This window comes from Lonchura striata, chromosome Z (genome assembly GCF_050655825.1).
Source record: "Lonchura striata isolate lonStrDom1 chromosome Z, ASM5065582v1, whole genome shotgun sequence".
Lineage (NCBI taxonomy): Eukaryota > Metazoa > Chordata > Aves > Passeriformes > Estrildidae > Lonchura > Lonchura striata.
The window spans coordinates 84113416-84249238 of record NC_140740.1 but is presented as its reverse complement, the minus strand read 5'-3'; the positions used below and the strand labels follow the sequence as shown (position 1 = coordinate 84249238).

At 39.7% G+C, this 135823-nt stretch overlaps 2 long non-coding RNA genes across 4 annotated transcripts; one reads left to right on the top strand and one right to left on the bottom strand.

Annotated features, from left to right (window-relative positions):
- Positions 1-28054: 28054 nt before the first annotated feature.
- Positions 28055-56364, top strand: LOC110472307 (uncharacterized). The gene is made up of 2 exons (XR_014951286.1): positions 28055-42134; positions 45600-56364. It is a non-coding gene; the product is annotated as an uncharacterized LOC110472307 (long non-coding RNA).
- A 23712-nt stretch (positions 56365-80076) lies between these two features.
- On the bottom strand, positions 80077-114579 carry LOC110472308 (uncharacterized). 3 transcript variants are annotated; one of them, XR_014951282.1, is made up of 7 exons: positions 114037-114297; positions 91584-91666; positions 84051-84210; positions 83643-83921; positions 82071-82141; positions 81503-81584; positions 80077-81200 (listed from the first exon to the last, which is right to left on the bottom strand). It is a non-coding gene; the product is annotated as an uncharacterized LOC110472308 (long non-coding RNA). The 3 variants fall into 3 exon arrangements; XR_014951283.1 differs by lacking the exons at positions 82071-82141; positions 114037-114297 and adding an exon at positions 114395-114579 and having other exon boundaries at positions 83663-83921; XR_014951284.1 differs by lacking the exons at positions 82071-82141; positions 83643-83921; positions 114037-114297 and adding an exon at positions 114395-114579.
- Positions 114580-135823: the final 21244 nt, after the last annotated feature.

Below are 135823 nucleotides of genomic sequence, written 5' to 3'. Positions count from 1 at the left end.
GCAAACTCTACAAGTTTTTGTGTTTTTTTTTTACTGTGGTTATGAAGGATAGGTGAGCATGAACACTAAAACCATGCACAAAAGCAGGTTGTGGAGATCCACCCTCATGCAAAGCAAAAGGGGAGAGCATGACCCATTGTCAGCTCACTTGCCTGAGTAGGAAGCTAGAGTAACAGAGCTAATAATTTTCACCCGCTGATGAAGTGAGAGGAATGATACTGAACCATCTTTGAGCTGTTCCAGCAAGACAGATTGTCCTTTACATAAGCAGTCTTCTCTGAGGACTCTTGAAACAGATGTCAACAACATCGCAGGAATCTGTGTCAGAAAGACTCCTGGGAACGAAGAGATGCAGCAGATTAAAAGGATATCACTTACTAAATGTTGCTGCAGGTTATAACACCAAGAATATTAATTAAAGCAACCTAGCTGATAGTCAGATATTTAAATACATGTATTTTTAGATGGAAATTTATTTACCTGCTTTAAATTCTACTCCATACTTAAGCAGCAGGACACATGGAGTGCTCCCTTAGAGAATATTAGCAAACAGGGCAGGCATAGTCAGTTCAATACAATTAAATGTTCATGGGTGGTAAATCTTACCTGTTGGTGACTTTTTTCCCCTCTGCATGAGCTGATCTAAGCCTCTTTAAAGGTGAGCTGAGAATGGCCATCTTTCACTTAGAACTTCTTTATTTCTCAGACACTCCAAGTGTTTTCCACTCAAAAACATGTCTTTGAGTCCTCTTTTCCTCTTTTGAGTGCTGAAAGAAGACAGTCCTGCACAACCCAAGGAATTCAGCAGATGTTGTTGGTTGTTAAATGGTTGTTAAAGTAAGTCTCAGCAGAAGTAGAATGCCAAGGACGTTTTCATGAGTTCTTCTAAATCAAGGCCAAGGATCTTCCAGGAAAAGCAAGAAGGCAAAATTCTTGGCTTTTAAAATTATTTTTTTTTTAGTCAAAGCAGATGAAGAATAAAACTCTAAAGACTTTACATATTAGTGAATAACATAAGAGATAATAAAGAACAAAAATTTTGCCAAGACCTCTTCTGCCTCTTTCCTATTAGTAGCTTTGAGTGAGGGTCCAAGAGAGGCTGTAGTCAGCATGGAAAACAACGCTTAGTAGAGAAAAAAAGCCAAGTTCATTATGAGTGATATTCCACAGTCCTGTGACTGGTCATGGTCACTGTCAGACAGGTGACATGAAGCCTCCAGTGTAGAACAGTTCCCCGTGGAAGCAGGCTGGGCTGCATCCAAGGTTTCAGATATCTGTACTAGCTGTAGTTGGGATAGGGGCACAGCCCTGTCAGGAGCCCAGTGCCCAGCATATCTCCTGTGCCAGAGCATGATTGTCTGGTCAAGAGAGCAGAGATTTGTGTGAGAGAGAGAGCATTACATGAAGAAAGTGGCTTACTGTGCTAAATTCACATCACATTTCTCCACTGATGACAATGAAAGACCTCCTAAGCCCCAACCTCCCTAGCTGGTAAATTCCTGGCTTGCTTCTTTCCAGAGTACACATATTTTGTGACTAAATAAAAGCAAAAGGTGTGAAGAAGGGCACAAACACACTAATAGTGATGTGTTATGGAAACAAGGAAAGGCTGCTGAGCAAGGCTCAGGGATCCTTGAAATGTTCTAGAGAGACAAGGCAAGGGTTCATATCTCTCCTTTCTGCAGTTTGTGAGTCTCTGCACAGTGACTCTTGGCAGTACTCCTGTTTGCTGACAGTGAAGGACTTGCAGTTGCCAGGGAAAAGGTTTCATAAACCTGGGAAGCTTGGCTATGGAAATATTGGAAGAGCTTTGTAGAGCCTGCTTCATTGTCTTAACTGATCTCTCATGTCAACTGATCTCTGCCAGAAAACACATTTACCTTCCTTGCCTAGCAAAGAAAGCTGTTTCCTGCTCTGCCTTGTGATTACAGAGAAACATATACCCTACACCACATCCCAAACCTACATATCACATAATTGGCTTTCCAAACCTCCCTATTTTTTACCTGGAAAGAGAAAGGATGTGACATTTCCAGGTGGAAACAGTTTTGGCCAGCTCTGCTCTTGCATTAAATGACTCGTATCTCCATTGCCATGTTTGCAGGACTCATTCCTTCTATGTCTGTTTGTTGATGTGGAGCTGGAACCTCTGCCCTCACTACCACCAGTTCACAAGATTAGTAGCTTCTCTGTTCCCTTATCACTTATGCCAGCCATGTCAGGCATGCTAGAAGGTTTTTCCAGGCAGAAAAGAAGCTGATGAGAATTACAAATCATGCAACAGAGCAGGCTGTACAGCCTGGCCTTCAACAGCATCTTGGCAAGCTGATGTCCACATTTGTTCTGGGAGACCACCCCAGAAACTGTACACTGTGCCAGCAAGTTGCCCAGCTGTCAGGGGGACACAGAAAGCCAGTGACAACACACAGCATCTTCATACTTTGCTTTCTGCTTCCCTACTTTCCTTCTGCCTAATGTCATCCTGATTATTTGGTTATCAATATGTCCATGGAGAACCCACTTCTGGGTATAAGCGGGCCAAAAAGGGACATTTGAAACAAATCTCTTCCCTCAATAAAGACACCTGAGCTCTCATTGAGCTTCCTTGCTTTTGTGGTAAAGATGCCAGGACAGTCCTTTTGCTTAAGAGCCTAGGATTTGTTTATTGTGAGTGGTAGGCTTAAGAAACATATTTCTCTGCCAGGCTTGCTCCATTTCTTTCCCAAGAGTGAGAGCTTCACACAGGTTTATGCAACATTTTTAAATGAAGTCACCCAGGAATGTTTAAATAAGAAAAATAACAGCCACATCTGCAAGCTCGTATTTAGAGGTAATGCACATCCACTTTTCCCCAGTGTGTTGCTGTTTGGCAGAGAATGTCTGGCTCTGGTCTGCCCTGGGTCTCTGCTGGCATTTAACAGTGCTTTGGTTCATTAATTGGTGGAGACTTAAGCTTACATCTTTCACAGACTGCCTTGCTATTGCCAATAGACTTTGTCAGCTGACAGTGAAGAAACTCTATTTATGCTTCTCCAAGGAAGACCTTCATGTTCTAGGGAGGGAAAAAAAAACAGCAACTCTCATCTTCAAGAGGATTAACTATACTAAGCTTCCCATGCTCTTGGGATGATATTAATGTGATGAAAAATGGCAGATTAACAAGAAATTTACCCATATTAATAAGCCCAAAGATGGCTTGGCTGTGGGGAAATTAATTTTAATTGATTCATCAAACAATGCACATTTCCCAGGAGGATCAGAGATACTTATCTGACAAAACCCTCCAATATCTAAAACTTTGAATTGTCTTAACAAAAAAAATGCACTGCATCCAAATCCAGGTCTTTAGGTTCAAAGCAATTCTGGGTGGCACTGAGGTAACATGAGCAGGCTTCATCTCAACATGACTGTGTTACTCTCTCACCCTCTGCAATGAGACTTTATAGAAAAACACGTTCCATCAGGACCATGGGTGTCATGCATACCCAAATAGAAGCTGTAATGTTTTTTTGGTCACTACTGCAAGGCACCAGTGTGGGCACAATATGGTACAAATAACATTTAGATTAATGGAAAGGAGAACCAGACAACACTGGGAGACTACCAGGTTTTGCAGTCTAACTGCTAAAGGCAGATTTCTTTCCAGTAACATGTTGCTAGTGAACATTTCTAATTGTGTCATGAGCTCTTGTGAAAAGTTAAGGCAGAAGATGCATGGCTATGGTGCACCACTGAGACCTGGCTCCACAGAGTAGGTGCTCCCTCCATAGTTCCCTCCTTCTAATCTTCCCTCGTGGTCAGGTTTGCTGTGGAAATGTCTTTTTAAGAACAGACTATGCTATTATATGTCTGTGAATCACCAGATATAGCTTGGCTCTTCTTTGGCAAGAAGACATTGAGAAAACAGAGCAACCAAATGTCCTTATGTAAAGTAGCATATGTTTTCCAAAATAATATGAGATGGGATGGAGCACAGGACAAAGAAATTTGTAATAACAAGGTTGCACCTTCCTTGGAGTCCTGCACATTTTCTGTGAACTCATGGTCTAAAGCTAAGAGTGAAGCCCCAGTTAGCAGTTTTCCCCTATTATTTCCACAAAACCACATCTATCAATTTACTTGGCAATTACTCAGCAATAGCAATTTTTTCTTAAATTCAAGATCAGATATAAAGCATAGGATGATTTCTTATAACATTGCATGTAAAATGGTAAAATTAAATGAATAGATTTTTCATTTTAGCCACTGCCTTAGATCTCTTCCACACAAAATGTGCTATACACAGTGAGATTGTTGGGTAAAACACAATAACAAAACCATGTTCACTCTACACGAAAATAACTTCTAAATGCAGTACTCACTACCAAGCACTGGTATTTTAGTAGCAGTCACTACAGAAAAGAATCCAGTGGGCCCACAACATTCAAGCTAGGCATTACTTTGAATTTTAGCATTACAGCTTACCAGTACTTTAAAAGAATCCCTGTTGCTCTTGTGACTGTACAAAAGTTAAACTGTTCAAGACAAAGCAGGGGAAATAAAGGCAGAACAGACCAACAAATGAGGTATGGATGTCATTGCAGTCACATTTTTGAGGAAGAAAACCTGTAGGCAAATGTAAATTTGTCACTGTCAAGGAATTGCTTGAAAATAACAATTACAACCAGTGGGAGGAGTGGAGGAACTAATTCCACAGCAATAAACACAGCCCTGAAAACCTCCCTCCCGTACTAAGGACAAGAACTGAATAAACACTGTGGAGCTAATAGGAAGATGCAGATGAAAGCACTTGTCAGAGCTGGCTATAAGTGAGTCTGATCTATTCAAATTACCCAGCAAGTCCACAAGCCATGTGAAGTTCCTGGGAGAAAAGGCTGCTATAGAACATGCAAGCAGTCAAACACATTCAGATACACAAACATGCCAGACAAAATATCCTAGCCAACTAGAAAACCTGATGAAGATATGTCACAAGCACTGAGCTCTTGCTAGCAAAATTCTCCTTTCTCATTGACAAACATGACATGATGCTTATTTTCACTTGAACCTTTTTCTTGGTTTTGAGACCTGTCTGGGAAAAGATATCACTAAAATAAGATGAAGATACAGGGTTTGGTGGCTCATCCTGCTCTTAGGATATTCTGTGCCTGAGACAAAACCAAACTGAATGAGTACAGGGTGTCAGAGGAATAAAATTCTCTTCTTCATGCCCTGGGGAAAATCTGGCTTGTTCCAAAGATGATGAATTACATCCCAGAGGAAGAATGCTGGAGTGTCACTAGCATGGAGAAAAAAAGGTGGACTAGGAACTAGGTCACCAGACCAGGCTTGTGTGGCTTTTCTCTGCCTCTTCTTTTTGTTTACTTTCACCTTGAACCTACAGATTTTGCATTGATGTTTTTTTCAGGTGCTGTGTGCCAGTGTGACTTCAGGTGTCTGGGATTGTGAGACACTCCTAGAATATAAATCATTATATAGATATTTATTTACATTGAAGGAAAAAACTGCCAAGACAGAGCTGATCCTTCTTGCAAAATAAGACAAAAGTGAAATCCAAAGAATTTGGGTGTTTATATCCTGTGGTATGGATTAATTATTAGATTCCCCTTGCAAGGAAAAAACAACCATCTGGGATTCCAAGATTTCCTTCTGCAGAAACTTCCAGAAAAAGGCTGTTTCAGACTGAAATCTGCATGAATGATGAATGCAAAATATATAAGGGTATTCAATTTTTAAAGTTATCAAAATGCTCAAGGGGATGCTTCCACATATAGAAAAATGTTCTCTCATCTTTATGTTATGTGCTGGAAGATGGGACTTGTACAAAAGAATAAGCATAAAATTTAGACCTGTGATCAATAACCATCAAGATTTTTGAGAAAATGAGAGATCCACAGACAGTAAAAACTTTTTCTGACAAAACTTGGGCAATACTGGATTTTAACCACATGCTTAGTGTGCATTTCAATGTGCTGCAGGTTAAGAAATGACAGTGCTATTTTAAATTGATGAGAATACCAGAATAGAGTTAGTTACACAGCTTAACTGCAGCAGAGCAATGATAGGATCTTTAGTTAATGAGCTAAAGAATACGGGGTGAGAAAATGGAAATAGAAAACCTCTTGCATTTGAAATGATGCAGAGAGACAGTAATTTACTGAAATTTTCCACTTATTAATCAATTTGTATTTAATTTTTGTGTCAGATATTATTTTTTGGGGGTGATATAATTTATAAACTTATGCATATGGTTGTAAGGTAAATGACATAAAACTGAAACCATCTCCAAGCTTTGTAAATCTTGGATAAATTTCCTTCTACAGTTTTTCTAAGTGTGGCTTATGATGTTGACAGATTCCATGGAGGAGTTTAGTAGAAGAGCAGCTTTCCATGTGTTTGTGTATTAACTGAATTAAAAACATGAACAAGTTTATAGGTCTTAAGAATACTATTAATCCCTGTTGCTGCTAAGTGCTCGCTGTAATCTTCTAATCAATTAATTGTTCATTGATTTTTCAGAACTGCTTCTCCGCAGAACAAAATTGGTGGAGGATTGATACTGTCTTACATTCCTTACTTTGTACAGCTCTGAACTCCTGCTTCAACAGCTGCTGCCTTTAGGTCTGCTTTGTGCTCTTTCTGAATCCCTTTTTGGTTCTTCTTCCTCATGGATAAATCCTGATGCCTTTCTGAAAATCCAGTTTCTGTCATTTTTCTGCTCTCACCCTCCTCCTGTCCTGGTTTGCAGGGGGTTTAACACTGATTTGGGCTCGTGCTAGGCTGAGTAGTGAGGACTAATGCCAATTCTGTCTCAAACAGGACCTGTGCTTAGTTCTCATCCCACAGCAGGAGGAAGAAGAGGAAGTCCTTGTAAAGCAAACTAGGATGTCAAATTCGGATCAGCATCATTCTCAAACTAATCTCACCTATCTGAGAAAACTTTCTGAGGATACAATGAGTCACTAAACACCTAGCATATTAAAAGTAATTCCAGCTGAGCATTTATTTTCTAGAATGAATGGATTTCAGCAGTGGCAGACCCACAAAGATGCAGGTACTCTAAGAACATTATTAAAATGGAGTTTAAAGGGTGTTGTTCCAGCACAGGCGAGAACATTTTTTACAGGTTCTCAGCTATCTTTGGAGGAGCCTTTTTTCTCTTTATACTTCTCAAGAAAATGGTTAGCAGAAGCTGACATCATTTAATTGGATGAAAGTAACTTCATATCATTTAGGAAAGACATTGGTTTAATCTGCCTTTTTTTCTTTCTTAATTAAATTTGTCACAGTGATATATTTGCACTATTAAATCTTCTTGAGTTTGCAAGAAGATTTAAAAAACAATGTATTTTTAGAATGACTCATTTTCAATCAATCTTCTGAATGGGCATGCCAGGAGAAAGCAGGCTATGGGAGGCACAGCAGGGACAGTGTTCTCCCAGAAGAGAATATATATAGTTTTATGAAATATGCACCGTGTTAATCCCCCAACTCAGCCACAGTAAGGTAAAAGTTAAAGCTGAAAATAACTTAAAGTGTCTTAAGACCATCAAAGGGAAGGGTATTTTCATTGTCTCATAAAGGGTTTTTTTAAAACCTACATAATTCTTTGCTTTCCAGGTCTTTCATCCAAAATGTGAAAGATAATCCTCTATGGGTTTTTTAAGTAGTTCAGTAGTCAATTGAGTAGATTGTCCAATAACTCTGCAAAAATGTTCCCTGTCATTAGTCACTTTTCTTGTGGAAATTGGAGACCAGTGCATTCTGTTTTTCTGTTAACTTGTTTTCCATGGACTTCATGTAAAAAAAAAATGGTCTAGATATCACTTTGAGAAAAAGGTTTTACCTTGGATTTCCTTGTTCTCCTTTCCTCCCTTAACCAGAAAAAAATAGTATTTGTTCTCTCCAGCTTTCACTGGCACCTTACTTCTTCCTTACAGATGTGGAGAAAGAGTGAAAATCCACCATTCTGCAGTAGCGTTTTGCTTAATTTATCTCTTGTTTCACACTTTTTTTATGAGTGGTAGCACTGAGATTTTGAATGAAAGCTTAAGAGATTTTTCAGACAAGGTAATCAAGAAAAAAATTCATCATTTCTTGGATAGCTTTGAAAATTACAGCCTTGAAAGCTATTCAGATTGGGCTTTACTGCCTCCAGGTATTTTTTATAAATGGTAACATGAAATTGCCATTTCACATTAGTGCTTTCTTTATAATTTGCATTTGTCTGTGGCCTTTATAGGTAAAATGAAGCAGTGAATAATATGTTTCCATCAAAATTAATGCATTTTCCTTGAAGACAGGAAGTATTCAAAGGATCAGTAAGGAGAGAAGAAAATTCAGCTTTGAGCTTTTTGTTGTTCTGTTGAATTAAAGCTTTAATTGTAGAATTCCTTGATTCTTTCCCTTTTTGTGTCCTTTTCAATAGTTCTTTTTGCAATAGCCATCATGATGACCACAGTGGATTCCTATGTTCTCTATGAATTGCATCTCTTCCTGCTAACGTGGATGCTTGAATTCCTGTAAAGTGAGAGTTTCTTAGGAGAGACGGAAGTTTTTGACCCCTTAGTTTTCCTTGAGAAGTAAAACTACAAACAGGTAGGCTCTAAGAAGATTGTGACCAAAAATTGGCTGTATTGCACAGCAACTGAAGTAAATTCTCTTCTGGGGTTTTTTCTCCTGGAAGCTCCAGAGACTAGAGAAAAAAATGACACATAATCCCTAGGCCAGCACTCTGGGAAGAATATTATCTATGTGGATGGCAAAATTAAAATCCTTGTGGTTATGTGATGCAGATCTAGACAAAGAGAAGGGCTCTTGTGTTGTGTCCTGAAAATCAGTGTATTTCTTGTGATTTGTATGAGCTTTGCCCAGTTCCTTCTGACAGCATCTTCAAAGTACATGTTCTTACAGTGCAGCTACTAACCAAGGATTATCTTGTATTCAGGCCACACACAGTAATGCTGTGAACTGGATTACAAAGCATGGACCCTCCTCCATGGCAGCTGTGGAAAAATCCTTAGCCTTAGTTTAGCACAAACTACTAACTAGGCTTGCTCCTCCATGCAGATGAAATTACTTACTGGTCCTTCTGCTGTCATTCTTTATTCCCATTCAGTAATTTGGTATCCCTTGGACTAACAAGGATAAATAACATCATAACCAAAACCCGATGCAAGAGTTAAGGTTTTGTACATGGTTTTAACAGGGGTACAGAGCAGGCAGATTCATCACTACATGGGAGATAAAATTGCAAAATCAATTTTAAGATACCAGCTTTTATAAAAATTGGTACTTAAAAAGCACTCCTGGAAAACTGATTGCTTAGTTCATCTTGTACAGAACACAGCTAATTCTTTGAACCTTACAGCATTACATGGAGAGACAGTGAAGTGTAAGTCAGTACTAAGTAGGGAGGTCATTTGCTGACATTAATATCATTGTGGCTTGCTCTGATCTTTCAGTACAGGGAAGCACAGCTGCGGCAGAAAGCTGATCCCTTCCTTGAGCAAATACTAATTCCTTTGGTCCCCGGAAAGCTTAAGTGGAATCCCTGATAAACTAAGCTTTTAAAAGGTTTAGGGCCTTTATAAATTTCTTGTCAGCTGGGGAAATCTGACCCTTTTCTGTTTGCAATACTGTTTTTTCCAAAGTACACGTCAGTCTGTCACCACCCACTAAGGTTGTGACAATAATCTAAAGGATTTCTTCTTCTTTAAATCTAGATACTTTTTTCAGTTTCACCTCCTGAACTGGAACAGCTCAGGTAGGAGACTTACTCATCAGGATCCATATATTTCTTAAAATTAATGTACAAGAAAACCCAACCTGCTATATCAAAGTAATATTAAACATTAACAAACATTTTTGGGAGCATAGCTGAAGAATCTGCTGCTGCTACCTGTTCCTGCTAGGTTCCCTAATGATTTACCATCACAGAATTCCACAGGAAATTGTTCTCAAATGTGCTGGTCTCAGAGTGCCTGTGCCAACCAGTATAGGGATCAAAATGAATTAATCACATTTGCTCACACTAAAAGACTCCATCAGATATTTATCCTTGTAAATCCCAGTTGTACTGGATAATAAATTATCTTAGGGATGCTGCTATGCTTAACAGGGCCACTGCAGCCCAAGTGGGACATTTGCTCCCCAGTTCAAGGTTATGATACATCTCCCATGGATTCAGTTCATGCTTATTGCTAACAGTAGCTTGTACTTAAAGCAGATCTGTGGGCAAGGAGAGGTGTTTTGGAGAAAAAAAGAAATCCTTCATTCCTGGGTACTCTGTTTTCATTTTCCAGTTGTATAGTGGAAGAAAATAGTCTTGGTGAGCCCATGTTGAGTGACATTACTCCAGGCCCTTGTTTTCACGCAAGCAAGAAGCAGTGGGCAATTATTCCCTGATTCCTGCATGGGACAGCATTGAACCTTACAAACCTCAAACATCAAAGTCATCTGGATAGGCCACCTCCCATTCCCAGTAAAAGGGCATGTACTGTGTGCAATTCCAAGCACAAGAAAGAAGAAGAGGTTTCTCTCAAGACACAAAGCATGGTCAAATGCCTTCCTAAGTGAAGCCTGAAAGTGTGGAGAAGTCCCCTGGTAGCAAAGGCATTCTGTTCTGAATACCTTTCAGATCCTCTTCATGTCCCCTTTCAGACACCTTCTGGTGTCTATGAAGATGGAGAAAGTCAAAGAAAGTCAAAGAACTAATATGAGGAGCTGCAGGTGCCCAGAGATTATTTTCTGAACTCTCCTGTGTCATTTTTTCAACAGAATTCTGCTGGAATAAACTGAGCACATACTCTTCCAAAAATCCAGGTGAAAGAGTGCATGCATTATTGTTTGGTTTAGCACCATAGGTAATTTGGTTAGCTCTATAAAGTAAACACCAGGGAAGGTCCTTTCACTTTGTCAGATTTATCCCAGAGACATCAATGCCATTGGAATGGTCTGAGCTTCTTAAAAACGTTCACTTTGGTATGAAAGAATCTTCTGGGGTTTAAAGTAGAAAAAATCTTATCAGAGGCAGTGAGAATTCTTCTACAATACTTCTTATTCTCTTCTGAGTTTTCGGACAAGATGAAAGAACATGAAAAGAGAATGTGCTTGTTGCAGTTTTTCAGTAGCAGCATCAAAAGTGTTCTTGTTCTTTCAGTAAATATTTCAGCTTTATTTGGGTAAATATTTCATGCCATTTGAGGGTTTACTGTGTCCTCCTTAGTGAGGAAACTTGCCAGTCAAAAGTTTCTTTTTCCCATAAATTCGAGCAAAATTAAATTCCCCTCTGGAAACTGACAGTGAAAGAAAATGCTAATTTCATCAAGACATTATAAAAAAAACAAACAAAACAAAACAAAACAAAACCCAAACGAACTAATACTTAATTCTTTACTGTTGAGAAGAAAATAGTCTTTTTTCTTCCAGGCAGCTCCATTAACAGGGAAAGCTAAGAGCAAACACCAAAACCAAAATAGAAATGACTCTCAGAATATTTGCTAATTGTACAGAGGCCAGGACCTGCCTTCTCCCTTTTGAGAGAAGATGAGAAATGAGACAAAGGAAAATAAGATGTAGTTTTTCCAGAGATCTGTTTCAGTACACAATACAACAACTGGCACAGTGTTCCACAGCACACCTGACAGGCACACATGACTTGCCTGATCCATGCTCATTTTGATTCACCTGCTTCTAGAAAATAAGATACTGCTTGCAGACATAATCATTTATTTCCAGCTGCTTCCACCAGCATCTAGTCTCAAATGGGTGATTTATGGCTGTCTAATTGGCACAATTGTTCGCAATTTTTATCACAATCAGATAGCAACCGCACAGTCAATATATCCCAACCTTTTTATATAACTTGCACTTTGCATTGTTCCTGGATAAAAGGTACACATAAAACCCTTCTTTATTGAACCAATTCTTTTTGGCAGGAAAGTAGGCTTGTTTTCTATGTCTCAATGTGATTATACTTAACACAATGTCTGGTTGACCTCACATTTTCACTGTTCTACCTTCAAAGGACATGGAAATCCTGGTGATTTATGCTGTTAGCAGAAGCACAGTCTTCAAAAGACACAGTTACATGGATAGCATTTTGTTTTAATAGTATGGAAGAAAAGAAGAAATCAATCTCACAATTTTTTAACTATTCCTGGTCAGGAATTTTTTGATTGCATATTTCTTACTCTAGCAAAGGCATAAAATTTTTTCTGAAGTTGTTAACAGAACATATTTTCCATAAATAGAAACCTGTTTTTCATTCAGAAGCAATTTGCACTAGGAAATATCGCCACTTCTGCTGCAAAACTGAATTCTTAAAATGTTTGAAGTTTTCAAATTCTTCCATCTCAAAAATGTCTATGCTTCACCCTGTTTCATCACAAGGCTGTGATGCCATTTTTTTCTACACGTTAGTCAAAGTACAGTATTGAGTTAGAGATGGTTTAATTACCTTCTTGTTCATAGCTTCCTAAAGCTATCCTGAAACTTTCTTTTAACTTTATATATTATGAATGCATTCCATTAGTGCTAAAAAATGAACTGCTGTAAAATTAATGAAGTTTTCATGATCAGTCACCATGTTCTGTAGCAAATTCTGATTTTTCTACCCTACCCTCTTCAGAACTTGGTATTTCAAGATATTTCTCAGCTCTTTATGCCTGTTAATTCCTTCATCTCTGTCCAAAGCTGTCTCTGGGGTCCTGCTGCTTTGCCTTCTCTCTTAGGAAACTGCAGCATTGCCTTCTCTGCTTGCTGTGCATTATTAGCACTGCCTACCACATGGGTGCTCTGATGTGCCTTCCCAGTGCTGAACAAAAATAGCCCAATATAATCTGTGATCTGTCCCAAACTGTGCTGTCCTGGCTTGTAAGATAAGCATGTATTCTATTGCCATCTGTTGGAGGTTGGGCAGTTTTCTTATCTCTTCCAAGAACAATGTCTCCCTCTGGAGAGACATTTTCTGTTAATGACTCACTTCATGACTGGTAAAGTTCCATCATCCCATGGTGAGATGCTCCACCCAGAGGGAGGAGCCAAGCATTCTTACCTCCAAAAAATCAGCAGTTTTGAGGCATCGAGCAGCCCTTTGCTGGATTCCCAGAGGAGCAGCTTCTTCTCTGCTGGATTCCCAGAGGAAGACCAGGCCCATCTGTTCCATCACCAGACCTTCAGAAAACTTCACCCTTCTAGTGATCCCCGCTTCAGCATTTCAGCTGCCACTCCAGGAGGAGCAGCCACCATTTCACTGGACTACTTCCAACACCCTGACTCCTCAGGGAGTCAGGTTTCTTACTCGATCAGTAGTTTTGTTTGTACCAATTAAATTTTTCCCCTTTATTTTATTTATTTTTTTTCCTAGTAAAGAACTGTTCTTTCCATTCCCATATCTTTGCCTGAGAGCCTTTTAATTTTGAAATTGTGGTAACTCGGTGGAAGGGGATTTACCTTTTCCATTTCAGAGGAGGCTCTTGCCTTCCTTTACAGATTCCTGCCTTTTCAAACTAAGACATGTGTAAACCTGTTTGTTGTGAAAGGTCCTACACAACCAAGGAGTGCTGGACATCTGCATATGTTGGTATAATGCTCTCGGCCAGCGTTCAAACCTACCTATTGTATATAGAAATACATGGGTCCACATTGAGTTGCAGAAGCAGTGTGGAAGTGCAGGACTACTTTCCTCCCCCTTAATTCTTCTGTCATTTGACCAAAGATGTCTGAATTTTTGATGTGTTGAGCCTGACAAACAAATAAATGACTCTAATACCATCTTTGATTGTACAACCTTTTGATATTAAAGTCAAACTTCAAAGAAATCTCATACCTTAAAAAGAATGTTTCAAATCTTATATGGACCCTTTCCCTTGACTTTTTTTTTTTTTTTTTTCATTTCTAAACAATGTTATTTGTCAATTAAGCATGAGGAGTTTTCTTTTTTTCCCTTGGAAACTGCACTTTTCTTGCAGTAAGGCTTTTCATTCACCAGTAATAAACAGAACACCTCACATCTAATATTATGCTAAAGATAGTCTGATAGTCCCACATAGATCTAATCTGCAAGACCTGCAGGACTATCCATAACTCCAAAATTTACTTCTCAATTTCCTCCCTTCCTGTTGAAGCATATTTGGTAAATCTGTCCTCAGAGAACCTGGAATGAAGCTTGTCTTCACAGATGCTATGAAGAAATATGATAAAGGGGAACATTTCCAGAATAACCTCTTTTTCTTCTATTATGATATTGTAATTAAGAACTGATTTTCCATCTTGACACATTCCCATCCACTTTCTTTGGAGCAGATGGGACTGAATACATAAATTCAAGGGCTTGATTGAAGACAATGAGGAGAATTGAAATAAAAAGAAAGGAGAAGAAAGGGAAAAACAAAAAGTCTTCAGGGCTCTATAATGGAGGAAGTGGACAGTCCTATAGGCAGCAAGCATGAAAAAAAATAGTTTTCCTTAGTCTTGCTTCATCTCTTCTTGGTCTCGCCCTGCAAAACTGCAGAAAAATTAAGACTTCTTAAAGGCAACCAGAAGACGAATAAAACAGAGACTCAGATTTCTTTTGTTTTTGTTTTTTTTCTTTTTTTTTTTTTCTAACAGAAGAAGGAAAGGAAGTGCCTCCTGGTTGAGGTGGAAGAGCCAGAATTTACAGGTTTTAACTTTTCATTGTGCTCTTCAGACTAAAACAAAACAATCTGAAACTTGGTGAAAGCAGAAGCAACAGCCATGAGTGGTGAGATGTGCTGAAGGAAATAAAGAGAAACCCCAGGATGGCAGACTGCCTATTCCAATGGAGAGAAACTCTAGTAGAGGGAACATGAAGATTTGTACAGAAAACTCAGGCAAAGCTGTATAAGTTAGATTCATAGAATCACAAATTAAGAGTTGGAAGGAACCTTAAAGATCATCCAGTCCCAACACTGCTGCCTTGGGCAGGAGCATCTTTCACTCTATCAGGTTGCTCAAACCCCTTTCTAACCTGGACTTCAACCCTGATGGTGTTGGGAGCTCCACAACCTCCCAGGACAACCTGTTCTGGTGTCTCACTATCCTCAGAGTAAAGAATTTCTTCCCAATATGCAACCTAAATTTCCCCTCTTGCAGTTTGCACCCATTAGTCCTTGACATTACACTGGGGTTCCTGATGCAGAATCCCTCTCCAGCTTCCCTGGAGGACCCTTCAGACACTGCAGGGTTGCTAGGAGGTCTCCACACAACTTTCCCTTCTCCAGGATGAATAGACACTAATTTCTCAGTCTGTATTTATAGGCAAGGTGCTCCAGCCCCCTTAGCAGATCCGTGGCCCTCCTCTGGACTTGCTCCAACAGTTTCTCCTTATGCTGGGGCACCAAAGCTGGTTAAAATGTTTAGGGTGGGGGTCTCACAAGAGCCAAGCAGAGGGGCAGGATCTGCTCCCACCTGCAGCTGTGTCTGGGGTTGCTCTGATACAGGTACAGGACCTTGCACTTGGACTTGTTGATTTTGATGGGGTTTGCACATCCCCAGCTCTCCAGCCTGTCCAGGCCCCTCTGAATGGCATTGCTGCCTGCCAGCATGTTGACTGCTCCACAGAGCTTGGTGTCGGTGCCAAACTTGCTGAGGGCATCCTTGATCCCACTGTACATGTCGCTAACAAGATGCTGAACAGTGTCAGCCCCAGTACTGACCCCTGAGGAACACCACTGACCACTGATATTCACATAGGAAATGAGCTGTTGCCCACAGCCCTTTGTGTGCAGACATTCAGCCAATTCTTTATCCACCAAGTGCTCCACCCCTCAAGTCCATGTCTCTTCTATTTGGTGGCAAGGATGTTGTATGGGACAGCATCAAACACTTTGCAATTTGCATTTGTAGTCTCTAACTTCCTGTGTGGACTATCCAAATCCCATTAAACAAGTATTAATTGGCTTCATATTCAACACAATGCTGGAAATGGGGACAGGGCTCTTCTAATTCAGACTTCAGAGTATTTTTTCCAAGCAGGCATGCTTCCACCAGGCAGCAACTAGCAGAACAAGAGGACACAGTCTCAGGGAAGGTTTAGGTTGGATATTAGGAAACAAATTTTCACTGAAAGAATAATAAAATACTGGAATTGTCTTCCTAGGGAGGTGGTAGAATCACCATCTCTGGATGTGTTTAAAAAAGACTGGACTTGGCACTTGGTGCTATAGTCTAGTTGTGGTCCCAGGGCACAGGTTGGACTTGATGATCTTAGAGGTCTCTTCCAACCTCATTATTCAGTGATTCTGTGATTTTGTGATTCTGTGATTCTGTGTGTGATTAACAATTTTCCATGATGTTAAAAGCCATCCTATACATAATACTGTTTCACTGGAAGTAGTCTTGTAGAAGAATAATCTCTGCCATAGTGTAGATTAGTTACACTTACATGTAAATATTTATTGAGTGTCAGTTATGGCTCATTTCTTGTCTTGTCTACAAAAAACATTAATTCTACAGAGAAATAGGTTCTGAAGTAAAAACACATAATATCTCCAAACTTGCTTAAACCAAATAGGCCACACAACATCAGTCAGCTAAGCATATACACATATATGATGCCTGTTGCCTACTCAACACACGTCTGATGACCAGACTCATAATAAAAATCCTCAATGAGGCCATCTGGAAGAATCCTCATATTTATTCCCAAGAAATTAAAAGATCATCTTACCAGCTCTTTAGACGAGCAGATGTGACCCTGCTGGGTATGACCACATTGTATTCTTATTCACATGAGCAGAAGCTGACCTGATGGAAGAAGTCTTCTCACATGCAGCCATTCCTGATCATCACTGTAGTATACACTGATCAGAGCCATTAGGTCAGAATTCCTAAATAGGGAAGAACATGGCACAAGAAGCTGTGTCAGCCACCTTCACTGAGGAAAAAAAAAAAAAATTGTGATGTTTCATCAACCATAGCATCTGCAGACATGATGGCAACTAGGGAATGAGCACTGTAATGATCAGGTACTGTCACTCATACCTCTACCCATTAGGTACCAAGCCACTGGATATTCATTTCATATCCAGTTTGATATGTAATGACTAGTCTTGCAATAGGAAACCACAACTGAACAGTGAGAATCTGAAACTCTTCTCCAGCTCAGCCTTGCAATTAATGCCAATTCTCTCTTACAAGATTTGCAAGACATCTGTGCTGTCACTTTGTGGGCGTTCACTTTTAAGATTGGGCCAACAACAAGATTGATCTTTAATTTTCTTACATTAGTCTAAAACTGCAAATATTACTTCTCAATCAATGTCGTAGTCCTAAACTGCTTCCAGTTACTCTGATTAACCATTTATACTTGAAGTTCCGCAGGCTGCAATATGCATTAGGCTGGAACATCACATTGAGAGAGATACATAAAATAGTTATATCACCAAGCCATTTAAGATATTCAGCTGTCTTTAGAGAGCAACTACATGTGATTATTCCTAGTGAACTGACTGGAGCTGAGTCTAAAAAAATTATATCAAAAGAGCAAAAATAAGTGTACTGTACAAATTCTTTAGGCTCTCTTATTTCCCCATCTATTTCTTGATCATATCAGCCCACATCCTAACATTATTCCTAGTGAACTGACTGGAGCTGATTCTGTGGCCTAGAAAACTTATATCAAAGCAGCAAAAATAAGTGTACTGTACAAATTCTTTAGGCTCTCTTATTTCCCCATCTATTTCTTGATCAGCCCACATCCTAACAAGGCGAAAGTAAGTAATAGAGCAACACAAAGGGAATGCAAAATTGTGAGGGTATGTTCTTGTCTTACTCTCACAGATCTGTTCTACTAGTCTGTTATGACCTTACCAACCTCCCTTAATATTTGCCCCATCAGCTCCTCACATTTTGACTTTTTATAGCATCACATCTGCATTTTTATTGATAATCTCATCTTCAGGAGAATTTCCTTTCCACCAATGGAAGTCTTCACAGCTGTTACCACAAATGTTACCCTAGAGGCTCAAAAGCTACAGTACAATGTTATAAATAGGGAGGAATATGTATGAGACATGTGAGAAAGCAAAGAAAAAGGCTTCTTTAGAACAACAGAATATTTGAAAGCAAAGAATAAATCTGTTGCTGCATAAGAAAAAAGAGCAAACAATGGGTGATATGAACAAATACTGTGCTTCTTTTTCTCTCTAACTAATCTTCACTAAATTGTCATCAGACAACATTATAGCACAAAAAACCACTGGCTACACTAAGGAAAAGAACAGCATAAAAATGCCATGAAATCTGGCCAATTTTGCAGAACAGTGAAGGAAACAGGCAAAGTAATCATGAGATTACTGGTTTTGAAAAGTAGTAGAGGGAATGTGAAGCCCTGTGAAAGTTCAGGGCAAACACACACCTACTTTTGTAAAAGGGAAATCTGATCCTTTGAGAGCTCTGGGGTATTCATTCTCACTTCAGCTATGGAAACCACAGAATTTGGGACTCAATGGAGCTCACCACAGAGGAAAAGATGACAGAGACAGGAAGAATTAAAGGTAATTAAGGATGGAGTATTTAGCCTCTCTTGTAAGGGTACACTCAATGGGTGTAATACATAACAGCTTCAATAAACCTGCACATCACTTCTTGTTAGGACACAATGAACCTATGGTTCTAGGGAGCTATCTAGAGACCCAGTTGGGTGGTAGTCTACTTGTTTCTTAGAAGACAATCAGAATATTTATTGAAGATTCACTGCAATTTGTGGGAAGAGATGCAAACTGATTCCATGGGGGTCTCTGTGAGACTTGTGTTATTCAATTGTTTCATTAATGATTAGGAAGATGAAAAGTCAGTACATTTACAGTATTTGCAGATGACCCAAACTGAAAGTTGCACGCAGGGGGACTGGAACAGAATTCAAAATGATCTCTACAAATTGGACAATTAACCTGGGGTCAACAAGAAGAAATGCCACAGAGACAAGTGATATATTTTGAGGGGAAAAAAACAAAGGTCACATATGAGAAAGGCAACCAGATGTCTAGTATGATGTTAGGGGTTTGAGGGTGAAACTAACTCACAAAGAACAGCAAGATTCTGCTCCACCTGTTTTGGGATGTGTTAATAAAAATATTGAATCCACACTCCAGGGGAGGGGAAAAGATTTCATCTGCAGAACTGTGTCCATAATGGACCACTATAATTTGAGAAAAATTATTGTTTGGATTAGTTCTTGTCTGTAAATGTGACTTTAAGAAATATTAGAAGACGTTGCAGTCCCCACTTGGCCTCCAACTGAAGTCATATAGCAATCCACAGGTATACAACTTGGCAAAATTCAATACTTCTTTTACAACATGTTTTTAATATCATTGATCATTTTAGTCTTGCAGATGGCATAAGGTTGTCTTTGGGTTCCAAGCTTCAATAAACACAGTATTTTTCTGAAACCTGGAAGTCCTCTGCATTCTGCACCTTCCCTCTCTCCCTCTTGCCTTGTCCTATAAAGAAGTCTACAAAACACTGCTCTTTGCTTGCCACATGCTCAGCAACATGCACTTTGTTTGACTAAGACAAGTGCACTTCAAGTAAGTTCAAGTGGCTTAGCCCTTCTTCCTTCTACATGTGCATTTCATAACTTTTTTTTTTGGCAAACAATTCTACTGCTACATCTTTATTTCACTTCCAATAGAGGATTGTGGTTTTTGTAGAAGCAAGAACTTCAATGGCACTTCAAAGCCACTCAACCTGTTGGTCCAGGACACTACCTTCTTTTATTCTTGTTAGACAATTAATCTTTCTGTAATTTGTTTTCCTTTTAATAACATATATATTTTTTTTTTTGTTATTTTCCTGGAGCTGAGCACGATCACAAAGTTTATCATGGAAAAAGAGCTTCAGAAAGTCTCTGTGTTTTTTTGCTGTTAAGTTTTTGTTTGTTTGGGGTTTTGTGTGGGTTTGTTTTATTGTTTGTTTTTAAAATTCTTTCCCCAGCCTATCACCAGTTATGAAAACCAAAAATATTATATTTCCATCATCAAGTATGACACTTTTGAGCAACTTTGAAGGCTTTGCCAGAGCCAAAAAGAGGACTTTTGTACCAAGACCAGTTGCCCTTCATATAGAGTCCAGTATTTGTGTATCTGTTTTCTACTACCCTTCATTCTCAGAAATCTAATTTATCAACAAAATCATGCAGAATATATGCAGCTACAGTGAATGCTAGAGACACCTTGAAGTGCCAGATGTAAGCAATCTTTTCTGATGCTGAGAGCAAGTATTGGAAATTACTCCCAGCAGCTGAATCTTAGTTTGGTTTTTCAAAAATGCATTGCTGAAAATGGGGCACCTTCCCACTCAGAAGTTAATTGAGTAAGGCTGTAAATGTTCCTTACATTCTTTACATCCTTCTCTTCATTTAATTCAGAATACTTCAGTTCTGTGGAACTTTTTTATGTCCAAAACAAAGTTTGTCCCATTTATTTATAACCATACATTCTACTTGAGTCTTCATGATTTGGCAGAAACTTCAGGAATGTCTGGAATTCAGATGCATGTGTATTAGAATTTCTTGCTGCCATGATTTCTAGCAAAGCCTTCATAAGACTCGTAGTAAACACTTTGCACGTTAGGCTTAGTTTGGTTCTTGTGTGACAGATGCTGCACAAAGTCAGTGTAGATATTGGTATTGTAGCATTTTGCACAGAGATACAGCTCAAACAGAGATATAAATTTGGATAAACCTATTAAAATAGAATGTTTTGCTGCACAGAAAGAAAAAATAGCACAGTTTCAAATTTTACCTACTCCAGACTTCAAGAGTTTCAGGACTTGCCATTGGTAATACTGCATCTTCTGCAGAAGGTTTATAACTCACCCATCCTGGGAGAAAAATGGTATGGACATGAGTACTTAGTAAGAAACTTAACCTGGCCCATGGTACTTCACTGAGCAAATTTGTGCCTGTTTTTTCCTGCTCTAACTTCTTCGGGGCTGTTTTGCACAGTGGAGTAATGCCACCACAAGAAGGGTGACAAATACCTCATTCATACCCATCAACATGAAGGATAGATATGCCTCTCAACTCCCAGGGCAAGTGAGGTCCACAACCTGAGGTAAATATTTCAGTCGGTAATATTCAGTGTCTCATTCACAACCATCACCTTATCAAACACATGTGTGTTGGAATAATGTTCCGAAGTTCTTTTAATTAATTGTGATACATCCTAGTATGTCTTAGTAATGTTTCACAACTCTGAGCGATCTGCAGAAAATATTTGCTCCTTCTGAAGATAATTAGAAAACATTTCGGAAAAAGCATAAGGAATGGACAGAGAATGCATTTAGATTTAAAGGGCAAAAATCAAGTAATTTCAACTGGTTTTTTCAAAACCAGTTTTTTATAAATGTATCACAGGCTCGCAAAATGGGTAGAATTGGATGAGATCACAGTGGGGCATCTGATCCAGCCTTCCTGCTGAAGTTTCAAGCAGGGTCATCCTAGAGAACATTGCACAGGATTTCATCCAGATATTTCTTGAATATCTCCAGTGAGGGAGACTCCACAACCTCTCTGGGCAGCCTGTTCTAGTGCATGGTCACCTGCACAGTAAAGAAACTTTTCCTCATGTTCAAATGGAACACCCTATGCATCAGTTTCTGCCCATTGCCCCTTGTTCAGCATCTCTGAAAAGAGCCTGGCTCCCTCCTCTGTCTCCCTTCTCTGACACCCTCCCTTCAGATACTGATAGATATTGATGGGGCCCCCTCCAAGTTGTCTGAACAGGACCAGCTCCTATTCCTCAAATGTCTTCATAACCCTCTTTTGGACTCATTTCAGGAGCTCTATGTCTCTCTCCTACTGAGGAGCCCAGAACTCCAGATGTGTCTCTCTAAGGCTCACTATAAGGGCAGGATCACTATTATATTTTCTATGCTAACCATTGTTTTCAGTCAATAAAAATGTTTTCCTGTTTGTGTTTTTTTTTTGTGCAAGTAAAAGACATTCTTATATTTACATATGGTGCTTTTTACCTATCTTCAATTAATAGGAGAAATAATGCTTTATAGAAAGGCTTATGTAATTCACACTCTTATGAAACATTAGAAATTTGTACAAGACAAGCAGAAGTCATGAGGAATCTGTGCTCCCATTTAGGAGATAAAACATTTGCTCTGTTAGATTCTCTGGATTTTTCCTCCATTTAATTGAATCAGCCAAATAATCATAACCTTTGAGACAAAAATGCTAAAAAGTATCCCAAAGTGGTGTAAAAAAGTTTAATCTCATTAGGGAGAAATTGAACAATAAAAGCCAAATGAAAAAAGATTGTAATTTCCATAAAGGAAACCCCTAAGGACACTTGAATTGCTCACAAGTAGAGGGCACAATGATACCAGGTCCAGTTATTTTCATTAACCCATTAAAATGTAAGGCAGAACAACTGCAATGCCTAGAAAATGAATTAGCTGTAAAAACAAATCTAAATGTTATTAAAAAGGCAGAAATACAATGTGAAAGTATATTCTGTGTAAACTGACAGAATCTGTTCTGGAAACACCAGAACCAGACAGATGCTGCACATGGCTTCAAGTAGGCACGACTGAGGAATCTAAATACACTTCTCTGTATCCATGCATTAATAAAATCAGTTGTAAAGCTGACTGAATTGGCCTAGTGCCTGTAAACTACTGGAAATCATAATGATGTCCCAGGATACATACACAATGATAGCACTCTGCAGGTCAGGGACTGGAGGCAAAAATCTGATGAATTTGGAAGGTTCAAAACTTGATTTGGACAAAAAATCCCACAGAAATAATGACTGTGATGCATGTAAATGGGAGGGACACAGAAAGAATAAGAAAGGGGACTACCTGAAGTGTGTCAGAAACACAAAAGATCAGGTACATGGTGTTCCATATAAAGATTCTCATCTATTTGTCAGCACTCCTTCTGGACAAAAAGCCCTATTAAAAATTTAAACATTTTTTTTTTTCAGTGAAACCCTTCAGATTTTTCAATAATATTTTGATTTTGAACTTTGAAAAGCAGTGGCATTTTCATTTTTCCAGAATTTTGTTGCTATTTTATGGAGTTTTCATGTTGCTACTCTGAAGAGAAAGAGAGAAAAGAAAGAAAGAAAGAAAGAAAGAAAGAAAGAAAGAAAGAAAGAAAGAAAGAAAGAAAGAAAGAAAGAAAGAAAGAAAGAAAGAAAGAGAAAGAAAGAAAGAAAGAAAGAAAGAAAGAAAGAAAGAAAGAAAGAAAGAAAAGAAAGAAAGAAAGAAAGAAAGAAAGAAAGAAAGAAAAGAAAAGAAAGAAAAGGAAGAAAAGAAAGAAAGGAAAGAAAAAGCAAGCTGAGAGGAAAATAACTATTTTGGAAAGGGATAAGACATTTTTTGATTGATATAAAGCTGTCCAGATCCGCTCTGCAGTAGGATAAACAGAGAGAGACAAATGAGAATGCAGAGATCAAGAGACAACATTTTTATTACACTGGACATTGTATCAAAGAAGACAAAACAAGATAAAAAGGTCTTTCAAAATACAGGTGTCTTGTACCGAAGAAAGGGCTCTGCTGACATTCACTTCAAAAATCTGTATTTTTCACAACATATTTACTGAACTTTAGAAGTTAGAAAGAAGCAGTCTGACTTTACTTGTACCTGAATGTCTGGAAGCTTCTTCTGCCCTAAGGCTTTGGTTAATTCAAATGGTTGGATATAGAACTCCTGCAATTTCCCAAAGCAAAATTTCCAAACCATATTGCAGTTGCATATTAAGAGAAGGATGCTGATGCTGGAGAAAGGAAAATTATGTATTGAATGGCCATTAATTAACCAAATTCTATCCAAGTTATGGGGCACCCACAACAAAGCAGTGGTCTTTGCCCCAGAGCTACCATGGCATTATTATTAGTATGCTGAATTCATACAGAGTTTTTGTGAAGAGAAAGATTAATGTGTATACTAGAAGGCCCCTGGAATTTCTTCTGCTAAAAAGATCATTCCCACTGTTCAAACTGAATTTCTGATCATTACCCTGACAGGTACTAAAGGATACAGAATGGATAGTTATTTTCCTGTGCTTAATATTTCACTGCATTAGAAATGTCATGATGCCTAACAATTAAGTACTTTTCATCTAATTCAGTTCAGTTCATTAAGGTGCTTAGCTAGAATCCTAGTTCTTCCCTCAGCCATCAATCTGCCAGGTGTAACAATACAAAGCTAGTTTCCTCTCCTTGACTGATATTTTCCTGAATATTTTTCAGTTGCATATTTTCAGTGAGATTACACAGAAAACTCTAGAGATTTCTGATGGCCGAGAGATTTTGTCTGTGATAAAAATGCATACAAGAAAATATAATTAATTCCTCAGTATGTGACTATATATACTGCAGTTAGCACTTTACCAAGTTTCTAGGAAGGAGATCAAGACCAAGAGTAGGCTAGAAAATTGACTTTTCAATTCTCTGGAAAAAGCACCAAGTTTTCAAATATCAATTTATTCTATCCTGAACTGGAATGAAAACACACATAAGCAATATTTGCAGCAGGATTGAATAATTTAATTTGTGGAAAAAAGCCCAGATAATTGTCAGATAGTTGGGATGACTGGAAATCTGGGAGCTGTTCAAACTAAGTAACAAACTGATCTACCTGATGGCCTGACCTGGCAGACCAGATGAATAACTGGAATGCCTACTCCTGAATTTTTCCATTTATTTGACAAGTCTGTTGAAGACAACTGCTACACAATACTGAAAGTATATAGGAAGTATGAGAATCTTTATTCCTAGAAGATTTTCCAACAAGAGCCTTTGCAAAACTGGGATGATAGGAAGGTGCAAATGGCTGTCTCAGAGGACAGAAATCCTGATCAAGTGCTGAACAAAGACAGTGGCCCAAAAGAAGCCTGCTCAGTTGCACCAATTGGTAAGGAAAGAAGTGGAGTGGAGAATTTTGTAGCAGCAAAGCAATGTAAGGGTGATTGGTAAGGAAGGAAGTGGAGTGGAGAATTTTATACCAGCAAAGCACTGTAAGGGTGTTGAGGCAATGAAACAGGTTGCCTAGAGAATGCCTCATTCCTGGAATTGCCCAAGATGAGGTTGGATGGAACTTTGAGCAGCTTTACTGTAGTGGAAAATGTCCTTGTCACAGCAAAGTGCTAAGAGCTGAGTGATCTTTACGGTCCCTTCCAATCCAAGCTGTTCTTAGACCACCAGCTGGGGAAAGTGAGGGTATCAAAAGAGTTGTACAGACACATAAGGGACATACAGGAGAAAAGGGCAGAATACAGGGATAGACAGAAAAGCTTATAAATTAGATGCTTTTGTATGTCTACGTGGAGTGTGAGCATCCTTATTTTCTCAACTGTGGCAATAAATAAAGAAAAAAAGACCAATCAGACTCAAATATGGGCAATTACCTTTGCTGAAAGCAATAACCAGAAACAAATCTGGTCAGCCACACTACCTGGTGAGGAATCAAGAGAAAAACATGGCAATGTGTACAGAAAAGGATGCAAATTGGGGATGCAGGAGGCTGCGGTGGGTCGGTGAGGCTGTGCCAGCCACGGAGGAGATGTGCAGGGAGGAGGAGCAGGAGGAGCAGAGCTGGGACGGGCAGAGGTGCAGAAGGGCCCCGCTGCCATGAGCTGCTCGTGGCTGCTCTGGGAGCCCCGCACCGATCCTGCAGCGGGTCCTGCCTGCATGGAGAGGGAGTGATGAGTGAATGTGTGTGTGCTTGTGTGTGTGCCCACTGCAGCCTTCAGGCTGACACCAGCTGATGACAGGGGAGACACTGAAATAGAGATTTTCGGAGTTCACTTGAGCTAACAAGATGAATGTATCGTGAAAGAAACCTCTGCCATGAGACAAGGGACATAGGGAATCATAAATCTTTAGAGCTTCCTGCATAAAAGACAATCCCAGGGAAAACCAGGGAATGCATAGGACCCAGACAAAGGTCCATCTGTCTCCGGGAAGGAAAAGAACCCAGATAAGGAGACCCCTCTGTCTTCAATCATGTCAAGGCTAACAGACATACTCAGATAAGACCCCAAAGGACTAAAAACATGTGCGCAGAGGGCAAAAGTTCAAAAGTTCAATCCAGAGGAAGACTATGACCTTCGGCCTCAGAGACCACCAGGGACCCCCGTGAGACCACCACAGCGAACCATGCATGCCCAAAAGGGCATGGACCTATTTAGCATGAGAGACGAGGACAGGCGGGGCCAGGGGTTGAATATGCATAGAAAAGTTGTGTAATGTATTGCATATGGAACACCTTTGTGAATAAAGATGTGGGACAGGCTGAGGCTCGGGGCACAAGTTTTTGGAGAGCTATCTTGCTTGTGCCGGGCGCTGACATACATACCTACTTCATAACTGCATCAAGTTGTGGAGTCTATTTCTTTATTCTGCTTATCACTTCAACTCAGCTCTGAGATGTCAGGTGAGTGGTCAGTCCCCACTGGGATCTGGGGGACCTGTGAGCGAGGGATGCTGTGGGATGAGTCCATAAGTGCTGTGTGTCTGCAGTAAGCACCAAACTACACCAGCAGTGAGTCAGGGAACCACGGGCAGGAATGGGGAAGGGATGCTAGGTAGGCACAGAGACCACGATGGTACTTGTCATACCCACAGGTGTGTGTGTAGGTGTAAATCATGCTAGCAAACCAGCTAAGTCACTGACAGGCTAATGAGCCCTGGTCTGAGGCAGTAGCAGGTTTAGGATTATACCTGTCTCACCACAATTTGTACTAGCCAACAGGCTGCTTGCTGTTGTGGGTGCTTAATAGGTCTCTAGAAATGGGAGGCAATCTTCCTGCAAGACGTTTGAGTTCAGAATTGTGAGATTTTAATTATATCTAGTAAGTCCTATTATATTGTGCCATACTGTGCTGAAGAACACCTCAGGAGATATTAAAAATTGAATTTCACCAGGAGAGATAAAGCCAGAAAAAAACCCACACATGAATGTGAATATTGAATACTGTTATTAAACTTATTCTAACTATGTTTCTCGTGTCTGCCACAGATTATTTGACTTTAATTTAGTGGAGTTAGCGAGATATCTTTGCAAAGAATCATCAGGATTATTGAAAAATTTGGGGATAGGCCATGAAAAATTATAATAGACAGGAAGCTGGTATAAAAATCAGAATTAATAGACAGGAAGACTCCATCTCAATAAAAAAATAAATCACAGGAGGTCCAATGATCTGTAGTCTCTGCAAAGCTTTGGCTGTTGTCACGAATCTTTCTTTATTAAACTCATCCTTGGTAGAAATTTAAATAGGATGACCTTAGTTAGCTTGAAGTTGGAATGATTGCCACCAGCTGTGCTATCAGTATGATGGGAAAAAGGACTCCATTTATATGTGACATTTAAGATATTCGTGATCCTGCATGCATATATAGACAGCTAAAAATACACTCAAGGTTGATAATAAAAATGAAATGTAATTACTGAGAACTGTATGCTTAAGGGAAAAAAAAAAAAAGGCAAGTTGTGTTAAAAATCCCACCACATATAAAACATGTTTCACTTTGAGAAGAATTTTTAGTCCACTGGTTTTGAAAGCCATATCCAGCATCCAGACAGAGATCTAACCAAACCCTTTCCTGAGTAAATTGAAAATGGAAAGAGTGAATAGATACACAGCCAGAGTCGCCCCTTTTACAAGCTAAGAAGCATAAAAGTAGCTTATTTGAGAATAAATCAGTGGTCCTAGAGCCCTTCCTGGTTCTTCTGAACCAGGAAGGGAGAGGGTGGTTTAGAGGGTTTGCCCTCTCAACAGACATCCTCTGACTACTGTAATAAACAAATCCTTGGCCTTAGTAACAAAACTGACATGAATGAAATAGCCTAATAATGCATTTCTTAAGGAAGAACAATTAGGGAGAGCTATTTTATAAACCATATATAGGTAAAGCTGAAAGTACCTCTCAGATGAACCTGAGTATTTATTCAGTTTAGAGAGCAAGAAACTGGGGCCCTGAGAGATGAAGTGACTTGGCTGAAATGAGTGGCAGGCTGAGAAACACCTCCTGTATGACTGTTGCTGTAGTCAGACTATTGTCTGACTACAAAAATAATTTTTTCCAGAATTTTTTGCATGTGGTGGAGGATGCAGTTTTGAGTTTTTGACTCCTAGGAAAATCACAATGAAATCTTTTTTAAAGATATACTCACTTGCAGAAGAATTTTTTTCTTGAGGGCCTTGTCTTCTTGAACAAGCTATACAGCATTCTGACTTTTATTGGTCTAGGCCCTGCTACCTCCCTGGAACCTCCAGAGACCAAACCTCTCTGTGTTCACTTCTAGAACCCCATACACATCATCTCCTTTCCTCTGCCATAATGTCCCCATGCTAGGCAGGCTGGCAACCTCTAAGGGGCTTTTGTTTCTCATTTGCAACCAGATGAATGTAGCTTGAATTCAAATGCAGTCAGTAAGGTTACACATAGCAACCATATTTTTCATTATTTTAACCTTATTTTTCAACCAAGCATTTTCCATCCACAACCTATTGTATGGACCACCGTTATAAAGGCTGCTGTATATTCACATGCACACTTAATTTCCTTCCTAACTCATTGGGAAAAAACCCACTCCTACCTCCTTTACAAAGCAAATAATCTTAAGGATTGCAAAGAGGATTGGTAAAGAAATTTACTTTGCTCTCAAAAGATCTATTTGGTTCCTGGTGTGCAAAGACATGCCTCTTACATTTTCCATAGCAACAGAAGTTCTATGCAGTCTGTTTTATACAGTTATTTATGAGGATCAACAAAAGTTAGAGGCAGGATGCTTGGGCCAAATCTAGAGCTGCTTGGGTTTAATGCACTGAAAGCAGTCTTATGGGTGCTGCTGTAAAGGCATGAATTGCAATGATAACTAAGAAAAAAGCTGAGATGAGAAGCTAAAATGCAAAATCATGATGAGTTTTGGGCTGGTAAATGCATGAAAAGGCCATGGGGCCACTTGAATACTGTTCACTCAGGGGTCACTTAGCCCTGTGAGGGAAGTAGACAGCCTAAAAGATGTGAAAGAGCTTCCCTCTGATCTTTGAGAGTGCAGACTCTAGCAAGACATTTCCAAGATCTAGCTCAACCATGCTCAGAAGGCTCTGCAGACAGAGAGAGCTGAGGCTGTGGTCTTACACATATTTTCAAAGTCAGCTGACAAAACATAATCTGCTCGTGTATGAGTGGGAAACAGCTCTGCAAAGAGCTTGTCCCTGCTCCCTTTCCTCCCTTCCCACACAGATCTTCTCCTCACCTCAAGGCCATCAGCAAGAAGAAAGCAGATGATGTTTCCCGTTTCTCATTATGGTAATGTGAGGGATCCTTAGACTTCCACTGCTGTAACTCTGCTTTATGGCACATCCTTTTGTCTCTGATTCATAGCATCATTACCATTAAGCCATGGTAGTGTTACCTTTCCCATGCCTGCTTTAAGGATGTGATCTGAAGGCAAGTCAAGAGAAATGTTTCAGAAGGCAGGTCAGTGTGATGTGTTGCTTTGCATAGTGGCTGGTCACAAGGCCCCTACAACAGTGAGGCTGCAAGATAAAGTCATCACCACAGGCAAAGCCCCAGTTATTTTTGCTGTCTTTCTACAGTTTTGTGTGTATGTCTGAAAGATACAAGATGATTGACAATAGCACCTCCAGACAACTAAACAATCCTCTCTTTCTTGCCTTCCACCCTTTAATACTCTTTATAGGATTGCCAGAAATGGCATTCCATAATAAAAGTCTTTCAGCAGATAAATAGAATTGAACAAGGAATAATGCTGAAAGAAAGCCACATTGCAAACACTATATCTTGCTTTATTTCTTCTGTCTTTGAAAAAATGTTAAAATATTTACTTCCAGGATGTTGTCCCTAGTCCCTCTGATAAAGGCAGGCAAAAAGAATTGTACAGAACAGACTGGGCTGACATCTGAGCTCCATATCTAACATTGTCTCAGTAACACCCACATCCCCAGCCTACATCATAAAAATTTGGAGAGCTGCTCTTCTGCAATGGCTCCTCCATCTGCCTTTGCATGGCCTCCTGCTCCACGTTCTCAGAGCTCCCTCACTTGACAGGTTCTCCTTTCTCCATTCCTACCACCCATAAAGAGACAAATCTCTATTACACCTTCAAATCCACCCAATTATTTAGGCACAGTGAGCCAAAATGAGGGAACCTTCTCCACTGTAGGCCAGGTTTTGGCCTGTTCTGCATGAGTGAGAGTGTGAAGCTGAAAACAGGTGAGGTGAAAGAGAGTGAGATGGTACAGGTCTTTTTCTGGTCTCAATGAGAAAGGTCTGACAAAAAAAAAAAAAAAAGGCTTAATTAAAGAGCTGCTTTAATAAAACAGAAACAAGGGAGAAATATAGATAGCAAGTAAATCTTATATCACTTGAGATGCTGAGAACGCCATAGCTGTGCAGCATTGAGTGGCCTCTGGATGCTCAGGTTAGCTGTACTGTGGAACACTAACTCCTTGAGGCACAATAATCTCCTAAGCCCTGTCATAGAAGGACCCTTCCAGAAGATTTTCTTACCATCATGCTGATCAATATTCTATACTCTTCTTCCACATTTTCCACCCTGTGCTTGATAACTTCTGTTTGGCTCACAAGCTTCTGTAGCAGTATCTTCTTTGCATGCTGATTATGTGCCAAGAATAAAATCATTGCTTTTAGCACAGTCTGTAAGATTTCTATTGGGCATAAGGTGGACACCTGATTTCACAATTACCCATTGCTAATGTGATGCCTTTAGCTTAGTCCCGAATTTAACTAGACACTAGAGCAGGCCCAGTTTTACAGTGTGCATTTAAAACCTGGCAAAACAGGAGGTGGTGCATCAGTTAGTTACCCTCTGTAAGTGCTCTGTGCCAGGAGAGGAACACCCCATTGTTCTGAAGTTGTTTCATGCAATCACTGTAATAAGTTTGGTGATGATAAGCTCGTACTCTTATTTCATTCATTATTGCTTTGTTCTCTAGAAATTTCCTTTAGCATACAAACAAGCTACTTGGATTTTGCTTTGTAAAAAAACAAAGTATTGCTTTATGTACCTTATTGTGAATATGAGAGCCTTTGGGATGTTTTTTTTTTAAGAAAACATCATTAGCAGATTTATTTTTATCATAATTTTTAGGAGAAAGTTATTGCTTGCCATGGAAGCTTTTACTCTCAAAAGCCTTATTGCTGCACTGGGAATCATATTGACCATAATAAATTAAAAAAAGTCACAGACCAAAAGTGAAAAAAAAATACAAAGTGGAAATTTTAACTGCTTTCTGCTGCTTGCATAATACATAAATGTTAGATTTTAATAACTCTTCTGCAATTTTCCAGCTCTGGCCTTGCACACTCTAAAAACCTGAGCCATGTATGGTTGGATCTGCACGTAACTCATTGAAAGTCACTAAAATGTACTTTGGTTCTCTGATGAGGTGCTGTCTTAAGTTGGAAATGGGGGTGTATTCTATGCATATCTGATAAGACAATTATCTTCTGTTAATTGGGCAGTTTTCCTTATCTCTTCCACAGCCAATCCTTTTCTGTTAAGGGGACATTGAGTGCCACAGCATGACTGATAAATTCCATTATCCCATTGTGAGAGGCTCTGCTCAGGGGGAGGAGCCAAGCATTCCTACTTGGATATAATCTAAAATTTGGAACACCACAGGCAGCCTTTTCCCACTGGATTCCCAGAGGAGCAGTTTTCTTCTCCACTGGATTCCCAGTGAAAGACCAGGCCCATCTACACCACCACTGGACCTTCAGAGGAAGACTGCAGCCTTCTAGGGGATCACTGCTCCAACAGAACCACATCTGTCACTGCAGGAGCACTGCAGCCACCATTCCAATGGGACTGCTGCCAACACCCTGACCCACAGGGTGTCAGGTTCTATTCTGACTCTGTCAGTGTTGTTTTGTATTGCATTTTTGCAATACAAACCATATTTGCATTGTTTATTTTTATTTTTATTTTCTCCCCTAATAAAGAACTGTTATTCCTGCTCCCATATCTTTGCCTGAGAGTCCCCCTTAATTTCAAAATTATAATAATTCAGAAAGAGGGAGGGGGGTTTACATTTTCTGTTTCAGGGGAGGCTCCTGCCTCCTGCAGCAGACACCTGGCTTTTCAAACCAAGACTGGTGCTGGTTGAAGCATTGGTTTGGAATTACACTAGGCATTCAACAGACAAAATAAAGATTGTCACAAAAATTTTCTTGCTTTTGGAATACAAAATCAGAGGTACGGTAGAAAACTCAGGAATCAAGCTTGACAAGGCCTGAGGAAAATAACAGTTTAATCACCATAACAGGTTCTTGTTGCTTTCTAGTACATATTTGCACAGAAAAAGCCAATGAATCCCCATAGACCTCAACTGATATTTCACAGAAGCATCAGAAAACAGATACAGGTAGATTTCATAAACCATTTTCTTTCTTCACACAAATATTAGCATGGAAAGAAAATATTTTTCAGAGAGAATTCATAAATATCTTGAGATAAGCATTAAGTGAGTGAGAATCCAGGAAACTATCAAGACCATATAATGGAACAAAGGGTGCCTGCTTACAACAGAGTAAGAGAAAATGGAAGAGTAAACATTTAGAAAACAGTTTCACAAAAAGTTTGAAATCTAGATTTCTAGACCAGGCAGAGTCAGTGCCAAAGGACAGAACATAAAACATAATGAGAAGGAGTAAAAAGTTCATGGTGCTAGAAGGCAAGAGGTGGGTATTACGCAGCAGTATAAATTAAGAAAATATTTTTGGTATATATTTTGAGATATATGATGACTCTAGACATTGCAAACTCCAAGTGACTGTGAATACATGTAGAAAAGCAAGATCTTCCCTTGTATGTTACATGTTTGACTGAAATTACTAGAACGTATCACAGATGTATTAGAACAGCACTGTATATACAATAGTTTCTCAAGTCCATCAACTGACAAGAAAATTACTATCAGTGCTGTCCTTCTCAAAACCCTTAGGAGCTTTCTTCAGCCAGTACCTGAATGTGAAAAAACACGTAACAGATACGAACAGATTCGAGCTGGCTGCTGTCAACACTCTTATTACAACTCAGCATTATCAACTCATCCATCATTGTTTTAGATATGCCAAAAGATACAACACTGAAGAGGCTAAATTTCAAGAAGGACACAAATTCATAGAGGGTGAGATCTGATGGCATTGCACTTCATCTTCCACAAAGTATGAGGTAAAAGTCAAGTGCTTCTATTCTTTACAATAAGACAGAACAAATCTGCTTCAGTGTTGTGAAATATTGAATTAGGACTGAAAATCAAGCAGTTAAACTATATGAAAAATAAGGAGATGATCACACAGTCTGCTAGGTTTCCCCTGGAAGATGATACAGAAATCCAGCCCCTATAAGAATTAGAAAAAGGATGGGTTCACTGTTGTAATAAATTGTAGCAGTATCTTCTAAAACACAAGGGGATGTTGTGATCATCCAAGCAGAACCAAAATACTATAAGCAAATAAATGCTTCAGGAGATGCCTCACTGAAAACATTTACAGTAGAACTGGACACCACAACTGTACATTTACTGTTGTGATTAGAGTGCACTTTTGTGAACTTACAATTGTGAAATTACAGCAACACTGACAAAAACATTCAGGACCCTTAAGCCTAAACACCAAAATGCTGGAATGGAAAAATAGTATCTTGACTTATGTTAACAAATATTCGGAAATTTACTTTTTTGTTATTTTGAAGAGATCAACAAATAATTTTAAGTCAAACATCTGCCCTGTGCCCTTCACTTCTCCTCTGCTCCTTTTTCAGCCTCATATCTCAATAAAGAGAAGATGAATGAACTACAGGGAGATTCTGAGGTGATGTGTGGCAAGGAGACTGCAGGAGAGCTGAGGGATGGGCAGACAGGGAGGGAGAGAGCTGCAGGCATTGGCAAAGGAAGAGAAAATGATATTCAGAGAAGTCAAGTGTTGCTGGTAGTCACTGTGTTTCAGCAGTAGAGACCAAATTATTTGTATCTCCCTCTCAAAAAAACCAAACAAACAAAAGGAAAAAACAACAAACACAAAAAACCCCAGTCAAGATATATATGGTGGGAGTAGGTGGTAAAGCACACTGTTTTGATTGAAAGCTAGTTCCAATGAGAGATGAGGGAACACACATTTCCTGCCACTCACTCCTGAGCTCTGTAACCCAGATAGTGCTTACAGATGCAACAAGGAAGAAGCCTGGGTATAACAATATCTTCATCATAAAGCTTCATTGCTTTAATTTCTTGCTGGGTTTTCCTTTTTCCTTGCACCTTAGGCAAAGCAATTTGTTTGTGCTTGCTCCTGCCACATTTTCAGTCTGCAGGGATGAGCAAGCCAGATGTGCTGAAGTTGGTTGAATTCACAAGAAAACAGAATTGTAAGACTATTAATTCCAAACTTCACCTCCAAGCAGAAATGAGGCACTCCTTAGTTTGTCATTAGCTAGTAATGGGTATGCATTAAGCATGAAACAGAAATCAGTAAAATCTTTATGACTGTAATATTTAAAGCCAAGGCACTCATCACCATAAATTAGAGAAGAGTGGGAAGAGTAATTTTTTAGGAAGTTCTGCTCCCAGACTGGCTTTCAAAGCTAAAATTTCAAGGAGTGTATACAGTAGATGAAAAATCAGAAGTCACCATCTCCTGGGGAAGTATTGAAATGCACTGTGGCCCTTTGGTCACAAACACTGGGCTTTTAAAAATTCCCATGTAAATTTTAAATATTCAGTGGCTGACAATTCCTCACAAAATTTCACTGACAATAGAAGGAGTATGCCTGGGAGTAAAAGGCACATCAAATCTGAATAAACTTCACAAATCTTTCTTCTTCCAAAGTGAAGAAGAACCACCATTAAATGATGGCGTAGCCAAGGACACTCACACCTCTGCCACAGTGGATTATCTGGAGAACAGTGTTGTCCCTGCTGCAGCAGAGATGCTTTGGGGACTTGCTCATCAGGAGAGCTGGCATTTTTCACTGAACTGTGCCTGCTTGTTGAAGCACTCTCAGATCTGTTCATCTGCAGAGAGAAAATCTGTATTTGGTCCAATGGTTCACTCAAGTTGATCTTGTATCCTACAGAAGTAATTAATTGATATCAATGAGGAGAATAGGATGCAAAGCTTTAACACACAGAGGTCCTTTCTCTTTCAGCTCCCACCCTTCAGCAGATCATACATCTGGCCAGGGCAAATTATGGTTATTTCAGAGCAGATCAGAAAAACATGGACCAGTGAAAACATTCTGTGGAGTCCCTCAGTGTAGATCCATATCTGTTCCTTTCCAACGTGACAAAGGTGTTCCCTGATTTGCTGTAGGATGTTTTCTATCTCCATCACAGTCCTCCAGCAGCAGAACAGAATCCCTCTGGTTAACTGGATCCCTCCACGCATGCACATGAAGCAACATTAAAACACTTGGCAATGGTTATTTCCTCCTGCAGTTAACTGAGAGGGAGTGCACTGCCATCAAAACAGCAATACTCATACTCCAAGGATCACAGTAGAACTGAAAGAAACTGCTATGTCCTTAGGTTGGATACTAGGAAAAATTTCTTCACTCAGAGGTTGGTTGAGCACTGGAACAGGCTCCTCAGGGAAGTGGTCAGAGCACCAAACCTGACAGAGTCCAAGAAGCATTTGGACAACTCTCTTGGGCACGTGATGTGATTCTTGGGGATGTCCTGTATAGGAGGGATAAGAGTTGGACTTGCTGATCCTTGTGCATTGCTCCCAACTCAGCTCTGAGGCTCTTTGATTCTGTGAAAAGTAGCCAGGAATTGTCATTTGGACTTTGTATCTGGAGGGCAAGACAACTTGACTCTTTCCATGGTGCAATATCCCAGTTAAGACAGCACAGCCACTCACCAGGCACCATCTCTGCTCTCTGGGCATGCTGAGCAGCAGGAAACGATGTTTAGACTGCCTGATGTCTCAAACTGCTGTGAGCTAGCTGCACAATCCTAGTCCTCTAGACTTTCTGAAAGTACCTCCACAAGTCCTGCTCCCACAGTCCCTGACTTCCCACAGAATGGAGGATGTTTTACACCACATCCCAACAAACACCTAATGCCCATCAGTTACACATGGGATCTGCTAAAGGCCTTCCTTTATACCCACAACTCACAGCAGGCAGGAAATATTCTCCTCTGAATTTGCATGCGGGCATATCGCAGCATAATGTTCTGATACTTCCAGGTGTTGAACTGACAGTCTAAGGCAAGTATTAGAAATGTATTCACCTGTATTTCTGTCAAATTTGGCAATTTACTGTCAAAAGCTAGAAGTTTTCATGGTGTATTTATGAAGGAAATGTATCCCATGTAACATAGTATTTAATAAGTAGACTTATTGTCCCCCAGAAATTCTATGAGTAAACAACATTCTGGGGGTCCATTTTAAGATTAAATTGTTTTAATATAGATTATAAATATAAAAATACAGATTATTTCTAGATATAGAAATAATATTAATTAATATAGATGGATTCTAGAATTATAGATTATAAATATAGAAAATAACTGTTTTCTATGATGATACAAGAAAGTTTTTTTTTAAGTTAATAGTATTTTGAGAGCCATTTTGATTACATCAAAGACAGTATATGATGAAACAGGGCAGAAGAAAGTCAGATGAATTGGGATATAATGCTAAAATTTTGGCTGGTTCTCTCCTATTTGTATGGGATATTGTCCTTAGTTTGAAATCTCAAGAAGACACTTACCAAAGATTCCTGTTGAAGTGGGCCAGGTAAAAAAGAAGTGCGTCCTGTTCCTGATGTATTATAACTTGCAAGAAATGTCTGTGGCTGTTTAAAGAGCTGTTAAGAGAGTCCTGCAGCACAATGTCACGCTATGCACAACTCAGACAGCATTTTAGCTGTGCTGTGGGGATGAGGTCAAGAGTCAAAAACTTCCTACCAGGGTTTTTGCCTTCCTCTTAATGCAGTTGGTAGAATCACAAATATTTTAATGGCAGATAGGCACATTTGTATAAACTGCTTTTGCTTACTAAAGTCCAGGAAACCTCACAAAGGTAGAAATGAAATCAAAATAAAAGAACTCAGTTCATTTTTTGTCTGCTCAACCGAGTTTGGCCCTCTATGTATTTGCCTTCTGGACATTGTCTTAAGGGATGTGTAGGGTTGACACCTATTTTAGCAAAAAAGCTGGTCTGTAAAGTTGTCTGGTTATCTCTGATGGGGTTTTTTTTCCTCCGCTGCCAGGCTAAAATTTTGGTGTGAAAATTAGAAAGGAAGAAATATATTTGTGTATCTGGAATACTGTGAATTTAATACATTAGGGTTATTTACATGTACATAAGCTGTGCTCTTGCTATGATTTCCAGAAGCATTCAATCCACAAAAAAATCCTATAACTCTCTGTAACCAAATTCCTTTGTTGTTTTATTTTAAACACTAGTAATTTAAAAGGCAAAAATGCTTCCTCCTAACTTCGAAACACTTACCAATTAAGACATGTTCAATGTAAGAAATATTCAGGCAGAAATAGCATGGTTTTTAGGATTTCAGCCATTCAAAAAGAGACCCACAAGGATGGCTCCTTGACAAAGACTCATGGTTGCCATGGATATAAAAAAAATAAACAGAACAATAAGAAAAAAAGAACTCTGGAAGCAATGAAGAATTAAGCAGCACACCAAAAAAGGACATAGTTCGCCACCTAAACACCAAGAGTTTTGGTTTTTATCTTTATTGCCCATGTGCTCTCTTTTAATACAAATATATATATATTTTTATATGTAAGCGTCAAACAAGGCTTCAAACAAGTAGACTCTCTTCATATTTCAGTACAGGCATGGGGTGATAAATCTGTCACAAAGTTTATTGCAGATTTTCAAAGGAATTTTGACTTCTCTATCACCAGGGAAAAACATCCAGAATAAACAAAACTGAATATTCTAACAAACAGTCTGAAAACTTGAGATCCTAATAAAACATCTAAGGGGATTCAGCCCCTTTATGAACAGTAAAAAAAAGCCTCTTTTCTCACCCTGTTTCCTGAAAAAAAAGCAATAGCTCCTGCTAAAGTTAGTACATTAGGCTTCTTACATTTATTTTGTGGAATTTGGTCGTTCTTGTGCTCTCAATACATCAACAAGAAGGATTATTCATTAAAACTACAAATTACTTCTTTAAAAACCTATCAAATATTTCACTTTTCCCCAGTTATTAAACAGCAATGAGCTATTTTAACTTGCTTCCCACTTGAAAAGTATTCAATATAAGAAATCCCATTCCTGTAAGTTTATTACCAGCATAACTGTTGAGTTAGGCTTTAAAAGAAGAAAACTTGTAGTTCTTCAGTCTCCAGTTGGTTTACCAACTCAGAGCATTTTGAGAGACTTGCTCAGCTTTCACTGGCTACTCCTACAGGAGTTTAGCTTCTTGTAGCCTTATTTGATGTAGATCCTTAGCACCAAGAACATCTGAACTTCTCTAAACCCAAATAACTCTGACTAACTTGAGCCTCTTGTTCAGAGTTTTTGTGGTTCTTTGTTGACTTCAGGTGGTTCCAAACCCAAATAAAGCTAGTACAACACTGGCCAGCAAAGATGAGCTCAGTCACATACATTTCATGTCAAGATTGTTTGACATGTAAAGTTTGACCCAGTTTTCTTCAATTATCAAATAGAGGTTAAAGAAGAAGTTCCAGATGAGGACTCTTCCTCCAAGGGGGCACTCTGCACAGTGCTGGGATAGATTTGGGCCTTGCTCTCTTCTCCTACAGCGTGCAGGTTTTTTATGGATGTAATGCTGGAGATCATTTTGTTGTTTCTTCCCATGGCCACATATCAGGAGCAAGATGCTGGTGATAATTGGATGTCCATGTTCTGGAGTGCCCCACAGTAATATTCCAGAGCCAAATTGTCAAATCAGGATGGTGAGCAATACAGCATTCCCTGTTCCCAGTGAGGAGATGGATTCACCATCCCTGGAAATATTGAGGAATGACTGGACCTGGAACTTGTTCACATGAAGATGTTCAGTCAAAGATAGGACTTGAAGATCTTGGGGGTCTTTTCTAACCTGAATGGTTCGGTGATTCTATGATATCCAGCCTTCCTTCTCTCAACAGGATAGAGAGAGTCTATGATTCCTCAGCAGAGGCTTCAGGGATGGGAAGAGACAAGTCTTGATTTTTCCAAGTGCTCCTGTCCCAGGGTGAGTGCGGTGTTAACTGGCAGCAGCCACCAGATTTGTGCTGCCAAGGTTCTGCACTGTCACACTGCTGAAATGCTTATTAAATAAAAGCTCTGTGACTCCAAACAACTTCACAAAACTGTATGAGAGAGGAACTAACCCCTGAAAAAACTTTAAAATAAACTGTGATTTTCAGATAAGCCTCCAGAATAGAAATTAAGACCTGCAGTGTGAATGTCATCAGACACTCACTATACACAAGTCCACCCAGCAGACAAGGTCTGTAAGCAATTTAATGTGGTTTAATCTATTTTAGTTCAGTGTAGCAAATCAATAATCTGTGAAGAGCTCTACTTAAAAAGGAAGGACTTGACAGCTGGTCAAGGAAGGGCCTGTAATGGCAGATACTTGATTATTACAAAAAGAAAAGTTTGACAAATTTTATATGTTTCAGTATTATATGCAAGTTTACCTTCAGTGGAGGGGCAACATTAATGCAAACAAAATGTCATGAGGCTAAAAGAGGAAAGAGCTCCAGATAAATGGTAAATGAGATGTGTCATCAGTAAAATGCAGAGAAAAAAGGTTGCCCTCATAAAAATTCTCTTTGCCAAAATAGAGACTACATGTAGGAAACCCTACTCATGCAGAACAAGAAGCACAAGTTCAAGGCCAGTTTGAAGTGGGACTTCCTGCCTATACGTACTTTTTGATGATACCTACAATTGGAAATTTTGCAGAAATTATAAGATTTGGCATCATCAAAAGAAGAGCTAAAGCATAAGTAATTGGCATGAGGTTTCCATAGTACAACTGAATAAAATTAATTTAGTGTGTTTCTATTTCAATGAACCACTAAGCCGAAACCATTTTGGTCATAAAATAAAAAAGTTTTCGATTTGAATGTTAAGTCCAAAATTATATCTACAACAGTAGTTGTCTAAGATACTTCCCTTTCATAATAAATAACTGTTCTCCTCTTTCACAAAAGAGGAGCAATGGGATTTTATTAATTTATTAGCTTTTTCTTTGTATTCTAAAGAAGAGCATTTGTGTAAGAGGAAAGCTGGATTTACAGAGAAAGCTATTTTTATGTCTCCCAGCAGAAGATTTTATCAGTCAGTCTAGCTCTTGAAATGTCCTCACTTTCCCTCCTGACCCATTCTCTCTGCCGTTTGCGTGTCTGGCTTCACTTACTGTGAGGAACACCCATGGAAGCCAGCTGTCAAAAAGTGTGCTGGCTGAGGAGGAGGATGTTTGCTCTGACAGACGTAGGATTTGTGCTGAAGGTCCTTCTAAAACATGTCCCATTTCCTCTGCCATTTCCAGGAGTGATGCAAGAATTGTCTGGTGAGTTGTTCTCCTGTGTTACTCAAAAAGTCCACTTAGGAGACTGCAGAGGACTCCTGCTCCTTCCTCTGTGCATTTCATGACAGAGATCTGAAAACCAGGGTTGGAACTGGCTGAATTGAGTGCCAGCACAGAGAGCAAGATTGTGTGTTCTGAGATTGTTTTTTTCAAAACACTCAGGTAGCAATGGCATTGTAAAAACAGAGGCACCTAGCAGAAACAGAAACTCTAGTAGAGCCAGCTGAACCACATACCACCACAAATCCTGTCGTGAAAAGAGTTTAACAATTTTGCAAGGGGGAAGAACAAAACTGCTCATACTCAGATTTTTCTCCTTTCTGTTTGTGTTTTGAAAAAAAAAAGCAGATAATATCCTGGAGAGATAAGGAATTCAGACCACGAGGTGTTCTCTGCTCAGATTAATGTACATCTTTTGTTTTTTGCAGATCCAGGACCAAGACATATGTTTGAAGAAAATGGGGAGAGGTACAAAAACAAAACACAAGGAATATGATATTTACTGTGTATGGTTATTGAGACAAAAATCCCTGTATTTGGAACACTAGGAAAAAAGGAATAAGAAACATGGATCTCCAGTGCTTTAACAGCATATAAATAAGTTGAAAAAGGTAGAACTCAATACATAAGCATTGCTGCAATGAGGCAGGAAGTGTCTTCTGGAAAGGATGCATTTACTTACAGTATCTCTGAAAGATCTCAGGGCTAATTAATTAGAAATTATATGCAAATATATATAGCATGTTAATATATAGCAGTGTATAGAGTCAGAATATTAGGAAAGCAAAAAACTCTGTTGACAGCTGTGCTCCTTTTTTGAGTGGTTCTATTTTATAAAATTTACCTTTAAAATTGTATGACTTTAATAGAAAGGGATTATCTTCTCATCCTTTTCAAAAATTCAGCCTTTGCCTTCACAACCCAAGAATCAGCCTTGGAACAACTTGTCTCCAACTACAGCAGGACAGTGCCTTTCATTACTTCAAGCAGATGATCCTTCCAAATGCTACCCAAAGCCAAATAAACAAGTGGAAGTAAAGTAAATACCTTTTATAGCAGACTTGCTACGAAAGTCTGTATACACCTTTGATATGACTGTATTCACCCTTGAGCCTCCTACACTGCACTTACTTATGGGCATAAATGTGCAGTGCAAGCTCCACAGTGGGAGCGCTGTTGCAATTTGTCCCATACACAGAGAAATCAAAAATGGAGAGAGCAGGAGTGGGGGAGGCCTTTATGGACTTTGAATGTAGTGCAAATATCTCTGGCACCCACAAAACAGAGCCTAAGAAAGCCAAACTATGGAGCCTGGGTGCTAAGAAGCTTGAAAGTAGAAATTTGGTCTTAGTCAGACAGCTCTGAGAAGTCCCACAAGTTTTAGTGGTCCCCTGCATTATATAAATTGGTTGAACTGCCAGTGGCACTGCATTTCTCCTGTTTCCTCTTCACAGAAGCTCAGACTGAACTGAGAATTGTACTGGAATGAGAGAAGAGTGACTGTGCAGCACCAGTTTTTAAGTCCTGTTTCTGAAGAGTTTGAGTTTCTGAGGTTCTATGAGCAGGTAAAATCTCCCTCTTCTGCTGCTGGGCAGTGTTGCAGGCTCCTCCTCAACACTTGACCCCATTCATACCGCATTTTTGGATGGGGCCATGGGTGCTGGGGAGGTGGGGGAAGATATGGAGGCTGGCCTGTTACAACAAAGCCTGTGTGTGGGGAATATGCAAGCCCACAGAACTACAGTACAGGCAATTTCATTAGATCATACATCCCTGGTGAAATGCTTTTCTCCATCATTCTGATGATGACTCATATACAGCTTCAATTGGTCTGCATCTTATGTAAGATATCCTGAGACTCTATGGCATAATTTCTAGGGAGTGAACAAAAAAATGATATAAAATACAAGAAAGAAATCTGTCAGCCTTAGGCTGATGGCAAGAATTTCAGGCTACATGGGGTGACAGGTCTTGGGACAATATCTGTGGCTTTACCATTTATTTGCATTGCCCTGGTCCAATAAGGCACTGGATCTATTACAGAGACAATAATGCAATATTCATTTATGAAACTGCAGGCATGTCTTTCAATCAAATAAGGAAATCCCTGAGAATGGGTTTATGATAGTGCCAGTGAAAGTTCAGTGCACACCCAGCCCTGAAAAAAATCTACCAGATACTTACTACCAGGCAGGTGGGAAAACACAGACTGGTAGAGATAGCAGGAGCTGTGTCCAGGAATTATACAGATTTATATCATGAAAAATCTCTCTTTGGTCTTGAGTTGTGGCACAGAAAACTTGGCTGATGAGTCTGTGAATGGATAGGAGATGCACAGCTGAATTATTAGCTGTATATAGTTCCAAAAGACCTTCACGTGCCTCATGGTACTAATTTCTAAGTTATTAATCATGGCCTTACAACTAAGTCATGAGACTGAATCAGAAAGCTTTATCTGATTTGAGAAGGCATCCTGTTGATCTATGACAATATGCTGTGTTTCTATTAAGGGATTAACGTCAGGATTTTCTGTTACAGTAATTACAGAAATTCATAGTTGTTTGAGGAAAAAGATACTGCAGAACTGAAATAGTTGATATTTTATGAGTCTTGTACATGAGCTAGTAATTGTCATGTTTCTGCCCGAATATTTAATGTATGGCCAAGTGCCATGAGACAGATTTCTCCCTAGCACTCACACATTTTTGTTTTGGCTGTGGAAGCAATGAAGGGAGATTTGTTTGTCCTAAATGAGTGACCTAGAAGTTTGAGGTTATGAGAGTGGATTAATCAAGATTTTCTTCATACCTTATGTTTCTTCATACATAACAGGAAAGGATAGGACCATCCTAGGCATTTACCTCATCAAACAGGTTCCACACAGATTTGGACATTCTTCTTTGTTGCATGCCTCTCTTCTTAACATCTTAACAAAAGAGAAGCCAGCTTATACAAATGTTTAGTTCTGATTCTTTAAATAAAATTAATTAATAAAATAAGAAGACTTCTCATTTTCTGCATAGTTTAAAATAATCCACTTAACTAGACACCCACAGATACCTACCTAAAGATGAAAAAACATATTAAAATGAAAGAGAGTTTTCTAAATCAAGCATCACAAACTGGAAAACATCTGAAGTAAGACCAGTTGCTAACTCCCATCATATCATAAGTATCAAACAACTACCAGTAATACTCCAAATTTCCTGGTACAACTGCAAACACTTGCTCAATTGGACTTTCCTCCTTAGGAATGGACAGTCCAACTTCACCTTGCAAATCTGGCTGAAAAATTTCTGTGTTGCTGGTCACCCATCTCTGCCCATTAATTTTCTTCAATGTAGTACAAAACAGACCAACATCTTGAAGAAAATTAATTCACACAGTAGATTCCTTACTGATTTCCTGGTTTCAAAAAGAGAACCTTACCCAGTGACTACTCTGGAGCTCAGTTCTAGCTGACTACAAGTAAAAGCAAGATGCGACTTCAACTTCCTTCAACTCAACTGGGCACCCCTTTCAGGCATGGGACAGAATTATGAAGCCCAGTTGTTGTTGCTATTATTATTATTATTATTATTATTATTATTATTATTGTTATTGTTGTTGTTGTTGTTGTTGTTGGTGGTGGTGGTGGTGGTGGTGTTGGTGTTGTTGTAAACCTTGGTCTGAGCTGAAAGGTCACAACACAGGTTTTCCCTTGGCCACAACTTAAAAATATTACAACATTTAGCAGGGATTAATAATAAGAAATTATAAGACTCAAACTGCTCATGACCACAAGCAATTTGGCTCTGTGTTTAAGAGCGACATTAGAAATGCCAGATTCTTAAATCACAAGCAGGTATGAGAAAAAGAAAACAACCCTGTTTGTTCTTCCTTAGATGCAAATTTTGGCGAAAAAAAGGAACTTGAAAGAAATCAAACGCCATGTCACCACAATGCTGCATTCACATATGAATTGCTTGTGTTTACTGTTATAAAAACCCCAACATTTCAAACAAGAGCAATGGTACATCTCAGAAAATAGAAAGCTTGCTCTGAAAAGGGCTGAACTTATCAAAGCCCTATATTCCATCCTTTTCTTTTCAAGGAAATATCATCACAGAATTTTGGTAAAGTTTTTATTCTAATGTAAAGGCCTTTTGTGGAAGAAAATTATTCAGGTAGGGCATTTGCAAATGACTGCATAAACAACCCATTCATGGAAGCCTGCTGCATCATTTTCTGCTTGAAAGATCAATTCATATTTTAGGTAATCAGTGTAGCGGCTATATCAGTGTGTGCTCCTTCTGGAGTCATATCTTTTCAGACTGAGATTGCTTTACTGAAAAAAAAAACCCATGGAGCTAGACTGGATTTACATAAACTGAAAAATTACAAATGTGCAGCTATAGCAATTACATTAAGGGAGATATATTTTGAAGACATACTGCAGATATAAATGATGACATAAATTGTTGAATTTGAAAGATCAAACTTAGAGCACCTGCACTGCTTATAGCTGTAACCTTAGCTTGCCAGTGATTCCCTTACCTGCTTACCCACTATGGAATTGCATTTAATATTTATGATACTGAACACAGATTATAGGGATTTTTTATTGATGTTCTGAAAACATGGGCTTTTGCTGTGCTCTGTTGGTGACTGCCCATTCACAATTCATGCCATATGTCAAACACTTGCCCTTTGCAAAAACAGAAAGACCCCCTGAAAAATACAGCCTCCACTCAGTCAGCTTGGGGAAGCAAGAATAAAGGGAAAAAGCATTCCCATAGGCCAGAGAAAGGGAACAGGGCAGAAGTGTGGCAAGGTTCCTAGCCCAGTGGAGGGAATCATACATGTGAAAACAAAAATACTTCATACTCCTGCCCTGATTGTTTACCTCCCTCTCAGCTGGGAATGAATCCCATGTCATGCAGGAAAGACACCTCAAGGAATTTTGCACACAAATCCTTCAATACTGAATTAAGAAATATCAATCATATTTTTCTTCAATTCTTTCCTTTCCACTATCTCTTTTCTCACAGACGGGCCAGGAAAAAGGCTGGGACACCAAACAGCCCGTGGAATGCAATACATTTCTCAAAATGGTGAGCAAACCCCTTCAGTCTCAGAGCTTATGGAATGAGTTTTTAGAGGCTGTCCTGGGCATCCAGTTGTTTTAATGTTATAAATTTCCAGAAGACATTGATGGTCTATGATAATTTTTTCCCCCCACTGTGCTGCCTCAGAAGTCTATGGAGATGTGCTTCAGGAGGAGAGGACTCTCCAGCTTTACACAGCCATTAATCCCAACCAGAGCACTCCAGTTAATGAGACTCTGGCTCCTTGCCTACAAACAGATTCATCTTTCAGAGTCAGGGAATGGAGACAAATTTACAGTGGTTCTTTGAAAAGGGCGTTAAAAATATTGGATTTTCACTCTTCCAGTCACGTGAACATGACTCTGACTATAGAAATGGGGAAACAATTCATCTCTCAGTAAGGCAATACATTTCAGAAGCACAATGAAGATATTTTTAGTATCTAAGCAACTGGCCACTGTGGCATCTTTTAAAATAACAAATTCTTCTCTCCCTAACTGAAGCTTGCAGAATTAACCTGGAAAATTTCAGTCATGCTTCTCCCACTTGTTGGTCAGCTATGAAACTGCTCACTTTTTGTTTTCTTGCTTTTGCAGCTGACATGACTGAGACATTCTCTCCTCAGCTTGGGGTTTTTAGAACCTTTTTAGGCAGAATTTTATTCCCCCAATGGCATTTGAAAAATGTTTTACTTTGGAAAACTCATTTAAGAGAAAACGTACCTTCTCCTTAACCAAAGGCATACATATTTCTCTATATACAGATTAATTAGTATAAGTTAATTAGTATCAGAAATGACAAGAGTTAGACTTTAATTGTGTGTGTAAATTGCCCATCTTTACTAGGGTTACTTTGATTTTCAGGAATGGAACTTTTTTTTTGTGGATACAAGTGAGATTCTAAGGAGTGTATAATGAATATGTAATTTAATGACAATTCAATTTTACAGAGACAGGAGGTGGAAAATATTTGATGTAGGTGTCCAGGCTTTAACAGTGGAGGGTCTTGCAGCACTGGCCTCTGTGAGAAGAGGCCAAGAGTTAAGTTATGGTGGACACAGATGATTCCAGGCACTTCCAGCTGGCTCCAACAGACCCAAGACAGGACTTAGCTGAGCCCCCCAGTCAAGCTCGCATCACCTCTCAGCAAAGGTCACAATGCTGTGAATAGTGAGATTTATAAAATGCAAACACCAAGGTGAGAAAAGGAGGAGATGGAAGAAGCTGTCCAAGCTCCACAGCAGGGATTCCCCCTGTGGCCCATGGAGAGGATCACACTAGAGCACAAAGCCACATTGCAATAAATGCAGGACCTTACGCCAGAAGAGGTAGATATTTTCTGTCAGGAAGTTCTGCCTGTGGAGGGCTCCTCTTCCCAAAAATTATGCAAGCTGGGCTACATCATGCTTGAAAAATCCTCTTTCTCCACCAGCTGTAGGAGTCTAAACAATAACTGTTAATACAATTAAATACTATATTTATAGGACACATGGGATTGCTTGTGAACTTTACATTCGAACCCTGTCTCATTCTGGAATAACTGTGCCTTGCAGGCAGAAGGACATGATGGGCCAAGTTATGGTGCTTTTCTTTCTGTCCTCCTGGTGCTTGACTTCTGCTTCCATCCAATACTCAGGGACCACTGAGTCATCAGAAAAATATGCCATTATTAGGGGTACCTTCTGCAACACCAGTTGAAAAAACCAGGAATGAATCCTGCAGTTAGAAAGCATGATACAATTAAGGTGTATCTTCCTTTCATACTGCTGCATTGCATTTTAACTACTCAGAGCACCATTCACCAGGTCAGCAAGGTGCCCTCTTTTGTAGCACAGTACACCTGTGAGTCTACACTGCTGTTAAACACTTCATTGCTATTTAAGGGGAATTCAGCCTTGTCCTGTCAACAAGGCAGGTGGAGTGAGGTGATGAATGTTGCTACCATAATTTCTGTGAACACATACCCTTGTGTCAGCAGAGTTACACCAGCAGCCTTTTCAGTTACAACAGAGAAATAAGTGCATATATTTTATACTATTTTCTTGGGCCAAGAATCCCTTCACATTATCACCGCACTGAAGTGTTTTGGGGAATAAATATCAGGAGGGGATTTTTTGAAACACAAGCTTAAAGTGACCTGAAATACTGCAATGTGGAGCTTATTGTTCCCATCCTGTTCTTCAGATGTATCACAGATGACCTTGAACTTTTGAGTTCTGAGCCTGGCCCCAGACTGAGGAGTGAGGATTTCACAAAGAAATCCTTTTGTGGTAATAATTTCCTGAAGCTGTTCTGTGCAGTGATTTGTTTCCCACTCTAGGTTTCCTCACTGAAAATGGGATGTAAGCATTGACAACTGGGTTGTAATGACTCATCCTTACTTTGTTCTTTTCAGATGGAGTGGTTTTGGGGTTGGTGTGGATTTTTTTTGTTGTTATTTTGTTTTGGGTTTTTTTGCAGAGGATTTTTGGTGTCATTTTTTTAGTAGCAACATATCATTCCAGAGAAGAAAAAAAATCCCATACCACTATTTCCTGCTTTCTTTATTGTAGTCTGTCAGCTTCTGGAAAAAAAGGATCTGGTTTCTTGGTCTTTTGAACAGCTATGAACTCTCTGCTAACCTTCTCTTGAAAGTTCCAGAATGCTGAATTGGCTACCTTTCTCTGTGGGTGAAATCCAAATGCTGTTTTCTGGCTAACTCATCCCTTCACAGTCCTGTGAAAGCAGAATGACACAGGTGGTTCTTGCCACAAACCCATTATTTAGAGACTTTCAGATGCTAATGCCACTGATTATACAAAGAGATCTCACCTTATATGCCTCTGAAACAAAGTTTACTTGTACAGCATTGAAATAAAGAGGGAGAATTTGCCAGAACAGAGTCCTTTCAGAAGAATTATTTTTTAGCATCAGTGGAGGATAGAAAGATTATGCATTGAATAAAGATGGTAAATTATTTTTTCTTTCAAGGAAAAATAAAGGACACACAAAATTAAAAGCAGTATTGCTTAAAAGGCAAATCACAACACGTATAGACCACAATAAATGAAAATTCACACTTCATCTCCTTAGAAACCACTATTAGGGCAAAACATGGTAAATTACTCTATAGAAAATGTAGGAAAAAAAAGTACCTAGTGCAGAGAAGAACCATTCATTTCTTTGCATGATTGTTAACAGTTAATGCTCCCCCTTCAGTCGACAGAGATTTTAAAAGCTTTTCTTTCTTTCTTTCAGCAGGGAAGGCTGAGATTGTTTGTGCATTAATGTTTAATAGTGAGTGCATTGCAGCTGTAAACAGAGGAGAGTACAAGGAAAATGAGTGAGTTGTCCTGTCCTGTCACAGGATTCCTAAATGTCCTTGTGCAGCTCACGTCAGTCAAGATGAAGGAACAGGGGAGTTCTAAGAGATTCAGACAAAAATCAGAGCATGTGCAGGCTGAGGTGTCTTCTGAAGACACAGGTGTGAGCCCAGCTCATCTCAGCTGAGATTCATGGTGCCATCATCACCAGACTTTTCTCAGGTCCCCAGATCCATCAACTCTGCTTTTCTCTCAGGATCACACCATTCCTCTGTCCAGCAGCACTTCATTTTTAACTAAGATGAGAAATTCACAGCTTAACCTCATTGGATATCCTACCCTTCCCTCTGTGTCTCTTGGGAAGTGCCTTAAAGAAGGTGAGCAGCAGGCCAGCAAAAGTCACAGTAATGAGCTTCACATGATCACGAGTAAAGCTTTAGTCAGAGTGCACAGATAAGGTCTTACTTACCCACTTATTTTGTTACAGATTATAATATTGTAAGTACTGCCTGTGCATCCTGCAATAAGAGGAGCTTCTTTTTCCATGCAGTTACTTCAAACTACTGTTCATGTATTCCTCTTCTGTTCAGTTTTGTGAGCACTTGGCTTGAAAAGACGGGTGTCTGCTAAGGAGGGCAGCAGCCTTTCTTGAAATGGAAAATGTAAACTCCCTCCCTCCAAATTATTATTTTAATTTTGAAATTAAGGGGCTCTCAGACAAAGATATGAAAGCAAGAATAACAGTTCTTTATTAGGAAAAAAAAAAAAAGATAAAAATAAGCAATACAGTAATACAAAACAACACTGACAGAGTCAGAATAGAACCCGACACCCTGTGGGTCAGGGTGTTGGCAGCAGTCCCATTGGAATGGTGGCTGCAGTGCTCCTGCAGTGACAAATGTCATCCTGTTGGAGCAGTGATCCCCTAGAAGGCTGCAGTTTTCCTCTGAAGGTCCAGTGGTGATGTAGATGGGCCTGGTCTTCCTTTGAGAATCTAGTGGAGAAGAAAACTGCTCCTCTGGGAGCATGAGGGAGCTGGGAGCTGGATGACTTGAGGAGTCATGCAGCCACTGAGTGCACCCAAAGAATATATTTCATCTATAAGATGTGTGGAATTTCAATCAGGCAAGCTGACTGCTTGAATGCCAGAATAATAAAGATGGTTTCAGGCCATTTCAGTCTGATCTAAATATCTGCCTTTTATGAGAGTTCTTTTAAGTCCAGAAACCAGACTTTGCCTTTCTTCTCCTTCATCTTTGAATACAGCCATCCTTTCAAAAGGCATAATGAGGAATGTATCTTGTTGACACTTTGCAGTTCTGGAAGACAGAAAAAAATGCTGTCGTCATCACCATCATCATTGATAATTTTTATTTTTATTGAAAAGACCTTTATAGAATGAATTTTTCTCTTTACAGAAAACAGAAACAGAACAGGAAAATGGGCAAATGTTACAACCTGAAGCTGTCACGGGATCTGTCCTGGGAATTTTTAGTCTGCCAACTTGTCACAATCCATCACACTGATTGCTGTGTCACCTTGCATCTTGAATGAGCTGTTCTTGGCAAGAAAAAGCTAAACTTTCTTCCTAGGCTTTGCAACTCCTTTCCCTGCAACAGTGGCAGAGAGATGATGCCATTTATCTGGGCTTTCAGCAAGTGAGGACTGTCTTTACCTTTCTTTTCCACTGGAGACTCAGAAAACAGCGTTTATTTAAGCAGCAAAGACGTACAGCTGAGGCCTTGTTGTCTCTGCCATGTCATACATCAATTTCTGACTTCTAAGTTGTAAAGTGGCACATATTCCTTCTTTCCACTCTGCTCTTTCTCCTTACTCTGGGAGGAAAAGATCTGGCATGTGGGGTGTGGGAATCCAGAGCTTCCCTCTGGCTGCACTGGAGGGTCTGGGACCCTGGCAGGGGTCAGGAACCCCCCTGGACAGAGCCCCCAGAGACACTGACTGTGATCTCTGGCCATGGAAAACAGTTTTCAATCTTACAGGTTGAATTACAAGCTCTGAGTGTTTGATATCAGTAATAATTAAGTGTGGCAAGGGTGAAAAAGTAAAATTTTAGGATTCTAGATGAGGGGTTCAAAGGGGACAATATGGAGGAAATTGGCTGTGCCTTGTCCTTTTTCTCCTTCTTCATGCCCTCCATGTCTCACTGTGGTGTTGGCATTTTTCTGTTGGTTCAGGCTGGGGACACACTGTCCAACGTAGGTGACAGATATTGGCACGTTCTTGTAAATCCAGCCCAGGGAGTTTCTGGTATTTAATGTTTGTAACATCCCACTGAGGGCAGAGCCCCACACGCTGCCCTGCAGGACAGAGCTGGGCAGGGCAGCAGAACATGTGAGAGATAAACAGAATAAACAACCTGGAAACCAGCACAGACCAATTATGGCTTCTGCTTTGGCAATGGGGCAGAAAGACAGAGACTTTCTACAATCTCAGAATCATCAATACCACAGATTCCGACAGTGGGGCTGAAGAACCAGAGGGTGGTGGGCTAGATATATTTGCCCTGCATGAGACAGAACTGGGAGCTGACATGTGGAGAGGGCAGGTAATGTGTGAGGCATGGCATGGCCATGATGAGGAAAGGAAAGACAGTGAGGGAGCCAGGAGTGTTGCTATCCTTTATTGTAAATGCAGCAATGTGCTGCCATAATCCTTTTTGGTTAACTATTTGCCTTCACAACTAGCTTATTTTCCCTTGCTGGTGTTCTAGAAGATAGGACACATCCCTTCTTCCCTACAGCTGTCTTTAAGAAAGAAAGAAAACTACCCTTCTTTTCTGCATATGGAAAAATTAATGTACTATAGGAAAGGCAGCTCTGCCGTTGTCTCATAATATATAAAACCCATCAGTATTCAGAGCAATCACACCACACATGCACAGAACATATAGATGCACTAGATATTCCTTGTTACTGTTTTAATATTACAAGACCACAGGGAACCGAGCTTTGGAGTTAAACAGCATGGAGCAAATCAATAAAAATTTCAATGTGAATTGCATATCTAAAGGCTAAAAGGCTAACGCCTTGTGCCAAGAGCAGTGGCAGAGGATGGAAAATTACTTACTTTAATTAGTTTAAAAACAGAGGAAGATTATGAGGATTTCTGGATGATTCATAAATGCGATGCTTCTTTTAATCTAGTCATTACAGGATTGAAAAATGAGCTCCATAGGAATTTTCCTTTATGCTCTGAAATTGGTGACTTTTTTTTTACAGCTGTTTCAACTATCAAAGCAATCTCTGATTTACTGACCTGGAACTATCTTCTGCCTTATCAAGAAACAATGTCTGAGACTGATTGCTGTTGCTGATACAATTATTTACTGACAGCAGAAAAGCTGGTGAGAGAAAGGAATCCTGAATGTTTTGATTATATTGGTCCCATGTACACACATAGTTTCTTTCCAGATTATCCAGTGCATCTGGACTGGACACATCTCATACACTTGTACTTTCTGACCAGAAACTCCTCTCTCTTTGCTCTCCCTTCCCAGTCATCTCATTTACTTTGGATATCAGGCAGCAATAAGCCAGAGAAGATATTCTAAGCCTCATTCAAAACAACTGAGCAGGTTCACCTGAAACTTTTTAAATCATTTAGCCTGAGCTACACACCTGGCATGGAAAAGTATCATCCTGGATGCTGAGTGTATAGAAAACTGCTAATTGTATCAGGGAAAACTTCCACCCCATAGCACACCACCTGCTTCTCCAAAAGTGACAGAACCAGCCACCATGATTTGCTTTCTGGACAAGCTCACTGTAGCTCTTTTTCTTTGAAAAGCATGTTTTAACAAGTGGCATTTCTAATGACAGGACAATCAGTCTGTTTTAATACATTTGTTTCACTGAGACCTTCAGAAGAGGGTCTGCAGAGGACTTGTCTGGGAAACCAGTACCAACATACATATGAGAAGTGCTAGACAAATTAGGTGAAGTTATGGTTTTAGAACCTCATTATTGGTAAGTTTGTGCATATTTGCACCACTGCTGAAAGAGGTTCAGTCAGATGGAGCAGGCACATATGGGGGAAATAGAGATGTAAATGGCATAGTAAATTTTGTCCCTGGTTTTAAGCTAAAATCTAGGTACCTTCTCTGTGGCACTAGGGAGTTAAGAAATAAGATGGATGCTGTCAGATTCATAATACTGTCCTAGCAGTCTTAATACTTTGGAAGATCTGGAGGTTTTGTAGTCTGTTCTCCTTCTTTTCCTTTGTGTTTTCTGCTACCTTTCCTTAGCTCAAGCCCTTTGGACCAGTTCTAGGTGTTGGCAGAACATTCCTTTATCCTGACTGTATGTGAGATAAAGTTGACAATGCCCTATACAGAGGGAACTGCAAAACTTATTTTCCAGAATTGTTGGCAAATGAAGGTAAAATTAAAAGCTCTCTGCAGATCTGAAAGCCTCAACAAGTCAGGACAGCATCATCTGCCTGTCTGAAGCAAGTCTGGATGTCCTACCTTGCTGTGCTGCAAATGTATTTTCTTGTGTAGTAATTCTCACAACACAGTCCTGATCATTTCTAACAGAGTAGGAATAATAGCCTGGAAAAAACCCCACAAACTGAAATTGAAAGGTATATATGCAGGTGAGAGCAGCATGTCTCATTCTGACCTCTGAAACACTTAAAAAAAAATGTTTGTTGCCCTTGTGGTTTTTTTTTTTTGTTTGTTTGGGTTTTTTTTTGTTTTTTTTTTTAACTGGGATATGCTATTTGGGCCCAAATTGCAGTTCACTGACAATCCAAGATGAAGTCTCAGAAGGATAACAATTCACTTTCTTTCCACCTTTTTTTCTTTTCAGCAGCCAGGTTCTAAGCAAAACTATGCTTTTATCTATTTGTCCTTGCTAGCAGTGGTAAGAGTCTGTTAATTGAAAGGCAGTTATCACTGCCATAATAATTTCATCGTCTCAATTTTTAAAGAGGAGAGTGAAATCTTTGCTGATGGACTATGTAGTTCATGGTTTTACCAGTATGGCTTTACCACAGAGCAGAATCTGGCCATTAAACCTAAAGAAATTTGGGTTTGGACAACATAGCTAGACTAGACTCTACTGCCCCAGTCCCAGTCTCTCTTGCCCTGACCCCCTGGTGATTTTATTCTCCTTCTGGTGATTTTCTGAATAACTATTTTCTTCCCCCCAAAATGGACAAATTAATAAAAGAAAGAAAGATACAAAGAAAAGGGTAAATCAATTGTAAGAAGAGCTACCAATTATTTTGCAGTTTTGGGAACTCAATGACTACACATCAAGCCCACAGTTCAAACTTCTTTGACATCCTCATCTGGAGTCAGCTGATATTTATCCCTTTTCTCATGGAAAATATCAGCTGTGCTGAAAGATAGGAAGCTAGGTGCTGCTGTAATAGCTCACCAAATATGTGATTAGTAGCAGTTCTTTACCTTGACAACAGGAAGAGAAAGAAAAATCATCTGTGTGGGCAAGATAAACCTCTGCAAGCAGCAGTATGCTGAGGCATCAGCATCTCCTGTCTCACTCCTACTAGCAATGTGAAAGTGCAAACTGCAAACACCTTCTGCTCAATGAATTACTAGGAAAATCTATGGCTTACTCAATCTTTGCACTTTATCCCACCTGCCATAATAAAAAAATTATAAGTATTCAACATGTCAAAAATTGTGCTCAGGTATACTGTATTGAAATATCTCATTTTGTTTCCCTAGATTTTCACAAGCAACCCTCCAGACCACTAAATTAGGGAACCTGAAAGGATCATCTCAATCAGATGATCGCTCACAGTTTTACATTATCAGCTGCTCACATGCTTAATTACACATTTCTTACTGCTTATCCAGCTTAAATGTTCCCTGATGTGATAAAAAACACATAAAAGAAGGAGCCATCTATTTCTGCAAGAACTGGGTTCAAAACTGACTTACTGTATGACACATGTACCACCTATTTTGAAAAGAAATTTTCAAAAAAATGACACAAAATAAAGTGCTATAAGGAAAAAGCATAATTTCAGAGATCCCTCATTGTTTAAGTAGCAACAAAACCAACAAACTAACAAAACAATATCCCAAGTGAACATAAAAGAAAGGGAAGAAAAATAAAGGCATTTAGAATTCAGAAAGTAGTTCTGATTCTGAATTTCTTTTTTTTTCCCTGTCTAGACTGAAAAATGTTATGCAATTTTTCAGAAAAAAATCTGAAAATTTTGCATTAAGTGTTGCCAAGGTGTTTATGTTGCAACAGTGATATTACTTCTGGCAGAACTGGCTGAGCCTGAATCTGCTCATCTCAGATATTTCTAGAGGGCACAAGAAGGAATAAACCCTGTATTCTTGTCCTGAAAAACAAATTAATATTTCTCTAACTTGTAGTGTCTTTGAGCTCCACAGATCATCAGTACTTATTTTATACTGTCAGCTATAAAACTGCCCTAACCCACTGGTGAGCTAATGCAGATTTGGGCTGTGGAGGAGAAATTTGAACAGTCAGGTTATGTCACCATACAACATTAACAAAAATTGGGAACTGATTCCCATGGAATTTCATGCAACAAGGTTAAAATAAGGTGGGTCTGAAAATTAATAACTTGGCACAAGGAACTGAAAGCAGTTTTAATACAGACTTCACACTGGTTTTAAGGTCCTATACAGTCAGGACAGTAGCCTTTCAGACTTCTCATACACCAAGCAAATCAAGTGCAAAATATATTCATCATCTTTCTGGATTTAAGCCCTTCCAGTTTTCATGTCAACCCTTGGTCACTCTCTTTTGTCAGTAGCTTTTAACTGTAGAATATGGCTTGCTTCCCTGGGTTTGTTTTTTAGCACTCTTCTCCTACTCTGCTTCGAGTCAGTAATTACCAAGGGTGGCTTTGACATGACTCATTCTGTCTCCTGGATGATCTAACAGATTGTAAATATGAAGACGATTTGTGGGGAAATACACTGGGGAGATTGCGCCTGAATGTTTTTATCATTAAAAATAACACTACCTTGTGTTTTTCCTGTCCAACAAAGCAGACTTTTATATGTAAATCTTTTCCTAAGAATGCTAATGAGATACATAAAATTGCCTCCTTCTTTGGAGCAGCCAGAGTCCATGGAGAATTCCCTGTTTCAGCTGTAAGTTATGAACACCCTGGAGGATGCACTAATATACCCAAAAGAGCCTTCATCTTTATGGAATACTGACCTCTCCCTTCCTCACTCTAATAAGCTCACTTCCAAGTCCTTCCAGCTACAAGAAAAGGCAGAAAAAAATTGAAGGCATTTACATACTTTGAATCAAGGCCTCTTCATTAAAAACTGCCTCTATGTCTTCTGCTTAATGAACATTCCTATGTGTTGCAGGTGCTCCAGTGTTAAGGTGAGAAATTTGACTCCAGGTATGGACAAACCTTAAGTACTCTGTGCAAAAACAATGATTAGAGAGGGGTGAATGTGCATTCCTGAAGGATTTGGGATATGTCAGCAGACATTCCCGATGCTCTTGGAGCAACAAAAAGGGTTAGTAGGCAGCAGTGAGTTTCTAACACAGGCAATCTACCATAAGATGTTTTGGAAATCTATATGTTTTGGTCTGTGATTTGTGCCCTACTTTTTCTGTAGGGCACACTGATTCACCTTCACAGAAATGTTTTCACAACACAGGCTCTGAGCAGTGCTTGCTGGACCCAGGTATGCTCGACCCTGTCAGACAATAGGCTTTTCTTCTGTGAGGGGATGCCCAGAGAGCTACACATCTGGTCTGAATGTCCATCATTGCTACTACAGACCAGTGCTGCCCACTCGTGATGGGATCTGGCCAGAGAGCCCTGTGGAGCTCTGCACCACTGTTATGATCCACACAGATTGGGTCACCATGGTTTAATTCTGCTTGCAAGGGGTATAAACAGACTCAAGTTCATCTCATCAAAAGGTCAAACTAACCCAGCAACAAGGCACTGTGGGCATGTAGGGATGGGTCAAAAAACCCCTCACTTCTTGGCTCTGATTATGTAGGACTTCTGTGCCTATGTCATTCCCCAGCACCACTGTACCTGAACAGCTTGAGGAGTGCACCAACTATTCAGTATTTGGCTTCTTGCACTCCAGGATAATTTGATATCCAAACTACCACCTAGACTGCCCACATGGGGGTTGGGGCTGGTTATCCTTTCTGTTATGTGTAGTAAATATAATTTGCGTCATTCCTTGTATGAAATATGTTAAATTGGATACTTGTTAGATTATACCCATTTTTATTAGTTCTCCCCACTTTGCAGGTGAGACTGGGTGTATATTGGAAACTGATTTACAAGTAAAAGGATGTTGCTCAGCCAGGAGATGGGCCATGGCTGCACTCCAGGCGCTGATCATTGCATAAAGAACCCAAGATGGATCTCATGGAAATCCTCAGACAGATCCATGTGAATGCAGCCTTACCGTAAATCTCATCAGGGATTCACCTACTCCAGACACTGAATTATTCCTCCTCATCACCAAAAAAAAGAAAATCTTATTAACCTATAGACTCTGAATAGAAGAAAAGACTGATTGCTGAAATCTTGGCCTCAGGCGGAATTTTCCATATAAAACTGCTTGGGTCAGGATGGAGGTGTGTGGGCATAGGAGAAAACCTCTGCTGAGGCTGACTCCTTGTTGCACACCCAGGGCCGATCCCGGGCTCGGCTCTGTTCTTTCCTTGTGGCTGGCTAGATAGAATTTGACCGCTAATAAAATTATTTTTTTCCTTATTTTTAATCTGGCTGAATAAATTCTCATTTATAACACTTTCTAATACACACTGAACCAGACAACAGTTACTTCTGATTCCCCCCACCTAAAATAAACTTTCCTTAGGCTGCAGGACCTCCAGGGCATTGTACTGAAGTCTGTGATGTGCATATAAGCAGCACAAGGCTCTCAGCAGGCATAGCCAAAGAAAGAGGTAAAGGGCATAAGACAAACCTCTCGCTCATGAAGTGATAATGCTCCTGTGGCAAAAAGGCTGAAAGTCAGAAAGACTTATGTCAGGTGCCTCACTGGTGTGTTACTCACCCAAAAGTGCACCGCATATCCTAGCCACTATCATTAAGAGGGCTGACAAATGCAGTTTTAAGAGCAAAGAACCCTTTCACACTGGAAAATAAGATGGTGGTTGAAAAAATTTTTTTCTTAGTTTGCAGTTACTGACATAAGCAAGGACACTATACGTTAATATTGAGACATAATTGGTAAGACAGGTGAGAGTAGGGGAGAGTCATAAATTATGGGTCAGAGTACTCACATTTCTTTTTGTATTTAAAATGCTAAAAGAAAATTCCTGAATTTGTTAGAAATTAAAAGGTAAATAAAAGCCTTAATCCCTGGAGATAGCAGTGGAACAATTGGAATTTTAAAACAGAAACATCAAAAGACATGATAAAGAGAAAAACTAAGTTTTATAAAACAGAGACTTAAAGGCACACTAATTAACCAAGAAAAAACAAGCAAAACCAACCTGTCCTTTAAAGGAGTTCTACAAGCATGGGAAAAAGCTTTAAATGTCTCTATTACAGAACTTGTCCAAAAGAAAGGCAAAAGAGCCCTTCTCCCAGCAGGCTTCTTGTCCTCAGTTATGTCAGTGCACAGCTGGAAGGTGTTGAGGTAGCAGGATAAGGGGGATATCATCTCTCTACCTGAATACATTTTGAAGAGGGGGTGAGAAAATTGTTTTTTGTTTGTTAAGCAATGATCACATTATTGCAATCAGCAACATGGTAAGAGGGAGCATCTTATTTCTCTACCACAAATAATACCCAGCTTCTGAAATTTGAGGAGAGCTGCAACCTTGTGGAAATCTTAAGGGTTGACTTATCCAACACTGTCCCCACCATATCTTCTTTTAACCCAAAAATGGCCATTTTCTGTCTAACTCAAAGGACCATTTATCCTAGCTAGACTGTAACACTAGACAAGTGCAAATGTATTGGAGAGAGCAGAACAGGGTAAGCATGCAGCAATACTTTCCTAATCACAAGCAATTTGCAGTTCGAGGACTTCCCCAGCCAAGGGAGATATTTTTATATTTAAGAGGCCCCAGTTAATTTCTTTCTTATGAATTTGTCAGGTTGCCTTCTGAATCTATGTGGACTTTTAACAGTAACAGTATCCTGCAGCAAAGAGTTAGAATGACTAATGATAAACTGCATAAAGAACAAAATAAATCCTGTTTTGAAATCCTTCCTTATAATTCATGTGTTGTTCTGTGACTTTGCTTTGAAGGAACAGTGAATGGTCAAAGTCCATTCACCTTTGCCAGACCACATAAGAATCTACAGAACCATCTCATATACCTCCTCAGCTTTCTCTTTTCCATGGTGCAGTGTATTTACTATTTTCCATAGTAGTAGAAGTATGTTTATGTTATGATTATGTTATTCCCAAAGCCCTCACAGACCTGTGATCATTCCCCTTCTCTTGTAATGTACTTTGCACCAAACACATCTTATGCCATCCTATGCAACATATCCTATGTAATCTTTTAGTTACAAATGGCATGCTTCTTGGGCAGGAAGAGCACCTTACAGAGGCCTGTGAATTGTGTAGACAGAAGTGAGTGAGAAGGTATCCAGGAGCTCAAATAGTTACCTGAACCTGGACCAAGGGAAATATTGCTAACTAGCAAGAAGTGATCCACAGGCAGGAGAGGGACAGGTCTCTTGCTTTGCCTCTTTCAATATTGTTCCTTTCAGATCTGTAGCAGATATGTGGGTCTGCTTTTAGGTTGGTTTCCTATTGTTAGAGAAATTGTGTATACAGGATCAGGTATTTTGTCAGTTTAGTTAAAGGAACCCAGTACTGGAACAGACGCAGTCATAAATGACACACAGACTTCTAGAAATGCCCATCTGCTGTCTCTCACTTCAAACAAGACAGCTGACAACTTCTGAAATACTTCACTACCCCTCCTCCTTATTTTTTTTTACCCAAGCTTTTACTTTTTGATCTTTTGGAACCAGATTTATTAGACAAATTCTCAGACTCAGTGACATCTCTGAGAACCTTAGAAGTGATGTCTGCAACTGCTGACAGCTCTGTAAGAGTTGATCCTTTTTTCCTTTTAATGGTGCTGAACTTCTATTAATGCATTAAAAAATCCAATTTTACACAAATTACAATATTATCCATCCGTCAGGATCATAGCACAGAGCCAGATAACATGACTCAATAATACCCAACAGCTCTAAAGCCATAAGGCAAATAAAACTAGGTCGACGTCTGCAAAAGTTGCAAACCATAAACCAGTCTTGTGATCTCATGGAGAAGGACACAGGATTGTATATTTCAGCTTAGCCATGCATCCAGCTGAGTTTTAAAGTCATGAATAAACACTTCCCAGAATAATAGCTGAGAAGAGCATAATTGGCAGTGACTACTGTATGAGTACAAAAGAATATATCAAGAAATATAAAAAGATTTTCCAGATGAGAACTGTCAGAATCTGAAAATGAAAGGGCAGCTCCAAACCCATCTTTTCTAGGACAAATTCAAGTATATGGCTTATTAAATCCTCTCACAGCAGGAACGCTCAAAAGAAGAAAAATCAAATGAGAAGCACTGTCTGCTCTAAATGGATGAGGAAATGTAAAGCTTTGCCATAATGTGTGTTTCAAAAGAGCAAGTGCCAGCTTATGGCATCCATGAGCAGAGCTGGATCATTCTTCCAGACTAGCTATGAAGCTTGACCAGCATATGCAACAAAAAAAGATCTGTTCCTTCCCTAGTCATGAGCTGTTTCTTGAGAAGAATGAGCTGAGCAACATGAAACAGTACCAAATATTATGGGCAGGATACAGGCTTGTATTGCTGTCTTTAGGATGAGTGTATTTAGAGGTGCTTTAGTCACTCAGGGCTTCAGTCTCCCAGGCACATACATAGCAGTATCTGAGCAACTGGCCACCACTGAAGACAAACCAAAAGAAACCAGGATACACACTGGGAGAGCCTCTCAGAACCAGGCTGGGAGATGAAGCACACTCCTTCTGCTGTGTGCTAATCATCCAAAACTGAGGGCATTCCAGAAAAATACCTTCATCCTGTTGGGATTTCAGAAGTCTGTCTGGAATCTCAGATGCCTACTTCAGCATGTGAAGAACAGATCTGAAGTTCAGATGGGAAACTTCTGAGAGATTCAGTTTTATCCTTTTCTTTGCTCTGTTTTCTTCTTTTGTCTTCTAGTTTTCTCCTATTAGTCTACCAGAGGTAGATCACTCTTACCTTTCCACAGACTCCCAGACTCCTGGGAAAATGCTCCACTTCTTAGTCTGTGCACATAACCACAGTGCCACTGGTTGAGTCAGAGAGTATATTTAAGCCAATGAGTCATCCACAGTTCCTTCAGGAGGAAATTTTTTGAGACTGCTATTACTGACACAAGCCATACTGTGACTATTGAGACATAATTGGTAAGACAGGTGCCAGTAGGGAAAGTCCCTTATTATGGGTCAGAATAGCCACATTTCTAATTCAAATGCTTTAGGTGAGGAATAATTTTAGTGCAACAAGTGACATTCTTCTATTTATTTTTTCAAGATTTTGTTTTCTTTAACATCCAGAAATGCCACTCATCTTTTTAGGGATTGTTGGCATGAGCTAGAAAACTGTGTCATGAGTTAGGTTCATTTACAGTCTACATACAAAACTTCATTTACATACAAAACTAAGCAGAACTAAAATGACTTAATTATTCTTAACACACACAAACACACACACACACACACACACACACACAAAAACCCCAAAAAAACCCACCAAAAAAAACCCAAACAAAAAAACCCCACCAAAAAACCCAAAACAAAACAAAAAAAACCCAACAAAACTATGCATAATGCCAATTAACACTTCTAACATTCAGTACACTTAGAAACATTTTTCTATACTATAACTGAAGATGGGCATGGCAATGTGTTAAAAATTACTCCACAAAGATAGTGTGTTTGCAACTAAAAACGAAAGGAAGCCAACATGTTTCAGAATGCTTTAATAATAAATATTCCTCTGCTCCTGATGCAAGTGAACATTCTTAGAGAAATTTAGTCCAAGGTAAAGTCACATAGGACAGAAACACAAAACAGAAGAATGAATTAAATCAGCAAAAGTCTCCAATCTGCAGAAAAAACCTGTAGTGATAAAACAACTCACCAAAAGGTTATGACAGTAATTAAAAGGGAATATAACTGACAGTAATGCACCATAAAAATTCCCATATCTGTTCCTATGCAGTTTCAAATAAATGGTTGTTCTTTATTTCTTTGCTGAGCAGAAAGGTGTCATAATTGACAGACAGTCCCATTAGGTATTGTTCCCAGCTGTCAGACTTCAGGAAAAGGTTGCACATTCACACAAAACAGTAAAACTCAGTTCTTTAGAAAGTTTTTCAGAGAAAGGAATAGGCTTAAAATTAAAAAAAGAAAGAGTTTTTTACAAAATTGAAGACTACATCTTTCAATCCAGGCTGGCACTTAAGGCTTTCAATAGAACAACAAAAGTAATTTTGACCTTATCTTTGACTGCATCTTTGGAAGATAGCTAAAGAAATGAGTGTGAGTCAGCACAGATAAATGCACGTGTTTTCTAAATTTCCAGTCACATAAAAGAAAGAGGAAACAGAATTGAATCAAAGGAAAGGTACCCAGCTAGATCAGATGTGGGGCTGTTAAGAGATTAATAAAAAGTAAACTTACATAGGGATCTCTAAAAAACAATTAAAAGAAAGTTTAGGGATATGAAATTCTGTTTACAACCTGTACAAACAGATTTCTTTCTCTAGACCTTAACAATTGGTTCTGAATAGACCCTGCTCATGAATAGTAACTTTTCTTCCTAAGCGAAGATAATAAATAGAAATAAATAGGAAAAAATAATAGAAAAATAAATAGAAAAAAAAAATCTTGAATTTCACCTTTTCTGCAGCATCATGACATAAAGTTCCTGCAAATTCCAGGGTTCAAAAGCCAGCAATCTAGAGAATTTATCTAGAGAAATCAATCCACCTCAATCTACAGAAGAAAAAAAGTCTCCATCAATATATGGCGTATGAAATAATGAGGGACTGAAATTAAATGGCAGTTTCTCTCATTAGTATCCTTTACCAGCAGAAAAATCACACAGAACAGGCTTAATGAGGACCTAGTTGATAGAGAAAAGTAGAAAAATATGAAACACCTGAAATTAATTGAGAAGTAGGATGGGAAATGAAAGTGGTAGAGGTCAGCACAGGTTGATCAGCATCTCCTCTCACGGACTGAGCTTTATTACCATGAGCATAGTGAATCTATTTGCTACACACTGTTTCCATTTTGCTGAATAGCACAACCCCGTTTCTGTCATTTACAAGGCCTCATTAGAGCCTGTGCGTACCTACAATGTTTTTTTTTTTAGTTTAGGGATCACTTTTCTCACTCTAGGCATCACATATCTGTCGGGTCATGGATCATCTAGGGTTTGACTGCCACAAAAATTCACCTGTACATTTCTGAAGGAAATTGAAGCCATCTCAAGAAATAAGCAAGTGGCATACAAAGCATTAAAGAAAGCTGTGTATCTTTCCTGAGAAGTACAGCTGTGTACAGCTTTTGCCATTGAAGTATTCTCTGTTCAGTTAGATGGATGAAATTGTATCCCACAGTTCTCTATCAAAGTACTTCCCCTAAGTTGAAGGTATTCCAGGGACAGGATGCTCTCTGCATGAGCAGACCTCTGACTCTTACTCGTTCTTTCTTCCCATTGTGGCATGGACCCAAATTAACAGTTTAAATTTCTCACTTACAGCTGAATTTCTCCAGGGAACCACACATGTTGCTTGTGTCTGTGTATATGCCACCTGTGAAGAATTCTTGAGTAGAACTTCTCTCTGTCTGCCAGAGCCTGTTATCACTGCCTTTTCCATGCTGACTACTTCATATTGCCTTTTCCAGGAGAGTCAGATAATTTCTTGTTTCAGACTGAGCTTTAGACCCTGTCAGCTCTCTGCAAACAGGAAGAGAACAATTCAGGCAGTAAACCCTGGTTAATCTTCATGGCTCACAATGATATGCTACTCCCATATATATAAGGCCATTATGGGAAGGTTATTGTGCTTGAGATATGACTCACAAAAATTAATGAAAACATTTGCTTAGTCTAGCACAACTGGATAAATTGAAACCTAAGAACATGCACATAATCTGCAAGCTGCTGGATCCAGGCAGATATAGACCTACACAGCAAAAAAACCTGCAACAGCTGTTTTGTTGGGCTGTGAAATGTGCTGGAGGGACACCATCCAGAGGAAGCTGGAGATTGTGAATTATAGCACATTGAATGCTGTAGATGTGCTGCTATAAAAAAAAAAAAAACAAACTTCTGTCATCACATCTAGTCTTGCATTGGCAGGGAGAGTCTGGAACATAGGAATCCATCATCTAATAGAAGATTACTGTGAATGGAGCATGGTCTGGATGTCCCACTGATGAATGTCGCAGGATGTGGAACTTGCCAGGGCAAACGTCTTGCAAGGAGGCATTTAATCACTGCAGCTACAGAAACAGAGAGCCACCAAAAAGCTGAAAAGTGAGCAGAGCTGTAGCCTGTAGAAAGAGCTGGGAGGTTGGCAAAGATCCATGGTTACCCTCTCTGTTGGTTGCTTCTGGAGTGAGGAAGGACAGGACTTTGCAGAATGATGGGCACATGAGGGGACAAAAGGATAACAACCATTATGCCTGCTTCATCAGGCACTAGTTCCACATCTGAGGTCCAAGTAAAATCTGCTTTACAACAGCCATGGAATTGTGTGTGGATGTCAGATCCTGAGGGCCTATACAGTCATTAGCAGGTCCTGTCTCAGACATTTCAGATGTGAGCACCCCTTTGCTTGCACCTTTTACCGTGTCTCAGTTCATCAGAAGAGGAAACACAAGTTGCAGGTTTTTGAATTCACTCTTTGTCCCAGTCTCACTGAACACCCCTTCACATCTGACCTTTCTGCTCTGGCTTTGCTCTCTACCTCTCAAAGAAGGGTGTAATGGCAGAGCTGCTCTCTCACTGGGTTTTGGGGTTCATTTGCTCAGGGCTTTCAGTCACATGAAAGCAGTGCCACATGTTTTCTGAATCCTGTGCTTTTGTTTCTGAGACACAGCTGGTGAATATCTAGAACAACCTCTGCTTATCAAATCTTCTAATTAAGATGATTACCCATCTTGGAATGGAATAATTTAATTGGGGAAAAAACAATTCCCACCAAATGGCAGAGCCTAGAGGGTCTTATGGAGATTTTAAGTAAGAGGAGAAAGGAGGAAAGGACAGCCCTACTGTCTCACTGTTAGGTCTTCTGCAGTTTTACAGGGATATTACTCAGTTATGAAACAGCAACAATATCATGGAAGTCTAACACTTCCAGTGCTGACAAAAACAACCAAATATTTAGGATTCACTGGTCTCACTCAGCCCAAATGGACAGAATCTTCTGCAAGATTCCCTACCTATGGTGCTGAGAATTTCATTTCAGGTTAAGCACAAAGTGCTTTTTATTCTCTGATGTGAGCATAAGTGTGCAATTCCCATCTGGTGAGGATGCTGAGAGGTAAGAAGACAGCTTGCTCTGACTCCTCAGCACTACACTGCTGCTGTGTGGTGAGCAGAGCACACCTGCAGCCAGATATGTGCAGGGAACAGCAGTGAGAAATAAAATGGGAGTGGACAGCAGACAGTGCTATGGATGTGATTTTGCAGTACATCTGCCCTGATACAATTCTCTACACCAAAGAGCTGCCACTTACTACAAATCCACGTAGCAGAGAGATCTGAACAGCCCCAGTGGGAGAAAACCACCATTAAAGGTTTGGCTGTAGTCATGGAAGACATGAGTCATTTGACAAACCTGCATATGGGAGAGGAAGATAGAAAACAGCTACTGTCCACAGGTGCTCCAGCAGCAAAAAACACAACCAAAGGTAGCAGGGTTTTCAGAGCTCAAGGGTCTCAGATGGTAGGAAACAACAGGGTTAGTAGCAAACTGTGGATATGTGCAGGTTCTGGGCCCAGTAAGATGTTCTTATTTATTTCAAAGTGAAACAAATGAAGACACAAACAAAACAGGCCAAGGAGCACACATAAGGGGCAAGGATAAATCTTCTAATTGTCAGGGAAAAGACTGAAAAAATTAATTCCTTATCTGTTTGAAGTATTATAAAATTTGAGGTGGTGGGTTTCCAAAATCCTGTGTGCATATCCCGGGACTGAATTGTTCCAAGGAAGGGGTTCAAGCCAATCAACAGGACCCTGGCAACACATCACAGATTTTGGTTTTTGTGTAAGTGATACCTCTCCAAAAAGTATCACAATCTGACACCTCGTATGTGACGTGAACAGACATCACATGGTAGGGGTCTGACTGTCACTGGAGTGAGAGACATCTTTCTTTTTTACATGAAAAAAATCCCCACTGCAGTAATAGAGCAAAATATCATGCACAGAGGAATACATCACGGAAGTTTGCTACACTAGGGTGGTAGGCTGTGCGCTCTACAATGTACCTTCTTTAGTGAAGAATCATGGTCTATTCCACCAGAAGCAGGCCATCAATAAAATACCAGACAGTGGCACACCATGAGGATCACCAGGGGATCATCAAACCATGCTATGCATACAGAAAAGGAACAATATTCCCCCCAAACAAAGCCGTATGATTGCTCTGTGAAATCTCTTTTTCAAAGACCTAACAGTCTTCTCAAATTCTTCTTTTCTTAGTCCTCATTTCTTACTTCTGAATCAGAACCACTTTACATGAAGGATAGCTTGAGCCTCCATGATTTATGATCTTGGGGGCTTAACTGAAAAATCTTACTTCCGTACCTCTCTTGAACTCTAATTCATACTCTCAGTATAGGACAGGACTTAAATTTATAGTTGCTAATTTCCAGAGCTGCCACTGTGCATTACAAGTTTGTTACTGCTTCATATATTTCATTTCTGTCTAATGGTCTTTGGTCTGTTTATGCAGGAAGTGGCAAGAGACCACATTCTGTCAAAAACATTTAATACGACCATGAGATTGAAAGTTCACTTCCCTGCATACATTAATTTCATAAACATGTTTCTGCAATAACATGCAGAAAAAACAAAACCAAGCCAACCAACCAAAACAAACAAACCTCCAAACATCTCAAAACCCCAGCCCTCTCTCCCTATAAGCTCCAAACATACAAACCAGAAAAAAACTACACCACCACGACCACCACCATCAAACTGTCCTTTATAGAGCCTGTATTTCCTCCTCCAATCACAATCTAGAACCAAAAGAAGAGACTCTGCTCTAGGCCTTGCTGACAGCTGGTTTACAGTCTGCTGGCAGACATTAAAGGATTGTTTTTCAATAAAAGAATAATATTCTTTACCACTGTGCAGAAAAAGGATTATCTCCTGGCAGGCATTCATCAGCTGTACAGTTTTAAAAAATAACAAGCATTAGTTAAAAGATAAAGAGCATGCCATTAACTTCCTTAGAACACACAACATGTGCTAAGACTGGAAATGTTAAAAAAATTAATAACTGTCTTCCTTATTTCACTTTTAAGAATCCTGTGAAATCCCTTAGTTGCATGCTTCACTTTCTGCATTAAGCTGTAAGTGAAAGGTAATGACGATGAGAGATGAAACAAGAAAAGTCATTGTTGTGCCTTATTCATGCCAAACTCAAGCAATTAAGGCATCCCAAGAGACTTCCCTGGAGCCTGTCTTATAGTCCAATCACAGTTAGTTCCATAAATGACTTTCTGTGAAAGAAGATACAGGAGGCAACCTGAAGACCCCTGATTAAATTTAGCTGGTTTGTTTTTTTTGGGTTTTTTTTTGTTTTGTTTTGGGTTTTTTTTGTTTTTTGTTTTTTTTTTTTTCATGTCAATAAATCTACACAAGAACTAAGGTGTCTCAGGATTTGTTGCATAGATTTTCATAGCCAGAAATGTCCTATAAACTTTTCCTGAGATACAAACTCTGGCAGCTCAAAATTGTTCTTGAAATCATACCAACTTGCTATTCTACTATTTCTTTTGTATATTGGAGGTATCCTTGATTGTCTGACAGAGTGCTACAACTCATTCATAATTTTTCCTGCAGCACAGGTGCTAATAACCTCTAATTTATGTGTAGTTTCCCAGAGCTAGGATGTTTCACTTTATATAACTTAAAACATCTGGCTAGTAGGTGACTTTGGGTGAATTAGACTCACTTTATATCAGCCTAAAGTAGCAAAGGAGGTCAGATGAAATGTGTCCCAGAAAAAAATGCCAACTTCTCTCACAGAGTCCTTTGGAATTCTGATAGTAGAAAGTATGGAAATATGTCAGGTTCCCAAAAGGCAGCTTGAAAAGCAGTTTGAATCACGAGGGTAACAGTTTGAATGACAAGGTAGGGCACACAGAAATACCACAAATACAATTCTTACCTGCAGACAGTCACATGCCCCAAAGGTCCCTCCCCTCTTTCAGAAATGAAGTTTGTGTGCCCACTTATCTTTGCCCTGATTTGTCACGATTTCAAAACACATAATACTGCCAATGCTCACAGGCTGCCCTGTGACTGGTTGGCAGCATGAGATGTCCCTCCCTTCCTATCTGTCCTATAAGAGTTTCATAGCAAGAAAGCTTATACATTAAATATACAAAAAAACACCTCTTTCAGCCAAAATTCATGGCAAAGAATTTGGTTAAGTGTTGTGCCCCAGGTGTTTTCATACTGGACTGTGATTGCCTGTGTCTTGATTCCACCATACCTGTATATAGCACAAATATACCAATATATAGATACATAAAGGCAGCTACATTAATTAAATAATGTGGAAAAGTTATATAGAAAATATAGTCTAATAGAAAATACTCTTTAACCAGAGGTAGGGACATTAATAATTAAGTCTGACTGTGAATAAAAAGTAATTAAAAGTAAAGGAAAGGTTAAGTCCTCAACTTACTTTACAAGACAGCTGAACAAGCCTTTGAAGTTCGGGGGGAGGCCTGGAGGAGAGTGGGCACGATGGGAGTGAGAGATATAAATGACAGTCAAACATTGAATTTCTAACATGGCTGTAGTAGAAGTAGGTTGCATGTAGACATGCCTACATCACTGCTTCCACTGAAATACATTCATTGTGTTCCTGGGAAGGCAGAAAACTTGGGAGATATAAGTGGTTACTCTGAACAAAGGGCAAGTAGCAACCTGGCAACCCAGCCTTCAAACCAGGACTTTAAATATCATTCAAGGTGACAGGAAACCTCTCTAGAGGACTAGGTGATTATGGCAGAGAAGAATGTGAAATTGCAGCCAGACTTGATAACACACAACTTTTTTTCACCTATAACAATGATGTTAAGTACAACTTTATAGTGCCATACATATTGGACAAATGGCTAAACATCAGTTCATAAGGTAAAACAAGCTCTGAAGCACTCAGGGCTTTTAAAATTATTTTAGCTGGTGGCCACGCACCTTGGAAATTCAGACTGACAAGAGACAAGAATTTTTTAATGAAGCTTTAAACAGCCTGTTAAAAAAGTACAATGTTCACTATTTTCCTACTGGGTATAAGTGTAGTAGTTATAGATGCAACTTGATGCTTAGAATGAAGATGTGATCTATTTTACCATGTGCAACACTTTTTTTCTACACTGATGCATTATGTGGGTTTATGAAGAGTTATAGCCATAATTTCCAGGGGTTTCTCGAAGTTCTGGAGACATGGATTCCTTGAACTTCTGGGAAAAGATGCTCTAAAAATGTCAGAAGAAGTGATTCTAGTGGGATAGCATCCTGTGGTGACATCATTATGAGGCAAACAGGAAGGTGTTTTCTGCTGGCAGCCAGTCTGACAACCTATGAACATCCCACCACATCTTCTCCTGCTCTGGAAATCTTCTGCTGATAGGCAAGGGTGTTCCATGAATGCTGAGCCCAAGCTCCAGCCAAATTACAGAGGCTGGTATCCTGGTTACAGCTCGGGTAGAGCCAAGTTTTCTCAGTTGTTGTTACGGTGCTGTGTTTTGATTTGGAATGAGAATGGTGTTGATAATAAACTGATGTTTTGTGTTTCAGCTAATTCTTGTTTATTCTAAGTCAAGTGCTTTTTTTCCTTGTCTGATGCTCTGCCAGTGAGGGAATGCACAGAAGGAGCTGGGTGGGAGCATAGCAGGTGGTGAGCAATTGTGTTCTGCACCACTTGTTTTTCCATTTTCTTATCATTACTACTATAATTTCCCATTATTACTGTCTCTTACTTGATTTTCAATTATTAAACTGTTCTAATTTCAAGATACAAATTTTATTTTGATTTTTTCTGCACATTCCACTGGGGAGGTGGGAAGAGATGTGGGGTTGAGTGGGTGGCTGCATCGTGTTTCATCTCCATCTGGGCTTAGAACCATGACAGCCAGCTACCAGGCAGCACTGAGGAGGTGCTGTGGATGATAGTCCCAGGGACTGGGGTAGCAAAGCCCAGCCCTTTTAAAAGAGCAAACAAAAGCAATGAAGGCAGTGCAAAATGAAAAGTTTTTCTCTCAATGACAAGGCAGGCAACCCCCATGAACCCAACAAATATGGTTTAAGAACAAGTTTAGAACCTTCAAGCCAATGGCTAGGATGGATCAGGGTCAACTACCCACGTTCAAGCAAGTTTCCAGGCAGTACCTGAGAAGCCTACCCCTCACCACAGACATTGTGTACAGGAATAATACTGTAAATTTCATTACATGCTGAAGTGAAGGCTTGCTCAAGACCTTAACACAAAAAAAAAATAAGAGCTAAGACAAGCAATCACAACAGAGACACAGATTATTTTGGAAGAAGCTGAAAATTGCTTGGAAAAAAACCTGTTCAAACAGGAAATAATAGGGGGGTAGAGAGGGGAATGGTGATAGATTGTCAATTTGCATCCAGTGCTATCTGTGGATGGGGTTATGAATTCATCGAGTAATTCACGACCTCACTTTTCTATATTCAGTACTTCATCTCATGTTATTTCTCATTGTCAGTTCCAGATAACTGAGAGTAAAAACCTATTCTGTTTTTCTAGTGAGTGGGATAAGCTTTCAATTGCTTACTTAGTTGCATCAAGAGTTAAGTGAGTGGAGTGGCTTGTAAGTGACCAGAAATAAACCATAGAAGATTTTAGATTGGAAGAGACCTTTGGATGAGTCCAGCCATGAGGAGGGTTAGGTGATGAGTTCCATTCTTAAAGCGTTTTGGTACAAAGTGCTTAGCTGGGCACACACACAGATGTCACAGCTGTGCCTTCCAATCTTTTCCCAGCTTCTTATTTTGTCCCTTTAGCTTTGTCCTTGGAAATGATACATTTCCAAAGGCTTGGTACAAAAAGCTCTTCTGTCACATCTGCTGAAGAGGTTTTTATAAATTGACCCTAATTGTCAGGTTCATTTAACTGCTTTCAGTAGCCTCTTCTTCCTAGATTTCTCTAGGATTCAATCCATCAGAAACAAAAAATACAGTCAGGCTGAAAATGCCATCAGCTCAAACAATAAATTGAATTCAGATATCCACATTTAAAGCTGTACTCCATGTCTGCATGTGAAAAGCTGTTTCCTCAAGTTGTGCCCTGAGATTCAGTTCCATCCCTTGTCTATAAAAGAGGAGCCTTCTGGAGGCAGACATGTACTTGAAAAAATGCCAGCAGTCAGTGATGGTGTCAAATGAGTCATCATAGAATCAAGGAATCACAGAATTTTTTAAGTTGGAAAAGATTTCCAGGATCACCCAGTCAAACTGTTAACCCAGCACTTCCATGTCCATGACAAAGCCAAGTCCCTTAGTGCCTTATCTCTACAGCTTTTAAATCTCTCCAGGGATGGCAACTCAAGCACTCCCCTGGGCAGCCTGTTCCAATGCTTGACCACCATTTCAATGAATGAAATATTTTCTAATATCTGATATCAACCTGCCCTTGTGCAACTTGAGGATTTTTCCCCTCTGATCCTATCATTTGCTACCCAGGAAAATAGATCAACACCCATCTTGGCACAAACTTTTTCTGGTAAAAAGAGAAAAACTGTTTCCTTAACTCTGAAAGGAGCTCACAAGAAGGAACAATAGGCTCCAGCACAATGTTAAAAGTCATGGGCTCAGCAGTCTGGATGCATGACCTGTCAAACTACCATGGAATTTATTGTCTTCGTACTCTCAGGAGCTGCAGAAAATACAACATTGACTAGCAGGATGAAGAGATAACCTCATAACCTTGGCTACATGTGCAATCAAATGAAAATTAGAAAATTTATGTTCTCTGGATTGCTGCCTGGTGCTATAGACACCAGGCTCTCTCTTGATGTAGTGCAGCCATGTGCTGCATGAAGAACATCAGCCTTCCTGATATCTGGCGCACAAAGTGCAGGCTTTACTGCAATTAATACCTTCCCACTGGCCTCCCCAACAGTCTTCTCTCCATAAAATTCCTGCATTTTGCCATTAGAAAGGTGCTAATTTATGAACAACCTATTCTCTGAGCACTGAGAGAAAGGGTCCTTGTTCTGAAAAAAGGTTGTGAAGACTGACATGTCACAGGCTGGAGACTTTAAAAGAGCACCTGGAAACATTGTGAGATCTTTCCTTTGCTCCCACTGCTGTGTGCTTTCCCGCTGCCTTTGCAACTAAGAAATTTTATGGGTTTCTCAAGATCTCCAAACTGCTCAATGCTGCTAAAGAGAGTTCAGACTTCACATCCCAGTTGTCTTTGATGAACTGGCAAGCTGGAAAACAGCTCCATTACTTCCAAGGTGTCATTTCTGTTCAGTCTGCAGACAACTACATCCTGCCAGACTTTCATGTTTATCCTGGGTCTGAGAACTGGGCACGGGTGAATGATACACAGCCTTCTTTACCTGAAGAAAAATGTGGAAATGAAATGCAGGCTTCTGCTGTTGCACACTGTATTGTTTCCTCCAATTTTTTTCTCTCAAGCTTTCTGTTTTAAGGCACAGGTTTTTGTAAAAGCTGTAAGTTGAATGTAAAATGTCAGCTGGCTGAGCCTGGTTTAGCAGTCAGCTAACCTCAGCTGGTTTCTGCATTCAATTAATTTCCACAGGATACCTTCAGTTCCTAATTTCCTGCCAGTTTTACTAATTTAGACAAATACAGTACCTTTTCTCATCACAGATTTATCTCTAAGAATGGGCCATAATACTCCACTGAACTCAGGGGTCCCTCCCATTCAGGTGTCACAGCACTGCTTTACGTAGATGTTTCCAACACTCCATGCCTTTCCTGGTTCACAATATTGCAGGGAGCAGCACAGGTGTGACACACCACTTTCTTTGTGGGAAATAGCCATGGGAAACTCAGATCCAGACACAAAATGTTACTACAGTGGCCTCGTGCATCCCCTGTGTGAGCTGTGTCACAACCACTCATCCTGTTAACCCATTCCAGTATGAGGGAAAACCTTTTCACTTCAGCTTCAGTAAAGAGGCTTTAAATAGTCATTTAACTTATCCAATCTACAAGATTCAAGAAAATACACAAAATATTAAAGTGTTGAGCACTTCATTTGGACTAATATGAAATAACATACAGTTGAGCTAGTATGAAATTATATTAAAATGACATAAAATGAATTAACTGTGAAAACCAAATTAGATGATATCTGATCTGTTAGACAAAATTTTCATTTCTTGTATAACTGCAGACACTGTTTTCACCATTTCAACAGCAATTCTAATTACCCACAGCATTTTCTCACCATTGAATAAGTTCTCCTGGCCCCCACATCTTTGGATTCTTCATGTGGGTGCATAGGCCAGTTTCTCAGCTCATTGAAACCTCTCAGAAATCACTTTTTTATGTCGGTGAAATCATGCAGATATATGCTTAGTGATATACTCAGTTTACCTACAGACAAAGAAAGAAGGTTTCCAGGTAAAAAACTTTTTTTCTGTTGACTGCTTTCTATCATCCACAGGCAGAAAAATTTGTTTACCTTGCACAAACGTTTTAGCAGTTGAGCAAGGAAAGAAATGATTGCAGATTATCATACCTGTTGTTGATGTGTTCCTCAGTGGGACTATATGTCCACAGCAATTACAAAGCACTACACAAAACCATACTTCTACGTAATTTCTGACCTTCCTGAACTAACAGAATCTATAGATGCAAAAACCTTGCCATGCATTTGCCTCTACTTGCTTTTAGCTCTGCTTTTGCCACCTCCGTTGTCTTGATAGCAGCTCCAAACTAGCCACAAGCTAGCTGATCCTTCTCGTAGGCTGCTTACCATCAGAAGATTCTTTCCTTTCTTCATTGTTTTAATGCAGGGTTCATTTCAGGCAGAAAATGGAAACTTGTGTGTATTGTGCAGTTGTAATATAGCTGGAAATTTCTGAAATACACAAAGAATAACCCAATACTTTAAATTTCTTCTGTGTTTGGTGGTAAAATCTCTCACCTTGGGGCAAAAATCACAGAGAAGTTGAATCAATTAATGTAATATTCTAGACATCTTTTTGTAAAGATGCTGCCTGGGGAGATCAAGCTTCCAATTCAATCTTTTCTTAGAAAAGCCAAAGCTTTTGGCTTCTTTCATGAATGAAATCCTTTTTCTTGTGTATGGTTAAATATATTCCTCGCAGATTCCTCCACTTGCCTGGAGTCTGGGGTCTTGCAACATTGATTTTATTGATGATTTTAATACTTTTATCAGTTTGCATCCTCAAGACCAAGCTGAAACATTGATCTTTCCCATTTCAAGGTTTGTTTTTACTTTAGTGGTAGATTGAGTAATTACTTCATAAATAGTCATTTATCACATGAGTGGGCTTCCGTTGTTTTTAGGAGTGTTACTTCTTTCTATTTTCCTGTGTTTTGTAAAAATGACAGCATATTTTACTGCCTTTCCCAAAGGCATAAGGTTACTCTTGTCTCTCTGTGACCCTATGTATTGATTCTGATTATGTCTTAAAATCTTCAGAGCTTCTCATTGGATACTTATTTAAAAGGACATCTTCTGGTGAATGTAAAGCCAGATGTTTACCAATTATTATTTGTAAATCATTATAGGTGTTGCATCAGGAAGAGGCTTCCCTTTCATTTTGTCTGGATTGATTCCTGCCTTAAGGAACAGATACTTTCACTTTTAGGGACGTTTCCTAGAGCCCAAAGGGAAAAAAATCCCTCTGTGTTAATTCTGCTGATACCAAAAAACATCAGGAACAGGCTTTTGTAGGCAACCTCCTCTGAGGCTGTGGGAGCATTCACTCCGTGTGGTGTACATGTTGCATACCAGTACCAGTACCAGAGCACAGCACTGTGAAAGCACAAATAAAGCTAAATAAATTGTTTAGGGCATGCAAAAATAGAAAGAAAAAAATCCAAACCAGAACATAATGAAAAAAAACACTAAGGATTTTATTTTCTACTTCCCACCAGCAAGCAGAGAGAAGGAGGGAGGAAGGGAAGGAGGGAGGAAGGGAGGGAGGGAAGGAGGACTTAAATTATGAATGAAATAATAATAAATATCTTCTTTCAAAGTAAAGAACAGGTTTCATATATCCTTCCAATGTCCATGGGTGAGATGGCTTATCTATAATGAGCAAGTCTGATCAAAATTGTCTTGGATAAAATACCAAGGCCCAGAGGGAAATTTATTCCTGTTCCTTTTACCTCCTAGGAAACCAGAGAGCAAAGCAAATTGCAACAATTTGTGACTGTAAAGCAAACACAGAGTTCTAATTATATTGTTTTTCACCAACAGTTACTTTAAATACACTCTCCCGGCTTGTATTTGCTTTTCTAAAGCCCATTAGTTCTGTCAGTATTGTTTTTCCTGAAGGAGAAAGTTATTCTAGCTGAGAAGCCTTTGATTATTTTCATTATTATCTGAGACCCTTGCACAACTTACAAAACATTCCCTATGGCCTTCGGCCTCTTCAGATGCTGCTGTCTCTCTTCAGCACCCCTTGATTTGATTTAAGAGTTTCATCTAATTCAAGTGACAGAAAATAATTTAGTCAGGTCTTAAAGCAGGTTTCTTTCTTGACCTACAAATCTAATTTCCAATCAGCAGTCGATCTTTGATTGCCTTAGAAATTTAGACATAGACAGATGGACAGATGTGCTATATTCTGGTGCTCCTTTATTTACTTTGCATTCTGGATGTCATGACATGCTTGCATGGCACATGCTTGCAGATATTTTGTCTTTTACAATGTTGGTTGCATGTACATTCTGAACAGTAGCTGATTGACCACTGATTATCAGTTTAAGTGTTGAGGAGAGCACCAACACCAAGGCTGTTTCTCTAAGGCTGACTAACAAAGGAGGAAAGCAGATTAAGCAATTTTAAGTTAATGTCTGTGGTGACTGGCTCTACCAAACTACAAAAATAACGTACATTTGGGAAAGTGCCTCTTGTCGTAGCTTACATCCTTTGATTTCAATTTTTTAAGCTGCTTCCATCTTGCTAAGGCTGGAAGGGATTACATCCTTGGTCTCCATATGTAAGAAAGCAGGAGAAGAAGGGAAGTGACCCCTGTGGATGAGTTGAGACCTGCTGGTCAAACTGAAGGAGAGGAAAGAAATGCACAAGCAGTGGAAGCAGAGACATGATGATGGTGCTTTATCTTTGCAATTTGCTTTGTCATGAGTTTAATGTATATGTAAATTAATGCAGATGTAAAGTCATTTCCTTTGTGTAATGCCAGATGAAAGAACACCTCCCATCAGAATATTGTCGCAGTTAACTTAAGAAATGGCAGTAATTATGAACAGCTTTTCTACCAGAGGGAAGAATGGTGCATTTCAAATGCCTCTTATATTGAAATACTGAATTATTTTACAAAGGAGCTGGGAGGAGGCCAAAATGTAACATTTCAGGTTGGTTATTAGGTTTAATCACTCCTAGGGCTGGAACACCACTGAGTGGGACAAAGACCAAGAGCCCAGGCAAGGGCGAAGTCTTATTATCGACAGCCTGCTTTGTGTACCCACTGTGCTATCTTTACAGGTGAAGAAATTCATAATGGACATGGAAAAAATATAAGATGGCTGGAGTACATGGTCTGGTGGAGACAGAAAGGTCCTCTTTTTGTCTCTGAATAGCTGAGTGGAACTAAAAGAAATTGTATCACCAGCACATTGAAGGATGCTACGGTTAAAAATGAACTTTTGCCTCATTCATCATTATTTACATATTAAAATGTATCATATGCTAACAATCTCAATGAAGTACATGCTACCACATATATTACTATATTTCTTAAGTCTCTGTCTAGATCATGCTGTATGTAAAGAAGTGGAGGAATATAACTTTGGGCTGTATAACATTGGGCTGTATATAAGGAGAGTGGAAATTTCACCTAGTTAGGAGGAATAACAAAGAAGACCTTGGAGACAGTTAATGAAGATGAAAATGATACCTGCATCTTTGATCTTGGATCAGTGCAGGAAATCCTCTCAGTGCATATTCTGAGTTAAAGTGGTTACTAGAGTAACAAGGGGTCCTGCAGCCTAAATTTCATATGCAGGCTCACATGGGTAAATATAAGCAGTAAAACTACATAAGAGCATGTTTCACACACAGTTGCATTCAAGATGGAAAACAAAGTAATGTAATTCTGTGGAAACCCAGGGCAAGGGGAATATCCCCCTGTCTTCCCTGGGGTGCTCTGACTCCCAGGAAAACACTGACTTTGACCTCATTCATGGAGAAAACTTCCAAAGCCTCAAGGTAAACTAGAATCCACACAAGTGTAAAATAGATTATAGAGATTGTAGATAGTCATGTAGTATGTCACATGGGTGAGAAATTTAAGTTTTAGGATTTTTAATATGTTATAGATGAGTTCAAGATGGAGGATATAGGGTGTTATCTCAAATTCCTTTATTCTCTCTTCTTCTTCCTCTTTCTTCCTAAGTTTAAGTGGTATCTTGTAATTAGGTAGAAAAATCTACACTAAGAGTCTTTAAGGGTCAGTTATTAAGTTACAGAAAATAATTTAAGTATCACTTCTTAATTAGTTTAGTTTTTGATTAGACTTAAAAAGACCTTACAACACAAAGTTATTAACCATTTTTTGTGCTGTTTTCACACATACAAAGTCTGGGTGCAGACATTGTACTAAAATTTTGATAAGCTAAAAATAAACAAAAACTAAAGACCAAAAAATTCCAATGCGTCTCTTGTTCCTAACACAGAACTACTCCAAGAGGGTCTCCCCTGCCAGGGCAGCCTCCAGAGAATTACCCAACTTAAAACTCACAAACTCACGTAATTTTATTACAGTTTGCTATCTCTGCCAGAAACCACAGATAAATTGAGTAAACCAACATTGTCCCGGTATTACTGAAGTTATTCCTTCAACTGTACAAAGGCTGACAAGTCCATACTGGTGTGTCCTTGCAATTTTGCCTGGAAGGTCTCAGGAGCAGAGAGAGCATTATCTGGTCCACAATCACACAAGTAGTCACGTGTAACATATTACACATATTACATTAATATGTATATGTGTCACATATACACATATATATGCAATATTACCTGATGCTTGGTGAGATGCTCAAGGAACTGAGCATCTCTAGCAGCATTGCTGGAATTTGTCTAACTCCAAATTATTCATGACAGATTGCCCTGTTCCTCCATAGATGAATTAAATGAGGGCCATAATTAGGAGCTTGATACAGCACTGCGGGTGTGATCTTGTCATGCAGAAAATCACTTTAGAAAGAAAAAGGATCAGACGAGTCAGAGAATTTGTTTTCTAATTTTCATCAAAAAAGGTCTTTGGAATTCAAAACAATGGTGACTAAAAATGGAAAAGTCATTCTAAGTAATATGAGAGATGGTTAATAACTTAGACTGTCTTTTCTATCAGTGTCTGCATAAATATAGGCAATAATAGAAATTCAAGAAAGATGTCTTATCAGTATGAGCTTTGTCTGTTTCTGGGATAATATATTTTCGCTTTTTGATCCATAGAAGCTGCTAGTTTTTTAATAGTGACACAAATACAAATAGTAGTGTCCAACCCATTATCTTATTTTCTTTCTTTCTTTTAAAGCGTTAATGGGGAATATCCACATAAAGTATGGTGATCTATTCTAAGGATGAACAAGAATCCAGAAGTATTCTGAAGATTATTGTAATAAATCCATAATTTGCATAAGTGAGGAACGAACGAGGGTGGTTGCTTCACTCTGACATTTGAGAAGAAGAAAGAAGGAATCAGGGATGTGAATGGTGGGAGCTGCTGGACAGCACCAGTGCAGAGAAGGACCTGGGGGTCCTGGTGGACAGCAGGGTGACCATGGGCCACTCTCAGGCCACCAGCAGCCTGGACTGCACGAGGAACAGAATTGTCAGCAGGGCAAGGGATGTGATCCATCCCTTCTTCCTCTCAGCAGCATTGGAGGCATGGCTGGAATGTGGGGGCTCAGTTCTGTTTTCTCCAGTACTACAGAGACCTGGACTTTCTGGAGAAAGCTCAGTGAAGGCACTGGGGCATCTGTTGTACCAGAAGAGGGTGAGAGAACCGTAAATGTTCAGAAGTGAAGGTTCAGGAGAGCAGTACTAATGTGTAAGTAGTTGAGTGAAGGGAATGATGAAGACAAAGCTTGAAAATTCTCAGTGTTATCCAGTCACAGAATCAGAGGCAAAGGGCAGAAGCTGAAACATGAGAAATCTCATTAAAGCATAAGGAAAAAAAAATTATTGCAAGGGTGGTCAAAGAGTGGAATGGGCTGCCCAGATAAGTTGTGAATTCCCCAGCTTTGCAGACATTCCCAATCCAACAGGAAATGGTCTGGGATATGTTGGTCCTTGAGACTTTTGTGGAAATAGAAAATTATCTATTGTCAGTTATAAAACAGAATAAGAGAACACCTAATGCTGTTAGTTCAGTGATGCAAACCCATATAAATCAAACCCATTAGTAACAGGCTCCTTGCCAAAGTCATGACAAAATCAATCTGTGTACTCACAGGCACAGGATTCTGTTTCTACCCCATAACACAAAGTCATCCTCAGACCAAAGGTATGCTATTCTGCTTCCTTGCCAGAATACCCAAAAAACCAAGGAACTGCAGTAAACAAAAGTTCCAAATCTTAACTCCACAGCCTTGATATTGCCTCCCTTTTAACTATAACTTAGGATGTTGACTACACTGTGCAAGACAGTTTGTCTTCCTTTGATGAAAGTCCCTCTACTTCTCATACAGACTCCTAATCATGTCATATTCTGAAAAAAAATCCTATCTATCTACTCTTCATTTCTATTGCACTAGCATTTTTTAGAAGTGAGACTTACAAACTTATGACAGCTGATTTGCAACAGAACAAAACACCTGTTTCTCTTCAATCAGGAAAAACACCTAGTCAGTTTGGAATGGTTAATTTTTTTTTCTGTTCATGTGATTTAGATGCTGGACTAAAAGCCAGGTATTCAGAGGAAATTTTATAGAGAGTGAAAGAAAGAATAGAAACCATTTATCCCTGTTTTTCGTTTCCCAAATATAGGTTCCCTCTCTGGGATTCTACTGTTCTGGAAAAGCCTCTCTTAGTCCTGCAGAGTTCTATGACACTTTGTTATACTCTGGCTTCAGTGTGTAAAAGATTTGTTGAAGCTTTCACTGCTCTAATGAATAGGAACAAACATAGTGATGCTTCAAGCAGATCTGTTTCACAATTTTATTTTCTGGTTTGCTTTCACCTTCTAGACTCAGACACTCGAAGAACAAAACTTTAAGCCATGTGTAAAAAAATACTTTCCTTTCCTGATGCAGTCAAATTGAACAGTCTATAGCAACTGCCAGGATGTCAGATGGGGTCTTTTTGTATTCTTTCCACAAAGTCTAAAAAAAGGCCAAAGACAAGTTTATTCTCTTTGTTTGGTATGCAGGGTTTATTTTGTTCTGGTTTTGTTGGATTTACTTCAACCTTTTAAAGAAAATCTCCTGCAAGAGCCATTCCACTTGAAACTGTCACATCTCCCTTTTGGAAGGAGCAAGGTCCTTGAAAGAAGAGACTGAAGAGCTCATTGTAGATATACTGAACTAGCCTATGGCATTTGAATTATGAAAAAGCCTCTGGGAAGGAAAGTGGAATGGAGCCTGAACATCCCTTGTCCTCTCAAGCTTGTTTTCTTCATGAACAAATTTTGAATAATTTTCTTGGCATTACTTTCACTCCATTCCTTCAGAGTTCCCACCTGGAGCAGCTTGGTACATGTGAGGAGTAGACAATTCTTTGAACAGCCTACACAAGCAAAGGAGACAGGAGGCATTAGTGGTCCATCACAAACCCATTGTTCCTGTCACAATATTCAATTATTGTTTTTATGGCTAATAGTTCCTCTAATTAACTTTTCATTGTAATATTTTAACATCTGTGTTTACCTGGAAACATATGAACACATCAATCAAAATAATAAATTCCTAGTAATAGATATTACCTCTAGGATAACATCAGGCAGGTTGCCATCCCAGGCTTTCCCCGTTCACGCTGGAAATCCAGTGCAAGTCTTAAATATTTTTTCTTGGCCAGTGCAACAATCTTACCTGTCAGATATGCAGTGAGTGATGGTGGAAGAGCTGCAGTTACCAGTTCTTGGACTTCTGTATTGTGCATGGTCAGATTACACTAGAATTAATGGGGAAAATAGAAATTATTAATTAACAGAAGATTTCCTATAGAAAATGCTAATTTTTGCTGTCAGTAAGAGACTTCACACAGAAGACCTTGCAGGCTGACTGCAGCAATCATACTTGGAAAAATTTCTGAAGGTTTAGAGAATAGCAGGTCTTCTACTACTCATTTCCAAGAGGGTCACCCACTTTGAACTCTGTTCTCACTGCATGCTATAACTTGAAAAAGAGAGGAGATTTAAGGCATCTCTAGCCTCATGGCCTGTCTGAGAGTTGCCCTTCTTCCCCAGAGGAGACCACAATTTTACAATGACTTAATAGCATAAATAATGCCATATTTCCATCAGCCAGTTTTCATCCCATAAAAATTAAATTATATTATATTTGATGTCCTTTAAGGAGTCTGGAAGTCCCATTCTTTTACAGACTTGTCCAATATATTATCCTGTAAGACAACAGTGTATTGCCCTTAGCAGCTCACCTCTTCAGTAAGTATTGTCTTGAATTACAGGAAAAGTTTGGTCGTAAAATGTGAAACCTAAAAAATCATATCTGAGAGAACACAGCCAAAGAGAAAATAAGTCCTAGCTGTGGTGATATGTCCTCATTTAATCTCTTCAATAGGTAGAAAAATCATCTCTTTGTACCTCCTGCTCAGAATAAAAGTCAGACATCATTATAGTGTGAATCACCAGTAAGATGTCTTTCTCCCATCCTAACAAATCCATTTTCCTCAAGCATCCTGATTCTTTTTTCTCACAAAGGTGTGGATCTGTAATAATTTTTGACTTCAAAAACTATTATCAATCCATTTAAGTTTCTGACAACCAAATTTAAACTCTCATATCCTGGTAAATGGAATAAAATTGGAAACAATCCTTCTATAATTTAAACTTCAAAATGGTGAGGCAGATGTCCATGAAACCTTAAGAAAGGTTTCTTGTTGACACCAGTAATGTGTGCCATGAGAAAGTCATATTTCCAAACCTGCCTGAAGAGAACTTTCTCTCTGGGAAGAACTGGTTAATGAGATGATCAGAAGAGGAAGAAAGTCTGACAAGTGCCTTCAGTGTGTTTGTGCAGAGACAAAAGCATGTCACAGTAATGCACAGACTGATATTCCTGTCAGTACTCATTCCTGTCCTGTACTGATTCTCCTCTCTTGTCTCTAACCAGCTATCTTTGGTATGGGATGGTGTTGTGCTCTTCTTTGGGTCATTCCATAAACAAATGCCTAGTTTGAATCCAGCTTAAACCCACTGGCTTGTCACAGAAGCGACATTCACCACAGAAATCTAAAGTTCCTTTCCCCAGAATAGAACAGACTTTGACAAGGCAGGAATATCCATGTTCATATTGATGATGGGGCAGGTATTCCTAAAGTATATTGCCAAACTGTAAAGCATAAAACCCCCAAAGAAAACCCTAAAAGCAAACATGGTAAGATAATGTTGGTGTGTCTCTGAGCGCTGGTAAAAGGAAGAATATTACATACAGCACCACAGTCTTTGCTAGATCAGCCAAACATTTGAGCTAAAATTAAGTAATTCAGGTCACTGCAAAACATTCACTTGTGACCAGTAGCTTAATCTGTCCTTTTCCTAGATATTTATGGCATCTTTCTGCTGTTTCTTTCATTGTTTTGAGCTGCCCATTTCAGGGACTCATGCATAGTAAATGCAAATGCAGAGGAAAATCTGCAAAGGAGACTGAAATTCTTTCCTTGTTCTGTCATATTACAGCATCAATCAGGGAGGCATGTGAGATGTCACAGAACATAGCTAAAGGCAGAGATGACAATTTAATGGGGTGTATTAAATTGGTGGACTCTGGTCCACCAAAGGTCAAGGCATATGAGCTTTGAAATGGTTCAAAGGGCGTGTGAAATTTGCCAGGGAAAAGGCACATGCCAGAATGAAACTATAAAACACCAGATCAGGACATGTGCCTTGTAGTGGGCTGCTGTCTGTGCATAAGTGGCCAGGCAGGACAGAATGTGAAAAGGATGCTAGGAAGCAGAGAATTGTCAGAAGCTGCATATGGGAAAGGATACAGAGAGAAGCACTCAGGTACCGAGGAATTCTCTCAGTGCAGGCTGTGCAGCAGCAATGATGATCTCTTGGTGAGGGCAAACCTGCTGCAGAAACAGCACTGCTGGGGTGAGTTTAGGTGGACAAGCATCACTTTTAGCAGTAGACTGTGAATGGTGTGCAATTGCACTTCATTCAGGGAGGTGTCCAGCCTTCAGCAGGTGACAAATTTCCTTGGAAAAGTTCCTTCCATTCCTCTAGCCTGCTAACATCCACTTCAGAGGTCAGAGGCTGTCCCTCTCCTAATGTCAGGCAAGAAAAGCAGAGTTGAGCAGAAATATCCAATACAAGATCTTAGCTGTACAGGCATTCAGAGAGAATAAATTTTCCAATTATCAACCTTAAGTCAGAAAATAAGAGGGAGACGCTACCTTTGCATCTCACTTCACAAAAAGGGATCCTCCTGTTGTTTATTGTTTAAATTTCAAAACTTCTAACAGGATCAGAAATTGGAATCACTGGAGAAAAGAAGCTGCAGAATCCTCAGTAAATTAGAGATAAATATTTGAAGGATTTTTGTAGCTTGCTGGCCTGTGAATAAAAGCAGAATTAAACACAGAAGATCTTGTCTTCCCTTTCAATTCCAGCATCAGGAAGAGAAGAACCCACAGAACACTGACATACTGGTTAAATTGAAAATTTCCTGAAGATGTATTAGAGGCTAAAAAATGCTGTTTTATGGCTCATCATTAGAAAATATTAGGTGGCATGTCCTTAATCACCCATGCTGTAGCTCCAAGCTGGCAAATATCCGCTGCAGCCTTCAACGTTATTTGTACAGGTACATTCAACATTATTTGTAATAGGTACAGTGAGACTGCCCAGTGTCCAAACCAGGCCCCAAGGCTGCTCCCATCCTAGTAAGTTAGCCCAGGAATATCCCAGGCATCTCTAGCAGTATGCTATGGATTGACCCTTTAGTAAAAGTAAACTGTCTTAATTTCCACAGTGAGTAGAATGGATGCCAAGTGGCTTGGTGCCAAGTGCAATGTTCCCTAAAATATCCTGTTTGAGATAGTGTGCAGCTAATCAGGAACATGGGTTACAGTCTATGAGGCCCTGCAATTCTTTACGGGGAATAAATACAAATCCAGACCCATTAATAGAGATACAGAAAATATTATTTACAAAAGCAACGCTAAACTGAAGAAGTAAGATAATGAAAATACCTCTAAATATCTCAATAATCACTGTGATGTGGGATTAAAAACACAGTTTCTGATTCTGGGTGTAGTTGAGTCAAGAAAGTGTATCCTTGGGTTCCTGCCTGGATCTGACCAAGTGATGGTCACTTGGAATAGGAATAACTACCTGATATAACTACCAAGTCATTACAATTCACAGCCAAGCAGAATGCTTCCTGTGCACCACTATCTGGTTATCAAAAAACCTCCAAGTGTAGTTTCTTACATTTCCTTAGCTGATGCAAGGAATAGGGTTGAGGTATACTGCCTGCTCTCTCCTACTGCTGGATTTGCTCTGTCCTGCATTAAGCAAAGCTGCAGCACAGGAAAAAAACCTGTCAGTATTACTAAGTCATTGGATTGTCAATGGGAGAAAATGTCTCTTAGATTCAGGCTTTGTATATGAAATATTTTTTTTTCTGTTGAAGAAGGTAAGTAAGAAGAAAAAAAATCAAGCTCATGCAAAAGCAATATTATATTTCAGTTAAAAAATACTTAAAAATAAAAAAAAATACTTCAAAAGTTAAGGCTAGAAGAAAGTTTTGGAAGAGAAATATAATATAGGACTGACTCCCAACCCTACTATTTTAATTCTTTTATGTTTTTGTGTTGGTTTAACACAGCCTGGCTTTTAGTGGGGATGGGAGAAGCCAAAAGGCAGCTTTTGAGAAAGAAGCTGCTCAAAGATTCTACTATGTCCAGCAGAACCCATCCCTGAAAGCTCTGATGATGGAATTACTATCCCAATTAAGAGAAGCTGATTATACCTCGGTGATGACATACTTAAGAAGGAAAAAATCTTGTGCAATTTCTTCTCTGGAGGGGAAAAATTAGACCCATGTTGGAGAAGTTCACAGAGAACTATCTCACATGGGAAGAACCTTACAACATAATAAAAGAAATTCCTCTCCCTAAGCAAACTGAAAAAAGATTTTTTAAAATGTGACAAATTGACTAAAAGCCCCATGTTTTGTGTCTCTGTGATGTCAGTGGGAAGAAAAGGAGGGCTGGGGGAAGTGAGGAAAGGAATTCTAAATGTTTTAGTTCTCATTATGCTCTTTTAATTCTGTTAATAAATTTCTCTTTATACCTTTCATGTTTTGAGCGTGTTTTTCCCTTAAGGTGTTTTCTCCTAATCCTTTTCTCACCCCATGAACCTTCTGGTTTTTCTTTCCCCCTCCTCTGCTCAGCTATCCAAAGGAGAATGAGTAAATGGTTTTTCATGGGTGCCTGGCTTTTATGCAGTGTCAAATCCCAACAGTTTTCTGAATAAAATGATATTTAATTTTCTAAGTTATAAAAAAATGTGTTTTCCCAGTAAAAGGTTAATTTTAATAACTATTAAACAGAAAATGTTAGTCCCCCTTCCCCCAAAGAGCAAGGAAGAAGATAAATAAACAAAAAGTTATTATGCATGCAATAGTTAGTATTAAATCTATAAGAAATGCCATTACTATAAGGACTGTTTATAAATCAGATGGTTATTTTGTGATTCACAGGGAGCTAGAAAACTGGACCAACAACAATCTGATGTTGAGCAAGAAGGGAAAATGCAAAGTCCTGCTCATGGAGATGAAAAAATCCACATACTCTGGGTGACAACCAGCTGGACTGCAGCAGTACACGGAAGGACCTGGGGGTCCCAAGCTGACCACGAGCCTGCAGTGAGCCCTCAGCATGGCTCAGGGACAAGAGCTGCCAGCAGGCTGGAGACAGAATACCTCCTCACAATTAATAAACAAAGTTTGTCTGGTGACCAACTCCCCAGAGGGCTGTGTGGCCCTTCAGTGTGTTGGAGAGCTGGGCAGAGAAGACACGTCTGAAATTCAACCAAGGCAAATGCAGGGTCCTGCACCTGGGGAAGAGGAACAGGGTGACAGGATAAAGGGTAATGAGCACACTCAGAGGTAAGAACTGAGGATAAGAGGTAATAAGCACACTCAGAGGTAAGAAGACACATTTTTGCTCTGGTTGTGGTTGAGCACTCTATTACTATGCAGAAGCCTTGGGTGGAGAGATTACTAACCTCATTTAAGTAATTTGTAGACCCTACAATGTTAGTAGGAATGTACATACACCATCATTTAGAGTATTTATTATACCACCTTTCACTCTACACTACTGGAGGATATTTATCAGATCACAGCAGAAACAAAACATTTTTCCAACTATTCAGTAGCTGCTTCTATAGAGCTAAACATTACAAAATGTGATCCATGGCAGCCTTTCGATAAATACCTAACCTATTAATGTTCTATCTGTGTGAAGCAATGATGCCTTTGGCTTCTAAAATACCCATTTCAGCATTCAAAATCCTTCTGTCAGTGTATAGATTTATTAAAAAAAAACCAAAAACAAAACCAAAAACCTCTAAAGATGCCTAAACTGTTCATAAATATGGACCAAAATTGTAGCAAATGCCATTGTCTCCAAATGACTTAATGTTTACTTTACTAAGGGGGAAAAAGCTGCCAGGAAATAAAGAGCACCATGCTAGTGTAGAATGAGGTCGTTCGCATAATTACTAAGAGTTAATTAATAATTACTGTCAAATGTGCTTGGTTTATATTTGGTCACTTACATAACTGATTATTCAGAAAAAATAATTCATAGCCTTCACCATTTGTATAAACTGAATGTGGGTCTCTCTTATCTCTCTCAATTTCACACTGTGCTGTGCCATATGAGCCCCCACCTTTCACACCCTACGGGTCTCTTGCTGACATCTTTTAACCCTACTTTTTTGTATTTTCAAAGTAGTAAACAGTTTTGGTTGCCTTGTTCACATACTCCATTTTGTATTATCTTAAAACAATATTTAGCAGAAGGGCCAGCAAAATTCCTAAAATAATGACATTTCATTTGGATCCTGTGCAGGTATCTCCACTAATATAGCCCATTTGGTCTATCTGATTTAAGCAGTTCTTTGTTTGACTAATTTGCTCTTCACTCTGCAGCCTGGTCCCTTATCCAAATATCTCATATTTTAAAACTTTCTCCTGATAATCATGCTAATCAAGTCAAACAAAGCTTGTAATTGTTTCTCAGGCCTGTAGTTTAACTGTTGAAACCCAGTCCTGATCGACAGACATTTTCGTCAGTCTCCTTAGAAGGTGGAATTTTTATCTGATATGGATAAAATATTTTGAACTCCCAGAATACATATAAATTCGAGAAAGCTGTAAAATTCCACTTTAAACCAAAGAAGAGAGCTAAAAGGAAAGACATAAACACTTGGAACACAGCAAGAACATAACCAATTATCCATAAGCTGCTTTTGTCTAATTCTACTCATACTAAAAGCTTGCTCAAACCTCGACCCATCACAAGTATTCTCATTCGTTTTATTTGAAGAATAGTGTTGTGTAAATTGTTCTCTTCAACCAGCTTATAAAACCCTGTAATAGAAGAAACATACAATATAAAAATACCGCATTCTTTTCAAATTGCTTCTAATATATTTTCTTTTTTTTTTCTCCCCAAGAGCCTAAAACAACAAGCCTTATGCAAACTGAAATTTGGGAAACACACTCCTTCGAAGCTTATTGTGATTTCCATCTTCCAGTACTAGCAGAAGCTACAGCTAATGCTACTTTTCTATTTATATTCTAAACAGTTCCCTTTCTTCTGAAGAGCTCCCATAGCATCCTTTGTTCTCACAAAGTAGAAGGGTGACAAAATCTTACATGAATTTGAGGGGCAGAACAAAGTTTTTTGCATTGTAGGATCACGGAAAATGTTTAAAAATGGGAATTATATAGAAGGTCAGAGGACCAAACTTACACGTGGAACTAGGTGCATGAAACTCTGAGCTAGCTTATTGATGTTACCTTTTCAAGGCTCACAGTTGCACTTCAGAGGAAGAGCAAACAGTCCCATGCATGTTTTGTCTGCTTTAAGGACCTTGCCCACTGTCACTGAAGTTCTTCCAATCGATGCTATAAAAACCACATTCTCTACTGAATTCTGCTAAATATTTGCTAGAAAAACAATGTATATGAAGGAACACAAGCACTATGCTGGCCCATCTAGTGATTCCTTCAGTGTGGGATGAAAATACAAAGACTCCTTCATGAAAGATAAGAGATAATACCTGTTCCTAAAGTGTCTTTCCAACAGTGTCACCTAAGTCTGTAGAGGTGAGGAAGAAGTTGAGCCCATAAGTTTGGTGTTAATCTTTCTATCCAGAGTGTACTTTTGGATACATACGAGCAGTTTGTAATGAGAATAGAGTTGTTTCAAAATTAGGCTTGAAACAAAAGTTCCCATTGGTTACCTCTTAAATTCAAAGGGTAGAATGCTAGGAGACCCCACTGGGTTTCACTCTGATTATTCTCAGTATTTGAATTATCAGCTTAAATAGTACAAGCTGCAAAATTTGTACACAATCCAAGAGTGAAGGGAACGTATTTACCAGCCATCTGATCTTTGGAGCCAGGATCTCAACAGAAGAGCTAGTGATGGCAGCAGACACGATAATGGATTCCAAAAATAATGAAGGAAGAGTTAAATATACAAATAAATGGGGAAATATCAGTCAGTCAAAAAAGGCAGAAAAATATTCGGAACTATATTGGCTAAAAAAAGTTTCTGTATGTCAGGGAGATGCAACTTGGCATTGGTGTATATTAAAGGTACGCTGCTTTATCTGAGAGGTATTTATTCTCTTCTGGTCCATTTATAGGTTATGTTAACTGGATAAGTCAGTACTTGTCCAGGGAGATTCCAGAGACCAAGGAAGATGAAAAAAAAACTGTAAAACCCAGAGAGGCTCAGAAATGTGACATCTCAGAGGAAGCTGGAAAAAGCTGAGTTAATTTCACTTCCAAAAAGAGCTGTAGAGTGTGAGTAATTTGCTAATGTCTTCCTAATGCTTCAGTTGAGATTGACTAAAGTCGATTCCTCCCACCTAACTAGGAAATATCATTAACAGCCAAATGTAAAATGGAAAAGATGGCTGGTACCTCCAACACCAAAATTAGGGAGACCTTATATATCCTTCAAAAAGACATAGGTCCCTGTTCTAGGCTAGATGATTCTGGGATGAGGATCTGCACAGGTTGAGACTGGATCCTCACTTAGAGGACACACACTTTTATCAGCTCCTTGTAATGATGAGTTTGAAGGAAGCATTTCCCCCAAGATAAGGGATTTTTGTCTCATTGTTCAGAAATATTTCAGAAATATCCATCCCTGCCTTACCTGCTGGACTACGGCTCTGGTACATTACTCACAAAAGTAAAGTGCAAATAAACAGAGTAGTATGAATCTGAGCTATGAAGATACTCTGAGTATTTAAAACAAAAGCATAAACAAAGGAATAATGCTGCTGAATTGGTAAATTCCATGTAAAGATCCTAATCGGGAGGTCCCTTTTTATATGGGTGATTGCATGCCCTTGTCTCTATCTAACAGTGAAACAACACGTTAATGTAGGAATCTCCTTTTCTTGGACAATGAAAATGTTGAATAGAATTGCTTTCCTTGTAGGAAAATATTGTAAGAGAAACAAAAAATCAATAAACTTCCCATAGGTTGAGCTGCACAGCATGCCACACTCACTCTATGCTGCCCAGCTTGAGATTACCAGCACCTGAAGTAAGTTTGTCTATACTTTGATTACTTTCTTAATGCTATTATCTCTAAAAATCACACATTTAAGATGTACCTTACAGAGTCTGAGCAACTTTCATATAGGGTTTATAAAAAACAACACCCTCCAGGTGTGAAGTCCTGTAATTTCTTTGTCAGTTTTTTGTACTCCAAATGCTAAAATGAGCTGTCATTGCTAAGACTCCTCAGAGCCATAGGATATGATGGTGTAGGGTATGTAATTATGTTGCCATGCATCTTCAGTGAAACAGTGGAGTCCATGTTAAAAAGGGTTGGGATGCCAGAATAATATTGCTTAATCAATTGCTCCATAAGAAATCACCATTTTGCACCTTTCTACCCAAAGAATTTTTGCCTTATACTAAGAAAGTAGAAAAACGTTTCTGTTTGTAAAGAAAAAGTTGTCTTTCTTAGTTATTTTTTACAATGCCAGATTATGTTTGATTGGTTTATTCCAGTAATAAAACTTCTCAAAATAACAACTTACAAGTATCTACATATCCTTACAAATCCCCTGATATCCATGCAACATCATTTATGGAGCAAAGAATAGATTCAGCTATGGAAATGACCACCTGCTGTTTGCTTCAGGTGTTGCAAGGTTTGGGCAAGAAGCAGCTTTCTTCATGTGCAGGAAAAAAAAACCAAAAAATAAAAAAAAAGAGAAGCTGGAAGCCTTATTGTAGAGGCAGCAATGCTTCATGGTTGTGGTCAGAGTGGGAATGGGGCACTGTTTCCAATTTCAAAGAATGGCATTACCACTCTGACTGTCAGGGTCCCCTCATAGGTGAAAATGAATAAATTGGATAGATATGGCAACTGTGCAGTTGAAGCCAAAACTACAGTAACACAGCTATTTACTGGGGAAGTGAATGGACATCCTCTGCTAATTATTGTATGTGAGAGGCACACAATACTTTATCTATCTGCCTGAAAGAAGATTTGAAATAGTCTAATAATTCCCACACCCATTTTTTCAGTTGTCTCTTCATAAACTGCCACCTCCTCTATGGATCTCATCACCAGAAGCTCTTTTAATTTCTTTTTCTGACAGAGATTAATGAAGCTTCCTAAGTTTATTGAGTGAAATTGTCAACTGATACTTACACATGGAGACACCAATCCATAATGCTCCAGGATCAAGGGGATTCTTCACATTTCCTCCAAAGGATTTTGCATCAAACTCTGATCTGTAAGAGAAATGTGTGGAGTACACTTAAGGATGAAATTAATGAATTGTGAAAATATATTCAAATTTTGTTCAACTTCCATGATTATGTTTCTACCAGTCAGAATGCATTTTAATGCATTCTTCCCGCACCTGGTGCCTGAATAACAACTAAATTGCACACTACCAGCAGAGCTTATTTGCTTTATTGAGTTATAGATGAATAAGCGAGAGAGGGATCCAAAATGTTTGTGCTTCATATAATTCAGATATTTACTTCAGAACTTAATGTTCTTTCTACCTGTACTTCTCCCAGTAAAACAGTCCAAGCACCTGCTGAGCATCTGCAAGGAATCTCACTCCTTTCCTACCTCTTGATTTGGGTGATTATGTGTGGGCACACTGTGGCACAAGCTTGGCTGAAGTGGAATAACGTCCCAAAATAGCAAATTGTGTGCTATACTCCAGGTCAGCTGAGTAATCACAAAACAACTATTTCTCTTACCAGATGGACAACACCTGTATTTGCACAGGAGTTGCAACAGTGTCCACAGTGGGGTTCTGGTCCTTTATCAATTAATTAATTAACTGCAAACCACAGTGAACCACAGTGTTTACTCCAACTGGCGCAGCATGGACAAAGAGGAAAGATAGGTACTTTGAGGCATTATCTGAGAGAAAAAACAGGAGTTCTGCTATATCCCTGAGCATCTGTGCAAAATGTTGTAATTTGTTTTCCTCTGCAAGCATTGCAGTCTGCCCAGCTGTCAAACCAGGATGTCTCAGCTCTGCAGGGTCTTCAAAACTACAGCTGCACAGAAGAAAATGTCTTAGTCACAGAAGGAGACAAACAGGCTCCATTATGAAGCTGTTAGAGGATCAGCTGTTGAAAGGAACTGCAAGTGCTGGAATAATAATTTCTTACATATTTGGCAAAAACGATTCTCAAAGAACCGCACCAAAGGAGCAAGAACAAGCATCTTATATTTTGTTGCCCAGAAACACATCTGCAAGACTGAGCTGAAGGGGTTTTTTTGTACAAACAGAAACTTTCCAAGTGAATTCAAAGTCCTATCTAGAACATTTCATGAAAATCCATAATTAGGCCAGCATGATAGTGGTGACTGGAGAAAGCATGGAAAGATAGAATAAAGAATGAGGGCTTTCTTCTTGATAGAGAAAGCTTGCTCCTTGAGGGCTGAAGATAGAACACAAAACAAGCCAAAATGGACCACAAAGCACAGGATGATCCTGAAAGTTGGTGTAAGAGCTGCTCAAGTTAGTAGGAGGTGATCAAGACAGCACTTAATTTCAGCTGCTATTTTATATTTGCAAGTCTTCAATGTGTTGAAGCAGCATTTCCTATCATGTTTAGGCAGCATTTCCTATAATGTTTTTTTTGTGTTTTTTTTTTTGTTTGTTTTTTGTTTGTTTGTTTGTTTGTTTTTGTTTGTTTGTTTTTGTTTTTTTGGTCTTTTTTTTGGTTTTGTTTTGTTTTGTTTTGGTTTTTTTTGGTATGGAAAATAATTTAATTTGTTAAAATAGGGGTAGTTGTTCTCTGATTTCAAAATTCTACAAAAGCTTTATCAGTACAAACCATTCAGTTTTTGTCACCGCAGGCCCCCAGCTGGGGAATAATTAGCATTGACTGCATGATTGTAGAAGGCTGATAAATTGCTTTATTCTATCATCTTATGCTATATTACACTATGCTTATTAAGAAACTCAGTAACCCTTCCAGCCTGTCAGATCCAGCTTTGACTTAATTGATCAATCAATCCAAACACCATCCACTGTCCAATCAAGAAATCACCCTTTGGTAAAAAAATTGCCATGACACATTCCACATGTGCACAACAGCAGGTGCAACAAGTGGAGAGAATTGTTTCTCATTCTTTGCTCTGATCTTCTCACAGCTTTCCCCAGGAAAATGCCTGGGAAAGTCTGTGCCTGCTCTCTGTGGCCAGAGAGCTGCTGCCACAAGTTTTTGTGCTTTGATCTTAAGGTTTGAACTTGTCTTTAGGCTCTAGTCCCTGAAGTAGCATCATGAGATGAAAAATCAAATTCTAGTAACAAAGAGCTAACTAACACTGTTCCTACAAATATAGAAATAAAGACCTAAAACTCTCTGTTCTAATATTTAATTTTGGCATCTAAAGTAGTTTGGATGCATAGGGTTCACTTTCCAAGAAACATTTTGAAATTATATATGATTTCTGGTTTTGATTCTGTGATTTTTTTTTTTTCTGATTGGAGACTCACAAAGTTGAAAATGTTAGGTTCTCAGGCTGCATGTGTGCTGGAGGCCTCTAAAAACCTGTTATTTAAGTGAAAAAGGGAAATAATTTCATAACTTCAGAATCTGGCTTTTTATTATTTGCAGCTCCTGAGCAGGTCAGGAGCTGCAAATAATTTCATGACTTCAGAAACTGGTGTTTTATGATAGAAAATCTTATTAAATGGGAAGTACCAGTCATTCTGTATTATTTCACATCTCTTCAGGAACAGATCTCCACCCCTAACACCATTCCTACAAGTCACCCACCTATATTGGAGAGTTAATAATCTTTGGGCAAATTATGGGGAACAGGTTATGCAGAATTTGTATAATGTATAACCAACAAAACTCAGAAGATGCACTTGGCAATTCACTGCACAAAATCTGTCTTATTCCTGCTGAGACAATGCTGAGACAAAGGAGATTGTGACTACCTGATATATCTGAGTAATAATGTTTAAGACTCAACTCATGCTTTATGCAAAGGATCGGATTTGTTTGACAGTTTTACACCCTCAGGCATGATTGGATTAATATTAGGAGGCGAGGTAATAGTAGTTTTTCTTCCTAGTGACTAACTTAGGTAATGAAAGGTAATACTATAACTTGGTGCTACATCATCTGGTCTAATTTTTCTATCAAAAACATCAGGTGTAATAAAGAGTTTTGTGGCTGCTGTAAAGGCCTTATTGCCTAGTGCAAATTGATTTTACAAGTGTATTTCTAGTGTTTTCTGGTTTCTGGCACACAGCTTAATATCAGTGGATGACCACATCTCAGTGACCAGAAATGAAGAAAAAGTTTGAAGCAATGATGGTGCGTGCTGCCCAGTTCTAGCCACACTGCCTCAGCGTGTCCCTATAATTTCATTGTCAAAATCCCAGACAGCAGCTTCATTTTCATCAGCAGGGTACAGTGCCCTCCTCCCCAGCCCCCAAATAAAAGCAATCATCAGCATCTCCACCACAAAAAAAACATAATGAAAAATAATCTGTAATAATCTTTAACCTACAAGCAATTTAGGGCTCTTTCTAAGCCTTTATGGTGTATATGAGATACCATCTGCAGACAGAACTAAGCCACAAAATCTGAATTGCCACATCAGTAACCATTAAACTTGAGTCCATTATTCTGCTGACATTATGACAGCATGAAGTGTCTCAGGTAAGACTCCAAGGAGACACACAGTCAGAAGAAACCCCTTCCCTAGAGTGTCTGCACCTCAAGCAGGTGACTCAGGATAAGTTTTACTGATACCAGGCGTGAGTTGAGCAAAACAGGAGACCTATGTTTCCTTAATGATGTGTCTGATGTATTATGGTATGCTGCAGCCTGAATGATTTCGTCCTTATTTCATTATAGACTCAACTGCACCAGAAAAATCTCCCCCAAGATAACAAAGTTACATTTCAAACCTCAAAACCAAGAACTATAGGATGGCTCTTGAGCTTTGTAGCACAGATTACTAAAATATACCTAAAGTTTCATAGAACAAAAAGAAAAGTTTACTTGATAACCTAGATATCTCCCACTGCCAGCAAGACAAATGCTAGATGCCAATAAGTCTTGGAAAAGGAGGAAAAAAACTGGAGAGAGAGTGCTTGCAACCTAGTAAAGATGAAAGACCTGTGAATTCAAACCAGGCATCAGGACATCTCTGAACTACTGAATTGACTACAGGAATTGGGGCACAGCTTTATTAATACTTGGAATACATAGAAGTGGGAAGAAATAATTTCATTATAAATGAAGAGGGTTAACGTTATATGCAATTCATTTCATATTGTGGTGGACACAGAAGAATATTATCTTCAATGGGACTTAATCTGCCATTTAATTTAATGGTAATACCTTGCAGCATACTCTGATCTTTAAGCTGTGTTGCTTACTGACTTGTTTTGAAACCTCTTCAGAGCGTGAAGAGTTCATCCTAATGAACCACCCTTCTGCAGCTCCTGACCTGATCAGAAAGGCTGAGCACAGCCCAGACAAGGGCTAGATATGTAGGAGCACACAAGAGAAGGATTTTGAGAGAATACAGACTTCTGCTGCTAATCCTGTTTCTGGGGACACTCCAGCTTGCTGCTGCTGTCATCTTAACATGGACATCACACGACAAGGACCAGTTAGCTTCACCTAGGCTGACACTCAATTTTCAGATATGAGCTGCAAAGTGAGTCATGTAAGGCTTTCCTGCCTGACAGCAATAAAAAAATGATCCTAAGAATGCAGAGCTGAGTTTAATAGGGAAGCACAGTTATCCCTAGCTCAGCCACATTCTCGTGAAAGCTCTCCTAACCCTATCCTCTCTCACAATGTCTTTCCCTTTGAAACCATGTTTTCATTCAGTGACCAGCGACAGAGAAGTCAGCTTTGTCTCCATTGCTGCTGTAGAACTGCTATCTGTCTGTGCATGGATCATCCAGGCCTGACAGCTCAGCCTTCTGTGGATAGTTATCAAGGGTAAGAAAGGTCTCTTGCAGTGGCACAGACATTTCTGCCTCACTTGAGGAGTGTAGCTAGTTAGAAACAGCTTAGAAGAGCAGTAGCCTGAGTGAAGTTCAAATGGAGAAGTTCCAGTCAGCAGAAACAGACATTCCTGTTACAGAAGGCAGTTCAAATAGCTCCATGGGATGAATCACAGTGACTCCTCTCACTACCTGGAGGGCTTTTTGTTCTCCACGTTTTCTCTCAAAGAAGACCAGGGAAACCAATTTCAGAGGCTTTGTTGATAACAGGAACCGTCACTCTGGCAACTTCCCTCTTACCTGTAAGGTCAGATATGTGGTCAGGGGAGAAAATTGTATCTCTTTGATAAGATTTATTCTTGACAAATCCATACCAGTTGCTTTCCATCCTTGCAGCATGCTTTTGAATGCTTCTAGATGGAATTATTTATAATGTGTCTAAAAATCTTTCCCCAGCTTCAAGTTGTCCCTATTGTCCCATTTTCCCTTTTTAGAAAGAAGTAAGATGCCTGAACTTCCTGGGCTCCTGGGAATTCCTTCAGTCTTTGTGACTCATTAAATATTGTATTTTGGCCTCATGTGTCCCTAGTAATAAATTCTGGTATTGAAGAATTGGATCTCAAGAGCTGCTTAAGGGATCTTGCTGCTCTGAGCAGCTTCTCCTCCAGTTAAATTAGTGATAGCTGGCTGTTTTGTATCCCAGGTAATTTTTAGTCCTCTGTGATTTAAAAAAATAATTGCAGAGCCATCAGATAGGGCAGCACTAGCAGTAGTGATGTGAATGAATCCCTTTGAGGTTATTCAGGCAGCCAGAGAGTCTGTCCTAACTTTCTTGCAGGCAGCTCTTTCTGGTGCAGCTCAGTTAGCAGGGACCTGTCACTCAGAGGCTTGTGCTGTAAGTCACTTCCTCAAAATTCACTGCATAATTGAATGTGCAGATTGATTCCAAGCTCTGGGATAAACTAAAGAAAGAAAGAACACCTGTGACTTAAAATACTGAAGCAGCATGTGTTTAATAAGTATCTCTGTGATTTCTTTTTCTTTTCAAGCTGTGACAGAATTTCCTTCTCTGCTCTGTTAATGCAACAGACTTCAAAGAACCCTAAGCCTTTCAGAGAGTCTGTTTTTGTCTTCAGCCTTTGATTCCTCTTCTACAAATTATCAGGACTGAAAGACTGTATATGTTAGGACAGTGACCACTGCAACATGATTTATTCACTATCCAAGCATGATGCTTAAAGTCAGGTCTAAATCAGTGCAACAGGACAAGGCATAAATCAAAATGTTACATGTGTTTTAATTAGACTTACAAAATATATGCAAGTTATCCAATAAAAGGATAATATAATAAATCTATACCCTTATCTATGTATGTTTTATTGTCTATTAAAGCCTGTACCTAACTTCATTACTGTGCACAAAGTGTCAGCTTTCCTCTTTGATGTGGATCTGCACAGGGGATCTAACAAGCTGCCACGCCCTCAACACAGGTAAAGTTCTGTGGGCAAAACTCCCATGGCTGAATAACCAGATTACATTTAAGGCATTAAATTATATACATGTGATACAGATGCTGACAAATCTTTTAACAGGTTGCTGAAATGTTCAAGTACCCTGTGCCTTGAAAACAGGAACCTCATTTCTAATTTTAATATATTTTCCAGCCACTGATTTCTTCTGGCAGAAGCCTTAGCCATGCAAATCTGTGGATACTATGAGCTGAAGTTCCTGGTTCCTGACCTTTTCACTAATTCAACTAGGAGGAAGAAACAGGTTTCTTCAGACTTAATTGAACTTTCTCTGTCCTCCCTTTTTCTCCTAGGTTTTACCATTTCCAGCAACTGTTAGAGTAGTGGGACTGCAATTTTAACCATAGTCTGGAAGACAGTGCTGGATACAACTCCCGATGGAAAGATATTCTCCCTGCAAAGAATACTCATGTCCCCTATAACTAAGGAGAAAATGAACTTGGAGTGATAATCTCCATCTCATTCTTTTGGGTTTAGTTTTTTTTTTTTTTCTTCACATCCACAAGAAAAAATATGTTTGTTTTCTTTTAATTGTATTTCAGATTCATGTGGAAGTTTCTATACAACCAATATTTAAAAACTATGAGTTTTTCCACTCAAAAGAAAAGGTAAAACCTTTATTTGATGTGTGTGTCATGTGTCAATGACACAGAACAGTGCATTATATTCAGTGGTCTCAATATTATCTCAAACTTCATCACCACAGAACAACATTCTCTCTTCTGTAAACGCAGAACAAAAAGTATGTTGCCAAAACTTTGAAATTAAAAAGCAATCTCAGAATTTTCTCAAATGACAAAATATATTCTGCAATTCTCATCATAGTACATAAGAAAAATACTTGTGCTTTTTGACAATATATCAAGACATGGAGAGACATTCACTTACATACAGATCTAGCTCCAAGAAGCAAAGCATGGATGGATGGATGGATGGATGGATGGATGGATGGATGGATGATGGATGGATGGATGGATGGATGGATGGATGGATGGATGATGGATGGATGGATGGATGGATGGATGGATGGATGGATGGATGGATGATGGATGGATGATGGATGGATGATGGATGATGGATGGATGGATGGATGGATGGATGGATGGATGGATGGATAGATGGATGGATGATGGATGATGGATGGATGGATGGATGGATGGATGGATGATGGATGGATGATGGATGGATGATGGATGATGGATGGATGGATGGATGGATGGATGGATGGATGGATGGATGATGGATGATGCATGGATGGATGGATGGATGGATGGACGGACGGATGGATGGATGGATGGATGGATGGATGATGGATGGATGATGGATGGAAGGATGGATGGATGATGGACGAATGGACGGATGGATGGATGATGGATGGATGGTGGATGATGGATGATCGATGGATGGATGGATGGATGGATGGATGGATGGATGGATGGATGGATAGATGGATGGATGGATGATGGATGACTGTATGAAGGAATTATTTTGTGAACTATTGACAAATAGGATGGGAAGATGGAGATGAGACCATGAGAAATGCCTGCAAAATTTCAGGAAGAGATAAAGTAACAAAGTAAAATTTCTTTCTCTGCATCCAAGACTGCATAAAAATGTTTTATTCATATTATGACGAGGCTGGGACCAGGACAATTCCAGACTTACATTGAACCCAAAACTTGTGTCACCAAATCTTAAAAATTGTGTTTTCTCTGAGCACCGTACACACAAACAAAAGACATAAACTTTAAAACTATATCTCATAAAACACTTGGGATTGTCATGGAAATATGACCACAGAAGTTTTGAAATGTGGATCAAAGTCTATTCTGCAAAATTCAGCCTTCTCCAGGAAAATGTAGGACAGAGGACTCTGATCTAAGGACACTAAGACAGTAAAGCACAAAGTATTAACTTAATCTAATATTTGCAAAGAGATTAATTTTAGGTGTAACAACAAGTACAAACAGGAGAAATCTTGTCTCAAGCATAATTGGAGAAGTAGTTACTTGTACTTTTCATTATCTAATCAAACCCAAAGGATCATACAAAGAAAAGACAGGGAAAAGAAGGGAAGGGAAGGGAAGGGAAGGGAAGGGAAGGGAAGGGAAGGGAAGGGAAGGGAAGGGAAGGGAAGGGAAGGGAAGGGAAGGGAAGGGAAGGGAAGGGAAGGGAAGGGAAGGGAAGGGAAGGGAAGGGAAGGGAAGGGAAGGGAAGGGAAGGGAAGGGAAGGGAAGGGAAGGGAAGGGAAGGGAAGGGAAGGGAAGGGAAGGGAAGGGAAGGGAAGGGAAGGGAAGGGAAGGGAAGGGAAGGGAAGGGAAGGGAAGGGAAGGGAAGGGAAGGGAAGGGAAGGGAAGGGAAGGGAAGGGAAGGGAAGGGAAGGGAAGGGAAGGGAAGGGAAGGGAAGGGAAGGGAAGGGGGAAATTCCAGTGTTCTGCTCTCCCTTTACCTAGGTCAGCTATTGGCTGTGCCCTTTAAAATCTTTCCTTTCCCTTCCATCTCACTTGGAAATAGTGTACTTGAATTTAACAGTTTATAAGCAACAAAGGCAGGACATCCAGCTCCTGAAGCAGATGGGAAGGAAGGTAACAGTGCATGAGCCTGCAAGATTTCTTCTCTTGCCATGTGTTCTAATTATCCTTGGTGCTATATGCAAACAGGAAAAAATTGGCTCCCTGAACAATACCTGAAAAGCTATTGCTTTTCAGCAATACAGATGGATCATATTGAAAATGTGTTAAGTTTTTACAGTATCATTCAAAGAAATACTAGACTCTAAGCTAAACAGGGAGCTCTTCCATGGGCACAAAGATTTTAGTGAATTCAACAATTAAGAAGAGAGGTTATTTTGAAGTCAGAGGGGTAACTTCATAATGTGTATGATAGGCAGAAAAGCAGCCTGAATTTCACAGTTTAAACCCTATAGCTTCTTAAAGGCCTGCTGATGGTAGAGCTAGTACAGCTCCAGTTTCTGCTGCCTCAGTTTCCATGTCGTGGCACGCATGTTTCCTAGATGGATGTTAACTTGGCTATAAGTCATCTTGGAAGCAATATGTGCTCTGGATTTTGGCATCACCCTAACAGAGGATCCTGTCCGTACCTAGGTAAAATGCTTCCCTCTTTCACTGCAAAGCTGCTGGATCCTGAATACTGAACAGTAGAGAGCTGACACCACATTTGCACATTTCAAAACTCATTCACCATGAAACTACAGCATAGGTAGTACCTTCAGCACATTTCTTTGGTTTCTCTTAGTTGACTATTAAGGCCAAAAGAGAAAAAATGAAAAAATGAAGCTCGTTTCCAGTCCTTTAATGTTCTTTTACTCCTCACAAAGGTAACGATGAAATAATTTTGCTGCTTCACTGTTAAATCCTCCTTGAGGACCAGAATCAATTCCCAATCCCAGCTCCCATCTTCATTCTCTTTTAGCCAACTCCAGAAATGTATGAATATTAAATGAAAAACTAATTGAAGGCAAATGGCAATGATGTTGATTGAGTAATCCAACAATATGCTGATAAAACTCTGCTGTAAGACCTAAAGGAAACTTAATGAAACAAAAACAACCTTTATTGTTATTATGTCCCAGGAGGATCATTTCTTGGTGAATGCTGCCATTCCTCTGTACAAAATATTCAACAAAAAGATCTGCTTCCACATTCTCAGGAAAATTAATCCTGAGCCTCTCTTGAGACTGGAAATGATGCAGCATTGAAAGTTAGAGCAAAGTAGGCTTCATGTCCTGTAGAGTTGCTTCTCATTGAATGCCATGGATTTATTTATGTTCAGGTTCCTCAGCTGGTCCCAAAGCTGAACTTCATTCCCCCAGTTCCTGTCTTGAGGTTCAGGGGCTTTAGAAATGTTGGAAGACAGTTTAACATTTAAAACTAAAGCTAAAATAATTGCTGAGTTACTCATCTTCTTTGCACTGATTGTCACTAATTGTCCTGTCTTATTTATTGAGGGGGCATATTTTCCTTAATCTTCCTTTTCTATCCAACACACCTGTAGAATCCCTTAGTATTCCTTGAATCCCTCAACAACTGCAGCTACAACTGTTCCCTTCTCCATACATCTAGACAGTGTCTATATTCTTCCCAGGATGGGTATCTGTCCTTTGCACTTCTGTCTTTAGTTGGGAGGCCAAACTGAGTTGTGCTGGCCTCCTGCCTTCCTCTCCTGGTTACCTATAGGGAAACAAGACCTTTTGCAGTCTAAGAAGAATGTCCTTAAGGAGCTGACAGCAATTTTTAACTCCTTTATCCCCTGAGGGCAATTTCCCAGGATCTCATTGCACTAATTCTTCAAAATTTTGCTTTCCTAAACATGAGGATTCTTCATCTGGCCCATATCCCTCAAGACTGTAAATTCAATCAAAGAATGATCAATTCGGGACAGGCTGACACCAATTTTGGCATCTCTAATTACTTCATCTAAGCTGGTAAGTAACATGTCTGGTAATACTGCTCCTCTGGTTGGGCTATCACTTGGATTAATAAATTATCCTCAAAACATTCCAGGAGTCTCCTGGCCTGTTTACAGCTTGCTGTGTAGTTTTCCAGTAGATGTCAGAGTAGTTGAAATCCCCCATCTGGATCAGAAGCTGGAGTGTGACTCTTCCTGTAGCTGAAGTAAAAACACTTCATTAACATCCTCCTCTAGGTCTGGTGGCCTGTAGTAAACATCAGCCATGAGATTTCCCTTGTTAGTTTGACCCCAATTTTTACCTATATATTTTTACCCATTTTACCTGTTCATTGCTGGTTTTCCATGGCAGCTCTCTGCAGTTCATCCATTTTCCACACAGAGGTAACATCATTCCCAGTGCTGCCCACTCCTCCCTCCTTGCCTGTCCCTTCTGGAGGGTTTATAGCCCTGATGCAGCGCTCCAGCCATGCAGTTTGTCCCTCCACACCTCAGTGACAGTGATCAGACCACAGTGTTCCAGTGCAGCTCTGGGCATTGCTGCATGGGCACTTGACCTGTGCTACAGATTGTCTCACCTCTTCAGATGAATAGTCCCCAGTGTCTCTGAGGCATTCCACAGGTGTTTCTGTGTTGTTTCTAATACATTAGCAGCCCCTAGTTTTTCTCGATTGTTCAAAATCCCCTTCCCCAGTAAATCTAATTTAATGCTCTCCATTTAAACCTGGACAGCTTGCTGGTGAGCAACCTTCTTCCCCACTTTGTCAGGTGACTCTCACAAGATCACAACAGACCCAGCTTCCAAAGGCAAGTCCATGATGGTGGAAGCCAAAACCTTGAGTATGGCATCAGCCACACAGCCAGGCATTCACATTTCAATTTGATTCCTCTCTCCTGAACTCTTTGTCTGCCTGGGAGGACAGAGGAAAACGTGACCTGTGCTCCAGGGGATTTGATATTGCTCTGAGGGATACACAATCTCTTCTGAGTCCTCAGAGCTGTCCTGCCACAGACCCTACATAGGGTTGTATTGAAGCAGATGGTAATTTTTAGGGTTCAGTGGGTTCAGCAGCCTTGCAGTGACATTGTGAATGCAATCTGTAGATAGGAAGTGAACTTCTCTAGAGAAAAATCTGGATGAGAAATAGGTGCTTTGGCAGCTCACAGCAAGGAATCTCCAATTACATCTTTTTCTGAAGCTACTGTTTCTCACACGAGTGATGGAATTGGATGGTTGGGGTTTCCTGGATCCTGCCCATTATTACTGTGACCTTCTCTACTTGTGCATGCCCAGAGCATGGTATCTGTTGTGTAGAGACACTTCAGGGGAAGATTCTCCATGCTGAGGAAATCGTGCAATCTCCTTTATCTCATGAGTTACCAGTGTCAGAAGGTTTGAGGTTAGACTCCCTTGTACAGCCTCAATGCAGGATGGTTGGACAGTCTAGGACAGCACAAGATACCAGTTATTGGCTTCTCCCTCACCTTCCCAGGCCCTCTACTGCCTGTTGAACTCCTCCTGTAACAGAACAAATTGTCTGAATTGTTCTTCCAGCTGGGTCCACTTGCAGCAAGTGCCTCCACTGGTTGGGATGGATGCTAGAGAGATTTTCAGGTATTGGAGCAACAACAGCTACTCTGGACAGGTACTTCAGTTTTTGGCACGTCTCTTTGAGTGGAGATATCAACACAGGTGTAATGTTTCTGCTTTGGTTTCAGCCTCAGCCTTGCAGTTGCAGGAAGTGGGCACCATTTTCTTTCCATGGTCAGTCTTGTTACAGATTACAGGGGGAAAAAAAAAAGAAAAGCAAACGACACACACTTGGAAAAGACAATTTTTTTGAAAGTCTTTTGAAAGACTGTCTTCTTGTTGTTAAAATTTGCTGTAGACCTCAAGTTTCTGTGGAAATGCATTTCCAAATTGAGGAAGTTGCAGTTCTGAAATTCTGTTTCTTTTTTTGCACTTGCATAGTTTTTCTAGCAGAACTATGGACTATGTTTTGTTCCAGAAGCATCTGCTCCATATTTTTATGCATGTATTTAATTTCATAAATACTCCTCTGTTTAACAGGGAAATGAGAAGTCATGAGACAAATAAACCTCAGCAGATAGAAAACAGTGGCAAAATCCCAGAAGTCTAAATATTTATATTAATGTATTTTTAAAACCTTTCTAAGGGAGAGTGGAAAAATAAAAATTACAGCAAACTCTGGAACTCCAGCTTTAATTTTCTGCAATTTCTTTCCTGTGGAAATGTTGCTTTGCAGACCAGGTTCAACAAGAATGCAGAAACATTATTAAGACATTGAAACTAAAGCTCAGAAATAAAAAATAGGAGCTGCCCCATTGTGAGACTCAGAAAAGGGCTAAAACACTGTTAAAGTCACTGTTGGCACCTCTTCTTTGTGCCAGTCGATATCTAGTGTAAAGCAAATCAAGTTTGATTACTCAGTACCTTTCCAGTATTTGCTTTCCCTTTTCTCTTTCCCCAAACAACATGTGCTTCATGACATTTTGCTATGAAAGCAGTTTGTAGTATTTTCACGTATAAAGTGACAACTGGCATCTTCTGCCAGCTGTCATCTTTTCAAGGAAATACGAAGCAGAGCAGGAAAGATCCAGCACCTATTGGTGCACTGTGGCTTGCTTCTGTCAGTAATGCAATGTTGGCAACATACAGTAACTTGGCCAAGGTCAGAAGAATTGGGCTTTATAAGAAAAAAAAGAAAACCAACAAAAAAACCCCCAAAAAACCACAACCAAAAAGAATTAAGGAGTTAGCACATATTTGAAAGACAGTGACATTATACCCTGGGAAAATACTGAGTATAAAAGCTGTTTCTCCAACTGTCTTAAAGTAACTCAGTTCCTTGCTTTTTATTCTTTGGTTAAGAGGAAAACAGAAAGCAGTGCTCGTGATCATGGCATAACCAGAGACTCACAGTTGTCCTGATGCACAAAGAGAAATTAACACAAGGAGTGACAATCCTGTTACCAGATTAATCAACTCATCTCAGTTCTTCCATGACCCTCAGGACAGTTAGCCTTGTGGCGAAAAAAAAAAAACACTTATCTTACAGTATCTTACCTCTTTTTAACAAAACTCATACACAAAATCCAAGGTAAAAGTACCATTTTCATATGGTGTGAATTCCCATCTCTGGGTCTTTACTCACTCCAGCATGGGCCCAGTGTCTTATGAGACACAAGCGCCAGGAACAAATCTGGTTGCCTTCCTTCTGTTTCTCTATCTCTGTTGTTCCCATTTGAGCAGAAGACTTGGTCATCACAAACCAGAAATCTTTCAGACAAGTGTTGTGAAGAGAAAGAACAAAAGGAAGCAGTGTCCAAAAAGGGTGAGTAAAAGACAGTTGTATCCATGTGATATGTGTGAGATTTACTGGTGACTTGAATGTTTGACTAATGGTCCAGACTTAGAAAAGAACTTCTATAGAAAACTAGATATTTTCCAGGTATATTGATGAAAAGATCATGGTATTTTGGATAATGATAAAAAAAAAGATAACTGGGCTAAAGCTACAGATGCAAGAAAATCATTGAATGTCACTGACCTTGAACTTAGCAAGATTTTCAACACGGTTTATTACAATACTCTTTTATCAAGACAGAACTTAAAGGTTTAGTCAGGTAGATAATTGTCTGGATGAAATATTGAGAGGATCACTGGGTTCAAAATAAAGTGGCTGATGTGTATTCCACTTAGGCATAATGACAGGTGGCTTTTCTCAGGGATTTTTCCTGGGCCCTATCTGATATTTGGTATTATTATCTATGACCTATACAAGTAGACAATGCATCTCATTACATCTGAGGATGACCCCAAATTGGAGTGGTAGCTCATATATTTGAAGGCAGACCTTTCATTCATAGAGACATAAATAAGCCAGAGAAATGGGCTTGCAGAAACATCATGAAATTCAGCAAAGAGAAATGAGGAGTCCTGAACCTGTGAAAAAAGCTTGTTCAGCCTGGAGAAAAATATACCTTTGGAGGCACCTCATAATTGCATTACAGTACTTACAAGACCATAAAGAGGACACAGCAAGTCTCTTCAGCAAGTCATGTATGGAAGAAGAATCAGAGACAGTTCTCAAAAATTAAGTCAGTGGAGGTTCAGATAGATATAAGGAAAAGAAATGGAAGAGTTTTCCTGCATAAAATGTCCAATCTTCATTTTTGGAGGTTTACAAGACTTTTTGGATAAAGCCCTTGCAACCTACTCTGAATTCAGTATCAGTCCTGCTTTAAGGATGATATTGGATTATAAACCTGTGATCAAATGTAGGGATCTCACAAGGAATGAGAAATAAACAATATCTATTATCTGGCTTCCTGATTTCCCAGACACTGAGGAGCCTCATCAGCCTGTCCAGCCTTACACAAGCTTTGTCATTCTGACAAGGATCAGAGCTATTCCTCCCTCTCCTGAGAAACCCCCAGAGTGGAATCTGTGAGGTGGAAAGGTTTTTTTCATGGTTTTGCATGAAGAGGTAGGATACTCAAAGTCCAAAGAATGCTCTCTACAGGGACCTGCCATATCCACCACACCAGATCCAAAGGTTGCCAAGCCTACCAAATGTTATTGTCCACATACTGTGGCAAATGATAACTGCAAATTCCACAGATCACCTGACTCAGTTGTAAGATGCCTCATCCTTTATGTGCAGAACAGCAGAGGTTCTTGCCTCTTTGAATCAACATATGACATTTTGTAGGTATCTTTGCCAAGAAGGGTTTTGTAAGGAAACAATACTGAAATATTGAAGCTGAAAAATTAATTTTCATTTAGGGCTGAGCTCCAGCTGCCATTTTGCAATGGAATGTATATGACAACACAAATTGAGGGAGGAAAGAAATATTTAACAGTTGATCAGAACACCAGGAACTTGAATTAAACACCTTGGAATTAACTCAAAGGTCTTCCATCTCAGAGTGAATACTTGTGCTTCAGCACAAGGCAAAGAGTTAGTAACAACCAGACTTTATACAGGCCAAGAGAATTTATTGCTGCAGTAAGATTGTAAGGTATGGTGAATGATGCAGTAAGTGATTATGTTTGCTCTCTTTAGTCATAGATACTGTGCTGCAGTAGGTCTGAGCTTTGCTGTAAAGAAACTGAAGCCAGAAACATGTCAAGCATACAAAAGATTTCGGGTTGATGGGGTAGAAGGCAGGGAACAAAATGAGAAATGAAGAACAGAGCTTTGCCATCTTACTCGTTATGTGCAACTACTGACATTTGAAAATTCAGTCACAGAGAGAATCTCTGCAACTTCTTCTGTAAACACATGTAATTAGGAGTTTATATTGTGCCCTGAATACAAAGCCCCTGATGTGATCAGTGAAAATCAAACTCATCCCCATCTGAGACAATCAATTTTATATCTTAGAACTAAAAAGACCTCACAAAATAAGGAAGCATTTCAGACTCACAAATTTTTCCTTAAGTCAGCCGCTTATCATATTTATGGCTACACTTAAGACTCAGTTGCCTCTATTATTTATGTTAAATCTGCTAATGACAGTGTAATGAGTTGTGTACAACTCAAAATTGGAACTCATTTTTCAGGGGAAATGAAAGACCAAGTGTATCCATGTTTCATTCCTTAAGGAGCTATAAAAACCACTCAATATTCTAATAAAATTAAAGAAAAAAAGAAGGGAAACAGATAGAAAAAAAATAGAGAAAAGACCAGGGCTTCATTAGGGAAGTTCACCATAGTACACCACATAGTCAAAAACTTGTGGAAACAAACATGATGAGAACAAAGGACCATCTGAAGTGTCCCTCAAGTGTACCTGCACTGCATCTGTAGCATTACAAATCCCTTTCAGAGGTTTATGTGGCAGATGGGTGAAAAGCAAGGCTCGTTTAAGCCCACAAACTCTATTTTAGTAAAAATAGAGCAAAGCCACACTGTGTCCAGTAGGACACCATGAGAGGTATCATTCTTAGCATAATCTCTGAAGGTAAATAAAGAGAAATTACGGGTTTTTTTAAACAGGCTTCCTTCAAGTCACAACAAGACTTATGTGCGCCTCTATCTGGCCTCCATAATTTCCTAAAAGCTCATTAAAATTAAATGTCATAGGAGTATTCATTTCTATCAGCAGTAAAAAAATAAGTATTAAAATTATTAAGTGAAGTAAATTATCCATGCAGATTTATACTAATTTGACTAGAAGTATACTCTTAATTTCTCTGAGGTAGACAATAAAAATTGAGATTCAACAGAACCAACATCCTATGCTAGTGTCTACTTCTTTATCTCCTATTGCATCTCTGCAGAGGATGAATGATTAATTCACTGAAATTTTTTGGTTTATTTGATTTTCCCTGACTGATTTTTATGTGGAGGGAATGGAGAAAGTGAGTCCACTCTCTACTGGAATCTAAAGTCATTTCTCTTCCATACTGTGTAGAAATATCTCCCACTGAGTTAGACATTTTTAAAATACAGCCTTTTGACCCCCATTTCATATAGTATTTTGTTAAAAGCTACAGCTGTAGGAAAAGGCTTTCAATCTTACCAGAACTCTATGTATTTGTTCTTACTTTGTGACTGGGGAGGGAAAGTGCAAGAAAAAAAATGGTTTTCAACCAGACGCTCTTCTCCTGAACTATGGAAACATTTTTATTTTTTAAATAATGGAATCATTCTTAATGGAGACATTTGGAAGGACCATGGGAATGCCCTGTACCTAACTTGTTCCTTTTATAACACAAACTGCCACTTGCAGCTTGCCATAGTTTTGCCCCTTCCCTGTAGGTTCCAGTCAGATGTCGCTGTTCCTTGCTGGTAGAGGAGCTTTGAAGCAGAGAGAAGGTGAAGGAGGGAATGCAGCATGTGAGGAAGGGCTGCACTCTCACAAAAGTGCTGCATACATGAAAGCTGTGCCCTGCATAGCCAAAATCCACCTCTGTGTTCAGTCATCATTCTGGAAGCCTCTCTAGTTATGGTCTCATCTGAGGCAAAAGCAAAAGTGGTGTTTGCTGATAGCCAGTTTGATGGCCTTGTTTAGATGCTTTCATGAGTGTCTTTGTCTTCTAAAGCCCCCAGACCTAAATGGTTTTGTGACCAAACACATCCTGATTTCCACTGGGTATCTTACAATGCAGTATCAGGCTTTCTGTTCCGAAAGGGTGGCTTCCAGAAATTGTCCACCTGTCAAAAAAGCCAGCAGAAGGTTCCTTTCATTTCCCTCTTCTTTTAAGTTTATGTCAGGCAGCACAAATAAAGGAGATGAAGTTTTCTCTAATCTCTGCAACTCACAGGAATAGAAAAATATTTTAATTCAGTAAGGAGCATATCACAGGTCTGAAGGAGTTAAACGGGTCAAAGTTTTGAGTGTCTGAGGAGAAGTATCCCAGTCAGTGATTTATTTTTAAATTTGGTCACTGCTCAGGCTCAGATGTAGAAAATTAGGTAGGCAAGTTTGGATATAATAGGGAGCCACAGTGAGGGGAGCTGCATGCATCCTTTGACAGGCCCCACCTGTTCCACTCTTTTGTACCAGAGGAAAAACCTCATTCCAACACAAACTGGAACACACAGTGTACAAACAGGTCTGTCCCACATGAAAGTAAGGTACTGAACAACAAGTTCAGATACTTTCCTCAAAGCATTTGGCTTTTTCCTTTCCTTTGTAAAAATTCTGGTCTAAAAGAAAGCAAAGAGTATTTCAACCCATATGTGGGTTGAAAGAGTGTAAGTGTTTGGATTGCTTCAGAGGATGGCTAAAAATTATCAGAAGAATCATGAGAAAATATTTAGAAGGTTCCTGTATGAAAGACAGAAGGAGATTCTTTAATGAAGTTTGTAGCAATAGGACAAGAGGTAATGGTATTAAGCTAAAGGAGGATGGATCCCAGCTAAATACAAGGAAGAATTATTTTTCTGTGAGGGTGGTGAGGCATGGGAACAGAGAGGTGCTGGATACCCCATCCCTGGAAATATTCAAGGTCAAGTTGGATGGGGCTCTGAGCAACCTAATTTAATTGAAAATGTTTGTGCACTGCAGAGGAGTTGTACTAAATGAACTCTAACAACCCCTTCCAACAGATTCTATGATTACAATATTCTATGTAAACACAACTGTAATGTTTGTTACCATGAAAATTTCATTATGAACAGAAGGAATATTTCCAAGTGACTTTTTACCAGAAATAAAAGTTACTACTATCAAGGGTGGTTTTTTATGGAGTAGAAAGGAATTAAGTAAATGAAAACAGATAGAAATAAATGGAAGAAAGTTCTATCTAGCAAAAGGTACCATAATTAACTCCCTAAAAGTGTATAATGAAAAGAATAGCTCATAAAAGCTATTTCAATTAAAATATTCCCCTTTTATTAATTGAGCATTAAACTAATGTACTTTCAATCACATATTTAATTTGCTTTGCCCTACCCTACCTTTCCTTTCACCAGAGCATAAAATATGCATTTCTAGCACAGACTGGTTCTCTTGAATGTACTAAAAGGACTTTGTGATTTTTCTGGCAACATAAAAAAATAAACAGGCATCCAAATATACTTGCTACCAATGGTAGCCTCTTTTCTTGTTTAGGACATTTATCCTTATATGAATTATTCATGTCCTGTTGCTTAAAGATAACACAGCTTTTTGCAAAAGAGGCAACATTGAAAACTCACATTAGAACCCTCTGATTGCAACAACTTCCCCCCGAAACAGCATCCTCAAAGGAAAGGCCTTTGGAGCTGTTTTGAATATTCCCCATGATTGAAAAACAGCACAAGGGAGAGATAAAAATCCTCATATTCTTGTGCTTATAACTAGGCTCTCAAAAAATCACATTGCCATTTCAATTTTGTACCTGCAAGTATGCTAAAATAATGATCAGGTACATTTAAATAGGTTTTGTGGGATTCTACTTTGATATAATGTCTTGGCTTAGATGTCTCATAGACATAATTAATTTCAGAATTTGACCATAATCTGATCTGATGCTTTCTTTTCTGTTCTAATTCTCTGCTCTTTTTTAAAATGGGGGGAAAATACTACATTTTCCAGCTTATATTTTATAGTCTTTGCTCTTTTTTAAACATGTCTCTTAAAGACTACCATTAAGTTTTCACATTTAATACAAAAGCAAGCACACTAACAAGGTAATAGTCTATTTATTTCCTCTCCTTGGCAACTGATGGATCACAGATTAAATATTTTTTAAAGATTTAGCAGCCAAATAAATAGAAAATCCCTTCTGAATGTGTTATGTAAACAATAATTGAACAAGAAATGTGCAGATCAGAAGCTGCACATACATCTTATTTTGATCTGTCCATTATGTTAGAAGTGCAAGACTGGCTCTTACTAGCTTTAAAAACAAACGATATATTAGAAATATATTTTTCTGCAGAATCCACAGGAGAAATCATCACTCTGCAGTCAGATCTTGTCTCCCAACCCTTTTAGCAGTGGACTAAAAGGTTCTTATTCCATTCCAGGTAAAGCCAGCCAAGATGCAGGTGGTTATTTGTTTATAGTGCCAAGTAAAAGGGGCCTGTCTATTTCTTGGATGATTCCGGTCTTAGAAGGATATGTTTCCTGCTACTGTCTAACCTTTAAAAAAAAAAAAAAATCAAAACAAAACAAAAGGCCCAGCAGAATCTGAGAACAGCCTTTCCTGTGGCTAACCAAGCACCCATCTGCCACAGGACCTGCCCTACGAACTGGTCACATCAGAGATTTTACAAAAACAAAGTAAGTATAACATTATCCTCCCCTCTCAGATATGTGGCTTCTATCTTCAGCAATCCTAAACCTCTGCACCTCAGCAGTGGGTTTCAGGGGCTTCTGCAGATTTCTTTCTTTGGAGAAGCTTATTTCTGGTGAGAAATGTAGCCACCATCCTGGATTTTATTCCTTTTATTCACATAGCAGTACTCTTTGTATGATCATTTGAGGTAGGGGTCTGCTTGACATAATTATCCATACTCATGTGTAAAGGGGCATAGTTGTCTATAACTGGACTTATTTGCATTGATGTCTGTGACAGAAGTCCTTGTCTAGACATGCCACTTTCCATGTGGGGAATGCAATAGGAGAAGGCTGAATGGTAAATTTGCTCATAGAAGAGTAGAACAGAAGCATCTCTGCTGCTCTTGGAGAGATAGAGACCCATCTGCTTTTAAATATAGCTGTTTAAATATATCAAAACATTTTGTGCTGTCCTCATTAGGAGCACAGTGACAGATTATAAATATCTGAAACCAATCCTAAAACAGGTTACCTCAACTTATAAAAAGCTACCTTCCAGTGATTTCTTCTTGGGCTTTAAGAGAGCAAGATCCTACAAAGATGCTTCAAGAGCAATATCCCTTGATGTCCTGACAAGAGAAGTTAGCAGGTATGCAAAGAATGTGCTACGACAGTGGTCTGCTCCACAGTGCCCTCCTCATCTGCTTCCAGTCCAAATACCCCCACAGAGTCTTATTGCCTTCAAGTAGTTCTGATCAACAAGTTAGTTTGAAGGTGTTATTTTGAATATGCCATTTTCACCCATCATTCCCATCAGTAATGATTAAGGGTGTGTGGAAGAAAAGAAGAGATTTTTCTGACCTCAAAACCACTACCATTATGCTCTTCACCCTGCCAAACTAGCTATTCATCATCGTGGTGCCATAGCACCAGCCCTACCTAGCCCTGAGAAAGATACAGGAAAAATTTACAGATTCCTGTTGGATTTTCCTGATGAAAGCCATGTTGTTCAGATAAAACACCCTCAGCTGTCTTAATGAGCAGGAATTTCTTTCTCTGTGTCAGCTGCCTATTTTGTGCTGCTGCTGGTCTCTCCTTCCTTTCACCAATACCGTAGGCTACCATGAAAGGTAAATCTTGGGGCTTTCTGAATAGTTTTTTCAAAAAATACAGCATGCAAACTGCTCTGGGGCAGCATTCTAATGTATATAAGAAAGCTGCCAAAGCCAGTCCCTTTCTCTCCCACCTGACTGGCAAGCAGAGGGTTGATTTTCCTCCTAGCCCTGTGGCTCTTACAGAAACATTTGCAAAGAACACGATCTGCTGACAAACAGCAAAACAGGTTTAATCCTGCCAGTGAGCACTGTGCTTGTTCAACCAGATCTAACTGCAGCTTTTGAAAAGCTCAGCATCTCTGCAGTGTAGTCTTGCAGTCTTACACTGCAGCCTCCAAATTCTGCATTGAGCGCTGATGACCGCGCACTGCAGTGTGACGCACTCCCACCACGCTGCTGCAGTCTGTGCAGACTGGGTAAAGGACAGCAGCAAAACAAGAGCTTCTGGCAGAGCTCAGCATCCCAGTGAGCTTCAAGGGCATTGCCTTCTTAAAGGCAGAGCTTAATGTTTTCAATGCAGAACTCCATACTAGAATGGCTCTGCTCAGATTTCAGTTGCGACAAAGTGAAGCCTGTTTAAGGATTAACCCTAAGATGGCAGTGGGAACTTTGGAAGCTCAGTGCTTGTGTTTATCCCCACATTTTTTTCTGATGGAAAGAAGTTCCCAACAAACTTTTTCAGCACTGAATAGCTTTGCACTCCGAATAGCATGTGAAGTTTCAGGACCTATGTCATACATCCAGCCAAACTAGGGCACCAAAGTAAAAAGGTAAAAAGTTAAAAGGGTAATCACACATGAACAATTTGCCATTTCAACCCCACTTTGACTCACCTTCACAGTGCAGCATTTCTATGTCAACTGGCAGGGTTGTGCTGTGGAAGATAAACCAGATGGTGCATAGTTCAGACTGTAGAAGCAAGCCTAGGACTGAAACTTGAACACTGTAGTTGTTCCTTCCTCAGCTTTTCAAAAGATAAGTTTCACTGGTAGAGCATAAATGTTTCACACAGAGCAGATAATAAACAGAACAGAAGCAAAATTCAATAAATATCCCAAGGCATAACACTTCTAAGGAAACACAAATATTATTGAAAGACTTACCTGTTCTGGATTGAAAAACCTGAATACACAGCTACAAGCATGAAGAGCCCTGAAAGAAATACTGGGACATCCAATCACATGAACTTACCTAAAGCCTCTTTACTGCATTACAGGAAAAATAGACTCACTGAACCTTCATCTTCCATTAAGGTCGGTGGCATTAGCATTTATTAACTCATGTGGTTTGACTCTAATATTATTACAAAGAGAATCAAAAAGTGCAGAATAAAAGAACACTCAAAGCACACTCTAAACTCGGTGTTGCCACTCTGTCTGCTTACAGTGAAAGAAAAGCACTCTCCTCTATAACAAAGGACAGAGACATTTCCTTTGGGGAGGTTAAGGTTCCAAACACTGCTACAGTTAAGGGGTTTTGACTAAAAATACTCATTCTTGGCATTCCTTCCTGTCTCTTAATGCTGAGTTGGGTCTGGTAACAAGATGTGAGGGAGTAGTCAGGCACTTTCAGGAATACTACCCAAAAAATTGATTTATCTTATAATAGCTCTTGGCATTTCAATACCTCCAGCTAGCACTATTTCTGGAGATATTCAATAGTGCTGCTTTAGTATGCTCAGAACAGAAGAATGTGGCAAAGTGAATGCTTGGAAACTGGGGGAAACAAAATGCTCTCAATGTCAGCTGCAGGTGTGACTCTGGACAGAAGGTCAATGGATTTCTTTAAACCACAAGACAGACTTCTTCAAGCTGAAAGAAATGTTCTTTTTACTTTCCTTGATAAATATTTATTTTGACCTAGTCTGTAATTTTCTTCTTCAATTTCACATCATAGGAAATCCAGAAGAATTTTTGTTTCTTTTCTCATTTTCTCACATGAAAAATTTGCTCCAAAGGCTTTCATGCTTACCTTTAACTTTAGAAAGTTAGCACAGATTATCTTAATTTCCTTCTTTTGGAATCTATTCTGCCTTTCATGACTCAAACTATGCTTCTCTGGTCTGACACAGACAACCTGATTGATCAGAATTGATACCTTATACTGGCAGATCTGCAGAAACACCAGACTCATCACAGATAGAGGAATCTACTCCCAAAGTCATACCAGTCCAAACCATTATTAAAAAAAATATTTTACTTTTGTGTTTACATCATCTGAATACAGCACTGGAAGGACAGGTGTTGAGGCGCGGCATGCGCTCCTCGCCGCTGCACTCCGAGCCGTGCTGGGCGGTGAGGGAAGAGAACGGGCGGCCGCTTTCCCCCGCAAGCTCTGCAGTTTCAGTTCGTGGCGCGCAGGGACAGACGAAGGCGACACGGGACTTGGGGGGGGAACGAGATGGTTTTATTCCATGAGCCCCAAGACCCCGGCGGGCGGGGGGGCAAAGGTTTTATACAGAACTCAGGAGGACGGGTGTAGGAACAGTAACCAATGAGGGAATAGCAGGGGAGGAGTTTAGGGCAGAACTAACATCTGGAAGCTGAGGAGGGGGCTAGAATGAATGACAGGGAAGGTTCTAGGGAAAGGGGCAGGGAAAGGGAGGATTGGGGGGGGGAAACAGATATTAAACAAATATCAAATGAAAGAAAAACACACCACCGCATCTCCCTCTTTTTCTTTACAAAAAGAAGGAGAATTTTGTGGTTTAAGCAAATTAATAAAACATGCAAATAATATAAAATCATATGATAACATTGTAAATTACTTAAAGGACATGAAAGACACATTATTGCATTTATAGGGCAGGAAGAGTAGTAACAGCTTAAATTAGACACAAGACTGCACAAAACTTGCTGTTTTGCTGCTCTGGGTAACAATTTAAAATAATGTAAATAATTGAAATAATTGAAATAGAATTGAAATAATTGACAGAAATTAAATTTTAAAACTTAATTAGAATGATTAAAATTACAATTATCTAATTTAAATAAAATAATTAAATGGAATTATTGGAATTAAATATAATAAAAAATCAACTAAATATAACTAATAAATTTTTAAATTTCGCAGCAATGCAGCAAGCCTGAAGCGATATAGTAGCTGAGTGATTCCTGTAGCAATAATGGTTAAACACAGCCTTTAAGTTAAAAAATATCAGAAAAGACTGAATTAATTATAATTACAACAAAATAACTTAATATAAAATTAAATTGTAACATTACATATTATTAAAAAAACATAAATTGAAAGACATTAAAAAATGATAAACTAATTGTGATTACAACATATGAAATATATAAAAACTTCATTTGGAATATATAAAATTGACTTAAATGAAAGTCCAAATTAAGGGTACAAAGCACAGCAGGATTTGTGACTTCATCTGATTTAGAATTTGCTTCGTCGCGGCGTTTGTGATGTTCAGCTTCTTAAATTTTTAAAGCAGAGTTAGCGGATAACGGCGCTTGTCTTAAAGCAGAGTCAGCGGATAGCGATGTGGTTTGTTCAATTTGAATGTCCGTTTGAGAGGTGGGCATAATATCTTGAGTATTAATTAACTGGGATGATATTTCTTTCTATAAAATATAACTCAACAAACAGATTATTCAAAAATAATCAAAAGCAAAAAGAGGAATTCGTAGTTAAATAAAAAGGAGTATTGGGTAGGGTACATTAAGGAATAGGATAGGGGAATCAGACAATCACTTAATTAGTGATTGCCATGATTAACAGGGGGTATTGGTAAGGGGTGGACCGGGGCGCCGCCATTTCAGGGGGAAGACAAAATGACGGATCCTCAGTCTTGGGTTTCGGCTCCATTTCCTCGGAAGAAGATCCCTCCCGACCTTCCCCCCGGAGGACGAGCCCGAAGAAGGACGGGGGAATATCCAACCCCGCCTCCCCCAACAGGGACTAGCCTCGTGCAGGGACGGTGCAGGGCTATTGGGAGAGAAATGGGACTGGCGGGAAGCCAGGGGCGGAAAAGAAGGGTCAAGGCGGGAAAGCGGGTCCCGAGCGGCGTGGCCAGCGCCATCTTGGGAGGGGTGCCAGATACACTGCACTTGGCCTGAGCAGTGTCCGGCAGGGCACTTGGGGTGGCTCGGCCACAGCAATCCCCAAGGGAGGATAGGAAAGGGTTTTAGGAAAGTCCGAGGGGATGGGGGCATAGGGAGCTTCACAGAAGCAAAAAGGGGAAATTTATAGGAGGGGGGGGGCCGCCCGACGCAGCTGGATGTCGGCGCAATGCGTGGGTGTAAAGGGCCCCTTTTAACAACGCTCCTATAGCTAACGTGTCGTCTTCTTAGCTGATCCCTACTGGTGTCTTTTCTACCCCCTCCGTCCAGCCCAGAATGGGGAGGGGAGGATAGAGAAGACAACTTTTTCGAGGAGAAGAAAAAGCGATCCAATCTAGGTCCCCACAGAAGACTAGGCGAAGGATAGCACTCAGTACTAGCTTCCCCCAGAAAAAGAAAACCCACCCGCTTGCCAGGGACATGCACGGCTACAGCCCCAGTCTGGGCGCAGACGGGGGTTAAAACGCGAGAAAAAAAAAGGTGGCAGACCCAGCCGTCCGTCGGGGCGACCCCGCACCCGTATAGCCCACCTTACCTTGCAGGCTCGGACGGAGATGGCTTGAATCTTCTCCTCGACTCGATGGAAAAGTCGCGCTGAAAACTGGGGATGTTCCTTCCCGGTTTTGGCCCTTCCGGAAGCCTGGGTGTTCCCGTTAAACCAAGACTCGTCCCCGAAGCCTTGGTTTCGGCCACTATCAGCCTCCGGTGGTCTCGCTGCAGATGCTGACCGAGGAATGAACCTCTTCTCGGTCAGCCCCTCTTCAGGCTCCCCCGAGCCGCTGCCAAAACCGCCCTCTGTGTTCTCGGGTAAGTCTGCCCGCCAAAAAGCTCTGCAGCCCGGCTGCCCGTGCAGCGCGGCTGCTCCCGGGCGGGAAGATGGCGAGAACAAAGAGGTCCCGGAGCCTCAATCTTTTTCGCTCGGCGCTCAGCTCCTCATAGCATCAGGCAGAGCTTTTACGGTCGTAGATGTTCCTCTTCCTTCCTTCTTCTTCTGTGAGGCGGGCGCCCCCACAAATTTGCCCGTTTTTTTTACAAGACGAAGGAGGGAACCATCCTCTGCTACCATATGTTGAGGCGCGGCATGCGCTCCTCGCCGCGGCACTCCGAGCCGTGCTGGGCGGTGAGGGAAGAGAACGGGCGGCCGCTTTCCCCCGCAAGCTCTGCAGTTTCAGTTCGTGGCGCGCAGGGACAGACGAAGGCGACACGGGACTTGGGGGGGGAACGAGATGGTTTTATTCCATGAGCCCCAAGACCCCGGCGGGCGGGGGGGCAAAGGTTTTATACAGAACTCAGGAGGACGGGTGTAGGAACAGTAACCAATGAGGGAATAGCAGGGGAGGAGTTTAGGGCAGAACTAACATCTGGAAGCTGAGGAGGGGGCTAGAATGAATGACAGGGAAGGTTCTAGGGAAAGGGGCAGGGAAAGGGAGGATTGGGGGGGGGAAACAGATATTAAACAAATATCAAATGAAAGAAAAACACACCACCGCAGACAGGAACATCTCCAAAAGGGCAATTTGCTGTGTCATGCATGATTCCAGATCCTTTTCTGATGCAGACCAGAGTGATTAAAACTCTCACAGAAGCTCACCAGCTGACTCTATGGCTTTCTCTTATGCTCAGAACCAAGGTGCCTGCATCTGTTCAATACCTTCTTCCATGTCATGTTAGGAGTTCTGCCTAAGGGACCAGAATTATGTTCTGAAAAAAATGTCTTCCATAAGGAACCTCAGCCTCTCAAAGCCAAAAGAGTTCCTTACACCCATCTTAATGTCCCTTTGTTCTCCCACAGATCCTTCTAAAACTTGCCACAGCCTACAGAAGAGTATGAATCACAACTCTCTATTATGCTAATAAAAACTATCCACTTCTTCTTGTGTTGCCATGTCCATCCACACCCACCAGTGCTGTCTTGCCTCCAAATGCAATTATATCTTTCTGTGGCAATGAGACAAGATTTCCTGTCTGGTTGGACAAGACACTAAAAGGATGAACATAAACAAGTAGCTGTGGCAATTAATTCTTGATCTCTGGGCCAAATATCACCCCAGACTGATGAGAGCAAAACACAGGTATAAATGTACTGCTGGGTGCACTGAAGGAGGTTGCTTTACTGCTTGAGGTTTAGCAAGGACAGCAGTGATGCTGCAAGATTGTTTCCAAGCCATTTCAGCAAGAAAATATGAAGAAAAGTCCATCTGGGGACCAGAAAAAAAAAAAATCTGATGCAGTATGCAGAATAAAATTCTGAAAATATTTTCATTATTAAGAAGAGCTGTGAAAATCGCAGAGAAAAAAACACAAACCAGCAAACTAAAGGCAGAACCCTTTAGTAAGGCACAACTACATGTTAGATTGCCAAGTCTTGTTGTGTGCCCTTGCCACGTTAGGAAACACCTTTGTAGCTACTTTTCTGCCACACTGAAAAGCATTCATATGATGACAGGAGCACCAGGCACTGGTTCAATAAGTTATGTAGAAACACTCCAAGATTTGAATTGCAGTCCAGGTGAGTGAAAATATCAGCAATAATAGATGCAGTATCAGAGAAGGGAGCAGAAACACATCCCAGAAGTACAGGCTGGCAGTAAAGGAGAAAAATTAGTGTCAGCTATATGGCAGAAGGGTTCTGTATTTCCTGATGTCCCTGATAGCAGCCCCAGTGTCAGACTACCACTTATTCTGAGGTTGCCTTTCCTTTCCTGGGATAGCACTCATTTTGCTGACAGGCACTGCTCACAGACACTTGCTCAGATGAAATGTGAGCTCTGCCTCAGATCTCTGATATGCTGTTTCCAGGTGTTGGCACTTACCATAAATGCATGTCATCCAAGAGGCCCATCAGAGCTGCCTCCTCTGGATATACCCAAGGGGACATGGAAAGGCATATCTAAGACCAACATTGTGCAAAGGCCAATGCTTGCTGGAGTTGGACCAGCTGAGCAGTGGGATGACTGAAGGAAAGCTGTTGTGTGCCTTAGGATGTCAGAAGCTACCTGCCCCCTTTAAGCATTGCCTATTGCTTGTTACCCATGAGAAGAAACTCAGACCTAACTTCCAACTTCTTCTAGACTCAAAGCTACATCTGACCTAGATGGAGTTTTCCCCATATCTTAGAGGCATTCATGTCATGACTACTCTGTTCTGACTTTGTCAGTATGAGCTGCATTATGGCCCTCTAAACACAGGTGCTGATTCTTCTTGTAGGCTGCAATTACGTGCAGATGTGTGTAGTCTTGTAGACTACAATGATAGTCCTGCAGACTACAGTTAGGAGCAGATCTGGACAAAAGGCACATCTCCTTTCCAAGTTTTCCCCTGCAGCACAGGTTCCAGAAGTCTCATTCTTGCAACTGGTTCCAGCTTCATGCACAGTCCTCATTTTATGCCTGTAGGGTGTTGTGGGAAATATTGCCCAGTAAAGTTCATGCCCTTGTGTTCTCTGGCAGAAGATACACAGAGATTTCTTGCTTTCCTTTTCCTGTTCTGCTCTGCTACAAGGCAAAAATGGTGTTCAGTTTTAGCCCAGGGGCAAGCTTCCTAAAGCATCCAAAGCAAAGGTTTTGTAGGGCTGTTGTAGTTACACACGTACTGGGACCTGAGGAGCACAGTCACAGCTAAAGCAGAATAGACAGCATGGACAAAGACATAAATCCTACAGAATACATATAGTTCTGGGCTGCTGCCTGACAGGAACTTTAAAGACACTTTCTTGCAACAGAAGAAGAGAACACAAGAAGGCTAGTATGCCTGGATATACAACATTTATCATTCAGTGTGTTCAGTTAGTGATCAGAACTGATCTTCCCCCTGCAGATGTAAGAACAGACTGAGAGGCTTGGCAGGGCAAGAGATGTCAAAGTGGGACTATTCTAACAACACATTCATTTGTATGTGGAGAAATGCAAAGATTGAATCCTCTTCCTCTTGGGAAGAACTGTGTAATGCCAAGTCTGCAAATTAGGGTTATAGGGGAATTGGAGAAAAGACAATTTCAAAGGGAAAATTGCTGTAGTTTCTGCCTTGCTTCCCTTTTTCTACAATGGACAAGCTGAAGAGGAAATTAAATGGAAGCTTTAAAAGAGAAACCTTCTAGACTTTAATATTATTATCATACAAGTATTTGTACAACAGAAAATCTTGCACAAGATCACTGCATTCTGGACCAGCTTTCAGTGGTTAAGCTGGCATTTGAGGTAAAGCTAATGAGCCCCACTCTCACATTTGTGCATGCACCTTGCTCTGATATGTGTGAGTATAAACTGAGAGATTGCACATGAAGATCCAGCATGCACAAAGCCCACAGGAGTCATTGGGTAAATCTCCCTGTACCTCAACATGTTTGGAAAGAGAAGCTGGATACTAGTAAGGTTTCATTTTTCTGCCTAGGTAATCACTGGTACTTTGAAGTATGCCACAGACAGTAGAGCAAATAAGAATAAAAAGTAAGCAAAGATGATTTTCAGTCTTCCTAAGCAGGAAAAGGAAAAAGGAAGTTGTCCATTAAAACAATGTAAGGCAATGAACCAGTAGCAATTGCTCATTGTTTCAAGAACCCTGTTAAACAGACCAATAACTATGAAAAAAAAAAGATAATGTTTCAATGTAGTTTACTACTCATGGTACAAATTCTACTATCTGGGGACTGGCTCTTACTGTGTGAATAGATACTTTTGGAGGGGATTACTGTCTAGACTCCTTGGAACTTATGTGATAAACTAATTCCCAACAATTACATTTTAGACTACATGACTATGCCAAGTTATGCTCATATTCATGGCTCTTTTGGTCTTCAAAACTAGGTACTGCTTTAAAAAATGTTGGAGATCAACCATTCCTTTTAAAAAATATAATAGAAGTGACACTGTTAACAACTATGCCATCACAGGGGATTTTGATACAGCAAATAAGTTTTCTAATTCAGTGGTGACTGAAATGTATTCTTGCATAGTTTAGTCAGGAGTTAAGTAGCCAGCACACCGGATAGAGGTGTACAAGGTCTGGGCTGTAATCCAAATCTAGCTACTGATCTGAAGCATGCCCATATGCAAACCATTTACTCTCCATTTCTCCACATATATTTTCCTAGGCCTTTTGAATTTACATGTGAAAATTTCCAGGAGCAGGGAAAGGCACTAAGTGTGTGCCTAGCACAAGGAGGGCACCCAATTCTGAGTCAGGGTCTGAGTCAGGATCTGCAGCTGCTGAAGCTGCATAATACTTAAGATATAGATGTGGATAAGCATGTGAAGATATGGATATGGATGTCCAGGGAGAGAAATTATACTTCAGCATTTAAAATTAGGGGCAACTCTTTTAGTAATGCTTTTGTGGCCTTCCATTTTTAATCACTATGCTTTAAAGTCTCAGCTAGGCAAAACAGCAGATTGCTGTTAAAATGTCATCCAATAGCTATTTTAACTAAAAGAATCCACCAAACACTGAAGATTGTATTACTATGAAATCAAAACCACTAATTTGACATTAAAGTAACCTTTAAAAATCATTCCTCAGAGACAAACCTAACCTTTTTAGCCAAGCAATAAGATACATACTTTGCATAAGTCATATTAGATCTGATACTTCTCATGAGCAACTGAGAATGTAGGGAGGGCATCAAGTGCTTTTAACCTCCAAAGGCCGCTGTCTCAGATATATCTCACAAAACACAACCCTTCAAATAAGGATGAACTTACTCCTTTGGAATTTTATAACATACATAATCCCAAGTTCCATGTAGAGGCAAATGGGGGGGATCCATTGATCTGCCTTCATCTGGGCTTCCCAAGGGGTGGAAATAGATGACAAGTGCTATCTTGTAAATTCACTGTTCTCAAACCAGAGAAGAAGCCAAGAGCTCAGTGCACCCCTGATGTGAAAATTCACACTCCACATCAGAGAACGTGGGCTGCTCTGAGTGTGAGACAATTGATGGCCTTTCCTGATTTCCCTGAGGAACAAGTTTAGCCTTGAACAAGGCATAGGATGAACATGAATTCAGGTTCTGGATCCCCAGCACAGGGGACAGTTAAGAGGTTTTCCTTATTTTTTTCACTCTAGTAATGCAAAGGTGGAAACACAGTGAAACAGACTCTGCAAGGCACAAATGGAAATTACTTGCACTGACTAGCCCAATTTAGCAATGTCTACTTTAGCAAGAAACATGACAAATGGTGTTTTGTGGAGTGTACTGGCATTTTTACGGCTAATTCATGAAATAACATGAAGAAAACTTGCTGCAGATGGCCTTTAATTGAGAAATAAATAGGTAGAGTGTTAGCTGCTAAAATATCTGATGAGAGCTATATTTACAATGCACGAGCTAACCAAACTGTGTGTTATCCACACCTCATTTAGCAGAGTGGTGTCCAAGTAATTTTGTTACTTACCCAGGAAATTTGGCAAGGGGAACAAAAAGGCATACAACAAAATACTTTACACTATTGCTCAATGTGTTTGTAACTGTATTCTTCAGTGATGGCAAAAAGAGGGCTGCTGAATAGCAGTATAGTTTCATGATTTCCTTTCAAACATGGATAAAGTAAAGGTACCCACACACATATATTTAATGAATTCTGAATGCTGTTCAAGGACCCTTTCAAGTCAGAAACATCTCTTAGCTCAGACCTGTACATTTAGAGCCTGCAAGAATGTTTTGTCAGAAATATTTTTTCCCAGCATGAGTGATCTCTTCCTGCAAACACTGGTTGCTGTGCTTCAGAGATGTTCAAGAATCAAGTTCAGGATGGCAATTACCTTTCAAAAACTGAATTGCTACACGAAAAACAGCACAAAAAAAAAAAAAAAAAAAGGGTAACACATGACAGAGACTACAACCTAACACTACAGTTTCTAATCAAGCCCATGTCCAAAGCAGTCATTATCATTTATCAATTTGACAGATAAAATAAGGTTTCAAAAGCATTTCTGTTAGTGTTCAGAAACACACATAATCACAGGATATGATTATCTGCAGGTGCTTTTATTAAGAGCTCTGGGAATCAGGGGTACAGACCCAAATCTGACTCCGACATGGCTTTCGAGCTGAATGTATTTTCTATTCTATCGTTATATAACTTACACATTAATTATTAAACTTATATTGTTCTATTGTATACATTGACATGAGTTTCTCGTGATGTTTCTTAGGTCCCTGACCACAGTTTCTCATGATTATTCTTATGATTAAACAGTAATTATATTTAATTACTAAACAATCATCACATCTAACAATTATATCATTTATCATGTACTAGCTACATAGTGCAGTTCTAGCAAGTACAAGTTCTTCATGTGCTTAAGGTATTTATTTTTCCAGGGCCTACTAAGCTTATTTTCCTGTTAACCCTAAATCCCCATGATTTTAAAACCCTTTGACTATCATTTTCAGAACTTGTCCATGGCCATAATTGCAGCCATGTAGCATAATGCGCTGCCTGCACTGCAAGTTGAAGAGGGAATTTTAAGTGCCACAAAGCAGATGAGGTCAAACTGTCTGGAGATTTCTGTGTCATCTGCACTGACACCTCCTCATACATCAGCACCTTTCCCATCCTCCACCACCCCTCACCTCTCCACCCTTGCTCCTTTCTCCATTTAGTGGGCTGGAGGCAGTGTGTGCTGCAACTGACCTGGAGCTCCTGGAGTGCTGTCTGATGCAAATAAAGTACTGACCAGCTGGCTGCTGCCTCTGATGAGGGCTTCATTCCACCCATCTTTCCCTGGGCCAGGCACATGGTGTTTGGATTTCTTTCCTCTTGGAGATCTCTGTACCTCAATCAGCTTCAGCTTCGTTTGTTTAAAATTCAAAATTAGGTGTGAGAAGGAAAAGAGAAGTGGTGTTAAAAAAAAAACCTCTGGGCAAATATACAAAGAAGGTGGTTGTTTTTTTAGGAAACTAGTTAAAAAGTCTAAATCTGTACCAGGTGGAATAATATAATACCAGAAGAAAAGTCAGATTAAGTGCGCCCATCTGCTTTTGTTATAATATAAAGAGGGTGGGGAAATATCTGTCTGTGTCACCCTCTCAGAAGTGGCTTTGAACCAGCTGCTGTGTTATGAAGAGGCTCTGGTTACACCTTTCCACTCAGGAAAATGCAGAGAAGACAACAGCTCCAGATCCCTGCTGGACTAGTTAGTACTGACTGGTTATTAGACAGTGTAAGCTGTCAAGAGTGAAATGAGTTAATGGGGTGAGAGAAATGTGCTGGAGTGGTATTGGATGTCCAGAAAACAATTGTTTTCTTAACGTAGTACAAGAAGAAGCCAGATAGGTAAAAACTGTGCAATTGACAGAAGACTGGAGAACATTTATTTATATTTGTAGGGCTAGAACCACATAGATATTATAGAAAAGCAGAGATATAAAATTCTTGGGAGATTAAGGGTGTTGGCAGCAGAGGAAGACATAATGTAAGATCCCAAATTAAATTTTGATAAAGGATAATGTTACATTCTGAGGAAGCCTTGCATATCATGATAAGTTTCTAATGAGGACCACTAGACTTTGCCATTTTAAATAGGAGCCCAAATAATGGAAATATCAAAGACAGAAAGGTATCCAGAGGTCATAAGATAAGAAACAATATGGGATTTTTTTTTTTTTTTTCTGCAAAAGACATGGCAGACTGAGATTATGCTGGCACAAGATGCAGGAGCCTCATCTCCCTACAAGTCCCTTTGGGCATTCAAAAACAGAGTAGCACAAAGAGCCTGGAAACAACAGCAGAGAGATTGTTTGCAGGGAGCAGTAGACAGTGCTGTATCAAATGACAAATGGACTATCAGTCTGGAGGCAAATGGGATATTTGTTCATTTTATGTTGAAAACAAACACACCAGCCAATAGGCATAAGTCTGCCAAAGATAATGATGAGGAAATAAAGAGAATTCAGTGGCAGATAAGTAGGTAAGACCCTAGGGCTTATGGTAATATTTTTGCTCCAGCTAAGTAGATGAATTAACGGGATGAATAAATAGCAATTTCAAAAAAAGAGTTGGAAAAGTACCATTATCAGGCAAAAGTGTCCTTTATCTCATCTAGCTGATGAGGGTTTGTTTTAGAAGAGACTGCTGAAAAAAGGTTTTCCAGAGAAAGTAACCCTCACCAGGACATGGTTGTTAAAGAGAAGGTGTTATCTGGGAAACAGGTTTTAATTGAAGATGAACCAGGACTTGCAGCATGAGGAGACAGCTGCTGCTGATAACAGTTTGCCAGCAACTTTGAACAGGCCCAGATACAGTGGTGTGGAAATCATGCAGCCCTGTAACACAGCCTTGCCATTCTGAATAAAGGCTACAAGGTTTGCAATGTGCAAGTACCATGAATTGAGACCTCTCAGGTCTGCCCTCTAGTAAAAATATGACTACTTTTTTCCTGTGTAGGCTGGACCATTGTCTGTTTTTATTTCTTGAGGTACACCTGGTGAAGAAAATGTTTACAAAAAGAGATTACAAACATGCCTGGCTGTTTCTCCTGTATGCGAGGAGGCAAAAACTGCATCAAAAAAGGCATCTATTGATACATGGATATTTTTTAATTTCTCAGAAGAATGTGTCCAGGGAGATTTTGCCCATCTCTGATGGATATCTGCCCTCTCTGAACTTTCCTTGACCTGTCTGTAGCTTTATGTTGCTTCTGTTGGCTGTGACAGCAATTCCTCTGGCTGATCAGGTACCTCTGTGCCTGTTCTGTTCTATTTTTGCTTCTCCTGGTGTGGTACGACCGTGGTTTTGCATAGACAGCAATGACAAGCTGCTACTCCATGTGCAATGAGATTCATACAACAGCAACGTGATGACAAAGTGCTGACAAACCCAGGCCTGGCAGGACAGCAGAGGCTTGAGGAGGACACAGGATGTGGCATGGAGGAGCACGGCTGCAAACAGACTGTCCACGGTGTCCTAGATTGAGAAGCAAGATGTATTCTATTTGCCATCTGCATGGCAGATGCATGACTTCTGTTAAGGGGGCAGTTTTCTTATCTCTTCCACAACCAATCCTCCAGAGACATCTGCTGATAATGGGTATTGAATGTCACTGTGTGACTGATAAGAACTGTAACATCCCTTTGTGAGATGCTCTGCACAAAGGGAGGAGCCAAGAATTTGTACCTGGATATAATCTGGGCCCTGGGGACATCAGAGCCAGCCTTCCCACAGGTTCCCAAGAGGAACAGCTGAAGTTTTCCACTGGACCATCAGAAGAAAACTACACCCATCTACAGGATCCTGCTCCAAGAGAACCACATCTGCCACTCCAGCAGGACTGCAGCCACTCCAATTTGGATTGCTACCAACATGCTGGCCAAAGGCGTGTCAGGTTGTATTCTGGCTCTGTCAGTGTGAGAACCCCGGGCTTGGTCTGGAGTCTTGTGTGATGGCAAAGTCTCTCCTCCAACCCATGCTTCCAAAGAAAAACTCCACAGGCTCTTGTTGTTTGGTCTCAAGGCAGTTTATTGTTGGTTATCTAAAAGATTTTCTTCTCGGGCTGCAGCTGCTTGGTCAGCGGCCTGGGCAGAGGCACACATGCACACACTGACATCCTCTCTGTCTGGTGTCTTCTTCTTCTCCCTCCCCGCCCAGGGCTGCTGCTATCTTTTATATGATATATTATGTATTACATGTTTACAGTTTTCCCCAATACCTATTACTTATGTTACAAAGTGCTTTTCTACTCTAAACCAATCCATAAGTGCTAGCATCACCAAGAACATGGAGGCAAGGAAGAAGAAGGAGGAAGAACAGGATCAGCCCACTTTCCTCCATCTTAGCTTCTGACCCCCATGTACAAAATAAAAATCCCCCTGTACAGGTGCTAAAACCCCCCTGTACAATACTAAAATATTCTCCCTCTGTTTTGTAACTACTTTTACTATACTATCTAACCTTTTGTGAATGCTTGTTCCACCTCCAAAGTTGGTAACTCATTCCATGGCTCAAACTCAAAATCACAGCTGTTTGCAGCTGCCTGTCAGGGTCTAAAATGCTTCTGACCAAGGCCTGGAACCTCTAAAAATGTCTGAGAGACATTTGATTTCCAACATGTCAGTGGTTTTTTCTTTTGTATTATTGCATGTATTTTGTTTCTTTTCCCTTTTCCTAATAAATTGTATTTCTGACTTGGAGTCTCTCACTGGTTTTGCTTTCAAACTAGAACACACGGTCAGCTAAGTATAAACCTGGAGGTGGGCAAGCTGGGTTCAGGGGTCATGAACAGAACAGAGAGAGAACACACTGAGATGGCACAGGGTGAATTTAATTTGGGTGCAACTTGGAGCTGCAGACCACTGTAGAAAGGGAACAGCATATACAAATTATCATCAACATATACAAATCAACAAGATATAAAAATTATCCCAAGTGATCCTAGAGGGACAAAGAAGAATTAATAATGTGAACATTCTTCCTGGCAGAGGACTCCGGGTGTTTAAAGCTCCCAATAACATCCCCCTGTGACTTCCAACAGTGAGGAACCTCTCAAGACAGGGGAGCAGTGGGAGGGTAAGCACAACACAGAAAGGGGCAATATGAGTGAGGAAGTGTATATATGACAACAATTTCATAGCTGTTCTTCCACTGCATTGTTATTCCTTCATTTTTGCAGCACTTGGAGCTGGATTGAACTGAAGAATCCCTTCATATTTCAGTTAAACAAATATTAGATTCTTGGCTTTACTAATAAATGAAATATGCTTCCTTCTTGTCTATAAACAATTTTGTCAATGTAACAGCCTGCTCGTTGCAGGGCAATGGATAGCAGCAATTTGTAAGGAGCAATGAACAGTAAAAGTTCATGGTTTTAAACAGAAGAGTGCCTTTTTTTCACTCAGCAAAATGGGAGTAAAATCCAAGTATCACTCAGAAGGGCCAGAACCTATTGAAACTGGCAGCACCAAAAGGTAACAGGCAGTTAATACACAGAACAGAGCTAATTTGCTTCACAGAACCAGAGAACAATTAAGTTTAAAAGGGCTGTCTTGTGATCCTCTAGTCCAGCCTGCCTGCTGGAGCAGGGTGAGCTAGCACAGGTTATCCAGTAATGCATCCAGTTGAGTTTGGGAATCTCCATAGATGGAAACTACACAACCTCTCTGGGCATCCTACGACACTGTTTGACCCCCCTCTCAGTAAAGATTTTTCATGACTTCAGATAGAATTTCCAGAAAATGGCCTTTTCTATTGTTGTGGCTGAGGGTTTGGAGCAAGGAAATTCCCTACACTTGCTGCTTTTGCCTTTTTTTTTCTTTTAAAATATTAGATTCATGATAAAGAATACAGAAATGTCTGAAAAGTAAAGTTGATTCTAGATTTTTCTAGAGTCAAACATGCTCATGAATAATTGATTCCTTTTCCGAGGCTAAGTGTGGATCCTCAGATAGAAGGTCTTCAGAAAGCAGGAGGGTCCTTTCTGAACTTCATGACTCAGTGGGAGGGTTTCTCTGATAAAATTTGTCTGAAGCTTCCATTATTTCTGCCATAATCAGCTTATAAGGAACTCAGCATTTTACTGTTGTGTCAGTGGTAATATACAAATTGCTGATTCCACATCAGATTGATTCCACATCATGATAAATCGTTCATCTCATCTACAGATTAAATACTGACAGAAAATTAGACATAAAAATGCAAAATCTCTTCTGAGATGCATTACTAGAGAATGCAAGATGCAATCCCAGATAAGGTTTCAGCAAAAATAGTATTTACAATAAAAGTACCTGACATTCTGAGAAATATATACGGCACATCAGGCAAGCAGAAAGAATAAGCAGATGTTCACATAGCTGGAATTCCCAAAAAATACTTGAAAGGAGCTCCACCAACAGCTTCAGACACATAAAGGGCTGCTGTAAAGAGGCAGAGAATAACATTTCTTATGTACAAAGTGGATAGGACAAGAAGCAGTGGAATTAAATAAACGTAAGGAAGCTGTGTGTTAAGGGACCTAACACTAAGGGAAATCAGGGAAAATGGGTTGTTGAGAGGAAATCAGGGAAAATGGGCTGTAATCTTCACCTCTGGAAGCTTTTAAAGACAGTCTAGGCAATGATATGTCAGAAAGTCTTAGGTAGAAGTAGTCCTTCAGTGAGACATGAAGGTAGGCTACGTGTCCCTTTTACAGACCTTTTCTGTCTGATTCTGCACTTTCTATCTCAGCTTAACAGTTCATTATCTACAATGAAATAACTGATTCCCTTAGACTTTAGCAAGACTACTAAAGCATGTAGAATCTGAGGAAATTTACTTGGCTGAACCAGGCCCTAGGAAGAATCAATGAATTAACATGCAAATTCCATATAAAAGAAGATTGAGCTTGTACCTCACATGGTACAAAAATGGATTATTTTTAAAATATAATTTGGTTTCCTTTCTCTTCCTCTTTGTTTTTGGGTATTTCCCCCGGAATAAATATTCCCAGAAGTAATGCAGATTTATAGATAAACATGACATTTCTACAGCAAATTTTATTTCATTTCTAACTCTGCCAAAGTACACAGCAATTTTTTTGAGTGCTCTTTTTGAGAGAGTAAGTGGAAAAGATTCTCAGCGATTCTGGCGAGTTCACTACAGATAAGAGCAGGAAAGGAAGGAGAGAAGGCTAAATATCCTCTCATAATTCTATCAGGGTAACAGAGATTTGGGATCTTTTTACTTCCTCATTATGGACTAGGTTCTCAGGTGCTATAAGCTTTCTGATCTTAATACATATCTCATCCATTATATCATTCCCTCAGCCATGAGAATACAAAAAGATCCAGAATTTTCTGATCATCTGACATTAGAAAAATACTTAATCCAAGCCACCAAGAAACTCACTGAGGGGAAAAGGAATAACCAGGATGGCTCCCTTGCAGTCTAACAAGGAACTTGGATATGCATTCATTTTTTTTCCTCTCTCCACTGACATAATTTTTTACAATAACTGGATCACACCCACAAGAGCTGTCACTACACACATTGGTGCCTCATTGGGCAATCCACTGAAAGAGATGAAGATGAGAGAAAATTACTCTAGTTTTCACAGGCTGTGTGGGAAGACACTGAAAATTCTGCGGCACTTGTCTGATAGTTTCTTACCCATGCTCCCAAGAGCTGTTTTGATTATGAGATCAACATCTTGTCCTTCTGAAGGGTGCCTGAGATCAAGCACAAGATGTAAATGGCCAAGCAACACACAGTAATATCAATCCACAATTTGTTAATATCATATTAAAAGTAGTATTTTAAAAATTTCAACCTTAATAAAGTATGTAAAACCACCAAATAAAATCAATGTTTTTGTAGACAAAATGTTTCCTAGAAGCAGCTGGGGAAGAAAAAAGATTTATGTAAGTAATGAAGACACAATGAACAATATTGTCAGAATGAGTCCTTTTTATTTATAACATTAATCCAAAGACTCTCCAGGGAATTTATATTTAAATACCCTCCTATGAATATATTACAACTGTAAAAGATAATTTGATGGGAAGGGAAATGTTATGACAATAGGCAGCCACACACTGCGTATTAACAGATTACTTACTGAACTGAGCTGAGGCCATCAGCCAGACACCCAGTTATCCCTGAGACTCTACTTGAGGTTATAATGAAACCAGTCACAAATAAATCTCATGAAAAGCTGTGATATTATCTCAGGAAATTATCCTGAGGGGGGAGAGTGTTCAAACACAGTGGCAGGACTTCATAAAATAAAATAAAATATACTTCCATATATTTCTTCAGCTAGAAAAGTTTTACCTTCAATGGGGAAATTTCCTGAAAGATGAAGACTTCATGAAAGACAAAGGCAAGGGACCTACACAGCATCCAACTTCCCTGGGACGTCATTTTGAGGAGGAAATTTTTGCATTCTTAATTCTTCATCACACTAAGGGGGCAACAGAGACATTTGTATCAGCCAAATCCCTTACCTCAGAAGGGGCAGGACAGGATAAAGGGTGGTAGGACTTCACCCAGGCTTCTCTCTGTGTCCCTCCTGTTCTGATCTGCACTTTACTCATCACAGCATCCTGTTTATCTGTTGAGATCTTCCTGGCTTTCCTCCTCCCTTCAGCTTCTCTGCTGCTATGAGCTCCAGAGGTACATGGAAGTATGGTATTCCCTAATAAGGATGATTTGGGCATCAGAATTAAAGGGGTATAGACAGGCTACTTCCTGCTGGTGGTGTCTTCCCCAGACAGTCCTTCCAGTAATTAACTGGGATAACAAACCAAAGGAGGAGCTCAGGTCAACATTAGCCTGTGTCCAGCTGAATGACTTCAGATAAAAACTCCTTTGTAAACACAGCTGCCCTACTGTCCTGGTGGTGAAACACCAATTTACACTCACCTGATATGAATAAGACACAACCTTCTGTGTGAAGTCAGCTGTTGGCATGCGATGTCAGTGAAACAAGAAGAAAATTTTAGTTTAGGACTGAGGAATGGTATGGGTCAATTGCCTTTCAGTAGAGGACAGGAGGGAAATGGATATTGTCCACCTGAACTTCAGTAAAGCTTTTAATACTATCTTCCACAGGATCCTCTTGGGCAAGGTGTTAATGTATAGACTGGATGAAAGGGCAATGAGATGGAGTGAAAAACAAATGAAGGGTCAGGTCATGAACAGGGAGATCCTTGGAACAAGGCGTATTTGGAGGTCAGCAAATAGCACTGTACCCCAGGTGTTGATACAAGGTTCAATCCTAGTCAACATCTTCATTAGTGATCTGAATGATGGATCAGATCCCCAGTAAGTTTGCAACTGATAGAAAACAGAGCAGTAATTATATGCCACAGGATTGTGCTGGCATCCTGAGAGATGACAACAGGCTGGAGAAGTTGGCTGAAACAGAAACCTTATCTATTTCAACAAGGACAGGGGTGAAGTTCTGCTGCTGGGGATAACCAACCAGAAGAGGCTGAGAGCTATGCAATTTGGGAAGTATCTGGGCAGAAAAAAGACCTGGGGGTTCTGGTGGGCACCAAGCATCACATAAGCCAGCTCTGCACCCTTGTACTTCTTGCACACAGAAGGATAATGTTGTTCCTGGGCTTCACTGGGAAGAGTATTGTGAGCAGGTCAGTGGAGAGGGTCCTTCCCCTCTTCCCAGCACTGCTGGGGGCACACACTGGTGAGGGCACACCGGCTGTGGGCTCCCCAGTATAAGAGAGATATGGGCACACTGGAGACAGTGCAGTAAAATGCCACAAAGTTTGACTGGAGCACCTGTCCTGCAATGAAAGGCTGAGAGAGTTGTGACTGTTCAGCCTGCAAAAGAGAAGTCTCATCAGGGTCTCCATCAATACGCAAAAACCTTTTGGGAAGCTGAAAACAAGAAGGAGCCAGAGTCTTTCAGTGATGCACAGCAACAGAACCAGATTCAGTGGGTATGATTGCTGCAATTGTAACACTTTGAGGGTTTTGGGTTGTTTTCTGTTTTGAATTTTTCTGATTTGTAAGAATTTTTGGGTTAAAATTTGTCCTTTAACATGGGCAGGAAGCATGGCAAGGCTCTGAGCCATTCCCTGCACACCCTTAGGCTATGGAACTGCAGTCAATGAGAGAAGTTCAGTGCTTTCATTTTATGAGCAAGTAATCTGAGGGCTGCTGCTCTTGCAATTATTAAGGAGAATGCCTCCAACTAATGAAGACTACAGATTAAAAGTAGATTTGATAAAGTACAAAAAGGCCCTGTCATTTCTCTGTTTTTCTGCAGAGTTTTATTTGCTGTATAATGTTTACCAGAAATAATATTGGTTTTTATACTTCCCTTTTTAAAGTTAAGTATTGCCTTAAATAAATCTCAAAAAATCTGGGAGAAGTGCATAGACTCACCAGAGTTTCCTTTTCATTCTCCCCACACACAATAATGAATGCACTATTCCAGATTTAACCTCTTTCTACATAAGATCAGTCAGATCCTTTAAAAGATTTTGTGCAGTCTTTTTCAGAAGTATGAATGATGGCATATTCAATTGTGTGGTGTGCACTCACTGTACCTTTTTCATGACTTGGGTGAATTGTGCTTGCAGATATTATAAATCAAACCCAGCATAGCATGAAGCACAGGCAACACCTGGTTGATGTGATTTGTATCCCAGGGACAGGTGTGTTGTTGTTGCTAAAGATGATGTCCTGGAGTTGTCTAACAGGGAAAAACTGGTTTTCTGAGAGAGGAAGAAGATTCCTGTTTCTCTATCTGAGGCACAGAGCTGGCAGTGAGTGGCAGAAAGTCATGAAGTGCTATCTATTCTTTGTGGTAGTGTTCAGTGGAACAGTGGAAGAATTAGTTTGATTTCAACGTTGCATTCTGTTTAAATTGCTCTTCTGTGAAGTACACTGAAAGACTTATTGAAGCAATTAAAGCTTTTCCCACTTTGGAAAGCAGCAACACCAAATTCAATTTGGCATCACTGTGCCAAACAGCCACTGAAGGAACATGCAGCATGGATTACCACAGTTTAGCAAAAATCAACAAATATGTCTTTTTAATCAACAAATCAATGTCTTTCCCTGTCCCTCCCCAGCTGTTTGGGGCACATGAAGTTATCAAAAAGAAATAGAGAGCAACAGACCCTCTACTCTTGTGCACAGCCCTGGCAGGGGAGGGTGGTATACAGCTCAAGGAATCTCTGAGGATATTTGGGGTTTCTAGGTCTAAAATCTCTGAGGTTGGGAAGGTGGCATGAAATCAAGACTTCTATCCAATGTAGCAGATTCACTCTGTCCAGCAGCACAAGAAAAGAAATGCTGTTTGTCTTTCAGATGGCAGAAAACTTCACTAGATACATCCTGCATACCTGAAAGCTGTGTTAAGACCCTCATCAGTAATTTTTGTATTTATTACTCTGAATTTTGATCTCTTTACTTTTGCCAGTACTCCAGACACTGAAGAGTTGCTCCACAGGAGAAAGATCTTGCTTTATAAAGCTCTTTACACACAGCCTAGATGTTTGAAATGAAAAAGAAAAAAAAAAAAACAAAACAAAAACCAAAAAAACCCCCAACAAACTCAAAACCAAAAAGATAGATAAAAGACAACTTCAACTATTTTTTTACCTATGTAGAACTCTTTATATGATAGTTTGACTCTTTAAAAAAGGAACCCATACTTCTCATTTCCATAAACATACTGGAGACTAGCTTGAAAATCATCCTTAATGTAATTTTCCATGGACACAGCAGGACTGATGATTGCAACTTCATTTTACACAGAGAAAATAATAGAATTCTTTATAGCTGTTTCATCACCTCTTTGTGCCTGAGATGCATCTTCTAGTTTTGTGGGGCAATGACATTCCCACTTTCTCTCTACCAATTTGTATTCAATGTTCTCTCAATCCTTCTTTGATAGTTGCTGTAGAGTGGTGTGAAAAGAGAGAGGGAAGAGAAAGCAGAAAGAGACTCATTGTCACTGAATCTAGCAGCAACACTGATGGAAATGGTTTCTCTCATCCAGCAAATTAAGAATAATTTAAAAAATACCCAATTTACTGTAAGCAAAGTAATATGACACCACCTTTGAGTTTTTTTATGTAATTCTTTTGTTTCACTGTCACTAA